Source organism: Oncorhynchus kisutch, linkage group LG30, assembly GCF_002021735.2.
Source record: "Oncorhynchus kisutch isolate 150728-3 linkage group LG30, Okis_V2, whole genome shotgun sequence".
NCBI lineage: Eukaryota > Metazoa > Chordata > Actinopteri > Salmoniformes > Salmonidae > Oncorhynchus > Oncorhynchus kisutch.
In genome coordinates this window covers 44,222,446-44,366,624 of record NC_034203.2, presented here as the reverse complement: position 1 = coordinate 44,366,624, position 144,179 = coordinate 44,222,446, and the positions used below count along the sequence as shown (strand labels likewise).

Here is a 144,179-nt window from a genome sequence, read left to right as displayed (position 1 = left end):
CAATACCCCGTGATGACATCACAATACCCCGTGATGACATCACAATACCCCGTGATGACATCACAATACCCCATAATGACATCACAATCCCCCATAATGACATCACAATACCCCATAATGACATCACAATACCCCGTGATGACATCACAATACCCCATAATGACATCACAATATCCCATAATGACATCACAATACCCCATAATGACATCACAATATCCCATAATGACATCACAATACCCCATAATGACATCACAATACCCCGTGATGACATCACAATACCCCATAATGACATCACAATATCCCATAATGACATCACCAACCCCATAATGACATCACAATATCCCATAATGACATCACAATACCCCATAATGACATCACAATACCCCATAATGACATCACAATATCCCATAATGACATCACAATGCCCCATAATGACATCACAATACCCCGTGATGACATCACAATACCCCATAATGACATCACAATACCCCATAATGACATCACAATACCCCGTGATGACATCACAATACCCCATAATGACATCACAATATCCCATAATGACACCACAATACCCCATAATGACATCACAATACCCCATAATGACATCACAATCCCCCATAATGACATCACAATACCCCATAATGACATCACAATATCCCATAATGACATCACAATACCCCATAATGACATCACAATACCCCATAATGACATCACAATACCCCATGATGACATCACATATCCCATAATGACATCACAATACCCCATAATGACATCACAATACCCCATGTGACATCACAATACCCCATGATGACATCACAATATCCCATAATGACATCACAATACCCCATAATGACATCACAATACCCCATAATGACATCACAATACCCCATAATGACATCACAATACCCCATAATGACATCACAATACCCCATAATGACATCACAATACCCCATAATGACATCACAATCCCCCATAATGACATCACAATACCCCATAATGACATCCCAATACCCCATTATGACATCACAATCCCCCATAATGACATCACAATACCCCATAATGACATCACAATATCCCATAATGACATCACAATACCCCATACTGACATCACATACCCCATAATGACATCACAATACCCCATAATGACATCACAATATCCCATAATGACATCACAATACCCCATAATGACATCACAATACCCCATGATGACCTCACAATACCCCATGATGACATCACAATACCCATAATGACATCACAATACCCCATAATGACATCACAATACCCCATAATGACATCACAATACCCCATAATGACATCACCACCCCATAATGACATCACAATACCCCCTAATGACATCACAATACCCCATAATGACATCACAATACCCCATAATGACATCACAATACCCCATAATGACATCACAATCCCCCATAATGACATCACAATACCCCATAATGACATCACAATACCCCATAATGACATCACAATACCCCATACATAATGACATCACAATACCCCATAATGACATCACAATACCCCATAATGACATCACAATACCCCATAATGTCATCCCAATACCCCATAATGACATCACAATACCCCATAATGACATCACAATACCCCATGATGACATCACAATACCCCATAATGACATCACAATACCCCATCCATAATGACATCACAATACCCCATAATGACATCACAATACCCCATAATGACATCACAATACCCCATAATGACATCACAATACCCCATAATGACATCACAATACCCCATAATGTCATCCCAATACCCCATAATGACATCACAATACCCCATAATGACATCACAATACCCCATGATGACATCACAATACCCCATAATGACATCACAATACCCCATAATGACATCACAATACCCCATAATGACATCACAATACCCCATAATGACATCACAATACCCCATAATGACATCACAATATCCCATAATGACATCACAATACCCCATAATGACATCACAATACCCCATAATGACATCACAATATCCCATAATGACATCACAATACCCATAATGACATCACAATACCCCATAATGACATCACAATACCCCATAATGACATCACAATACCCCATAATGACATCACAATACCCATAATGACATCACAATATCCATAATGACATCACAATACCCCATAATGACATCACAATACCCATAATGACATCACAATACCCCATAATGACATCACAATACCCCATAATGACATCACAATAACCCCATAATGACATCACAATACCCCATAATGACATCACAATACCCCATAATGACATCACAATACCCATAATGACATCACAATCCCCCATAATGACATCACAATACCCCATAATGACATCCCCAATACCCATTATGACATCACAAATCCCCCATAATGACATCACAATACCCCATAATGACATCACAATATCCCATAATGACATCACAATACCCCATAATGACATCACAATACCCCATAATGACATCACAATACCCCATAATGACATCACAATATCCCATAATGACATCACAATACCCCATAATGACATCACAATACCCCATGATGACCTCACAATACCCCATGATGACATCACAATATCCCATAATGACATCACAATACCCCATAATGACATCACAATACCCCATAATGACATCACAATACCCCATAATGACATCACAATACCCCATAATGACATCACAATACCCCCTAATGACATCACAATACCCCATAATGACATCACAATACCCCATAATGACATCACAATACCCCATAATGACATCACATCCCCCATAATGACATCACAATACCCCATAATGACATCACAATACCCATAATGACATCACAATACCCCCTAATGACATCACAATACCCCATAATGACATCACAATACCCATAATGACATCACAATACCCCATAATGTATCCAAATAACCCCATAATGACATCACAATACCCCATAATGACATCACAATACCCCATGATGACATCACAATACCCCCATCATTAAGACATCACAATACCCCTAATGACATCACAATCCCATAATGACATCACAATACCCCATATAATGACATCACAATTACCCCATAATGACATCACAATACCCCATGTAATTGACATACCCCATAATTACCCACAATACCCATAATGACATCACAATACCCCATTTGACATCACAATACCAATAATTGACAATCACAATACCCCCTAATTCATCACACCCCCCATAATGCCATCCACAATACCCCCAACATCATCATCATTCCCCCATAATGACATCACAATTACCCCATAATGACATCACATTACCCCATAATGACACACAATACCCCATAATGACATCACACTACCCCCATAATGACATCACAATACCCCATAATGACATACAATACCCCAATGACATCACAATCCCCCCACCACTACCCCATAATGACATCACAATATCATAATGACATCCACCAATAACCCCATAATGACATCACAATACCCCATAATGACATCACAATCCCCCATAATGACATCACAATACCCCATAATGACATCACAATACCCCATAATGACATCACAATACCCCATAATGACATCACAATACCCCATAATGACATCACAAAGACCCCATAATGACATCACAATACCCCATAATGACAGCACAATACCCCATAATGACTCACAATACCCCATAATGACATCACAATACCCCATAATGACAATCACAATACCCCATAATGCACATCACAATACCCCCATAATGACACTCACCAATACCCCCATATGACATCACAATACCCCATAATGACAATTCACCAATCCCCCATAATGACATCACAATACCCCACCTAATGACATCACAATACCCCATAATGACATCACAATACCCCATAATGACATCACAATAACCCATAATGACATCGCCATACACCATAATGACATCACCAATACCCCATAATGACATCACATACCCAATAATGACATCACAATACCCCATGATGACATCACAATATCCCATAATGACATCACAATACCCATAATGACATCACAATACCCCATAATGACATCACAATACCCCATAATGACATCACAATACCCCATAATGAATCACACCAATACCCCATAATGACATCACAATCCCCCATAATGACATCACAATACCCCATTATGACATCACAATATCCCCAAATGACATACAATACCCATAATGACATCACAATAACCCCATAATGACATCACAATACCCCATAATGACATCACACATCCCATAATGACATAACAATACCCCATAATGACATCACAATACCCCATAATGACATCACAATACCCCATAATGACATCACAATACCCCATACTGACATCACACAATACCCCATAATGACATCACAATACCCCATAATGACATCAAAATACCCCATAAGACTCACAATACCCCATGACATCAATATAATGACATCACAATACCCCATAATGACATCACAATACCCCATAATGACATCACAATACCCCATAAGATATGAAATCACAATACCCCATAATGACATCACAATACCCCATAATGTCATCCCAATACCCCATAATGACATCACAATACCCCATAATGACATCACAATACCCCATGATGACATCACAATACCCCATAATGACATCACAATACCCCATAATGACATCACAATAAAAACATCACATTCCCATATGACATCACATTACCCCAAATGACATCACAATACCCCANCAGTTCTATTTTATAATACGCAGTATGACATCAGTTCTGTTTTATAATATGCAGAATCACATATCAGGTTTATCAAGCTATCACTTGACCCTCCGATTTGGCCATTGTGTAATTTAATTTTTTGTATTGTTAAAAAAATAAATAATGTTTTATTGTCTTTAAAGTGTGTGTGAACTCCCGGCTACCTACTCCATATAAAAAATATTGGTCCGTGTTTTTCCCCCCAAGAACATCAATGTCAGTGGTGTGATAGCATGCATAACCACACACCCTACGTAGCTTTTCCATTGTAAAAGCTAATGATATGACTTATCAATCCACGCTTAGACTCACTGTGACCCTGTTGTCATGGATGATGTGTTTACGCCTTGTGTTACAGAACAACCAATATAATGAATAGGCTACTGTGGTATCGCACTCTCTCTCTCCTCTCTCTCTCTCTCTCTTCTCTTTTGCTCTCTCTCGCTCTCTCTCCTCGTCCTGTTTCCTTCCCTCGTTCTCTCCCTCTCTTCTTTCTCTCTCTTGCTCTCTCTCTCCGTCTCTCTCTTGCTCTCTCTCTCCTTATCTCTCTTGCTCTTTCTCTCCTTCTCTCTCTTGCTCTCTCTCTCCTTCTCTCTCTTGCTCTCTCTCTCCTTCTCTCTCTTGCTCTCTCTCTCCTCTCTCTCTCTCTCTCCTCTCTCTCTCTCTCTCTCTCCTCATCCTGTTTCCTTCCCTCGTTGTTCTCTCTCTCCTTCTCTCTCTTGCTCTCTCTCTCCTCTTTCTTGCTCTCTCTCTCTCCTCTTCTTGCTCTCTCTCTCCTTCTCTCTCTTTTCCCCTTCTCTCTCTCCTCATCCTCTTTCCTTCCTTCGTTCTCTCTCACTCTCTATCTTGCTCCTCTCCTCTCTCTCTCTCTCTCTCTCTCTCTCTCTCTCTCTCTCTCTCTCTCTCTCTCTCTCTCTCTCTCTCTCTCTCTCTCTCTCTCTCTCTCTCTCTCTCTCGCTCTCTCTCTCTCTCTCTCAAGCCAAAAGGTCTCCAGGGAAATGGAGAATGTACTCTATGACATCCCCTAATTGAATGCCCTAACTATAAATAATACTAAATATATAACCGTCAATATCAAGTGAAATGTGGTCGTCTGTATGTAAAGATAGACATAGAAAACAGGATGCAACACACCCATAAATGTATGACTTCCTTACAATGGAGATGTGGAAACAGTGGGGATCTGACACACACAGACACACACACACGCACAGAGTAAACACTTACAAGTACACACACACACACACACACACATCAGGCACACTTTGACTTTCATCAACAGGAGCCATGTGGATACAGGCGTTCACTCGTGTGGTGGTTTTTTTTTCTGTCTCTCTAAACTTTTGGGAGGTTGAAAAGAGATGCCAAAACCCCAGATATTCACTAAATGGATGCCAAGTCATTTACTGATTGGGAGAAACACTGAGTTGAATTTGATACAGGAGATCAGAGGATTAGACGCTATTAAACATTTAAAATTGTCTTGGATTGTCTCGGGAAACACTAGGCCTGCTAAAAAATCCTGCTGTTTCATATGTTCCCCTCAGGAAATACACAAATTCATGAAAAAATTGTTGTCAGGCAAATTATATCAAATCAAATAACATTTCATTGGTCACATACATGGTTAGCATGTAACATATTAACATTACATGTTAATGCGATGTGTAGCGAAATGTGCGGTATTATCTAACAAGTAATCGAACAATTCCCCAACAACTACTTAATACACACACATGATGTAACAAGTAACGCCTTTCTCTCTCTCTCTCCTCTCTCTCTCCTCTCTCTCTCTCTCTCTCTCCTCTCTCTCTCCTCTCTCTCTCTGTCTCTGTCTCTCTCTCTCCTCTCTCTCTCCTCTCTCTCTCCTCTCTCTCTCCTCTCTCTCTCTGTCTCTGTCTCTCTCTCTCCTCTCTCTCTCTCTCTCTCTCCTCTCTCTCTCTTCTCTCTCTCTCTCTCTCTTTCCTCTCTCTCTCTCTCTCTCTCTCTCTCTCTCTCTCTCTCTCTCTCTCTTCTCTCTCTCTCTCTCTCTCTCTCTCTCTCTCTCTCTCTCTCTCTCTGTCTCTCTCTCTCTCTCCCTCTCTCTCTCTCTCTCTCTCTCTCTCTCTCTCTCTCTCTCACTCTCTCTGTCAAAAAGTTCCAGGGTTGATCTGTCAAATCAAATCAAATCAAATCAAATTTATTTATATAGCCCTTCGTACATCAGCTGATATCTCAAAGTGCTGTACAGAAACCCAGCCTAAAACCCCAAACAGCAAGCAATGCAGGTGTAGAAGCACGGTGGCTAGGAAAAACTCCCTAGAAAGGCCAATACCTAGGAAGAAACCTAGAGAGGAACCAGGCTATGTGGGGTGGCCAGTCCTCTTCTGGCTGTGCCGGGTGGAGATTATAACAGAACATGGTCAAGATGTTCAATGTTCATAAATGACCAGCATGGTCGAATAATAATAAGGCAGAACAGTTGAAACTAGAGCAGCAGCACAGTCAGGTGGAAGTTGAAACTGGAGCAGCAGCATGGCCAGGTAGACTGGGGACAGCAAGGAGTCATCATGTCAGGTAGTCCTGGGGCATGGTCCTAGGGCTCAGGTCAGTTGAAACTGGAACAGCAGCATGGCCAGGTGGACTGGGGACAGCAAGGAGTCATCATGTCAGGTAGTCCTGGGGCATGGTCCTAGGGCTCAGGTCCTCCGAGAGAGAGAAAGAAAGAGAGAAGGAGAGAATTAGAGAACGCACACTTAGATTCACACAGGACACCAAATAGGACAGGAGAAGTACTCCAGATATAACAAACTGACCCCCAGCCCCCCGACACATAAACTACTGCAGCATAAATACTGGAGGCTGAGACAGGATGTTCATGTTGACCTGTTGACCTGTTGACCTGTTGACCTGTTGACATCAGCTACATTGAAGTGACCAATGGTGCATGTTGACCTGTTGACATCAGCTACATTGAAGTGACCAATGGTGCATGTTGACCTGTTGACATCAGCTACATTGAAGTGACCAATGGTGCATGTTGACCTTAAACTCGGAGCCAATGGGCAAAAAAAAAAAAAACATGTTTTATTTTTGCTGAGTAGTCATTTGATTTGATATGACCTTTTCATGTCGTTGATATGATACAAAGAGAATGGGAGAACCCTTGGACCCCTGTGGCATCATACTCCGTGTGTTATGTGGTTGTTGTGTTTTGCATAATAAACACACACATACACACGCATCACAAGACTACAGACGAACTGATTATCAGTAAACTCAGATGTAGAGATCTACCCGGGAAAGACCCCCCCCCCCAATGAAGACTTATTCATTCTACACAGTTATGAAGCAATATCTTTTATACCTCGCTTGGTTTGACACCTAGTCTTTTGACATTTCTTCCGGGCATCTAGGATCTTATTTATAATCCCTGAACTTGTCTGTTTTCATTCCTCGTTTCACTGGGAAAGGTCTTGGTCTGTAGAGGTTCATTTATCATAGATAGTGTGTGTGTGTGTGTGTGTGTGTGTGTGTGTGTGTGTGTGTGTGTGTGTGTGTGTGTGTGTGTGTGTGTGTTCTTGTGTGTGTGTGTGTGTGTTCTTGTGTGTGTGTGTGTGTGTATTCTTGTGTGTGTGTGTGTGTGTTCTTGTGTGTGTGTGTGTGTGTTCTTGTGTGTGTGTGTGTGTGTGTGTGTGTTCTTGTGTGTGTGTGTGTGTGTGTGTTCTTGTGTGTGTGTGTGTGTGTGTGTGTGTGTGTTCTTGTGTGTGTGTGTGTTCTTGTGTGTGTGTGTGTTCTTGTGTGTGTGTGTGTGTGTGTGTGTGTGTGTGTGTGTGTGTGTGTGTGTGTGTGTGTGTGTGTGTGTGTGTGTGTGTGTGTGTGTGTGTGTGTGTTCGTGTGTTCTTGTGTGTGTGTGTTCTTGTGTGTGTGCGAGAGAGAGAAACCCATATCATGCCTACCCTCCAGGACATCTACAGCAACAAGCTGTTCACCCCGCTACCATCTAGAAGGTAGAGTCAGTACAGGTGCATCAAAGCCGGGACAGAGAGACTGAAGAAAACAGCCTCTATTTCCAGACCATCAGACTGTTAAACAGTCAACACTAGTCGGCCTCCGTCCAGTACCCTGCCCTGAACCTTAATCACTGTTACTAGTCGGCCTCCGCCCAGTACCCTGCCCTGAACCTTAATCACTGTTACTAGTCGGCCTCCGCCCAGTACCCTGCCCTGAACCTTAATCACTGTTACTAGTCGGCCTCCGCCCAGTACCCTGCCCTGAACCTTAATCACTGTTACTAGTCGGCCTCCGCCCAGTACCCTGCCCTGAACCTTAATCACTGTTACTAGTCGGCCTCCGCCCAGTACCCTGCCCTGAACCTTAATCACTGTTACTAGTCGGCCTCCGCCCAGTACCCTGCCCTGAACCTTAATCACTGTTACTAGTCGGCCTCCGCCCAGTACCCTGCTCTGAACCTTAATCACTGTTACTAGTCGGCCTCCGCCCAGTACCCTGCCCTGAACCTTAATCACTGTTACTAGTCGGCCTCCGCCCAGTACCCTGCCCTGAACCTTAATCACTGTTACTAGTCGGCCTCCGCCCAGTACCCTGCCCTGAACCTTAATCACTGTTACTAGTCGGCCTCCGCCCAGTACCCTGCCCTGAACCTTAATCACTGTTACTAGTCGGCCTCCGCCCAGTACCCTGCCCTGAACCTTAATCACTGTTACTAGTCGGCCTCCGCCCAGTACCCTGCCCTGAACCTTAATCACTGTTACTAGTCGGCATCCGCCCAGTACCCTGCCCTGAACCTTAATCACTGTTACTAGTCGGCCTCCGCCCAGTACCCTGCCCCTGAACCTTAATCACTGTTACTAGTCGGCCTCCGCCCAGTACCCTGCCCTGAACCTTAATCACTGTTACTAGACACAAGGATTTCACTGTTGGAGCTAGAGACACCAGCATTTCACTGTTGGAGCTAGAGACACCAGAATTACACTGTTGGAGCTAGGAACACCAGCATTACACTGTTGGAGCTAGAGACACCAGCATTACACTGTTGGAGCTAGGAACACCAGCATTACACTGTTGGAGCTAGAGACACCAGCATTACACTGTTGGAGCTAGGAACACCAGCATTACACTGTTGGAGCTAGAGACACCAGCATTACACTGTTGGAGCTAGGAACACCAGCATTACACTGTTGGAGCTAGGAACACCAGCATTTCACTGTTGGAGCTAGGAACACCAGCATTACACTGTTGGAGCTAGGAACACAAGGATTTCAATTCAATTCAATTCAAGGGCTTTATTGGCATGGGAAACATGTGTTAACATTGCCAAAGCAAGTGAGGTAGACAACATACAAAGTGAATATATAAAGTGAAAAACAACAAAAATTTACAGTAAACATTACACATACAGAAGTTTCAAAACAGTAAAGACATTACAAATGTCATATTATATATATATACAGTGTTTTAACAATGTACAAATGGTTAAAGGACACAAGATAAAATAAATAAGCAAAAATATGGGTTGTATTTACAATGGTGTTTGTTCTTCACTGGTTGCCCTTTTCTCGTGGCAACAGGTCACAAATCTTGCTGCTGTGATGGCACACTGTGGAATTTCACCCAGTAGATATGGGAGTTTTTCAAAATTGGATTTGTTTTTGAATTCTTTGTGGATCTGTGTAATCTGAGGGAAATATGTCTCTCTAATATGGTCATACATTGGGCAGGAGGTTAGGAAGTGCAGCTCAGTTTCCACCTCATTTTGTGGGCAGTGAGCACATAGCCTGTCTTCTCTTGAGAGCCATGTCTGCCTACGGCAGCCTTTCTCAATAGCAAGGCTATGCTCACTGAGTCTGTACATAGTCAAGGCTTTCCTTAATTTTGGGTCAGTCACAGTGGTCAGGTATTCTGCCACTGTGTACTCTCTGTGTAGGACCAAATAGCATTCTAGTTTGCTCTGTTTTTTTGTTAATTCTTTCCAATGTGTTAAGTAGTTATCTTTTTGTTTTCTCATGATTTGGTTGGGTCTAATTGTGCTGCTGTCCTGGGGCTCTGTAGTGTGTGTTTGTGTTTGTGAACAGAGCCCCAGGACCAGCTTGCTTAGGGGACTCTTCTCCAGGTTCATCTCTCTGTAGGTGATGGCTTTGTTATGGAAGGTTTGTGAATCGCTTCCTTTTAGGTGGTTGTAGAATTTAACAGCTCTTTTCTGGATTTTGATAATTAGTGGGTATCGGCCTAATTCTGCTCTGCATGCATTATTTGGTGTTCTACATTGTACACGGAGGATATTTTTGCAGAATTCTGCGTGCAGAGTCTCAATTTGGTGTTTGTCCCATTTTGTGAAGTCTTGGTTGGTGAGCGGACCCCAGACCTCACAACCATAAAGGGCAATGGGCTCTATGACTGATTCAAGTATTTTTAGCCAAATCCTAATTGGTATGTTGAAATTTATGTTTCTTTTGATGGCATAGAATGCCCTTCTTGCCTTGTCTCTCAGATCGTTCACAGCTTTGTGGAAGTTACCTGTGGTGCTGATGTTTAGGCCAAGGTATGTATAGTTTTTTGTGTGCTCTAGGGCAACAGTGTCTAGATGGAATTTGTATTTGTGGTCCTGGTGACTGGACCTTTTTTGGAACACCATTATTTTGGTCTTACTGAGATTTACTGTCAGGGCCCAGGTCTGACAGAATCTGTGCATAAGATCTAGGTGCTGCTGTAGGCCCTCCTTGGTTGGTGACAGAAGCACCAGATCATCAGCAAACAGCAGACATTTGACTTCGGATTCTAGCAGGGGGAGGCCGGGTGCTGCAGACTTTTCTAGTGCCCGCGCCAATTCGTTGATATATATGTTGGAGAGGGTGGGGCTTAAGCTGCATCCCTGTCTAACCCCACGACCCTGTGTGAAGAAATGTGTGTGTTTTTTGCCAATTTTAACCGCACACTTGTTGTTTGTGTACATGGGTTTTATAATGTCGTATGTTTTACCCCCAACACCACTTTCCATCAGTTTGTATAGCAGACCCTCATGCCAGATTGAGTCGAAGGCTTTTTTGAAATCAACAAAGCATGAGAAGACTTTGCCTTTGTTTTGGTTTGTTTGGTTGTCAATTAGGGTGTGCAGGGTGAATACATGGTCTGTTGTACGGTAATTTGGTAAAAAGCTAATTTGACATTTGCTCAGAACATTGTTTTCATTGAGGAAATGTACAAGTCTGCTGTTAATAATAATGCAGGGGATTTTCCCAAGGTTACTGTTGACACATATTCCACGGTAGTTATTGGGGTCAAATTTGTCTCCACTTTTGTGGATTGGGGTGATCAGTCCTTGGTTCCAAATATTGGGGAAGATGCCAGAGCTAAGTATGATGTTAAAGAGTTTTAGTATAGCCAATTGGAATTTGTTGTCTGTATATTTGATCATTTCATTGAGGATACCATCAACACCACAGGCCTTTTTGGGTTGGAGGGTTTTTATTTTGTCCTGTAACTCTTTCAATGTAATTGGAGAATCCAGTGGGTTCTGGTAGTCTTAATAGTTGATTCTAAAATCTGTGTTTGATCATGTATATGTTTTTGCTCTTTATTCTTTGTTATAGAGCCAAAAACATTACAACTTTATTGATGCCTAAACAATGCAATACAAAACATTCACTGTTGGAGCTAGGAACACCAGCATTACACTGTTGGAGCTAGGAACACCAGCATTACACTGTTGGAGCTAGGAACATCAGCATTACACTGTTGGAGCTAGGAACACCAGCATTTCACTGTTGGAGCTAGGAACACCAGCATTTCACTGTTGGAGCTAGGAACACCAGCATTACACTGTTGGAGCTAGAGACACCAGCATTTCACTGTTGGAGCTAGAGACACCAGCATTACACTGTTGGAGCTAGGAACACCAGCATTACACTGTTGGAGCTAGGAACACCAGCATTTCACTGTTGGAGCTAGGAACACCAGCATTACACTGTTGGAGCTAGAGACACCAGCATTACACTGTTGGAGCTAGAGACACCAGCATTACACTGTTGGAGCTAGAGACACAAGCATTTCACTGCACCTGGACAACATCTGCAAAATATGTGTATGCAATTGGATTTGATTTGATTTGACACACACGCATACATACACTCTCTCTCTCTCTCTCTCGCTCGCCCGCCCACCCACACACACACACACACACACACACACACACACACACACACACACACACACACACACACACACACACACACACACACACACACACACACACACACACACACACACACACACAGACTTGCTTCTCTCAGGCAGGTTTGAGGTAGTTATAGATGCGTTGAGGCCTCCTTGTTCCACCTGCTGTGTGGACTTGAGCAGAGAGTTGTGAGCGATGTCTAGTCCTTTATCCATAGGATGACACGCCAGCTTCCCTAAACTACACAATACAAACCAATACAACTTTATTGAGGCTCTTCCCCCTACACAATACAATACGAAACATTACAACTTTATTGATGCTTTTCACCTAAACAATGCAATACAAAACATTAAAACTTTATTGATGCTTTTCACCTAAACAATGCAATACAAAACATTACAACTTTATTGATGCCTTTCACCTAAACAATACAATCCAAAACAATAGCACTACATCTAGGCCCTCAGAGTAATTTGTTTCAAGGCCGTAGTTTATGCAGTACAATGCCTTTGGAAAATATTCAGACCCAATCACTTTTTCCACATTTTGTTACGATACTGTCACGCCCTGGCCTTAGTTATCTTTTGGCTGATTGGTTCTCAATCAGAGACAGGTGTTTATCATTGTCTCTGATTGGGAGCCATATTTAGGCAGCCATATTCTTTGGGTATCTGGTGGGTGATTGTTTCCTGTCTCTGTGTTTTATGCACCAGTTAGGACTGTTACGGTTTTCACGTTTATTGTTTTGTAGTTTGTTCATGTTTGAGTTTTCTTATTAAAAACCATGAACTAAAACCCTGCTGCGTTTTGGTCCTCCTCTCCTTCCCAGGAAGAAAGCCGTGACAGATACAGCCTTATTCTAAAATGGATGAAATATTATTTACCCCTGTCAATCTACACACAATACCCCATAATGACATCACAATACCCCATAATGACATCACAATACCCCATAATGACATCACAATACCCCATAATGACATCACAATACCCCATAATGACATCACAATACCCCATAATGACATCACAATACCCCATAATGACACAGTGTTTTTAGATTTTTTTTAAAACACAAAAAAACCAGAAATACCTTATTAACGGAATTGATATTGGGTGCATCCTGTCCACCTTTAGACCCTTTGCGATGAGACTTGAAATTGAGCTCAGGTGCATCCTGTTTCCATTGATCATCCTTGAGATGTTTCTACAACTTGATTGGAGTCCACCTGTGGTAAATTCTATTGATTGACATGATTTGGAAAGGCACACACCTGTATATATAAGGTCCCACAGTTGACAGTGCATGTCAGAGCAACAACCAAGCCATGAAGTCGAAGGATGTTGTCCGTGGTGCTCCGAGACAGGATTGTGTCGAGGCACAGATCTGGGGAAGGGCACCAAAACATTTCTGTAGCATTGTGGCATCAACATTCTTAAATGGAAGAAGTTTGGAAGAACCAAGACTAAATGGGAAACATATGTTTACATTGTCAAACAAGTGAAGTAGATAATATAGAAAAGTTTAAAAACAAAAAAAAACGAACAGTAAATATTACAAAAGTTAATATTTTGTTTTAAAGATGTGCAAATAGTACTAAAGGGAAAATAAATCAACATAAATATGGGTTGTATTTACAATGGTGTTTCTTCTTCACTGGTTGACCTTTTCTTGTGGCAACAGGTCACAAATCTTGCTGCTGTGATGTCAAACTGTGTTATTTCACCCAGTAGATATGAGAGTTTATCCAAATTGGGTTTGTTTTCTAATTCTTTGTGGGTCTGTGTAATTTGAGGGAAATATGTCTCTCTAATATGGTCATACATTGGGCAGGAGATTAGGAAGTGCAGCTCAGTTTCCACCTCATTTTGTGGGCAGTGAGCACATAGCCTGTCTTCTCTTGAGAGCCAGGTCTGTCTACGGCGGCCTTTCTCAATAGCAAGGCTATGCTCACTGAGTCTGTACATAGTCAAAGCTTTCCTTAATTTTGGGTCAGTCACAGTGAGCAGGTATTCTGCCGCTGTGTACTCTCTGTTTAGGGCCAAATAGCATTCTAGTTTGCTCTGTTTTTTTGTTAATTCTTTCCAATGTGTCAAGTAATTATCTTTTTGTTTTCTCATGATTTGGTTTGGTCTAATTGTGTTGCTGTCCTGGGGCTCTGTGGGGTGTGTTTGTGTTTGTGAACAGAGCCCCAGGACCAGCTTGCTTAGGGGACTCTTCTCCAGGTTCATCTCTCTGTAGGTGATGGCTTTGTTATGGAAGGTTTGGGAATCACTTCCTTTTAAGTGGTTGTAGAATTTAACGTCTCTTTTCTGGATTTTATCATTAGCAGGTATCGGCCTAATTCTGCTCTGCATGCATTATTTGGTGTTCTAACGTTGTACACAGAGAATATTTTCACAGAATTCTACATGCAGAGTCTCAATTTGGTGTTTGTCCCATTTTGTGAATTCTTGGTTGGTGAGCGGACCCCAGACCTCACAACCATAAAGGGCAATGGGTTCTATGACTGATTCAAGTATTTTCAGCCAAATCCTTGTAGGTATGTTGAATTTGATGTTCCTTTTGATTAAATAAAGGCTCTTCTCTCTCTCTTGTTCTCTCTCTCTCTGGTTCTCTCTCTCGCTCTGATTCTCTCTCTCTCTCTCGTTCTCTCTCTGGTTCTCTCTCTCTCTCTGGTTCTCTCTCTCTCCGGTTCTCTCTCTCTGGTTCCCTCTCAATGGTTCTCTGAAATTCAAATGTCTTTATTGATGTAGATAGTGTTACCACATACAAAGCAAACATGTAGACACGTCAAATCAATTACGAGTTTAGGAAAAATAATAATAGTCAATGAGTAGTAACAATTAACAGGACACTACAGTAAGACATTAGAACAACAACAAAATAGTGGGAAAGACACAGATAGGAATGTTATTGGTCTGGTTGGTTGTTCCACTGGCTGGGTTTCTGGGTTTTCTGGGTTTCTGGGTTTCAAAATGTTTGTATTTCCTTTCAATTTTGGGAAATACATAACGTTCTCTCTCTCTGGTTCTCTCTCTCTCTCTCTCTGGTTCTCTCCCTCTCTCTCTCTGGTTCTCTCTCTCTCTCTCTGGTTCTCTCTCTCTCTCTCTGGTTCTCTCTCTCTCTCTCTGGTTCTCTCTCTCTCTCTCTGGTTCTCTCTCTCTCTCTCTGGTTCTCTCTCTGGTGCTCTCACTCTCTCTGGTTCTCTCTCTCTCTCTCTCTGGTTCTCTCTCTCTCTCTGGTTCTCTCCCTCTCTCTCTCTGGTTCTCTCTCTCTCTCTGGTTCTCTCTCTCCCTCTCTGGTTCTCTCTCTCTCTGGTTCTCTCTCTCTGGTTCTCTCCCTCTCTCTCTGGTTCTCTCTCTCTCTCTCTGGTTCTCTCTCTCTCTCTCTCTGGTTCTCTCTCTCTCTGGTTCTCTCTCTCCCTCTCTGGTTCTCTCTCTCTCTGGTTCTCTCTCTCTGGTTCTCTCCCTCTCTCTCTGGTTCTCTCTCTCTCTCTCTGGTTCTCTCTCTCTCTGGTTCTCTCTCTCTCTGGCTCTCTCTCTCCCTCTCTGGTTCTCTCTCTCTCTGGTTCTCTCTCTCTGGTTCTCTCTCTCTCTCTCTGGTTCTCTCTCTCTCTCTCTGGTTCTCTCTCTCTCTCTGGTTCTCTCTCTCTCTCTCTGGTTCTCTCTCTCTCTGGTTCTCTCAATTCAATTTCAATTCAATTCAAGGGCTTTATTGGCATGGGAAACATGTGTTAACATTGCCAAAGCAAGTGAGGTAGATAATATATAAAGTGAATATATAAAGTGAAATAAACAATAAAAATTAACAGTAAACATCACACATACAGAAGTTTCAAAACAATAAAGACATTACAAATGTCATATATATATACAGTGTTTTAACAATGTACAAATGGTAAAGGACACAAGATAAAATAAATAAGCATAGATATGGGTTGTATTTCTCTGGTTCTCTCTCTCTCTCTCTCTCTGGTTCTCTCTCTCTCTCTCTAGTTCTCTGTCTCTCTCTCTGGTTCTCTCTCTCTTTCTGGTTCTCTCTCTCTCTGGTTCTCTCTCTCTCTATCTGGTTCTCTCTCTCTGGTTCTCTCTCTCTCTCTGGTTCTCTCTCTCTCTCTCTCTCTCTCTCTCTCTTTGGTTCTCTCTCTCTCTCTCTCTCTGGTTCTCTCTCTGGTTCTCTCTCTGGTTCTCTCTCTCTCTCTCTCTGGTTCTCTCTCTCTCTGTCTGGTTCTCTCTCTCTCTCTCTGGTTATATTTTCTCTCCTCTACTAATCTGCATTTCTGAGCAGATCATTGTATCACCTGGGGCGTGAGAGAGGAGCCAATTTCCAGATGGCGTTTCCAATGCGTGACATATCCTCAATTTGAGATGTACAGTAACACACTGACAATTCCACTTCTTCTACACAGTCTCTATCAGTCCTAGGAAGGAGGATGATATGTAGAAACACACACACACACGCACGCAAGCACGCATGCACACACACACACTCACACACACACACACACACACACGGAACGTGTCCAGTGGTGTGAATATGTATAGTACCAGTCCAAAGTTTGGACTGACCTACTCATTCAAGGGTTTTTCTTTATTTTTGACAATTTTCTACATTGTATAATAATAGAGAAGACGTCAAAACAATGAAATAACACATATGGAATCATGTAGTAACCAAGAAAGTGTTAAACAAATCAAAATATATTTGAGATTTGAGATTCTTCAGAGTTGCCACCCTTTACCTTGATGACAGTTTTGCACATTCTTGGCATTCTCTCAACCAGCTTCATGAGGTACCTGGAATGCATTTCAATTAACAGGTGTGCCTTGTTAAAAGTTCATGTGTGGAATTACTTTCATTCTTAATGCGTTTCAGCCAATCAGTTGTGTTGTGATAAGGTAGGGGTGGTATACAGAAGACAGCCCTATTTGGTGAAAGACCAAGTCCATATTATGGCAAGAACAGCTGAAATAAGCAAACATATTCCATCATTATTTTAAGACATGAAGGTAAGTCAATGCAGAAAATGTCAAGAACTTTGAAAGTTTCTTCAAGTGCAGTCGCTAAAACCATCAAGCGCTATGATGAAACTGCCTCTCATGAGGACCGCCACACGAAAGGAAGACCCAGACTTACCTCTACTGCAGAGGATAAGTTCATTAGAGTTACCAGCCTCAGATTGCAGCTCAAATAAATACTTCACAGAGTTCAAGTAACAGACACATCTCAACATCAACTGTTCTGAGGAGACTGCGTGAATCAGACCGGCATGGTTGAATTGCTGCAAAGAAAACACTACTAAAAGACACCAATAAGAAAGTTTAAAAAGTTCCGTTACACCTCGTAGAAACATGCCAAACTAAGTACAGAATCAATCTTTAGGATGTTTTTAACATAAAACTGCATTCACTTCTTATGGCTAGGGGTTCCGCTTTTTTTGGAAGGCGTATGAAGTGTGAACAGATCCATATCTTATTTGGATGTGGATAGGCGATGACTTAAAATTCGACCAGCCCTAGAATTTCCACTTCCTGTTTGGAAGTTTGCCTGCCCTATGAATTTTGTTAAACTCACAGACATAATTCAAACAGTTTTAGAAACTTCAGCGTGTTTTCTATCCAATAGTAATAATAATATGCATAGTTTAGCATCTAGGACAGAGTAGGATGCAGTTCACTATCGGCAATTAATCCAAAATGAAAATGCTGCCCCCTATCCCTATCCTTTGTCTGTACAAATGAAGTGGAATGTAGCTACCTTTCACGTGAGCGCGCCAGACCGAGGCTGTGGCACTCTGCCAGACCGAGGCTGTGGCACTCTGCCAGACCGAAGCTGTGGCACTCTGCCAGACCGAGGCTGTGGCACTCTGCCAGACCGAGGCTGTGGCACTCTGCCAGACCGAGGCTGTGGCACTCTGCCAGACCGAGGCTGTGGCACTCTGCCAGACCGAGGCTGTGGCACTCTGCCAGACCGAAGCTGTGGCACTCTGCCAGTCCACTCACTCAGAGGTCTTATCAGCCACTCCTTTAGAGTAGAATCCTCAAAACAGGTTCTAAATACTGTTGACATCTAGTATAAGCCTTGGGAAGTGAAACATAACTAAAATCACCCTGTATCTTCAATGGGGGCTGAGTTGAAAAACTACAAACCTCAGATTTCCCACTTCCTGGTTGGATTTTTTATCAGGTTTTTGCCTGCCAAATGAGTTCTGTTATACTTACAGACATCATTCAAACAGTTTTAGAAACTTCAGAGTGTTTTCTATCCAAATGTACTAATTATATGCATATTCTAGCTTTTACGGCTGAGTAGCAGGCAGCTTAATTTGGGGACGTTTTTCATCCAAGCTACTCAATACTGCCCCCTACCCCAAGAAGTTAAACACGTCTCAGTAATGACCAACACATCTGGATTGGAGCTCTAAACCCACACTTTCAATTGATACTTTTTAGACAATAAGCTTCTAGTGTTAACGTGCACAAAACCCAGGCTTTTACGAGAGCAGAAATCAGTGAAACAGATATCAGACCACAAGTCAGAATTGGGACTAGCAACAGTAGATGAGTCAGGGTGTACATGCACATTTCCAGATATCATCAGCAGTAAAACAATCAGGGCACGGCAGAGGACAGGGATATATGCATCAGATAACAACAGGATCATATTTCACAGCAATTTCATCAAGTAGCATGAATACAAAGCCGGTGAGATGGTGGTTAAAATAGGATGGGAGGCCAAGAGTCTGTGTAACCAATAGAGAGTCAGAGTCCCAAGTGTGGGAACAAACATAGCCTGTCACACGGGTTGGGTAAACAAGCAAGTTCATAGTCAACAAAGCACACAGAAGTCATGAGGCAAATAGTGTAAAGCACAATAAAAAAAATAACGACTTGGGGCTAGCCATTGTAAGGTCAAAGAGTCACTCGCCCCAACAAGATAACTTGAGAGAGTAGCTCTCTATGAGTCCAGTAGGCTATACAAGTCTGAGATCAAATAATTAAATAGTAGGCCAATACTAGTTAATTAAAGCATTTCTGAGTAAGCTCACATAATAAGCTTCACGAGTTAATGTGCTTACCCTAAAAATTCAGATCAGTCCAAAGTCTGCAGTGTTTGTGAGTGCGTGTGTGCTGGAGGCGGGTGAAAGCTCGGGACAGAGGGGGGAGTGTGGCGGGGGGAGACAGGCCATGACAAACGGTGGAAATCCAAGTAGCCGCAACAGGCTAATGGGAGTAGGTGTCACACCCAGCGAATGGTCCTTTACGAAGTCCAAACAAAGTTGTCCCGTGGCTGTTGTTGTATTTCGAAGATTTACGAGACGGATATCTTCTGACGTGATCAAAAGCAAGAATCTTGTTTCTTATTGAGGTCATTTACAATTGAAATGTCCTGGATGCATATCAATTCATAAGAGAGATGCGCCACACAGGTGGTTCAATCCCCGTCCACACCTTAGAGCCTGAGTGGAAACGATTACTATGAGGTCTCTCCAGTTTCCTCCTAGCCTGGTTTCAGTTCTATTTGTCAAATCAAATCGAATTGTATTTGTCACATGCGCCAAATACAACAGGTGTAGACCTTACCGTGAAACGCTGACTTACTTACAAGCCGTTAAACAACAATGCAGTTTTAAGAAAAATAAGAGTTAAGAACATTTTTACTAAAGAAACTAAAGTAAAAAGAGTAACACAATAAAATGACAATAATGAGGCTATATACAGCTGGTACCAGTACTGAATCAATGCTCGGGGGTACAAGTTAGTCAAGGTAATTGAGGTAATATGTACATGTAGGTAGGGGTAAAGTGCTGTCTTGACAACTCCTAGGATCATTGTCACTTCATTGGTTTGAGAATGACCATATGAGTTGGCAAGACAGCACAAACAGATCTGGGCTCAGGCTACTTTCTCCAGAACTCCACCCTGGAGACACGACACCATGTTGTACTGAGAGAGACTGGAGAACCAGCTAAGGGTTAAATAAAATGCATTCCTTCCAGGGAGTGACTGAGTTAGATAAATTAAGTATGCATTCCTTTTCATGAAGGTTGGCGAGCATAGAAATAGAATGAATAGAACTGGCTTTCATTCTAATTCTGTGTTTGTGACTGTTCTATTCATTCTAATTCTATGTTCGTGAGTGTTCTATTCATTCTAATTCTGTGTTTGGGACCGTTCTATTCATTCTAATTCTATGTTTGTGACCATTCTATTCATTCTAATTCTATGTTTGTGACTGTTCTATTCATTCTAATTCTATGTTCGTGAGTGTTCTATTCATTCTAATTCTGTGTTTGTGAGTGGGTCCAGGTGCCTATTGGTGGCACAAGCCCAGCTGGAGGACGTGAGGGAGTGACTCCCAGTGCTGTCACACACACACACAAGGGCACACATCCACACAGGCTGATGTGCTAACAGAGCCAGTGAGCTGAAAGAGACCGGCATCGATGCCAACCACCTCCCAGGGTTCAACAGTAACACTCGCTCTGCTCCTCTCCAGCTGCAGGTCTGCTAGCTACTCTACAACTGCCTTCCCTTTATCTACACCCTTTATCTACACCCTTTATCTATTCCCTTTATCTATTCCCTTTATCTATTCCCTTTATCTACACCCTTTATCTATTCCCTTTATCTATTCCCTTTATCTATTCCCTTTATCTATTCCCTTTATCTACACCCTTTATCTATTCCCTTTATCTATTCCCTTTATCTACACTCTTTATCTACACCCTTTATCTACACCCTTTATCTATTCCCTTTATAGTGCACTTTTTTGGACCTGGGCTTGAGATTTCCACATTCTCAGATTGTTGAGCATCCGCTAGTCATTCCATTATTTGTAGAAAATGAGTTATTCCTACAGTTGTTGGATCTTAATTTGATCACCCTGTTGTAGGATAACCTGTTTACAGTTGAAGTCTGAAGTTTACATACACCTTAACCAAATACATTTAAACTCAGTTTTTCACAATTCCTGACATTTAATCCATATAAATTCCCTGTCTTGGGTCAGTTAGGATCACCACTTTATTTTTAGAATGTGAAATGTCAGAATAATAGTAGAGAGAATGATTTATTTCAGCTTCACATTCCCAGTGGGTCAGAAGTTTACATACACTCAATTAGTATTTGAATTGTTTTACTTGGGTCAAATGTTTTGGGTAGCCTTCCACAAGCTTCCCACAATAAGTTGGATGAAATTTGGCCCATTCCTCCTGACAGAGCTGGTGTAACTGAGTCAGGTTTGTAGGCCTCCTTGCTCGCACATGCTTTTTCAGTTCTGCCCACACATGTTCTATAGGATTGAGGTCAGGGCTTTGTGATGGCCACTCTAATACCTTGACTTTGTTGTCCTTAAGCCATTTTGCCACAACTTTGGAAGTATGCTTGGGGTCATTGTCCATTTGGAAGACCCATTTGTGACCAAGCTTTAACTTCCTGACTGATTTCTTGAGATGTTGCTTCAATATATCCACATAATTTTCCATCCTCATGATGCCATCTATTGTTTGAAGTGCACCATAATAAGTGCACCACAACATGATGCTGCCACCCCCGTGCTTCATGGTTGGGATGGTGTTCTTCAGCTTACAACCCTTCCCCTATTTCTTCCAAACATAACGATGGTCATTATGGCCAAACAGTTCTACCTTTGTTTCATCAGACCAGAGGACATTTTTCCAAAAAGTACGATCTTTGTCCCCATGTGCAGTTGCAACCCGTAGTCTGGCTTTTTATGGCGGTTTTGGGGCAGTGCCTTCCTTGCTGAGCGGCCTTTCAGGTTATGTTGATATAGGACTTTTACTGTGGATATAGATACTTTTGTACCTGTTTCTTCCAGTATCTTCAAAAGGTCCTTTGCTGTTGTTCTGGGATTGATTTGCACTTTTTGCACCAAAGTACTTTCATCTCTAGGAGACAGAACGCGTCTCCTTCCTGAGCGGTATGACGGCTGCGTGGTCCCATGGTGTTTATACTTGTGTGCTATTGTTTATACAGATGAACGTGGTACCTTCAGGCGTTTGGAAATTGCTCCCAAGGATGAACCAGACTTGTGGAGGTCTACAAATGTTCTTGGCTGATTTCTTTTGATTTTCCCATGATGTCAAGCAAAGAGGCACTGAGTTTGAAGGTAGGCCTTGAAATACATCCACAGGTACACCTCCAATTGACTCAAATGATGTCAATTAGCCTATCAGAAGCTTCTAAAGCCATGACATCATTTTATGGAATTTTCCAAGCTGTTTAAAGGCACAGTCAACTTAGTGTATGTAAACTTCTGACCCACTGGAATTGTGATACAGTGAATTATAAGTGAAATAATCTGTCTTTGAACAATTGTTGGAAAAATAACTTGTGTCATGCACAAAGTAGATGTCCTAACCGACTTGCCAAAACTATAGTTTGTTAACAAGAAATTTGTGAAGTGGTTGAAAAAACAGTGTTAATGACTCCAACCTACGGTGTATGTAAACTTCAGACTTCAACTGTATATACCAGGTGGTGTCAGAGGAAGACCAAGAAATTGTCAAAGACTCCAGTCACCCAAGTCAGACTGTTCTCTCTGCTACAGCACGGCAAGCGGTACCGGAGCGCCAAGTCTAGGTCCAAAAGGCTCCTTAACAGCTTCTACCCAAAAGCCATAAGACTGCTGAATAACTACTCAAATGGCCACCCGGGCTATTTACATTGACATTAACTAACTATATAACTATAACTGTGCCTATAACTATATATAACTACAAGCTATAACTATATATCTAACTATAACTATGTCTATAACTGTCTATAACCATAATATATAACTATCTATCTAATCATGACTATGTCTTTAACTATCTATAACTATAATCTAAAACTAACTATAACTATAATCTATAACTATCTAACTAACTATAACTATGTCTATTACTGTCTATAACTATAATCTATAACTATCTAACTAACTATAACTATGTATATTACTGTCTATAACTATAATCTATAACTATCTAACTAACTATAACTATGTCTTTAACTATCTCTAACTAACTATAACTATGTATATTACTGTCTATAACTATAATCTATAACTATCTAACTAACTATAACTATGTCTATTACTGTCTATAACTATAATCTATAACTATCTAACTAACTATAACTATGTCTAAAACTATCTATAACTATAATCTAAAACTATCTATCTAACTATAACTATGTCTATTACTGTCTATAACTATAATCTATAACTATCTAACTAACTATAACTATGTCTATTACTGTCTATAACTATAATCTATAACTATCTAACTAACTATAACTATGTCTAAAACTATCTATAACTATAATCTAAAACTATCTATCTAACTATAACTATGTCTTTAACTATCTATAACTAACTATAACTATGTATATTACTGTCTATAACTATAATCTATAACTATCTAACTAACTATAACTATGTCTAAAACTATCTATAACTATAATCTATAACTATCTAACTAACTATAACTATGTCTATTACTGTCTATAACTATAATCTATAACTATCTAACTAACTATAACTATGTCTTTAACTATCTATAACTAACTATAACTATGTATAAAACTATCTATAACTATAATCTATAACTATCTAACTAACTATAACTATGTCTATTACTGTCTATAACTATAATCTATAACTATCTAACTAACTATAACTATGTCTTTAACTATCTATAACTAACTATAACTATGTCTATTACTGTCTATAACTATAATCTATAACTATCTAACTAACTATAACTATGTATAAAACTATCTATAACTAACTATAACTATGTATAAAACTATCTATAACTATAATCTAAAACTATCTATCTAAATATACCTATGTATATTACTGTCTATAACTAACTATAACTATGTCTATAACTAACTATAACTATGATTTTAGGAGTATGTTATTGTATGTGTATAATGTACATTAGATAAACACATTTGTGCAGATCCTTACTTTAAGACTGTAGTGCCAGTGTAGTTTCTGTAGGCTTCCGTTCTCCTCCCATCCACTCCCCACCATGTGTATATATGCCTATGCATGGCTGCAATTCGTGTCTGTCTATGGGGCTTAACCCATTGTGGTCTGAGTCAGCTATTTTGTAGTGTGTGTAGTGTTACTGCGTGCTCAGTGTCTGGTCTATAGACTCCAGGTATACTATGACTTGAGGCTTACGAGTGGGTATGTAACGGAGACATGTTATCTTCCACAGATAATCCCATCCTCTAGGCTGCTTGCGGCTTCAGGGGCAGAGGTCTGAATCAGATGTGCTAGAAAAGAGACATACTGGACAAAACATTAGGAACACCTGCTCTTTCCATGACACAGACTGACCAGGTGAATCCAGGTGAAAGATATGGTCCCTTATTGATGTCACTTGTTAAATCCACTTCAATCAGTGTAGCTAAAGGGGAGGAGACGGGTTAAAGAAGGATTTTTAAGCCTTGAGGCAATTGATACATGGATTGTGTACGTGCCATTCAGAGGGTGAATGGGCAAGACAACAGATGTAAGTGCCTTTGAACAGGGTATGGTAGTAGGTACCAGGCACACTGGTTTGAATGTGTCAAGAACTGCAACGCTTTTCGGGTTTTCAACAGTTTCCCGTGTGTTACCAAGAATGGTCCAACCACCCAAAGGACATCCAGCCAACTTTACACAACTGTGGGAAGCAATGGAGTCCACATGGATATGGATCATTAAAGGCCACCATAACACCACTCAACAAACATACTATCATTTAGAGAGCATCATGGGGGTTTTCTACATTTTAGAAACCGTGGTGCACTGGAAATGATAGTATTGAGTATTGAGTGGTGTTATGGCGACCTCTAGTGGTTAGAAAGGAGTACTGGTTATTTGTGACCAATAATTTATTGATGGTGAACATTTAGTGGTGAATGTTCTGCTATACCAAATTAACACGAAATAAATTAACATCATGTGAAGAACAAGCATGAAATATTTTCCACATAGAGGTTCCAGTCACAGAGATGTTTCACCTGTTAGACTTCATTATGGTAGACAGATCATACCCCTAGTCACCTCTCCATGCACCATTCACCTGATAGACTTCATTATGATAGACAGATCATACCCCTAGTCACCTCTCCATGCACCATTCACCTGAAAGACTTCATTATGGTAGACAGATCACACCCCTAGAGAGGTTTCACCACTTCATTATGGTAGACAGATCATACCCCTAGAGAGGTTTCACCTGTTAGACTTCATTATGATAGACAGATCATACCCCTAGAGAGGTTTCACCTGTTAGACTTCATTATGGTAGACAGATCATACCCCTAGTCACCTCTACATGCACCATTCACCTGTTAGACTTCATTATGGTAGACAGATCATACCCCTAGTCACCTCTCCATGCACCATTCACCTGTTAGACTTCATTATGGTAGACAGATCATACCCCTAGTCACCTCTCCATGCACCATTCACCTGATAGACTTCATTATGATAGACAGATCATACCCCTAGTCACCTCTCCATGCACCATTCACCTGATAGACTTCATTATGGTAGACAGATCACACCCCTAGAGAGGTTTCACCACTTCATTATGGTAGACAGATCATACCCCTAGAGAGGTTTCACCTGTTAGACTTCATTATGATAGACAGATCATACCCCTAGAGAGGTTTCACCTGTTAGACTTCATTATGATAGACAGATCATACCCCTAGAGAGGTTTCACCTGTTAGACTTCATTATGATAGACAGATCATACCCCTAGAGAGGTTTCACCTGTTAGACTTCATTATGGTAGACAGATCATACCCCTAGTCACCTCTCCATGCACCATTCACCTGTTAGACTTCATTATGGTAGACGGATCATACCCCTAGAGAGGTTTCACCTGTTAGACTTCATTATGGTAGACAGATCATACCCCTAGTCACCTCTCCATGCACCATTCACCTGATAGACTTCATTATGATAGACAGATCATACCCCTAGTCACCTCTCCATGCACCATTCACCTGATAGACTTCATTATGATAGACAGATCATACCCCTAGTCACCTCTCCGTGCACCATTCACCTGATAGACTTCATTATGGTAGACAGATCATACCCCTAGTCACCTCTCCATGCACCATTCAACTGATAGACTTCATTATGGTAGACAGATCATACCCTTAGTCACCTCTCCATGCACCATTCACCTGATAGACTTCATTATGGTAGACAGATCATACCCCTAGTCACCTCTCCATGCACCATTCACCTGATAGACTTCATTATGATTGACAGATCATACCCCTAGTCACCTCTCCATGCACCATTCACCTGATAGACTTCATTATGATAGACAGATCATACCCCTAGTCACCTCTCCATGCACCATTCACCTGATAGACTTCATTATGATAGACAGATCATACCCCTAGTCACCTCTCCATGCACCATTCACCTGATAGACTTCATTATGATAGACAGATCATACCCCTAGTCACCTCTCCATGCACCATTCACCTGATAGACTTCATTATGGTAGACAGATCATACCCCTAGTCACCTCCCCATGCACCATTCACCTGATAGACTTCATTATGGTAGACGGATCATACCCCTAGTCACCTCTCCATGCACCATTCACCTGATAGACTTCATTATGGTAGACGGATCATACCCCTAGTCACCTCTCCATGCACCATTCACCTGATAGACTTCATTATGGTAGACGGATCATACCCCTAGTCACCTCTCCATGCACCATTCACCTGATAGACTTCATTATGGTAGACGGATCATACCCCTAGTCACCTCTCCATGCACCATTCACCTGATAGACTTCATTATGGTAGACGGATCATACCCCTAGTCACCTCTCCATGCACCATTCACCTGATAGACTTCATTATGGTAGACGGATCATACCCCAAGTCATCTCTCCATGCACCATTCCCCTGTTAGACTTGATTATGATAGACAGATCATACCCCTAGTCACCTCTCCATGCACCATTCACCTGATAGACTTCATCATGATAGACGGATCATACCCCTAGTCACCTCTCCATGCACCATTCACCTGATAGACTTCATTATGATAGACGGATCATACCCCTAGTCACCTCTCCATGCACCATTCACCTGATAGACTTCATTATGATAGACGGATCATACCCCTAGTCACCTCTCCATGCACCATTCACCTAATAGACTTCATTATGATAGACAGATCATACCCCTAGTCACCTCTCCATGCACCATTCACCTGTTAGACTTCATTATGGTAGACAGATCATACCCCTAGTTTTACCTCTCCATGCACCATTCACCTGTTAGACTTCATTATGGTAGACAGATCATACCCCTAGTTTTACCTCTCCATGCACCATTCACCTGATAGACTTCATTATGGTAGACAGATCATACCCTTAGTCACCTCTCCATGCACCATTCACCTGATAGACTTCATTATGATAGACGGATCATACCCCTAGTCACCTCTCCATGCACCATTCACCTGATAGACTTCATTATGATAGACAGATTATACCCCTAGTTACCTCTCCATGCACCATTCACCTGATAGACTTCATTATGATAGACAGATCATACCCCTAGTCACCTCTCCATGCACCATTCACCTGATAGACTTCATTATGGTAGACAGATCATACCCCTAGTCACCTCTCCATGCACCATTCACCTGTTAGACTTCATTATGGTAGACAGATCATACCCCTAGTCACCTCTCCATGCACAATTCACCTGATAGACTTCATTATGATAGACAGATCATACCCCTAGTCACCTCTCCATGCACCATTCACCTGTTAGACTTCATTATGGTAGACAGATCATACCCCTAGTCACCTCTCCATGCACCATTCACCTGATAGACTTCATTATGATAGACAGATCATACCCCTAGTCACCTCTCCATGCACCATTCACCTGATAGACTTCATTATGGTAGACAGATCATACCCCTAGTCACCTCTCCATGCACCATTCACCTGATAGACTTCATTATGGTAGACAGATCATACCCCTAGTCACCTCTCCATGCACCATTCACCTGTTAGACTTCATTATGGTAGACAGATCATACCCCTAGTCACCTCTCCATGCACCATTCACCTGTTAGACTTCATTATGATAGACGGATCATACCCCTAGTCACCTCTCCATGCACCATTCACCTGATAGACTTCATTATGATAGACGGATCATACCCCTAGTCAACTCTCCATGCACCATTCACCTGATAGACTTCATTATGGTAGACTGATCATACCCCTAGTCACCTCTCCATGCACCATTCACCTGATAGACTTCATTATGATAGACAGATCATACCCCTAGTCACCTCTCCATGCACCATTCACCTGTTAGACTTCATTATGGTAGACAGATCATACCCCTAGTCACCTCTCCATGCACCATTCACCTGTTAGACTTCATTATGATAGACGGATCATACCCCTAGTCACCTCTCCATGCACCATTCACCTGATAGACTTCATTATGGTAGACGGATCATACCCCTAGTCACCTCTCCATGCACCATTCACCTGTTAGACTTCATTATGTTAGACAGATCATACCCCTAGTCACCTCTCCATGCACAATTCACCTGATAGACTTCATTATGGTAGACAGATCATACCCCTAGTCACCTCTCCATGCACCATTCACCTGTTAGACTTCATTATGGTAGACAGATCATACCCCTAGTCACCTCTCCATTCACCATTCACCTGATAGACTTCATTATGATAGACAGATCATACCCCTAGTCACCTCTCCATGCACCATTTACCTGTTAGACTTCATTATGGTAGACGGATCATACCCCTAGTCACTACTCCATGCACCATTCACCTGATAGACTTCATTATGATAGACGGATCATACCCCTAGTCACCTCTCCATGCACCATTCACCTGATAGACTTCATTATGGTAGACGGATCATACCCCTAGTCACCTCTCCATGCACCATTCACCTGATAGACTTCATTATGGTAGACAGATCATACCCCTAGTCACCTCTCCATGCACCATTCACCTGTTAGACTTCATTATGGTATACAGATCATACCCCTAGTCACCTCTCCATGCACCATTCACCTGTTAGACTTCATTATGGTATACAGATCATACCCCTAGTCACCTCTCCATGCACCATTCACCTGATAGACTTCATTATGATAGACGGATAATACCCCTAGTCACCTCTCCATGTACCATTCACCTGATAGACTTCATTATGATAGACGGATCATACCCCTAGTCACCTCTCCATGCACCATTCACCTGATAGATTTCATTATGGTAGACGGATCATACCCCTAGTCACCTCTCCATGCACCATTCACCTGATAGACTTCATTATGGTAGACAGATCATACCCCTAGTCACCTCTCCATGCACCATTCACCTGATAGACTTCATTATGATAGACGGATAATACCCCTAGTCACCTCTCCATGCACCATTCACCTGATAGACTTCATTATGATAGACGGATCATACCCCTAGTCACCTCCCCATGCACCATTCACCTGATAGACTTCATTATGGTAGACGGATCATACCCCTAGTCACCTCTCCATGCACCATTCACCTGTTAGACTTCATTATGTTAGACAGATCATACCCCTAGTCACCTCTCCATGCACCATTCACCTGATAGACTTCATTATGGTAGACAGATCATACCCCTAGTCACCTCTCCATGCACCATTCACCTGTTAGACTTCATTATGGTAGACAGATCATACCCCTAGTCACCTCTCCATGCACCATTCACCTGATAGACTTCATTATGATAGACAGATCATACCCCTAGTCACCTCTCCATGCACCATTTACCTGTTAGACTTCATTATGGTAGACGGATCATACCCCTAGTCACCTCTCCATGCACCATTCACCTGATAGACTTCATTATGATAGACGGATCATACCCCTAGTCACCTCTCCATGCACCATTCACCTGATAGACTTCATTATGGTAGACGGATCATACCCCTAGTCACCTCTCCATGCACCATTCACCTGATAGACTTCATTATGGTAGACAGATCATACCCCTAGTCACCTCTCCATGCACCATTCACCTGTTAGACTTCATTATGGTATACAGATCATACCCCTAGTCACCTCTCCATGCACCATTCACCTGTTAGACTTCATTATGGTATACAGATCATACCCCTAGTCACCTCTCCATGCACCATTCACCTGATAGACTTCATTATGATAGACGGATAATACCCCTAGTCACCTCTCCATGCACCATTCACCTGATAGACTTCATTATGATAGACGGATCATACCCCTAGTCACCTCTCCATGCACCATTCACCTGATAGATTTCATTATGGTAGACGGATCATACCCCTAGTCACCTCTCCATGCACCATTCACCTGTTAGACTTCATTATGGTAGACAGATCATACCCCTAGTCACCTCTCCATGCACCATTCACCTGATAGACTTCATTATGATAGACAGATCATACCCCTAGTCACCTCTCCATGCACCATTCACCTGTTAGACTTCATTATGGCAGACGGATCATACCCCTAGTCACCTCTCCATGCACCATTCACCTGATAGACTTCATTATGGTAGACAGATCATACCCCTAGTCACCTCTCCATGCACCATTCACCTGTTAGACTTCATTATGGTAGACAGATCATACCCCTAGTCACCTCTCCATGCACCATTCACCTGTTAGACTTCATTATGATAGACAGATCATACCCCTAGTCACCTCTCCATGCACCATTCACCTGATAGACTTCATTATGATAGATAGATCATACCCCTAGTCACCTCTCCATGCACCATTCACCTGATAGACTTCATTATGATAGACGGATCATACCCCTAGTCACCTCTCCATGCGCCATTCACCTGTTAGACTTCATTATGGTAGACAGATCATACCCCTAGTCACCTCTCCATGCACCATTCATCTGATAGACTTCATTATGATAGATAGATCATACCCCTAGTCACCTCTCCATGCACCATTCACCTGATAGATTTCATTATGGTAGACAGATCATACCCCTAGTCACCTCTCCATGCACCATTCACCTGATAGACTTCATTATGATAGACAGATCATACCCCTAGTCACCTCTCCATGCACCATTCACCTGATAGACTTCATTATGATAGACGGATCATACCCCTAGTCACCTCTCCATGCACCATTCACCTGATAGACTTCATTATGGTAGACAGATCATACCCCTAGTCACCTCTCCATGCACCATTCACCAGATAGACTTCATTATGGTAGACAGATCATACCCCTAGTCACCTCTCCATGCACCATTCACCTGATAGACTTCATTATGATAGACAGATCATACCCCTAGTCACCTCTCCATGCACCATTCACCTGATAGACTTCATTATGGTAGACAGTTCATACCCCTAGTCACCTCTCCATGCACCATTCACCTGATAGACTTCATTATGGTAGACAGATCATACCCCTAGTCACCTCTCCATGCACCATTCACCTGATAGACTTCATTATGGTAGACAGATCATACCCCTAGTCACCTCTCCATGCACCATTCACCTGTTAGACTTCATTATGATAGACAGATCATACCCCTAGTCACCTCTCCATGCACCATTCACCTGATAGACTTCATTATGATAGACAGATCATACCCCTAGTCACCTCTCCATGCACCATTCACCTGATAGACTTCATTATGGTAGACAGATCATACCCCTAGTCACCTCTCCATGCACCATTCACCTGATAGACTTCATTATGATAGACGGATCATACCCCTAGTCACCTCTCCATGCACCATTCACCTGATAGACTTCATTATGATAGAGAGATCATGCCCCTAGTCACCTCTCCATGCACCATTCACCTGATAGACTTCATTATGATAGACGGATCATACCCCTAGTCACCTCTCCATGCACCATTCACCTGTTAGACTTCATTATGGTAGACAGATCATACCCCTAGTCACCTCTCCATGCACCATTCACCTGATAGACTTCATTATTATAGATAGATCATACCCCTAGTCACCTCTCCATGCACCATTCACCTGATAAACTTCATTATGGTAGACAGATCATACCCCTAGTCACCTCTCCATGCACCATTCACCTGATAGACTTCATTATGGTAGACAGATCATACCCCTAGTCACCTCTCCATGCACCATTCACCTGATAGACTTCATTATGATAGACAGATCATACCCCTAGTCACCTCTCCATGCACCATTCACCTGATAGACTTCATTATGGTAGACAGATCATACCCCTAGTCACCTCTCCATGCACCATTCACCTGTTAGACTTCATTATGGTAGACAGATCATACCCCTAGTCATCTCTCCATGCACCATTCACCTGATAGACTTCATTATGATAGACAACTCATACCCCTAGTCACCTCTCCATGCACCATTCACCTGTTAGACTTCATTATGGTAGACAGATCATACCCCTAGTCACCTCTCCATGCACCATTCACCTGATAGACTTCATTATGATAGACTGATCATACCCCTAGTCACCTCTCCATGCACCATTCACCTGATAGACTTCATTATGTTAGACAGATCATATCCCTAGTCACCTCTCCATGCACCATTCACCTGATAGACTTCATTATGGTAGACAGATCATACCCCTAGTCAACTCTCCATGCACCATTCACCTGATAGACTTCATTATGATAGACGGATCATACCCCTAGTCACCTCTCCATGCACCATTCACCTGATAGACTTCATTATGGTAGACAGATCATACCCCTAGTCACCTCTCCATGCACCATTCACCTGATAGACTTCATTATGATAGACAGATCATACCCCTAGTCACCTCTCCATGCACCATTCACCTGATAGACTTCATTATGGTAGACAGATCATACCCCTAGTCACCTCTCCATGCACCATTCACCTGTTAGACTTCATTATGGTAGACAGATCATACCCCTAGTCACCTCTCCATGCACCATTCACCTGATAGACTTCATTATGATAGACAGATCATACCCCTAGTCACCTCTCCATGCACCATTCACCTGATAGACTTCATTATGGTAGACAGATCATACCCCTAGTCACCTCTCCATGCACCATTCACCTGATAGACTTCATTATGATAGACGGATCATACCCCTAGTCACCTCTCCATGCACCATTCACCTGATAGACTTCATTATGGTAGACAGATCATACCCCTAGTCACCTCTCCATGCACCATTCACCTGATAGACTTCATTATGATAGACAGATCATACCCCTAGTCACCTCTCCATGCACCATTCACCTGATAGACTTCATTATGGTAGACAGATCATACCCCTAGTCACCTCTCCATGCACCATTCACCTGTTAGACTTCATTATGGTAGACAGATCATACCCCTAGTCATCTCTCCATGCACCATTCACCTGATAGACTTCATTATGATAGACAGATCATACCCCTAGTCACCTCTCCATGCACCATTCACCTGTTAGACTTCATTATGGTAGACAGATCATACCCCTAGTCACCTCTCCATGCACCATTCACCTGATAGACTTCATTATGATAGACGGATCATACCCCTAGTCACCTCTCCATGCACCATTCACCTGATAGACTTCATTATGGTAGACAGATCATACCCCTAGTCACCTCTCCATGCACCATTCACCTGATAGACTTCATTATGGTAGACAGATCATACCCCTAGTCACCTCTCCATGCACCATTCACCTGTTAGACTTCATTATGGTAGACAGATCATACCCCTAGTCACCTCTCCATGCACCATTCACCTGTTAGACTTCATTATGATAGACGGATCATACCCCTAGTCACCTCTCCATGCACCATTCACCTGATAGACTTCATTATGATAGACGGATCATACCCCTAGTCACCTCTCCATGCACCATTCACCTGATAGACTTCATTATGGTAGACTGATCATACCCCTAGTCACCTCTCCATGCACCATTCACCTGATAGACTTCATTATGTTAGACAGATCATATCCCTAGTCACCTCTCCATGCACCATTCACCTGATAGACTTCATTATGGTAGACAGATCATACCCCTAGTCACCTCTCCATGCACCATTCACCTGTTAGACTTCATTATGGTAGACAGATCATACCCCTAGTCACCTCTCCATGCACCATTCACCTGATAGACTTCATTATGATAGACAGATCATACCCCTAGTCACCTCTCCATGCACCATTCACCTGTTAGACTTCATTATGGTAGACAGATCATACCCCTAGTCACCTCTCCATGCACCATTCACCTGTTAGACTTCATTATGATAGACAGATCATACCCCTAGTCACCTCTCCATGCACCATTCACCTGATAGACTTCATTATGGTAGACGGATCATACCCCTAGTCACCTCTCCATGCACCATTCACCTGATAGACTTCATTATGATAGACGGATCATACCCCTAGTCACCTCTCCATGCACCATTCACCTGATAGACTTCATTATGGTAGACAGATCATACCCCTAGTCACCTCTCCATGCACCATTCACCTGTTAGACTTCATTATGGTAGACAGATCATACCCCTAGTCACCTCTCCATGCACCATTCACCTGTTAGACTTCATTATGGTAGACAGATCATACCCCTAGTCACCTCTCCATGCACCATTCACCTGATAGACTTCATTATGATAGACGGATCATACCCCTAGTCACCTCTCCATGCACCATTCACCTGATAGACTTCATTATGGTAGACAGATCATACCCCTAGTCACCTCTCCATGCACCATTCACCTGATAGACTTCATTATGGTAGACAGATCATACCCCTAGTCACCTCTCCATGCACCATTCACCTGTTAGACTTCATTATGGTAGACAGATCATACCCCTAGTCACCTCTCCATGCACCATTCACCTGTTAGACTTCATTATGATAGACGGATCATACCCCTAGTCACCTCTCCATGCACCATTCACCTGATAGACTTCATTATGATAGACGGATCATACCCCTAGTCACCTCTCCATGCACCATTCACCTGATAGACTTCATTATGGTAGACTGATCATACCCCTAGTCACCTCTCCATGCACCATTCACCTGATAGACTTCATTATGTTAGACAGATCATATCCCTAGTCACCTCTCCATGCACCATTCACCTGTTAGACTTCATTATGGTAGACAGATCATACCCCTAGTCACCTCTCCATGCACCATTCACCTGATAGACTTCATTATGATAGACAGATCATACCCCTAGTCACCTCTCCATGCACCATTCACCTGTTAGACTTCATTATGGTAGACAGATCATACCCCTAGTCACCTCTCCATGCACCATTCACCTGTTAGACTTCATTATGATAGACAGATCATACCCCTAGTCACCTCTCCATGCACCATTCACCTGATAGACTTCATTATGGTAGACGGATCATACCCCTAGTCACCTCTCCATGCACCATTCACCTGATAGACTTCATTATGATAGACGGATCATACCCCTAGTCACCTCTCCATGCACCATTCACCTGATAGACTTCATTATGGTAGACAGATCATACCCCTAGTCACCTCTCCATGCACCATTCACCTGTTAGACTTCATTATGGTAGACAGATCATACCCCTAGTCACCTCTCCATGCACCATTCACCTGTTAGACTTCATTATGGTAGACAGATCATACCCCTAGTCACCTCTCCATGCACCATTCACCTGATAGACTTCATTATGATAGACGGATCATACCCCTAGTCACCTCTCCATGCACCATTCACCTGATAGACTTCATTATGGTAGACAGATCATACCCCTAGTCACCTCTCCATGCACCATTCACCTGATAGACTTCATTATGGTAGACAGATCATACCCCTAGTCACCTCTCCATGCACCATTCACCTGTTAGACTTCATTATGGTAGACAGATCATACCCCTAGTCACCTCTCCATGCACCATTCACCTGTTAGACTTCATTATGATAGACGGATCATACCCCTAGTCACCTCTCCATGCACCATTCACCTGATAGACTTCATTATGATAGACGGATCATACCCCTAGTCACCTCTCCATGCACCATTCACCTGATAGACTTCATTATGGTAGACTGATCATACCCCTAGTCACCTCTCCATGCACCATTCACCTGATAGACTTCATTATGTTAGACAGATCATATCCCTAGTCACCTCTCCATGCACCATTCACCTGATAGACTTCATTATGGTAGACAGATCATACCCCTAGTCACCTCTCCATGCACCATTCACCTGTTAGACTTCATTATGGTAGACAGATCATACCCCTAGTCACCTCTCCATGCACCATTCACCTGATAGACTTCATTATGATAGACAGATCATACCCCTAGTCACCTCTCCATGCACCATTCACCTGTTAGACTTCATTATGGTAGACAGATCATACCCCTAGTCACCTCTCCATGCACCATTCACCTGTTAGACTTCATTATGATAGACAGATCATACCCCTAGTCACCTCTCCATGCACCATTCACCTGATAGACTTCATTATGGTAGACGGATCATACCCCTAGTCACCTCTCCATGCACCATTCACCTGATAGACTTCATTATGATAGACGGATCATACCCCTAGTCACCTCTCCATGCACCATTCACCTGATAGACTTCATTATGGTAGACAGATCATACCCCTAGTCACCTCTCCATGCACCATTCACCTGATAGACTTCATTATGGTAGACAGATCATACCCCTAGTCACCTCTCCATGCACCATTCACCTGTTAGACTTCATTATGGTAGACAGATCATACCCCTAGTCACCTCTCCATGCACCATTCACCTGTTAGACTTCATTATGATAGACGGATCATACCCCTAGTCACCTCTCCATGCACCATTCACCTGATAGACTTCATTATGATAGACGGATCATACCCCTAGTCACCTCTCCATGCACCATTCACCTGATAGACTTCATTATGGTAGACTGATCATACCCCTAGTCACCTCTCCATGCACCATTCACCTGATAGACTTCATTATGTTAGACAGATCATATCCCTAGTCACCTCTCCATGCACCATTCACCTGATAGACTTCATTATGGTAGACAGATCATACCCCTAGTCACCTCTCCATGCACCATTCACCTGTTAGACTTCATTATGGTAGACAGATCATACCCCTAGTCACCTCTCCATGCACCATTCACCTGATAGACTTCATTATGATATACAGATCATACCCCTAGTCACCTCTCCATGCACCATTCACCTGTTAGACTTCATTATGGTAGACAGATCATACCCCTAGTCACCTCTCCATGCACCATTCACCTGTTAGACTTCATTATGATAGACAGATCATACCCCTAGTCACCTCTCCATGCACCATTCACCTGATAGACTTCATTATGGTAGACGGATCATACCCCTAGTCACCTCTCCATGCACCATTCACCTGATAGACGTCATTATGATAGACGGATCATACCCCTAGTCACCTCTCCATGCACCATTCACCTGATAGACTTCATTATGGTAGACGGATCATACCCCTAGTCACCTCTCCATGCACCATTCACCTGATAGACTTCATTATGGTAGACGGATCATAACCCTAGTCACCTCTCCATGCACCATTCACCTGTTAGACTTCATTATGATAGACAGATCATACCCCTAGTCACCTCTCCATGCACCATTCACCTGTTAGACTTCATTATGGTAGACGGATCATACCCCTAGTCACCTCTCCATGCACCATTCACCTGACAGACTTCATTATGGTAGACGGATCATACCCCTAGTCACCTCTCCATGCACCATTCACGTGATAGACTTCATTATGGTAGACGGATCATACCCCTAGTCACCTCTCCATGCACCATTCACCTGATAGACTTCATTATGGTAGACAGATCATACCCCTAGTCACCTCTCCATGCACCATTCACCTGTTAGACTTCATTATGGTAGACAGATCATACCCCTAGTCACCTCTCCATGCACCATTCACCTGATAGACTTCATTATGGTAGACGATCATACCCCTAGTCACCTCTCCATGCACCATTCACCTGTTAGACTTCATTATGGTAGACAGATCATACCCCTAGTCACCTCTCCATGCACCCATTCACCTGTTAGACTTCATTATGATAGACAGATCATACCCCTAGTCACCTCTCCATGCACCATTCACCTGATAGACTTCATTATGGTAGACAGATCATACCCCTAGTCACCTCTCCATGCACCATTCACCTGATAGACTTCATTATGATAGACGGATCATACCCCTAGTCACCTCTCCATGCACCATTCACCTGATAGACTTCATTATGGTAGACGGATCATACCCCTAGTCACCTCTCCATGCACCATTCACCTGATTAGACTTCATTATGATAGACGGATCATACCCTAGTCACCTCTCCATGCACCATTCACCTGATAGACTTCATTATGATAGACGGATCATACCCCTAGTCACCTCTCCATGCACCATTCACCTGATAGACTTCATTATGAGTAGACGGATCATACCCCTAGTCACCTCTCCATGCACCATTCACCTGTTAGACTTCATTATGGTAGACAGATCATACCCCTAGTCACCTCTCCATGCACCATTCACCTGATTAGACTTCATTATGGTAGACAGATCATACCCCTAGTCACCTCTCCATGCACCATTCACCTGATAGACTTCATTATGATAGACAGGATCATACCCCTAGTCACCTCTCCATGCACCATTCACCTGATAGACTTCATTATGGTAGACGGATCATACCCCTAGTCACCTCTCCATGCACCATTCACCTGTAGACTTCATTATGGTAGACAGATCATACCCCTAGTCACCTCTCCATGCACCATTCACCTGATAGACTTCATTATGGTAGACAGATCATACCCCTAGTCACCTCTCCATGCACCATTCACCTGATAGACTTCATTATGATAGACAGATCATACCCCTAGTCACCTCTCCATGCACCATTCACCTGTTAGACTTCATTATGGTAGACAGATCATACCCCTAGTCACCTCTCCATGCACCATTCACCTGATAGACTTCATTATGATAGACGATCATACCCCTAGTCACCTCTCCATGCACCATTCACCTGATAGACTTCATTATGATAGACAGATCATACCCCTAGTCCACCTCTCCATGCACCATTCACCTGATAGACTTCATTATGGTAGACAGATCATACCCTAGTCACCTCTCCATGCACCATTCACCTGATTAGACTTCATTATGTAGACGATCATACCCCTAGTCACCTCTCCATGCACCATTCACCCTGATAGGACTTCATTATGATAGACGGATCATACCCCTAGTCACCTCTCCATGCACCATTCACCTGATAGACTTCATTATGGTAGACAGATCATACCCCTAGTCACCTCTCCATGCACCATTCACCTGATAGACTTCATTATGATAGACAGATCATACCCCTAGTCACCTCTCCATGCACCATTCACCTGATAGACTTCATTATGGTAGACAGATCATACCCCTAGTCACCTCTCCATGCACCATTCACCTGATAGACTTCATTATGATAGACGGATCATACCCCTAGTCACCTCTCCATGCACCATTCACCTGATAGACTTCATTATGGTAGACAGATCATACCCCTAGTCACCTCTCCATGCACCATTCACCTGATAGACTTCATTATGGTAGACAGATCATACCCCTAGTCACCTCTCCATGCACCATTCACCTGATAGACTTCATTATGGTAGACAGATCATACCCCTAGTCACCTCTCCATGCACCATTCACCTGATAGACTTCATTATGGTAGACAGATCATACCCTAGTCACCTCTCCATGCACCATTCACCTGATATACTTCATTATGATAGACAGATCATACCCCTAGTCACCTCTCCATGCACCATTCACCTGATAGACTTCATTATGATAGACAGATCATACCCCTAGTCACCTCTCCATGCACCATTCACCCTGTTAGACTTCATTATGGTAGACAGATCATACCACTAGTCACCTCTCCATGCACCATTCACCTGTTAGACTTCATTATGATAGACAGATCATACCCCTAGTCACCTCTCCATGCACCATTCACCTGATAGACTTCATTATGATAGACGGATCATACCCCTAGTCACCTCTCCATGCACCATTCACCTGATAGACTTCATATGGATAGACGGATCATACCCCTAGTCACCTCTCCATGCACCATTCACCTGTTAGACTTCATTATGATAGACAGATCATACCCCTAGTCACCTCTCCATGCACCATTCACCTGATAGACTTCATTATGATAGACAGATCATACCCCTAGTCACCTCTCCATGCCACCATTCACCTGATAGACTTCATTATGGTAGACAGATCATACCCCTAGTCACCTCTCCATGCACCATTCACCTGATAGACTTCATTATGGTAGACAGATCATACCCCTAGTCACCTCTCCATGCACCATTCACCTGTAGACTTCATTATGGTAGACAGATCATACCCCTAGTCACCTCTCCATGCACCATTCACCTGATAGACTTCATTATGATAGACAGATCATACCCCTAGTCACCTCTCCATGCACCATTCACCTGATAGACTTCATTATGATAGACAGATCATACCCCTAGTCACCTCTCCATGCACCATTCACCTGATAGACTTCATTATGATAGACAGATCATACCCCTAGTCACCTCTCCATGCACCATTCACCTGATAGACTTCATTATGGTAGACAGGATCATACCCCTAGTCACCTCTCCATGCACCATTCACCTGTTAGACTTCATTATGGTAGACAGATCATACCCCTAGTCACCTCTCCATGCACCATTCACCTGATAGACTTCATTATGATAGACAGATCATACCCCTAGTCACCTCTCCATGCACCATTCACCTGTTAGACTTCATTATGGTAGACAGATCATACCCCTAGTCACCTCTCCATGCACCATTCACCTGATAGACTTCATTATGGTAGACGGATCATACCCCTAGTCACCTCTCCATGCACCATTCACCTGATAGACTTCATTATGATAGACGGATCATACCCCTAGTCACCTCTCCATGCACCATTCACCTGATAGACTTCATTATGGTAGACAGATCATACCCCTAGTCACCTCTCCATGCACCATTCACCTGTTAGACGTCATTATGGTAGACAGATCATACCCCTAGTCACCTCTCCATGCACCATTCACCTGATAGACTTCATTATGATAGACAGATCATACCCCTAGTCAGCCTCTCCATGCACCATTCACCTGTTAGACTTCATTATGATAGACAGATCATACCCCTAGTCACCTCTCCATGCACCATTCACCTGATAGACTTCATTATGATAGACAGATCATACCCCTAGTCACCTCTCCATGCACCATTCACCTGATAGACTTCATTATGATAGACGGATCATACCCCTAGTCACCTCTCCATGCACCATTCACCTGATAGACTTCATTATGATAGATAGATCATACCCCTAGTCACCTCTCCATGCACCATTCACCTGATAGACTTCATTATGGTAGACAGATCATACCCCTAGTCACCTCTCCATGCACCATTCACCTGATAGACTTCATTATGATAGACAGATCATACCCCTAGTCACCTCTCCATGCACCATTCACCTGATAGACTTCATTATGATAGACGGATCATACCCCTAGTCACCTCTCCATGCACCATTCACCTGATAGACTTCATTATGGTAGACAGATCATACCCCTAGTCACCTCTCCATGCACCATTCACCTGATAGACTTCATTATGGTAGACAGATCATACCCCTAGTCACCTCTCCATGCACCATTCACCTGATAGACCTCATTATGATAGACAGATCATACCCCTAGTCACCTCTCCATGCACCATTCACCTGATAGACTTCATTATGGTAGACAGATCATACCCCTAGTCACCTCTCCATGCACCATTCACCTGATAGACTTCATTATGGTAGACAGATCATACCCCTAGTCACCTCTCCATGCACCATTCACCTGATAGACTTCATTATGGTAGACAGATCATACCCCTAGTCACCTCTCCATGCACCATTCACCTGTTAGACTTCATTATGATAGACAGATCATACCCCTAGTCACCTCTCCATGCACCATTCACCTGATAGACTTCATTATGATAGACGGATCATACCCCTAGTCACCTCTCCATGCACCATTCACCTGTTATACTTCATTATGGTAGACAGATCATACCCCTAGTCACCTCTCCATGCACCATTCACCTGATAGACTTCATTATGGTAGACAGATCATACCCCTAGTCACCTCTCCATGCACCATTCACCTGTTAGACTTCATTATGATAGACAGATCATACCCCTAGTCACCTCTCCATGCACCATTCACCTGATATACTTCATTATGATAGACGGATCATACCCCTAGTCACCTCTCCATGCACCATTCACCTGTTATACTTCATTATGGTAGACAGATCATACCCCTAGTCACCTCTCCATGCACCATTCACCTGATAGACTTCATTATGATAGACAGATCATACCCCTAGTCACCTCTCCATGCACCATTCACCTGATAGACTTCATTATGATAGACGGATCATACCCCTAGTCACCTCTCCATGCACCATTCACCTGATAGACTTCATTATGATAGACGGATCATACCCCTAGTCACCTCTCCATGCACCATTCACCTGATAGACTTCATTATGGTAGACAGATCATACCCCTAGTCACCTCTCCATGCACCATTCACCTGTTAGACTTCATTATGGTAGACAGATCATACCCCTAGTCACCTCTCCATGCACCATTCACCTGATAGACTTCATTATGGTAGACGGATCATACCCCTAGTCACCTCTCCATGCAACATTCACCTGATAGACTTCATTATGGTAGACGGATCATACCCCTACTCACCTCTCCATGCACCATTCACCTGATAGACTTCATTATGATAGATAGATCATACCCCTAGTCACCTCTCCATGCACCATTCACCTGATAGACTTCATTATGATAGACAGATCATACCCCTAGTCACCTCTCCATGCACCATTCACCTGATAGACTTCATTATGATAGACGGATCATACCCCTAGTCACCTCTCCATGCACCATTCACCTGATAGACTTCATTATGATAGACAGATCATACCCCTAGTCACCTCTCCATGCACCATTCACCTGATAGACTTCATTATGGTAGACAGATCATACCCCTACTCACCTCTCCATGCACCATTCACCTGATAGACTTCATTATGATAGATAGATCATACCCCTAGTCACCTCTCCATGCACCATTCACCTGATAGACTTCATTATGATAGACAGATCATACCCCTAGTCACCTCTCCATGCACCATTCACCTGATAGACTTCATTATGATAGACGGATCATACCCCTAGTCACCTCTCCATGCACCATTCACCTGATAGACTTCATTATGGTAGACAGATCATACCCCTAGTCACCTCTCCATGCACCATTCACCAGATAGACTTCATTATGGTAGACAGATCATACCCCTAGTCACCTCTCCATGCACCATTCACCTGATAGACCTCATTATGATAGACAGATCATACCCCTAGTCACCTCTCCATGCACCATTCACCTGATAGACTTCATTATGGTAGACAGATCATACCCCTAGTCACCTCTCCATGCACCATTCACCTGATAGACTTCATTATGGTAGACAGATCATACCCCTAGTCACCTCTCCATGCACCATTCACCTGATAGACTTCATTATGGTAGACAGATCATACCCCTAGTCACCTCTCCATGCACCATTCACCTGTTAGACTTCATTATGATAGACAGATCATACCCCTAGTCACCTCTCCATGCACCATTCACCTGATAGACTTCATTATGATAGACGGATCATACCCCTAGTCACCTCTCCATGCACCATTCACCTGTTATACTTCATTATGGTAGACAGATCATACCCCTAGTCACCTCTCCATGCACCATTCACCTGATAGACTTCATTATGATAGACAGATCATACCCCTAGTCACCTCTCCATGCACCATTCACCTGATAGACTTCATTATGATAGACGGATCATACCCCTAGTCACCTCTCCATGCACCATTCACCTGTTAGACTTCATTATGGTAGACAGATCATACCCCTAGTCACCTCTCCATGCACCATTCACCTGATAGACTTCATTATGGTAGACGGATCATACCCCTAGTCACCTCTCCATGCAACATTCACCTGATAGACTTCATTATGGTAGACGGATCATACCCCTACTCACCTCTCCATGCACCATTCACCTGATAGACTTCATTATGATAGATAGATCATACCCCTAGTCACCTCTCCATGCACCATTCACCTGATAGACTTCATTATGATAGACAGATCATACCCCTAGTCACCTCTCCATGCACCATTCACCTGATAGACTTCATTATGATAGACGGATCATACCCCTAGTCACCTCTCCATGCACCATTCACCTGATAGACTTCATTATGATAGACAGATCATACCCCTAGTCACCTCTCCATGCACCATTCACCTGATAGACTTCATTATGGTAGACAGATCATACCCCTACTCACCTCTCCATGCACCATTCACCTGATAGACTTCATTATGATAGATAGATCATACCCCTAGTCACCTCTCCATGCACCATTCACCTGATAGACTTCATTATGATAGACAGATCATACCCCTAGTCACCTCTCCATGCACCATTCACCTGATAGACTTCATTATGATAGACGGATCATACCCCTAGTCACCTCTCCATGCACCATTCACCTGATAGACTTCATTATGGTAGACAGATCATACCCCTAGTCACCTCTCCATGCACCATTCACCAGATAGACTTCATTATGGTAGACAGATCATACCCCTAGTCACCTCTCCATGCACCATTCACCTGATAGACCTCATTATGATAGACAGATCATACCCCTAGTCACCTCTCCATGCACCATTCACCTGATAGACTTCATTATGGTAGACAGATCATACCCCTAGTCACCTCTCCATGCACCATTCACCTGATAGACTTCATTATGGTAGACAGATCATACCCCTAGTCACCTCTCCATGCACCATTCACCTGATAGACTTCATTATGGTAGACAGATCATACCCCTAGTCACCTCTCCATGCACCATTCACCTGTTAGACTTCATTATGATAGACAGATCATACCCCTAGTCACCTCTCCATGCACCATTCACCTGATAGACTTCATTATGATAGACGGATCATACCCCTAGTCACCTCTCCATGCACCATTCACCTGTTATACTTCATTATGGTAGACAGATCATACCCCTAGTCACCTCTCCATGCACCATTCACCTGATAGACTTCATTATGATAGACAGATCATACCCCTAGTCACCTCTCCATGCACCATTCACCTGATAGACTTCATTATGATAGACGGATCATACCCCTAGTCACCTCTCCATGCACCATTCACCTGATAGACTTCATTATGATAGACGGATCATACCCCTAGTCACCTCTCCATGCACCATTCACCTGATAGACTTCATTATGGTAGACAGATCATACCCCTAGTCACCTCTCCATGCACCATTCACCTGTTAGACTTCATTATGGTAGACAGATCATACCCCTAGTCACCTCTCCATGCACCATTCACCTGATAGACTTCATTATGGTAGACGGATCATACCCCTAGTCACCTCTCCATGCAACATTCACCTGATAGACTTCATTATGGTAGACGGATCATACCCCTACTCACCTCTCCATGCACCATTCACCTGATAGACTTCATTATGATAGATAGATCATACCCCTAGTCACCTCTCCATGCACCATTCACCTGATAGACTTCATTATGATAGACAGATCATACCCCTAGTCACCTCTCCATGCACCATTCACCTGATAGACTTCATTATGATAGATGGATCATACCCCTAGTCACCTCTCCATGCACCATTCACCTGATAGACTTCATTATGATAGACAGATCATACCCCTAGTCACCTCTCCATGCACCATTCACCTGATAGACTTCATTATGGTAGACAGATCATACCCCTACTCACCTCTCCATGCACCATTCACCTGATAGACTTCATTATGATAGATAGATCATACCCCTAGTCACCTCTCCATGCACCATTCACCTGATAGACTTCATTATGATAGACAGATCATACCCCTAGTCACCTCTCCATGCACCATTCACCTGATAGACTTCATTATGATAGACGGATCATACCCCTAGTCACCTCTCCATGCACCATTCACCTGATAGACTTCATTATGATAGACGGATCATACCCCTAGTCACCTCTCCATGCACCATTCACCTGATAGACTTCATTATGATAGACAGATCATACCCCTAGTCACCTCTCCATGCACCATTCACCTGATAGACTTCATTATGGTAGACAGATCATACCCCTACTCACCTCTCCATGCACCATTCACCTGATAGACTTCATTATGATAGATAGATCATACCCCTAGTCACCTCTCCATGCACCATTCACCTGATAGACTTCATTATGATAGACAGATCATACCCCTAGTCACCTCTCCATGCACCATTCACCTGATAGACTTCATTATGATAGATGGATCATACCCCTAGTCACCTCTCCATGCACCATTCACCTGATAGACTTCATTATGGTAGACAGATCATACCCCTAGTCACCTCTCCATGCACCATTCACCAGATAGACTTCATTATGGTAGACAGATCATACCCCTAGTCACCTCTCCATGCACCATTCACCTGATAGACCTCATTATGATAGACAGATCATACCCCTAGTCACCTCTCCATGCACCATTCACCTGATAGACTTCATTATGGTAGACAGATCATACCCCTAGTCACCTCTCCATGCACCATTCACCTGATAGACTTCATTATGGTAGACAGATCATACCCCTAGTCACCTCTCCATGCACCATTCACCTGATAGACTTCATTATGGTAGACAGATCATACCCCTAGTCACCTCTCCATGCACCATTCACCTGTTAGACTTCATTATGATAGACAGATCATACCCCTAGTCACCTCTCCATGCACCATTCACCTGATAGACTTCATTATGATAGACGGATCATACCCCTAGTCACCTCTCCATGCACCATTCACCTGTTATACTTCATTATGGTAGACAGATCATACCCCTAGTCACCTCTCCATGCACCATTCACCTGATAGACTTCATTATGATAGACAGATCATACCCCTAGTCACCTCTCCATGCACCATTCACCTGATAGACTTCATTATGATAGACGGATCATACCCCTAGTCACCTCTCCATGCACCATTCACCTGATAGACTTCATTATGATAGACGGATCATACCCCTAGTCACCTCTCCATGCACCATTCACCTGATAGACTTCATTATGGTAGACAGATCATACCCCTAGTCACCTCTCCATGCACCATTCACCTGTTAGACTTCATTATGGTAGACAGATCATACCCCTAGTCACCTCTCCATGCACCATTCACCTGATAGACTTCATTATGGTAGACGGATCATACCCCTAGTCACCTCTCCATGCAACATTCACCTGATAGACTTCATTATGGTAGACGGATCATACCCCTACTCACCTCTCCATGCACCATTCACCTGATAGACTTCATTATGATAGATAGATCATACCCCTAGTCACCTCTCCATGCACCATTCACCTGATAGACTTCATTATGATAGACAGATCATACCCCTAGTCACCTCTCCATGCACCATTCACCTGATAGACTTCATTATGATAGATGGATCATACCCCTAGTCACCTCTCCATGCACCATTCACCTGATAGACTTCATTATGATAGACAGATCATACCCCTAGTCACCTCTCCATGCACCATTCACCTGATAGACTTCATTATGGTAGACAGATCATACCCCTACTCACCTCTCCATGCACCATTCACCTGATAGACTTCATTATGATAGACAGATCATACCCCTAGTCACCTCTCCATGCACCATTCACCTGATAGACTTCATTATGATAGACAGATCATACCCCTAGTCACCTCTCCATGCACCATTCACCTGATAGACTTCATTATGATAGACGGATCATACCCCTAGTCACCTCTCCATGCACCATTCACCTGATAGACTTCATTATGGTAGACAGATCATACCCCTAGTCACCTCTCCATGCACCATTCACCAGATAGACTTCATTATGGTAGACAGATCATACCCCTAGTCACCTCTCCATGCACCATTCACCTGATAGACCTCATTATGATAGACAGATCATACCCCTAGTCACCTCTCCATGCACCATTCACCTGATAGACTTCATTATGGTAGACAGATCATACCCCTAGTCACCTCTCCATGCACCATTCACCTGATAGACTTCATTATGGTAGACAGATCATACCCCTAGTCACCTCTCCATGCACCATTCACCTGATAGACTTCATTATGGTAGACAGATCATACCCCTAGTCACCTCTCCATGCACCATTCACCTGTTAGACTTCATTATGATAGACAGATCATACCCCTAGTCACCTCTCCATGCACCATTCACCTGATAGACTTCATTATGATAGACGGATCATACCCCTAGTCACCTCTCCATGCACCATTCACCTGTTATACTTCATTATGGTAGACAGATCATACCCCTAGTCACCTCTCCATGCACCATTCACCTGATAGACTTCATTATGGTAGACAGATCATACCCCTAGTCACCTCTCCATGCACCATTCACCTGTTAGACTTCATTATGATAGACAGATCATACCCCTAGTCACCTCTCCATGCACCATTCACCTGATAGACTTCATTATGATAGACGGATCATACCCCTAGTCACCTCTCCATGCACCATTCACCTGTTATACTTCATTATGGTAGACAGATCATACCCCTAGTCACCTCTCCATGCACCATTCACCTGATAGACTTCATTATGATAGACAGATCATACCCCTAGTCACCTCTCCATGTACCATTCACCTGATAGACTTCATTATGATAGACGGATCATACCCCTAGTCACCTCTCCATGCACCATTCACCTGATAGACTTCATTATGATAGACGGATCATACCCCTAGTCACCTCTCCATGCACCATTCACCTGATAGACTTCATTATGATAGACGGATTATACCCCTAGTCACCTCTCCATGCACCATTCACCTGATAGACTTCATTATGGTAGACAGATCATACCCCTAGTCACCTCTCCATGCACCATTCACCTGTTAGACTTCATTATGGTAGACAGATCATACCCCTAGTCACCTCTCCATGCACCATTCACCTGATAGACTTCATTATGGTAGACGGATCATACCCCTAGTCACCTCTCCATGCAACATTCACCTGATAGACTTCATTATGGTAGACGGATCATACCCCTACTCACCTCTCCATGCACCATTCACCTGATAGACTTCATTATGATAGATAGATCATACCCCTAGTCACCTCTCCATGCACCATTCACCTGATAGACTTCATTATGATAGACAGATCATACCCCTAGTCACCTCTCCATGCACCATTCACCTGATAGACTTCATTATGATAGACGGATCATACCCCTAGTCACCTCTCCATGCACCATTCACCTGATAGACTTCATAATTATAGACAGATCATACCCCTAGTCACCTCTCCATGCACCATTCACCTGATAGACTTCATTATGGTAGACAGATCATACCCCTACTCACCTCTCCATGCACCATTCACCTGATAGACTTCATTATGATAGATAGATCATACCCCTAGTCACCTCTCCATGCACCATTCACCTGATAGACTTCATTATGATAGACAGATCATACCCCTAGTCACCTCTCCATGCACCATTCACCTGATAGACTTCATTATGATAGACGGATCATACCCCTAGTCACCTCTCCATGCACCATTCACCTGATAGACTTCATTATGATAGACAGATCATACCCCTAGTCACCTCTCCATGCACCATTCACCTGATAGACTTCATTATGGTAGACAGATCATACCCCTAGTCACCTCTCCATGCACCATTCACCTGATAGACTTCATTATGATAGACGGATCATACCCCTAGTCACCTCTCCATGCACCATTCACCTGCAAAATACAACACATCACATTACAGGTTTTTTACAATCACTTTGGTACTAATTTCGGGAATCTTGGGAATCATTTTTTCAAAACTCTAGACACAAAACTCACAACCTATATGCAAACACTTTTTCCAATTGCTTGGATACAATACACAAAATGACACAACTTAACATCAAGGTATTACCATTTCAAAATGCAATCCACATAATACATCTGAGATGACTGTCTATTCATTTCATTACAATGATCTAACTGTCAATTGATACAACTGCTCAAAATGAGAAGTAACTGTTGCATTACTCTTAATGCAGTTTATTGGAAACTGACAAACAATATGTTTGAATGTTAAATGATGAGACAGAGGCATTGATGCGAGTAACCAGTCTTGTTCAGTACATCACAACACATCCGGGTATCTCAAGCACATCGGTAAAACACATGAGTTGCAGTAATGAACATTTACCAACAGATGGCATCACTGTGCCATCTTACACCCATAACACAATATTCCATGTTTAGATCATGAAAGTTTCAGGATAACGAGATCCATTGACACCAATTACCGTGGAACATGAACCAATTGGACTACATAATCTATGGATGTAATGTTTCATCATCATTCTTTATCAGACACTGTTTCTATGGTCCCATGTACCACTTTTCCAGATCATGTTTTCAGATTTGACATTACTGTACACTCACCGGCCACTTTATTAGGTACACCTATCTAGTACTGAGTAGGACCCCTTTTGCCTCCACAACAGCCTGAATTATTCATGGTGTTGTACGTTAACAGATGCCCTTCTGCACACCACTGTTTTAAACAGCTGTTATTTGAGCATTTGTGGCCTTTCTGTTAGCTTGAATAATCTGGACATTCTCCTCTGACCTCTCTCATTAACAAGGTGTTTTTGCCCACAGAACTGCCACTCACTGAATGTGTTTTGTTCATCGCACCATTCTCTGTAAACTCTAGAGACTGTAGTGAGTAAAAATACCAGGAAGGCAGCTGTTTCTGAGATGCTGGAATCACCATGTGTGGCATCAACAATCATCCCAGGGTCAAAGTATCTTAGATTACTCACCTTGCCTGTTCTAATGTTTGGTCGAACAACATCTAAAGCTCTCTACTCTTGAGTTGCAGGCAGCCACATGATTCGCTGTTCGAATGTAACCTTCCTTGATAGGCTAAATCAGGTCTGTAGAGCTGATGGCATGACCTATGTCATTGTGTGAGATATTGTCATGTTCCACCATGCTCAAATGATGCAAGCATGGTTTCAGGCCCATCCACAATTTACCACCCTTGTACTTACCCCCATACTCTCCTTTCCTGAACCCGATTGAGGAATCTTTCTCCACATAGAGATGGAAGGTATATGATAGGCGCTCTCACGAACGAGCCACCTTTCTCCAGGCCATGAATGACGCATGCAATGACATCACTGCAGACCAGTGTCAGGCGTGGATTTACCCGAAGATTCTTCCCAAGATGTTTGGCTAATGAAAACATCCATTGTGATGTGGATGAGAACCTATGGCCAAATCCACCAGACAGGTTTGATGGAAATATAGAAGTACAGTAATCAATCCTTTAGTTTAGCTTTTTACAGTAAGCCAGCTGAGGAACACTGCAGTTGATGTTTTACAGTAAGCCAGCTGAGGAACACCGCCGTTGATGTTTTACAGTAAGCCAGCTGAGGAACACCGCCGTTGATGTTTTACAGTAAGCCAGCTGAGGAACACTGCAGTTAATGTTTTACAGTAAGCCAGCTGAGGAACACCGCAGTTGATGTTTTACAGTAAGCCAGCTGAGGAAGACTGCAGTGATGTTTTACAGTAAGCCAGCTGAGGAACACTGCAGTGATGTTTTACAGTAAGCCAGCTGAGGAACACTGCAGTGATGTTTTACAGTAAGCCAGCTGAGGAACACTGCAGTTGATGTTTTACAGTAAGCCAGCTGAGGAACACCGCAGTTGATGTTTTACAGTAAGCCAGCTGAGGAACACTGCAGTGATGCTTTACAGTAAGCCAGCTGAGGAACACCGCAGTTGATGTTTTACAGTAAGCCAGCTGAGGAACACTGCAGTGATGTTTTACAGTAAGCCAGCTGAGGAACACTGCAGTGATGTTTTACAGTAAGCCAGCTGAGGAACACCGCAGTTGATGTTTTACAGTAAGCCAGCTGAGGAACACCGCAGTTGATATTTTACAGTAAACCAGCTGAGGAACACTGCAGTGATGTTTTACAGTAAGCCAGCTGAAGAACACCTCAGTTGATGTTTTACAGTAAGCCAGCTGAGGAACACCGCAGTTGATGTTTTACAGTAAGCTAGCTGAGGAACACTGCAGTGATGTTTTACAGTAAGCCAGCTGAGGAACACTGCAGTGATGTTTTACAGTAAGCCAGCTGAGGAACACCGCAGTTGATGTTTTACAGTAAGCCAGCTGAGGAACACCGCAGTTGATATTTTACAGTAAGCCAGCTGAGGAACACTGCAGTGATGTTTTACAGTAAGCCAGCTGAAGAACACCGCAGTTGATGTTTTACAGTAAGCCAGCTGAGGAACACCGCAGTTGATGTTTTACAGTAAGCTAGCAGAGGAACACAGCAGTGATGTTTTACAGTAAGCCAGCTGAAGAACACCGCAGTTTATGTTTTACAGTAAGCCAGCTGAAGAATACCGCAGTTGATGTTTTACCATAAGCCAGCTGAGGAACACCGCAGTTTATGTTTTACAGTAAGCCAGCTGAGGAACACTGCAGGGATGTTTTACAGTAAGCCAGCTGAGGAACACTGCAGGGATGTTTTACAGTAAGCCAGCTGAGGAACACTGCAGCGATGTTTTACAGTAAGCCAGCTGAGGAACACCGCAGTTTATGTTTTACAGTAAGCCAGCTGAGGAACACTGCAGTGATGTTTTACAGTAAGCCAGCTGAGGAACACTGCAGGGATGTTTTACAGTAAGCCAGCTGAAGAACACCGCAGTTTATGTTTTACAGTAAGCCAGCTGAGGAACACTGCAGGGATGTTTTACAGTAAGCCAGCTGAGGAACACTGCAGTGATGTTTTAAAGTAAGCCAGCTGAGGAACACCGCAGTGATGTTTTACAGTAAGCCAGCTGAGGAACACTGCAGTGATGTTTTACAGTAAGCCAGCTGAGGAACACCGCAGTTGATGTTTTACAGTAAGCTAGCTGAGGAACACAGCAGTGATGTTTTACAGTAAGCCAGCTGAAGAACACCGCAGTTGATGTTTTACAGTAAGCCAGCTGAGGAACACTGCAGTGATGTTTTACAGTAAGCCAGCTGAGGAACACTGCAGTGATGTTTTACAGTAAGCCAGCTGAGGAACACCGCAGGTGATGTTTTACAGTAAGCCAGCTGAAGAACACCGCAGTGATGTTTTACAGTAAGCCAGCTGAGGAACACTGCAGTGATGTTTTACAGTAAGCCAGCTGAGGAACACTGCAGTGATGTTTTACAGTAAGCCAGCTGAGGAACACCGCAGGTGATGTTTTACAGTAAGCCAGCTGAAGAACACCGCAGTGATGTTTTACAGTAAGCCAGCTGAGGAACACCGCAGGGATGTTTTACAGTAAGCCAGCTGAGGAACACCGCAGTGATGTTTTACAGTAAGCCAGCTGAGGAACACTGCAGGGATGTTTTACAGTAAGCCAGCTGAAGAACACCGCAGTGATGTTTTACAGTAAGCCAGCTGAGGAACACCGCAGGGATGTTTTACAGTAAGCCAGCTGAGGAACACCGCAGTGATGTTTTACAGTAAGCCAGCTGAGGAACACCGCAGGGATGTTTTACAGTAAGCCAGCTGAAGAACACCGCAGTTGATGTTTTACAGTAAGCCAGCTGAGGAACACCGCAGTTGATGTTTTACAGTAAGCCAGCTGAGGAACACCGCAGTTGATGTTTTACTGTAGTTTTTTTCTTTTTTGTTGTTTAATTGTATTTCATCAATAAATTTCATATTGTGTTCAATGATTCCACTGTGTCTGTAGTATTCTCTACACTAGTCCTTTTACAGTGATGTATTTACGTGTAGTAGCATAATGAAACATGTTGTGATTTTATTGTATTTCATCAATAAATTTCATATTGTGTTCAATGATTCCACTGTGTCTGTAGTATTCTCTACACTAGTCCTTTTACAGTGATGTATTTACGTGTAGTAGCATAATGAAACATGTTGTGATTTTATTGTATTTCATCAATAAATTTCATATTGTGTTCAATGATTCCACTGTGTCTGTAGTATTCTCTACACTAGTCCTTTTACAGTGATGTATTTACGTGTAGTAGCATAATGAAACATGTGTCACATATTTTGCACTACAATATTTAATGATTGTACGAACAACTACACAGTGAAACTATCGGTATCTTGTTTCGTGGGTGATCTAAATGAATGTTCCTATTGGTATTTCATGATAAATGAGTTATTTGAACCAATGATTCTACAAGGTTTTTTTAAAGATATGAATACACAATGCTATGTTTTGAACATTGGACAGCCTGTATTACAAGTGATGACCGTTTTTGAATTTTTGTGTCTAGAGTTCTGAAAAAGGAGGTTTCTGAAAGGTTCTGAAATTAGTGCCAAAGTGATTGTAAAAAACTGTGATCACCATGGTTTATATTCATATCTGGTAGTCTATTCTTCTATAATAATCCAATTACAATTTAATTAAGGAAAGTGTATTTCACAAAGTCACATCAATATATTCTCATTACATTAATCTTCACTAAGATCTAGTGCTTAGATCGTTGGACCAGTAACCGAAAGGTTGTTAGATCGAATCCCTGAGCTGACAAGTTAAAAATCTGTCGTTCTGCCCCTGAACAAGGCAGTTAACCCCACTGTTCCTAGGCCGTCATTGTGAATAAAAATTTGTTCTTCACTGACTTGCCTAGTAAAATAATGACATCAATCTTTACTAGGGTACTACTCTACATTTTACTAGACCTAATTTCAGCAGTACAGTAATGGAGTCTTGGAATGATTCTTTATCCCACTCTATTACAGACACACCTGACAATTAATGAAAATGGAATCTCAGATAGACTGACAGCATTGTTGATCCAATCACTGTTACGCGTGAGACATAAAGCCCGCCTTTATTCTGTACACAACCAATCAGCATCGGGCATTGATGGCTAATTCATGAGATCACAAAGGGGAGTGACGCAGATATTATAGACGCCCCACATTTTTATTAAATCTACAGGAATTCAAATGTCTAATCTGTAAATGTCTAATTTCTTATTTTACGAGAGTAAATAGTGATTTAAAAAAGAGACACAGATAAATTTCTTCGGACTGCTCTGCTAACGCCGTTCATGTTGGAGGTTGCTGCTCTCCACCGTGAAGATTAGATGGGATAGCCAACACGAGATATGCCGCAGCCCAAATCACGAAAAATCGCCATTCTCGGGTACAGATCCGTAGGTGAGTTCCATTTAGCTGTCGATCATTACAAAAAAAGAGACAACATGCGTGTTTTAGCCGTTCTTTAGCTGTAGGTAGAGACTGCGCGCGTGTCACGGATTACTCTCTCTTTATAATAGAGTTCAATTATAGGGAGTATAATCTGTCACGAAACATCTCGTTTGAAGAAATGAGAGAGTGCCACACCAGTTGAGACAGTGGCCTAGTAGTCACGGCCCAACTCGATATTGACTAGATATTACTCCTTGTGGATCGTCTTGGAAGTGTTTTAATATGGATGTTGCCCAATTCATGAAACACTTCTATCTTAGAATGTGCTTTGTTCAGTTGGCCTGGCATATAGGGTTGGCTACTGTAGCTGACAGGCCTACTACTGTAAAGATTACTGTAGCTGACAGGCCTGCTACTGGAAAGACTACTGTAGCTGACAGGCCGTCTACTGTAAAGACTACTGTAGTTGACAGGCCTGCTATTGTAAAGACTACTGTAGCTGACAGGCCTGCTACTGTAAAGACTACTGTAGCTGACAGGCCTGCTACTGTAAAGACTACTGTAGCTGACAGGCCTGCTACTGTAAAGACTACTGTAGTTGACAGGCCTGCTATTGTAAAGACTACTGTAGCTGACAGGCCTGCTACTGTACAGACTACTGTAGCTGACAGGCCTGCTACTGTAAAGACTACTGTAGCTGACAGGCCGTCTACTGTAAAGACTACTGTAGTTGACAGGCCTGCTACTGTAAAGACTACTGTAGTTGACAGGCCTGCTATTGTAAAGACTACTGTAGCTGACAGGCCTGCTACTGTACAGACTACTGTAGCTGACAGGCCTGCTACTGTAAAGACTACTGTAGCTGACAGGCCGTCTACTGTAAAGACTACTGTAGTTGACAGGCCTGCTACTGTAAAGACTACTGTAGCTGACAGGCCTGCTACTGTAAAGACTACTGTAGCTGACAGGCCGTCTACTGTAAAGACTACTGTAGTTGACAGGCCTGCTACTGTAAAGACTACTGTAGCTGACAGGCCGTCTACTGTAAAGACTACTGTAGTTGACAGGCCTGCTATTGTAAAGACTACTGTAGCTGACAGGCCTGCTACTGTAAAGACTACTGTAGCTGACAGGCCTGCTACTGTAAAGACTACTGTAGTTGACAGGCCTGCTATTGTAAAGACTACTGTAGCTGACAGGCCTGCTACTGTAAAGACTACTGTAGCTGACAGGCCTGCTACTGTAAAGACTACTGTAGCTGACAGGCCGTCTACTGTAAAGATTACTGTAGCTGACAGGCCTACTACTGTAAAGACTACTGTAGCTGACAGGCCTACTACTGTAAAGATTACTGTAGCTGACAGGCCTGCTACTGTAAAGACTACTGTAGCTGACAGGCCTGCTACTGTATAGACTACTGTAGCTGACAGGCCTGCTACTGTAAAGACTACTGTAGCTGACAGGCCTGCTACTGTAAAGACTACTGTAGCTGACAGGCCAACTACTGTACAGACTACTGTAGCTGACAGGCCTGCTACTGTATAGACTACTGTAGCTGACAGGCCAACTACTGTAAAGACTACTGTGGCTGACAGGCCTACTACTGTAAAGACTACTGTAGCTGACAGGCCTGCTACTGTATAGACTACTGTAGCTGACAGGCCAACTACTGTAAAGACTACTGTAGCTGACAGGCCAACTACTGTACAGACTACTGTAGCTGACAGGCCTACTACTGTAAAGACTACTGTAGCTGACAGGCCGTCTACTGTAAAGACTACTGTAGCTGACAGGCCAACTACTGTAAAGACTACTGTAGCTGACAGGCCAACTACTGTACAGACTACTGTAGCTGACAGGCCTACTACTGTAAAGACTACTGTAGCTGACAGGCCAACTACTGTAAAGACTACTGTGGCTGACAGGCCTACTACTGTAAAGACTACTGTAGCTGACAGGCCTGCTACTGTATAGACTACTGTAGCTGACAGGCCAACTACTGTAAAGACTACTGTGGCTGACAGGCCTACTACTGTAAAGACTACTGTAGCTGACAGGCATGCTACTGTATACTACTGTGTACTACTGTATACTACTGTATACTACTGTTTACTACTGTGTACTACTGACTGTGTACTACTGTATACTACTGTATACTACTGTGTACTACTGTATACTACTACTCAACACAGAATAGAAGTCTACTCACCATATGTACTGTATGAGAGAGAGAGAAATAATTACATTTATATTTTCTCCCAAAAACAGATAAATCCTCTGTTTTCTTTCCTGTAGGAAAGTCCTCGCTAACGATTCAGTTTGTGGAAGGCCAGTTTGTGGACTCCTATGATCCAACGATAGAAAACAGTAAGTGTCTTTAGAAAGCCATGTCAGATACACACAGGAATACTCCCAGCTCTGAGACTCTGCTGTGAATCTGGTGGTAACACAGAGTCAATTATTTATTCAAATATGATAGTTTGGGATTTTTACGTTGCTCCTTTGAAGTGTTTCAGCTCGATCTGGTACAACTTGTGACACACACACACACACACATTTTAAATACTTTATTTTCGATCCACCAATCAAATGTAACAAACCAAAAGGATCCAAACGTTTCAAAGATCCCTGTATGTATGGGTACGGAAAGCACCTCCTTCTCCAGACTGCAGGCTGTCCCAGCTAACCACGAGAGGCTGGCAAAAGGCCTGTTCCGTGTAGCCGTCTAATGAGCAGCTCACTTCCACAATGAGCACCTCCTCCTGACCTCACCCCACATCAACAATATCTGGCGTATTTGGCACAAAGAAAACACATCATCATCATCATCAACATAAAAAACAGCTTCACACGCGCGCACACACACACACACACACGTCTGGTTTATTATTTTTTTGTGGTGACTAAACAATTGATTTCCATTAAATATCCTATTTTCCCTAACCCCTGACCCCTAACCTTAATTCTAATGCTATCCCTAAACCTAACCCCTAACAGTGGGTTTTGACGAGAGGCGGGGCCGCCTTGTCTTGACAAAGCCCTGACCCTAACCCTGACCCTAACCCTAACCCTGACCCTGACCCTAACCCTGACCCTAACCCTAACCCTGACCCTAACCCTGACCCTGACACTAACCCTGACACTAACACTGACCCTAACCCTGATCCTAACCCTGACCCTAACCCTGACCCTAACCCACTTAACTATGACATCTGCATAAAGTAGAGCAGAGCTCAAGTTTTTCAGCCGCTCCACTAACAGGTTTCTTGCCACTCACCTTCCCACAATCCCCCTCGTTGAAAATGAAATTGTTGTGGGTGAAAACGCTACGTGAGCCTATAATAGCCTTTTACCTTGTGGGGACTGGCGAAATGTCCCCACTTCCTTGTTTTACTCTCCTTATAAGGACTTCTGGGGCTGGATTCACAAAATCTTCTTTAAGAAGAAATGTCTTCCCTCTTAACTATAGACTTATGACGAAAGTTAAGCAAAGTTGTTGGAAATGTTCTTTAGGTTTTTCCCTAAGTTTCTTCCTAAGAAAAACGGTAAGAAGAAAAAATGGGATTCTTGAAAATAAGACTTTAAAACGTATTCTTGGAAATGTTTATTTTAGGACAGCTAAACATATTCTTACACAGTTGGCTATCAGATGTTTATATAACGTTTTATAAACACGCATTATCTAGCTAGCTAGTAGTTAATAGTATATTACAAAATGCTACAAGTGTTAAATAGCTAGCTCCTAGCTCGTCAATTTGCAAAGAAGAACTTGGCTAATGTTAACGTCGTTAGCTATGTTGACGTTACACGTTAGCTAGCGCACATTTTTTAAATTGTACTTTTATTTAACTTGGCAAGTCAGCTAAGAACACATTCTTATTTTCAATGACGGGCCTAGGAACAGTGGGTTAACTGCCTTGTTCACGGGTGGAACAACAGATGTTTACCTTTAGGCTACCTGCCGCCCCAACACTCTAACCACTAAACTACCTGCCGCCCCTACACTCTAACCACTAAACTACCTGCCGCCCCTACACTCTAACCACTAAACTACCTGCCACCCCTACACTCTAACCACTAAACTACCTGCCGCCCCTACACTCTAACCACTAAACTACCTGCCGCCCCAACACTCTAACCACTAGGCTACCTGCCGTCCCTACGCTCGAACCACTAGTCTACCTGCCGTCCCTACACTCTAACCACTAAACTACCTGCCGCCCCAACACTCTAACCACTAGGCTACCTGCCGTCCCTACGCTCGAACCACTAGTCTACCTGCCGTCCCTACACTCTAACCACTAGGCTACCTGCCGACCCTACACTCTAACCACTAGGCTACCTGCCGTCCCTACACTCTAACCACTAGGCTACCTGCCGTCCCTAAACTCTAATTACTAGGCTACCTGCCAACCCTACACTCTAACCACTAGGGTACCTGCCGTCCCTACACTCTAACCACTAGGCTACCTGCCGCCTCTACACTCTAACCACTAGGCTACCTGCTGCCTCTACACTCTAACCACTAGTCTACCTGCCCCTCTACACTCTAACCACTAGGTTACCTGCCGTCCCTACACTCTAACCACTAGGCTACCTGCCAACCCTACACTCTAACCACTAGGGTACCTGCCGTCCCTACACTCTAAACACTAGGCTACCTGCCGACCCTACACTCGAACCACTAGTCTACCTGCCGTCCCTAAACTCTAACTACTAGGCTACCTGCCAACCCTACACTCTAACCACTAGGGTACCTGCCGTCCCTACACTCTAACCACTAGGCTACCTGCCGACCCTACACTTTAACCACTAAGCTACCTGCCGTCCCCACACTCTAACCACTAGGCTACCTGCCGCCTCTACACTCTAACCACTAGGCTACCTGCCGTCCCTACACTCGAACCACTAGGCTACCTGCCAACCCTACACTCTAACCACTAGGCTACCTGCCGACCCTACACTCGAACCACTAGTCTACCTGCCGTCCCTACACTCTAACCACTAGGCTACCTGCCGCCTCTACACTCTAACCACTTTTTTACGACTCCACTGTCCCTTGCCGTACCCCCGGTGGCAGACCTCGGCCACTTTTCGCCCATCCTCTCTTTCTGGTCTCTGCCGTGACCCTGCCGTGACCCCTGCAGTTATCCAGTCTCCCCAACAGCAACCTTTTCCTGGCTGACATTTCCTCCACCGTCACTTCAAGCTCTTGTTTGCTGAAGTTTGTATTGTGCTTTCCTTGGCTATCCATTTTGGGGTTTTGATGTAGCAAATCTGATGGCTACAATTTGTGACAAATATCCAAATAACCCAAATCCCATCATCCCTGTCACATAGGCTTATTCATTGGTGTCAAGCATGTCACTAATGTCAATGACACGTAAGAAAATATGTACTGAAGTTTCTAAGAAGCTATGAATTACGAAGAACTTCAATGTGTTTCGTTAATCCGGCCCCAGCACCCCAAAAGGATAGTAAAACCAAACACACACACGCCACACACACACACCACACACCACACCACACACACACCACACCACACACACACGGTTCCCCTCTCTCTATAATAGCCTTCTTTACCAGTAAATATACAGTGTCTTAGTAGTGAAGTGGAGTCTGATTTTTGCAGCCCTTCTCCTCCTACATCTCGTTCTCCACATCCTCTTCCTCCTCCACATCCTCCTCTTCCTCCTCCACATCCTCCTCTTCCTCCTCCACATCCTCCTCCACATCCTCCTCTTCCTCCTCCACATCCTCCTCTTCCTGCTCCACATCCTCCTCCTCCACATCCTCTTCCTCCTCCACATCCTCCTCCTCCACATCCTGCTCCACATCCTCTTCCTCCTCCACATCCTCCTCCTCCACATCCTCCTCTTCCTCCTCCACATCCTCCTCCACATCCTCCTCCTCCTCCTCCACATCCTCCTCTTCCTCCTTCACATCCTCCTCCTCCTCCACATCCTCTTCCTCCTCCACAGCCCCCTCTTCCACATCCTCCTCTTCCTCCTCCACATCCTCCTCCACATCCTCTTCCTCCTCCACACCCTCCTCCTCCTCCACATCCCCCTCCTCCACATCCGTCTCCACATCCTCTTCCTCCTCCACATCCTCCTCCTCCTCCTCCACATCCTCCTCTTCCTCCTCCACATCCTCTTCCTCCTCCACATCCCCCGTCTCCACATCCTCCTCCTCCACATCTCATCCTCCTCCTCCTCCTCCACATCCGTCTCCACATCCTCTTCCTCCTCCACATCCTCCTCCTCCTCCTCCACATCCTCCTCTTCCTCCTCCACATCCTCTTCCTCCTCCACATCCTCCTTCTCCACATCCTCCTCCTCCCCCTCCTTCTCCACATCCTCCTCCTCCCCCTCCTTCTCCACATCCTCCTCCTCCTCCTCCTCCTCCACATCCTCCTCCTCCTCCTTCTCCACATCCTCCTCCTCCACATCCTCTTCCTCCTCCACATCCTCCTTCTCCACATCCTCCTCCTCCCCCTCCTTCTCCACATCCTCCTCCTCCTCCTCCTCCTCCACATCCTCCTCCTCCTCCTCCACATCCTCCTCTTCCTCCTCCACATCCTCTTCCTCCTCCACATCCTCCTTCTCCACATCCTCCTCCTCCCCCTCCTTCTCCACATCCTCATCCTCCCCCTCCTTCTCCACATCCTCCCCCTCCTTCTCCACATCCTCCTCCTCCTCCTCCTTCTCCACATCCTCCTCCTCCTCCTCCTTCTCCACATCCTCCTCCTCCTCCTCCTTCTCCACATCCTCCTCCTCCTCCTCCTTCTCCACATCCTTCTCCTCATCCTTCTCCACATCCTCCACCTCCTTCTCCACATCCTCCTTCTCCACATCCTCCTCCTCCACATCCCCCGTTCGTCCGTTTGCCTGAAGTAGTAGATTCACATTCCATGTGAGTCATTTATCAGACTCTCTTATCCAGAGCCACTACAGTAGTGAGTCATTTAGCAGACTCTCTTATCCAGAGCGACTACAGTAGTGAGTCATTTAGCAGACTGCCTTATCCAGAGCCACTACAGTAGTGAGTCATTTAGCAGACTCTCTTATCCAGAGCCACTACAGTAGTGAGTCATTTAGCAGACTCTCTTATCCAGAGCCATTACAGTAGTGAGTCATTTAGCAGACTCTCTTATCCAGAGCCACTACAGTAGTGAGTATTTAGCAGACTCTCTTATCCAGAGCCATTACAGTAGTGAGTCATTTAGCAGACTCTCTTATCCAGAGCGACTACAGTAGTGAGTCATTTAGCAGACTGCCTTATCCAGAGCCACTACAGTAGTGAGTCATTTAGCAGACTCTCTTATCCAGAGCCACTACAGTAGTGAGTCATTTAGCAGACTCTCTTATCCAGAGCCATTACAGTAGTGAGTCATTTAGCAGACTCTCTTATCCAGAGCCACTACAGTAGTGAGTATTTAGCAGACTCTCTTATCCAGAGCCATTACAGTAGTGAGTCATTTAGCAGACTCTCTTATCCAGAGCCACTACAGTAGTGAGTCATTTAGCAGACTCTCTTATCCAGAGCCACTACAGTAGTGAATCATTTAGCAGACTCTCTTATCCAGATCCACTTACAGTAGTGAATCATTTAGCAGACTCTTATCTAGATCCACTACGGTAGTGAATCACTTAGCAGACTCTTATCTAGAGCCACTTACAGTTAGTGCATTCATCTGAAGATAACTAGGTGAGACAACCACATACAGTATCACAGCCATAGTAAGTCCATGTTTCCTCATTACAATAGCTATCAGCAGCCAGAACCCTGTAGGACAAGACCGATGTTAATTACTATGGAGACAACACGACACTTCAATTGACCGAGCAAGACTATATGACTCCTCTTTGCCCCGAAACAGCAGAAGTCCCTTCCCAGCTATTGGAGCACATCTCTAGGCAGTCATAGACAACTCCATAGGCAGTCATAGACAACTCCATAGGCAGTCATAGACAACTCCATAGGCAGTCATAGACAACTCCATAGGCAGTCATAGACAACTCCATAGGCAGTCATAGACAACTCCATAGGCAGTCATAGACAACTCCATCACAACGTACAAGGGGACTTTTCTTTCTCTTCTCTCTTTTGCCGCAGCGTTTACCAAGATGATCACGATAAACGGACAAGAATACCACCTGCAGTTGGTAGACACAGCGGGACAGGTAGTAGTCACGCACCACAGGGATTTATTTTGAAAAAAACATTTATAAAAGACCTTACATTTCTACGTTGAGTCGTGGTTGGGGATCTCATGATGTCGTATCACCATTAGAATTGTAGAACACAGGCTACCCACTCTAGAATGCGCCCTACTACTAATTAGAATGCTTGCTGGGTACATTGCTTTAATCTCTGACACTAAGGCCTAGATTCTAAGCGGTATACTAGTATGGACATTGGGACACTATGTTACAGTATGCAGGCTAAGTACTTATTTCACATATTTCTCTGTCTCTCTTTCTCCTCCCCTTTCCTCTCTCTCCTCTACCCTCTCTCCCTCTCTGTCTTTTCCAGGATGAATACTCTATATTTCCTCAGACCTATTCCATAGATATCAATGGATACATCTTGGTCTACTCTGTCACGTCTAATAAAAGGTTAGTCAGCTATTTACTCGACTGTCTTTTAATGATTTAGATTGTGCAGAATGATCTGTAGTAGGGGTGATCAACCACTGGGCAGGTTTTTACTTAGTGAATCAGACAGCTTTGTGTCTGAGGTAAAAACAAACGGAAGCATCTTTATAAAATTTATGAGAGTGTTATTGTTCAACAGTATGATGATGTTTTAAAGTTGTTCAGGGGATTTAACACATACAAAAGCCCAGGACCAGACTAAATACGTGGGCATGTGTTAAAGCACTGTGCTGAACAACTGGCCGGTGTTTTTAACAGACATTTTCCAATCCTCACTCGACCAGCAACACATCCTGGTATTGTGGAAAACCTCAATAATTATACCAATTCCTAAAGCATCTAATCCCTCTGTGCTCAATGACTACCGCCCTGTTGCCTTGACATCCTTAGTAATGAAATGCCTTGAGAAACTTGTGAAAAGTCATATTCTCAGCGTCACCCAGAAGCTTCTCGACCCATTTCAGTTTGCCGATCAGCCTCTCAGAGGAGTTGATGATGCCATTCTTACCCTCCTTAAAATGGTCTATAGACATCTAGAGGGGGTATTAACATGGTCTATAGACATCTAGAGGGTGTATTAACATGGTCTATAGACATCTAGAGGGGGTATTAACATGGTCTATAGACATCTAGAGGGGGTATTAACATGGTCTATAGACATCTAGAGGGGTATTAACATGGTCTATAGACATCTAGAGGGGGTATTAACATGGTCTATAGACATCTAGAGGGGGTATTAACATGGTCTATAGACATCTAGAGGGGGTATTAACATGGTCTATAGACATCTAGAGGGGTATTAACATGGTCTATAGACATCTAGAGGGGGTATTAACATGATCTACATGGTCTATAGACATCTAGAGGGGGTATTAACATGGTCTACAGACATCTAGAGGGGGTATTAACATGGTCTATAGACATCTAGAGGGGGTATTAACATGGTCTATAGACATCTAGAGGGGGTATTAACATGGTCTATAGACATCTAGAGGGGGTATTAACATGGTCTATAGACATCTAGAGCCAAATCCCATGTTAGGGTTCTGTTTGTTGACTTTTCTTCTGCCTTCAACACAATCCAGCCCTACATTCTGGCACAGAGACTCATTCGGGACTTCTCCTTATATGGGGGGGGGGGGGGGGGCTGGTTTTGTGGCTGTTGGACTTCCTGAGCCAATGCTCACAGCGAGTCAAAATAGGTCCCCACGTGTCGGACATACGCAATACCAACACAGGCCCTCCTCAGGGATGTGTTTTGTCTCCACTTCTGTACATATTGTACACTAATAGTTGTACTAGTTCCCATCCTGACAGACACCTCGTTAAGTTCTCTGATGACACTGCCTTGATCAGCCTGTTGCATGATGACGAGGAACATCATGGCCCGGTCCTAGATGACTTTGTAGAGTGGTGTTACGAATCACACTTGGTCCTCAATACCAACAAGGCCAAAGAGATGTGCATAGACTTCAGGAAGCGTACAACACCTACCTCTGCAACATCTATCAGAGGTCAGAACATAGATTGTAGAGGAATACAAATATCTGGGTGTCCTCTTGGACAATAAGCTTCAGTGGAGTAAATGTACAGACCTGATCTACATAAAGAGTCAACAGAGACTGTACTTTCTCAAAAAGCTGGGATCTTTTAATGTAGACTGTACTATACTGACTCTGTTTTACAAATCTTTCAGTGAGAGTATTTTAACTTTTTGTATTGTTTGTTGGTTTGGTAATGCCACTGTCAGCCAGAGAAATATGCAGAGAAGGATAATCACCACAGCAAGCAAGGTACTTGGAGTCAAACAGACAGGCCTGGATGAGATCTTTAAGGTCAGGGCCCTCTCCACGGTACTTGGAGTCAAACAGACAGGCCTGGATGAGATCTTTAAGGTCAGGGCCCTCTCCACGGTACTTGGAGTCAAACAGACAGGCCTGGATGAGATCTTTAAGGTCAGGGCCCTCCCCAAGGTACTTGGAGTCGAACAGACAGGCCTGGATGAGATCTTTAAGGTCAGGGCCCTCTCCACGGTACTAGGAGTCAAACAGACAGGCCTGGATGAGATCTTTAAGGTCAGGGCCCTCCCCAAGGTACTTGGAGTCAAACAGACAGGCCTGGATGAGATCTTTAAGGTCAGGGCCCTCTCCACGGTACTAGGAGTCAAACAGACAGGCCTGGATGAGATCTTTAAGGTCAGGGCCCTCCCCAAGGTACTTGGAGTCAAACAGACAGGCCTGGAGGAGATCTTTAAGGTCAGGGCCCTCTCCACGGTACTAGGAGTCCAACAGACAGGCCTGTCTGAGATCTTTAAGGTCAGGGCCCTCCCCAAGGTACTTGGAGTCAAACAGACAGGCCTGGATGAGATCTTTAAGGTCAGGGCCCTCCCCAAGGTACTTGGAGTCCAACAGACAGGCTTGGATGAGATCTTTAAGGTCAGGACCCTCCACAAGGTACTTGGAGTCAAACAGACAGGCCTGGATGAGATCTTTAAGGTCGGGGCCCCTCAGAAAGGTACTTGGAGTCAAACAGACAGGCCTGGATGAGATCTTTAAGGTCAGGGCCCTCTGCAAGGCTCACAAAATCATTTTAGACCTAAGCCACCCCCTGTACCTGGACTTTGAACTAGTCCCCTCTGGGCGCAGGTATAGGGCACCGCTCAGCAGGAAAAACACAACTAGACAATCATTTGTGCCAGGTGTGATATCCCTCCTAAATAGCTCGGGCTAATGTTCCAATCGACTCAAAACCAGCAGGCTAATGTTCCTATGCACTCAGTAAGTTCCTATCGATTCAAGGCCACCTGGCTAATGTTCCTATCCACTCAGTAAGGCCAGCAGGCTAATGTTCCTATCCACTCAGTAAGGCCAGCAGGCTAATGTTCCTATAGACTCAGTAAGGTCAGCAGGCTAATGTTCCTATCCACCCAGTAAGGCCAGCAGGCTAATGTTCCTATCCACTCAGTAAGGCCAGCAGGCTAATGTTCCTATCCACTCAGTAAGGTCAGCAGGCTAATGTTCCTATCCACTCAGTAAGGCCAGCAGGCTAATGTTCCTATCCACTCAGTAAGACCAGCAGGCTAATGTTCCTATCCACTCAGTAAGGCCAGCAGGCTAATGTTCCTATCCACTCAGTAAGACCCGCAGGCTAATGTTCCTATCCACTCAGTAAGGCCAGCAGGCTAATGTTCCTATAGACTCAGTAAGGTCAGCAGGCTAATGTTCCTATAGACTCAGTAAGGCCAGCAGGCTAATGTTCCTATAGACTCAGTAAGGCCAGCAGGCTAATGTTCCTATCCACTCAGTAAGGCCAGCAGGCGAATGTTCCTATCCACTCAGTAAGGCCAGCAGGCTAATGTTCCTATCCACTCAGTAAGGCCAGCAGGCTAATGTTCCTATCCACTCAGTAAGACCAGCAGGCTAATGTTCCTATCCACTCAGTAAGGCCAGCAGGCTAATGTTCCTATAGACTCAGTAAGGCCAGCAGGCTAATGTTCCTATCCACCCAGTAAGGCCAGCAGGCTAATGTTCCTATCCACTCAGTAAGACCAGCAGGCTAATGTTCCTATCCACTCAGTAAGACCAGCAGGCTAATGTTCCTATAGACTCAGTAAGGCCAGCAGGCTAATGTTCCTATCCACTCAGTAAGGCCAGCAGGCTAATGTTCCTATCCACTCAGTAAGGCCAGCAGGCTAATGTTCCTATAGACTCAGTAAGGCCAGCAGGCTAATGTTCCTATCCACCCAGTAAGGCCAGCAGGCTAATGTTCCTATCCACCCAGTAAGGCCAGCAGGCTAATGTTCCTATCCACCCAGTAAGGCCAGCAGGCTAATGTTCCTATCCACTCAGTAAGGCCAGCAGGCTAATGTTCCTATCCAGTCAGTAAGGCCAGCAGGCTAATGTTCCTATCCACTCAGTAAGGCCAGCAGGCTAATGTTCCTATCCACTCAGTAAGGCCAGCAGGCTAATGTTCCTATCCACCCAGTAAGGCCAGCAGGCTAATGTTCCTATCCACTCAGTAAGGCCAGCAGGCTAATGTTCCTATCCACCCAGTAAGGCCAGCAGGCTAATGTTCCTATCCACTCAGTAAGGCCAGCAGGCTGTCCTGTCCTGATGAGCAGCTGATTCAGCTCATCAATGTCCTGATGAGCAGCTGATTCAGCTCATCAATGTCCTGATGAGCAGCTGATTCAGCTCATCAATGTCCTGATGAGCAGCTGATTCAGCTCATCAATGTCCTGATGAGCAGCTGATTCAGCTCATCAATGTCCTGATGAGCAGCTGATTCAGCTCATCAATGTCCTGATGAGCAGCTGATTCAGCTCATCAATGTCCTGATGAGCAGCTGATTCAGCTCATCAATGTCCTGATGAGCGGCTGATTCAGCTCATCAATGTCCTGATGAGCAGCTGATTCAGCTCATCAATGTCCTGATGAGCAACTGCATCTGGTGTATTAGAGTAGGGCTGGAGGAGGGTTGGTACCCCTGGTCTTCTACAATGACTGGATTAACTACATCAGCACTTCCCAGACTGGGAATGTATGTATGACAGTATCTATGTATTACAGTATCTATGACAGCATGGATGACAGAATTTATATATGACAGTATCTATGACAGGATGTTTGACAGTATCTATGACAGTATGTATCACAGTATTTATGTATTACAGTATCTATGACAGCATGGATGACAGAATTTATATATGACAGTATCTATGACAGGATGTTTGACAGTATCTATAACAGTATGTTTGACAGTATGTTTGACAGTATTGATGACAGTATCTATAACAGTATGTTTGACAGTATCTATGACAGTATGTTTGACAGTATCTATGACAGTATTAATGACAGTATCTATGACAGTATGTTTGACAGTATTAATGACGGTATCTATGACAGTATGTTTGACAGTATTAATAACAGTATCTATGACAGTGTGTTTGACAGTATCTATAACAGTATGTTTGACAGTATCTATAACAGTATCTATGACAGTATCTATGACAGTATGTTTGACAGTATTAATGACAGTATTAATGACAGTATTAATGACAGTATCTATGACAGTATCTATGACAGTGTGTTTGACAGTATCTATAACAGTATGTTTGACAGTATCTATGACAGTATTAATGACAGTATCTATGACAGTATCTATGACAGTGTGTTTGACAGTATCTATAACAGTATGTTTGACAGTATTAATGACAGTATCTATGACAGTATCTATAACAGTATGTTTGACAGTATCTATAACAGTATGTTTGACGGTATCTATAACAGTATGTTTGACAGTATCTATGACAGTATGTTTTACAGTATTAATGACAGTATGTTTTACAGTATTAATGACAGTATCTATAACAGTATGTTTGACAGTATATATGACAGTATGTTTGACAGTATCTATGACAGTATCTATAACAGTATGTTTGACAGTATCTATGACGGTATCTATAACAGTTTGTTTGACAGTATCTATGACAGTATCTATAACAGTATGTTTGACAGTATCTATGACAGTATCTATAACAGTATGTTTGACAGTATCTATGACAGTGTGTTTGACAGTATCTATGACAGTGTGTTTGACAGTATCTATGACAGTTTGTTTGACAGTATCTATAACAGTATGTTTGACAGTATCTATAACAGTTTGTTTGACAGTATTAATGACAGTATCTATAACAGTTTGTTTGACAGTATCTATAACAGTATGTTTGACAGTATGTTTTACAGTATTAATGACAGTATGTTTTACAGTATTAGTGACAGTATCTATGACAGTATGTTTTACAGTATCTATGACAGTATTAATGACAGTATCTATAACAGTATGTTTGACAGTATCTATAACAGTATGTTTGACAGTGTCTATAACAGTATGTTTGACAGTATCTATGACAGTATTAATGACAGTATCTATAACAGTATTAATGACAGTATCTATAACAGTATGTTTGACAGTATTAATGACAGTATCTATAACAGTATGTTTGACAGTATCTATGACAGTATCTATAACAGTATGTGTGACATATTGTTTTTCTTCTCTTCCAGTTTTGAAGTAGTTCAGGTTATCCATGAAAAACTTCTGGATATGGTGGGGAAAGCTCAGTGAGTATCTACTGTAATCTGACTGTATATTAACCCTCTACTGTAATCTGACTGTATATTAACCCTCTACTGTAATCTGACTGTATATTAACCCTCTACTGTAATCTGACTGTATATTAACCCTCTACTGTAATCTGACTGTATATTAACCCTCTACTGTAATCTGACTGTATATTAACCCTCTACTGTAACCTGACTGTATATTAACCCTCTACTTTAACCTGACTGTATATTAACCCTCTACTGTAATCTGATGTATATTAACCCTCTACTGTAATCTGACTGTATATTATCCCTCTACTGTAATCTGACTGTATATTATCCCTCTACTGTAATCTGATGTATATTAACCCTCTACTGTAATCTGACTGTATATTAACCCTCTACTGTAACCTGACTGTATATTAATCCTCTACTGTAATCTGATGTACAGTGCCTTGCGAAAGTATTCGGCCCCCTTGAACTTTGCGACCTTTTGCCACATTTCAGGCTTCAAACATAAAGATATAAAACTGTATTTTTTGGTGAAGAATCAACAACAAGTGGGACACAATCATGAAGTGGAACGACATTTATTGGATATTTCAAACTTTTGTAACAAATCAAAAACTGAAAAGTTGGGTGTGTAAAATTATTCAGCCCCTTTACTTTCAGTGCAGCAAACTCTCTCCAGAAGTTCAGTGAGGATCTCTGAATGATCCAATGTTGACCTAAATGACTAATGATGATAAATACAATCCACCTGTGTGTAATCAAGTCTCTGTATAAATGCACCTGCACTGTGATAGTCTCAGAGGTCCGTTAAAAGCGCAGAGAGCATCATGAAGAACAAGGAACACACCAGGCAGGTCCGAGATACTGTTGTGAAGAAGTTTAAAGCCGGATTTGGATACAAAAAGATTTCCCAAGCTTTAAACATCCCAAGGAGCACTGTGCAAGCGATAATATTGAAATGGAAGGAGTATCAGACCACTGCAAATCTACCAAGACCTTGTCATGCCTTGGTCTTAGTGTTTTGTGTTTTCGTTATATATTTGGTCAGGCCAGGGTGTGACAGGGGTTTACGTGTTGTATTCGTATTGGGTTTTGTAGGCATTGGGATTGTGGTTGATTAGGGGTGTGTCGAGTGTAGGCTTGGCTGCCTGAGGCGGTTCTCGATCAGGGTCAGGTGCTTCTCATTGCCTCTGATTGGGAACCGTATTTAGGCAGCCTGAGTTTCGCTTTGTCTTTCGTGGGTGATTGTTCCTGTCTCTGTGTAGTGTTCACCAGATAGGCTGTAATTAGGTTTCACGTTCCGTTTGTTGTTTTTGTATTTATTCGTTATTTCATGAACCGTCACTTTTTTCATTAAAAACATGAGTAACCACAACGCTGCATTTCGGTCCGACTCTCTTTCAACAAACGAAGAGCGCCGTTACAGAATCACCCACCACACACGGACCGAGCAGCGTGGAAACAGGCAGCGACCGCAGGAAAAGCGAATGGATTATACGACGTGGGAAGAAATCGACAGGTGGGCGGCCGACCCAGAGAGAATGCCTGAGCCCGCATGGGATTCGCTGGAGCAGTGTGAAGAGGGCTATAGGCGAATGGAGTTGGAGAAAAGAAAGACACGGCGGCGCAGAGCGAAGCCCGAAAAGCAGCCCCAAAAATGTATTGGGGGGGGGCTCAGAGGGAGAGTGGCTGAGTCAGGAGATGAACCTGAGCCAACTCTCCTTGTTTATCGTGAGGAGCCAAGGAGGAGACCAGAACCAGAGCCGGTGTTAGAGGTGAGGGAAGCAGAGACTGTGAAGGAGTTAATGGGGAAAGTGGAGTGGAGAGTAATGAGGGAGTTGCTAGCTTGGTGCTATAGATATCATATTCGTCCGACGGATCGTGTCGGGGATTTGATGGCACCTGAGTTAGCGCTCCATACTCGTCCTGAGGTGCGTGTTAGTCGGCTGGTGAAGTTGGTGCCAGCCTCACGCACCAGGCCTCCTGTGCACATCCCTAGCCTTGCACATCCTGTGCCACCTCCACACACCAGTCCTCCGGTAGCAGCTCCCCACACCAGGCTTCCTGTGCGTGTCCTCGCTCCAGTATCACCAGTGCCCGCACCACGCATCAGGCCTACAGTGCGCCTCGCCTCTCCTGCTCTGTCGGAGTCTCCCGCCTCTCCAACGCTGTCGGAGCCTTTCTTCTCTACAGCGCTGCTGGAGCCTCCTGCCTGTTTGAAGCAGCCTGAGCTGCCAGTCTGCAGGGTGCTGTCAGTCTGCAAGGAGCTGCCAGTCTGCAAGGAGCTGCCAGTCTGCAAGGAACTGCCAGTCTGCAAGGAACTGCCAGTCTGCAAGGAGCTGTCAGTCTGCAAGGAGCTGCCAGTCTGTAAGGAGCTGTCAGTCTGCATGAAGCAGCCAGAGCTGCCAGTCTGCAAGGAGCTGTCAGTCTGCAAGGAGCTGCCAGTCTGCAAGGAGCTGTCAGCCTGCATGGAGCAGTCAGAGCTGTCAGTCTGCAAGGAGCTGTCAGTCTGCAAGGAGCTGCCAGTCTGCAAGGAGCTGCCAGTCTGCAAGGAGCTGCCAGTCTGCAAGGAGCTGCCAGTCTGCAAGGAGCTGCCAGTCTGCAAGGAGCTGGATCTACCGGAGCCTACTACCTTTTTTTATTTTATTTTTATTTCACCTTTATTTAACCAGGTAGGCTAGTTGAGAACAAGTTCTCATTTGCAACTGCGACCTGGCCAAGATAAAGCATAGCAGTGTGAGCATACAACAAAGAGTTACACATGGAGTAAACAATTAACAAGTCAATAACACAGTAGAAAACGAAGGGGGGGTCTATATACAATGTGTGCAAAAGGCATGAGGAGGTAGGCAAATAATTACAATTTTGCAGATTAACACTGGAGTGATAAAAGATCAGATGGTCATGTACAGGTAGAGATATTGGTGTGCAGAAGAGCAGAAAAGTAAATAAATAAAAACAGTACGGGGATGAGGTAGGTGAAAAGGGTGGGCTATTTACCAATAGACTATGTACAGCTGCAGCGATCGGTTAGCTGCTCAGATAGCTGATGTTTGAAGTTGGTGAGGGAGATGAAAGTCTCCAACTTCAGCGATTTTTGCAATTCGTTCCAGTCACAGGCAGCAGAGTACTGGAACGAAAGGCGGCCAAATGAGCTTCATCTCAGTACTAGGCTTCCTCTCAGTACTGGGCTTCCCCTCTGTTCCGGGCTGCCCCTCAGTTCCGGGCTGCCCCTCAGTCCCGAGCTGCCTCAGTCCCGAGCTGCCCCTCAGTCCCGAGCTGCCCCTCAGTCCCGAGCTGCCCCTCAGTCCCGAGATGCACCTCAGTCACGAGCTGCTCCTTAGTTCTGTGGGGTTGTGGGTGAGGACTATTAGGTCATGGTCGGCGGCGAGGGTGGATTATCCCAGGACGCGAAGGGGAGGAACGAGGACATTAATGAAGTGGGGTCCACGTCCCGAGCCGGAGCCGCCACCAATGACAGACGCCCACCCGGACCCTCCCTTTGGTTTTGAGGTGCGTCCTGGAGTCCGCACCTTGGGGGGGGGGGGGGGGGGGGGGGGGGGGTTCTGTCACACCTTGGTCTTAGTGTTTTGTGTTTTCGTTATATATTTGGTCAGGCCAGGGTGTGACAGGGGTTTACGTGTTGTATTCGTATTCCTGTGCGTGTCCTCGCTCCAGTATCACCAGTGCCCGCACCACGCATCAGGCCTACAGTGCGCCTCGCCTCTCCTGCTCTGTCGGAGTCTCCCGCCTCTCCAGCGCTGTCGGAGCCTTTCTCCTCTCCTGCGCTGTCGGAGTCTCCCGCCTGTTTAGCGCAGCCAGCGTTTTCCTCCTCTCCTGCGCTGTCGGAGTCTCCTGTCTGTTCAGCGCAGCCAGCGTTTTCCTCCTCTCCTGCGCTGTCGGAGTCTCCCGCCTGTTCAGCGCTATCAGAGCCTTTCTTCTCTACAGCGCTGCTGGAGCCTCCTGCCTGTTTGAAGCAGCCTGAGCTGCCAGTCTGCAGGGTGCTGTCAGTCTGCAAGGAGCTGCCAGTCTGCAAGGAGCTGCCAGTCTACAAGGAGCTGCCAGTCTGCAAGGAGCTGTCAGCCTGCAAGGAACTGCCAGTCTGCAAGGAGCTGTCAGTCTGCAAGGAGCTGTCAGTCTGCAAGGAGCTGCCAGTCTGTAAGGAGCTGTCAGTCTGCATGAAGCAGCCAGAGATGCCAGTCTGCAAGGAGCTGTCAATCTGCAAGGAGCTGTCAGCCTGCATGGAGCAGTCAGAGCTGTCAGTCTGCAAGGAGCTGCCAGTCTGCAAGGAGCTGCCAGTCTGCAAGGAGCTGCCAGTCTGCAAGGAGCTGTCAGTCTGCAAGGAGCTGCCAGTCTGAAAGGAGCTGTCAGTCTGCAAGGAGCTGCCAGTCTGCAAGGAGCTGCCAGTCTGCAAGGAGCTGCCAGTCTGCAAGGAGCTGCCAGTCTGCAGGGAGTTGTCAGCCTGCAAGGAGCTGCCAGTCTGCAGGGAGCTGTCAGTCTGCAAGGAGCTGTCAGTCTGCAAGGAGCTGCCAGTCTGCATGAAGCAGCTAGAGCTGTCAGTCTGCAAGGTGCTGCCAGTCTGTAAGGAGCTGCCAGTCTGCAAGGAGCTGTCAGTCTGCAAGGAGCTGCCAGTCTGCAAAGAGCTGCCAGTCTGCAAGGAGCTGCCAGTCTGCAAGGAGCTGTCAGCCTGCATGGAGCAGTCAGAGCTGTCAGTCTGCAAAGAGCTGCCAGTCTGCAAGGAGCTGTCAGCCTGCATGGAGCAGTCAGAGCTGTCAGTCTGCATAGAGCAGCTAGATCCGCCAGTCAACCAGAATCTACCAGATCTACTAGTCAACTTGAATCTTCCAGATCCGCCAGCCAGCCAGGATCTACCGGAGCCTACTTACCTACCTGAGCTTCATCTCAGTACTAGGCTTCCTCTCAGTACTGGGCTTCCTCTCAGTACTGGGCTTCCTCTCAGTACTGGGCTTCCCCTCTGTTCCGGGCTGCCCCTCAGTTCCGGGCTGCCCCTCAGTTCCGGGCTGCCCCTCAGTCCCGAGCTGCCCCTCAGTCCCGAGCTGCCCCTCAGTCCCGAGCTGCCCCTCAGTCCCGAGATGCCCCTCAGTCACGAGCTGCTCCTTAGTTCTGTGGGGTTGTGGGTGAGGACTATTAGGCCATGGTCGGCGGCGAGGGTGGATTATCCCAGGACGCGAAGGGGAGGAACGAGGACATTAATGAAGTGGGGTCCACGTCCCGAGCCGGAGCCGCCACCAATGACAGACGCCCACCCGGACCCTCCCTTTGGTTTTGAGGTGCGTCCGGGAGTCCGCACCTTGGGGGGGGGGGGTTCTGTCACGCCTTGGTCTTAGTGTTTTGTGTTTTCGTTATATATTTGGTCAGGCCAGGGTGTGACAGGGGTTTACGTGTTGTATTCGTATTGGGTTTTGTAGGCATTGGGATTCTGGTTGATTAGGGGTGTGTCGAGTGTAGGCTTGGCTGCCTGAGGCGGTTCTCGATCAGGGTCAGGTGCTTCTCATTGCCTCTGATTGGGAACCGTATTTAGGTAGCCTGAGTTTCACTTTGTATTTCGTGGGTGATTGTTCCTGTCTCTGTGTAGTGTTCACCAGATAGGCTGTAATTAGGTTTCACGTTCCGTTTGTTGTTTTTGTATTTATTCGTTATTTCATGAACCGTCACTTTTTTCATTAAAAACATGAGTAACCACAACGCTGCATTTCGGTCCGACTCTCTTTCAACGAACGAAGAACGCCGTTACAGACCTGGCCGTCCCTCTAAACTTTCAGCTCATACAAGGAGAAGACTGATCAGAGATGCAGCCAAGAGGCCCATGATCACTCTGGATGAACTGCAGAGATCTACAGCTGAGGTGGGAGACTCTGTCCATAGGACAACAATCAGTCGTATATTGCACAAATCTGGCCTTTATGGAAGAGTGGCAAGAAGAAAGCCATTTCTTAAAGATATCCATAAAAAGTGTTGTTTAACCTGTTAAGCCTACGGGGGCGCTATTTCATTTTTGGATAAAAAGACGTTCCCGTTTTAAGCGCAATATATCGTCACAAAAAGATGCTCGACTATGCATGGAATTGGTAGCTCTGGAAAGAAGACACTCTGACGTTTCCAGAACTGCAAAGATTTTCACTGTGAGTGCCCCAGAACTCATGCTACAGGCGAAACCAAGATGTTTCTGCAACCAGGAAATTAACAGGATTTCTGAGGCACCGATTTGCATCATCTCCTTATATGGCTGTGAATGGGACAGGAATGAGCCTGCCCTTTCTATCGTTTCCCCAAGGGGTCTGGAGCATTGTGACGTATTTGCAGGCATATCATTGGAAGATTGACCATAAGAGACTACATTTTCCAAGTGTCCCGCACGGTGTCCTGCGTGGAAATTGATGCGCAAAACTCAGGTGCTGGTATTTTTCCATGGAATTCAGAGACAAACCATGCTTCCACGAACGGCATATCAATGAAGAGATATGTGAAAAAACACCTTGGGGATTGATTCAAACAACGTTTGCCATGTTTCGGTCGATATTATGGAGTTAATTCGGAAAAAAGTTCGACGTTTTGGTGACTGAATTTTCGGTTAGTTTCGGTAGCCAAATGTGTAGTAACAAAACGGAGCGATTTGTCCTACACAAAGAATCTTTCAGGAAAAACTGGACATCTGCTATGTAACTGAGAGTCTCCTCATTGAAACATCTGAAGTTCTTCAAAGGTAAATTATTTTATTTGATTACTTTGCTGGTTTTTGTGAAAATGTTATGTGCTAAATGCTACGCTAATGCTACGCTAAATGCTACGGCAGCCATTATCACTCTTACACAAATGATTGATTTGCAATGGTTCAAAAGCATATTTTGAAAATCTGAGATGACAGTGTTGTTAAGAAAAGGCTAAGCTTGAGAGCAGGCATATTTATTTCATTTCATTTGCGATTTTGAGAAATCGTTAACGTTGCGTTATGGTAATGAGCCTGAGGGTGTAGTTACGCTCCCGGATACGGGATCAGTAGTTCAGAGAGGTTAAAGTTTGCCACAAGCCACCTGGGAGACACACCAAACATGTGGAAGAAGGTGCTCTGGTCAGATGAAACCAAAATTGAACTTTTTGGCAACAATGCAAAACGTTATGTTTGGCGTAAAAGCAACACAGCTCATCACCCTGAACACACCATCCCCACTGTCAAACATGATGGTGGCAGCATCATGGTTTGGGCCTGCTTTTCTTCAGCAGGGACAGGGAAGATGGTTAAAATTGATGGGAAGATGGATGGAGCCAAATACAGAACCATTGTGGAAGAAAACCAGATGGAGTCTGCAAAAGACCTGAGACTGGGACGGAGATTTGTCTTCCAACAAGACAATGATCCAAAACATAAAGCAAAATCTACAATGGAATGGTTCAAAAATAAACATATCCAGGTGTTAGAATGGCCAAGTCAAAGTCCAGACCTGAATCCAATCGAGAATCTGTGGAAAGAACTGAAAACTGCTGTTCACAAATGCAACCTCACTGAGCTCGAGCTGAGCTCGAGCTGTTTTGCAAGGAGGAATGGGAAAACATTTCAGTCTCTCGATGTGCAAAACTGATAGAGACATACCCCAAGCGACTTATAGCTGTAATCGCAGCAAAAGGTGGCGCTACAAAGTATTAACTTAAGGGGGCTGAATAATTTTGCACGCCCAATTTTTCAGTTTTTGATTTGTTAAAAAAGTTTGAAATATCCAATAAATGTCGTTCCACTTCATGATTGTGTCCCACTTGTTGATTCTTCACAAAAAAATACAGTTTTATATCTTTATGTTTGAAGCCTGAAATGTGGCAAAAGGTCGCAAAGTTCAAGGGGGCCGAATACTTTCGCAAGGCACTGTACATGGGATACAACATGTGGTTTTGTCTTTGATACATGGGATACAACATGTGGTTTTGTCTTTGATACATGGGATACAACATGTGGTTTTGTCTTTGATACATGGGATACAACATGTGGTTTTGTCTTTGATACAGGGGATACAACATGTGGTTTTGTCTTTGATACAAGGGATACAACATGTGGTTTTGTCTTTGATACATGGGATACAACATGTGGTTTTGTCTTTGATACATGGGATACAACATGTGGTTTTGTCTTTGATACAGGGGATACAACATGTGGTTTTGTCTTTGATACAAGGGATACAACATGTGGTTTTGTCTTTGATACAGGGAATACAACATGTGGTTTTGTCTTTGATACAAGGGATACAACATGTGGTTTTGTCTTTGATACAGGGGATACAACATGTGGTTTTGTCTTTGATACAGGGGATACAACATGTGGTTTTGTCTTTCTCTACAGAGTTCCTATTATGTTGGTGGGAAATAAGAACGACCTGCACATGGAAAGGTATGTTCCTTACTTACATACATCGATACTGACACGCTCACACACACACACTCACGCTCACACACACACACTCACGCTCACACACACACACTCACGCTCACACAAACACTCACGCTCACACACACACCCACGCTCACACACACACGCTCACACAAACACTCACGCTCACACACACACACTCACGCTCACACACACACTCTCGCTCACACAAACACTCACGCTCACACACACACACTCACGCTCACACAAACACTCACGCTCACACACACACACTCACGCTCACACAAACACTCACGCTCACACACACACAAACACTCACGCTCACACCAGCACACACACTCACGCTCACACACGCAACACACACTCACGGTCACACTCACTCACACACACACTCACGCTCACACACACATTTAACAGCTCTCTTATTCAAAGGGGGGTTGGGTTAAATGCGGAAGACACATTTCGGCTTGACTGCATTCAGTTGTACAACTGACCTAGGTATCCCACTTCCCCTTTCCCTTAAAGCATTCTATCCTGTCGGGTTTGGAGTGATGTCATACAGAGACTCCATCCCCCTAACCTGTGGTGTGTGACGTGTGTGTGTGTGTGTGTGTGTGGTATCTGATTGGTGTGATGTTTCTTTTGTATTCCAGGGTGATCAGCTGTGAGGAAGGGAAGTCACTAGCAGAATCATGGAACGCTGCCTTCATGGAATCCTCAGCTAAAGAGAACCAGGTGAAAACACCTAGAACACATGTCCATCCAATAGAACAGGGCCTGGAGGCACACAAAAAACACTTCTGGTACTTGTTTCTACCTGGTAGTTAATCACCTGGTGTCCCAGGTCTGAATTAGTCCTTTGATTTGGCAGGAGAGAATGAAAACCTGAAGAAGTGTTTGAGTCCTCCATGACCGAAATTGAACAGCCCTGCCATGGACCAAAAACCCTAGCACTAATCAACTCATCATCAAACCTTTGATTAGTGGAATCAGGTGTGTAGTACTGGACAAAAATACTAAAAAATATGCACATATTTGGGTCCCTAGGACCGGGATTGAACACACAGTGCTATAGGCACTGAACTTGGAGGTCTACAGGCCTGTAATTGCAGTACTCTGTACTCTACAGCAGGGGGCAGCCCAGCTCTCCCCACTATTGAAAGGAATATTCCAGCCCAGAGATGTTGCGGCACTGTTCAGTCTCTCTTTCTGTCAGACGGCTGTGTCATAGTAGATAGTAAAGTAGCCTCAATTCTAGTCTAGTATGTTCTAGTCTGCTTTAGTCTGTTCTATTGTAGTCTATTCTATTCTACTGTAGTCTGTTCTATTCTACTGTAGTCTATTCTATTCTACTGTAGTCTGTTCTATTCTACTGTAGTCTGTTCTACTGTAGTCTGTTCTATTCTACTGTGTTCTATTCTACTGTATTCTATTATACTGTAGTCTGTTCTATTCTACTGTAGTCTGTTCTATTCTACTGTAGTCTGTTCTATTCTACTGTAGTCTGTTCTACTGTAGTCTGTTCTATTCTACTGTAGTCTGTTCTGTTCTACTGTAGTCTGTTCTACTGTAGTCTGTTCTATTCTACTGTAGTCTGTTCTATTCTGTGTTCTATTCTACTGTATTCTATTCTACTGTAGTCTGTTCTATTCTACTGTAGTCTGTTCTACTGTAGTCTGTTCTATTCTACTGTAGTCTGTTCTGTTCTACTGTAGTCTGTTCTACTGTAGTCTGTTCTATTCTACTGTAGTCTGTTCTACTGTAGTCTGTTCTATTCTACTGTAGTCTGTTCTATTCTACTGTAGTCTGTTCTATTCTACTGTAGTCTGTTCTACTGTAGTCTGTTCTATTCTACTGTGTTCTATTCTACTGTAGTCTGTTCTATTCTACTGTAGTCTGTTCTACTGTAGTCTGTTCTATTCTACTGTAGTCTGTTCTATTCTACTGTAGTCTGTTCTATTCTACTGTAGTCTGTTCTATTCTACTGTGTTCTATTCTACTGTAGTCTGTTCTATTCTACTGTAGTCTGTTCTATTCTACTGTAGTCTGTAGTCTGTTCTATTCTACTGTAGTCTGTTCTATTCTACTGTAGTCTGTTCTGTTCTACTGTAGTCTGTTCTATTCTACTGTAGTCTGTTCTATTCTACTGTAGTCTGTTCTATTCTACTGTAGTCTGTTCTATTCTACTGTGTTCTATTCTACTGTATTCTATTCTACTGTAGTCTGTTCTATTCTACTGTAGTCTGTTCTATTCTACTGTAGTCTGTTCTACTGTAGTCTGTTCTATTCTACTGTAGTCTGTTCTATTCTACTGTAGTCTGTTCTACTGTAGTCTGTTCTACTGTAGTCTGTTCTATTCTACTGTAGTCTGTCCTGTCCTACTGTAGTCTGTTCTGTTCTACTGTAGTCTGTTCTACTGTAGTCTGTTCTACTGTAGTCTGTTCTATTCTACTGTAGTCTGTTCTATTCTACTGTAGTCTGTTCTATTCTACTGTAGTCTGTTCTATTCTACTGTAGTCTGTTCTACCGTAGTCTGTTCTATTCTACTGTAGTCTGTTCTGTGCTACTGTAGTCTGTTCTGTTCTACTGTAGTCTGTTCTACTGTAGTCTGTTCTATTCTACTGTAGTCTGTTCTATTCTACTGTAGTCTGTTCTACTGTAGTCTGTTCTATTCTACTGTAGTCTGTTCTGTTCTACTGTAGTCTGTTCTGTTCTACTGTAGTCTGTTCTACTGTAGTCTGTTCTATTCTACTGTAGTCTGTTCTATTCTACTGTAGTCTGTTCTATTCTACTGTATTCTACTGTAGTCTGTTCTGTTCTACTGTAGTCTGTTCTGTTCTACTGTAGTCTGTTCTATTCTACTGTAGTCTGTTCTGTTCTACTGTAGTCTGTTCTATTCTACTGTAGTCTGTTCTGTTCTACTGTAGTCTGTTCTGTTCTACTGTAGTCTGTTCTATTCTACTGTAGTCTGTTCTATTCTACTGTATTCTGTTCTACTGTAGTCTGTTCTATTCTACTGTAGTCTGTTCTGTTCTACTGTAGTCTATTCTATTCTACTGTAGTCTATTCTATTCTACTGTAGTCTATTCTATTCTACTGTAGTCTGTTCTATTCTACTGTAGTCTGTTCTATTCTACTGTAGTCTGTTCTACTGTAGTCTGTTCTATTCTACTGTAGTCTGTTCTATTCTACTGTAGTCTGTTCTATTCTACTGTAGTCTGTTCTACCGTAGTCTGTTCTATTCTACTGTAGTCTGTTCTGTGCTACTGTAGTCTGTTCTGTTCTACTGTAGTCTGTTCTACTGTAGTCTGTTCTATTCTACTGTAGTCTGTTCTGTTCTACTGTAGTCTGTTCTATTCTACTGTAGTCTGTTCTATTCTACTGTAGTCTGTTCTATTCTACTGTAGTCTGTTCTATTCTACTGTATTCTGTTCTACTGTAGTCTGTTCTATTCTACTGTAGTCTGTTCTATTCTACTGTAGTCTGTTCTATTCTACTCTATTCTGTTCTACTGTAGTCTGTTCTATTCTACTGTAGTCTGTTCTATTCTACTGTATTCTGTTCTACTGTAGTCTGTTCTATTCTACTGTAGTCTGTTCTATTCTACTGTAGTCTGTTCTACTGTAGTCTGTTCTATTCTACTGTAGTCTGTTCTGTTCTACTGTAGTCTGTTCTATTCTACTGTAGTCTGTTCTACTGTAGTCTGTTCTACTGTAATCTGTTCTATTCTACTGTAGTCTGTTCTGTTCTACTGTAGTCTGTTCTATTCTACTGTAGTCTGTTCTACTGTAGTCTGTTCTACTGTAGTCTGTTCTATTCTACTGTAGTCTGTTCTGTTCTACTGTAGTCTATTCTATTCTACTGTAGTCTATTCTATTCTACTGTAGTCTATTCTATTCTACTGTAGTCTATTCTATTCTACTGTAGTCTGTTCTGTTCTACTGTAGTCTGTTCTGTTCTACTGTAGTCTGTTCTGTTCTACTGTAGTCTGTTCTGTTCTACTGTAGTCTGTTCTGTGCTACTGTAGTCTGTTCTATTCTACTGTAGTCTGTTCTGTTCTACTGTAGTCTATTCTATTCTACTGTAGTCTATTCTATTCTACTGTAGTCTGTTCTATTCTACTGTAGTCTGTTCTACTGTAGTCTGTTCTATTCTACTGTAGTCTGTTCTATTCTACTGGGTTCTACTGTAGTCTGTTCTATTCTACTGTAGTCTGTTCTACTGTAGTCTGTTCTACTGTATTCTGTTCTGTTCTACTGTATTCTGTTCTGTTCTACTGTATTCTGTTCTGTTCTACTGTAGTCTGTTCTGTTCTACTGTATTCTGTTCTACTGTAGTCTGTTCTACAGTATTCTGTTCTGTTCTACTGTAGTCTGTTCTGTTCTACTGTAGTCTGTTCTGTTCTACTGTATTCTCTTCTACTGTAGTCTGTTCTACTGTATTCTGTTCTGTTCTACTGTAGTCTGTTCTGTTCTACTGTAGTCTGTTCTGTTCTACTGTATTCTGTTCTACTGTAGTCTGTTCTACTGTATTCTGTTCTGTTCTACTGTAGTCTGTTCTGTTCTACTGTATTCTGTTCTGTTCTACTTTAGTCTGTTCTGTTCTACTGTAGTCTGTTCTGTTCTACTGTATTCTGTTCTACTGTAGTCTGTTCTACTGTATTCTGTTCTGTTCTACTGTAGTCTGTTCTGTTCTACTGTATTCTGTTCTGTTCTACTGTATTCTGTTCTGTTCTACTGTAGTCTGTTCTGTTCTACTGTATTCTACCTTTATTCTGTTTCTGCTTCCTCAGACGGCAGTGGAGGTGTTCTATTCTAACCTGTGTGTGTGTGTGTGTGTGTGTGTGTGTGTGTGTGTGTGTCAGACGGCGGTGGAGGTGTTCAAGAGGATGATCCTGGAGGCGGAGAAGCTGGAAGGCGGCGACCAACCAGGGAAGACTTCCTGCTCCTTGATGTAGAGCTGCTGATCAATCAGAACAGAGAACCGAACACTACACTGGGATATCCAGTTACTTGAAGGCTTCCTGCCAGTACAACTACTACTCTTCAACTGTCTTCAACGGTCTTCAACAGTCTCCAACTGTCTTCAACGGTCTCCAACTGTCTTCAACGGTCTCCAACTGTCTTCAACGGTTTCCAACAGTCTCCAACTGTCTTCAACGGTCTCTAACAGTCTCCAACTGTCTTCAACGGTCTTCAACTGTCTTCAACGGTCTCCAACAGTCTCCAACTGTCTTCAACGGTCTTCAACAGTCTCCAACAATCTCCAACAGTCTCCAACAATCTCCAACAGTCTCCAACGGTCTTCAACGGTCTTCAACAGTCTCCAACAGTCTCCAACAGTCTCCAACAGTCTCCAACAGTCTCCAACTGTCTCCAACTGTCTTCAACGGTCTCCAACGGTCTTCAACGGTCTCCAACAGTCTTCAACGGTCTCCAACAGTCTTCAACTGTCTTCAACGGTCTCCAACTGTCTTCAACGGTCTCCAACTGTCTTCAACAGTCTCCAACTGTCTTCAACGGTCTTCAACAGTCTCCAACTGTCTTCAACGGTCTCCAACAGTCTTCAACGGTCTTCAACAGTCTCCAACTGTCTTCAACAGTCTCCAACTGTCTTCAACGGTCTTCAACAGTCTCCAACTGTCTTCAACGGTCTCCAACTGTCTTCAACGGTCTCCAACTGTCTTCAACAGTCTCCAACTGTCTTCAACGGTCTTCAACAGTCTCCAACTGTCTTCAACGGTCTCCAACAGTCTTCAACTGTCTTCAACGGTCTTCAACAGTCTCCAACTGTCTTCAACAGTCTCCAACTGTCTTCAACGGTCTTCAACAGTCTCCAACTGTCTTCAACGGTCTTCAACTGTCTTCAACGGTCTCCAACTGTCTTCAACGGTCTCCAACAGTCTCCAACAATTTCCAACAGTCTCCAACAGTCTCCAACTGTCTTCAACGGTCTCCAACAGTCTTCAACTGTCTTCAACGGTCTTCAACAGTCTCCAACTGTCTTCAACAGTCTCCAACAGTCTCCAACGATCTCCAACAGTCTTCAACGGTCTTCAACAGTCTCCAACTGTCTTCAACAGTCTCCAACTGTCTTCAACGGTCTTCAACAGTCTCCAACTGTCTTCAACGGTCTTCAACTGTCTTCAACGGTCTCCAACTGTCTTCAACGGTCTCCAACAGTCTCCAACAATTTCCAACAGTCTCCAACAGTCTCCAACTGTCTTCAACGGTCTCCAACAGTCTTCAACTGTCTTCAACGGTCTTCAACAGTCTCCAACTGTCTTCAACAGTCTCCAACAGTCTCCAACGATCTCCAACAGTCTTCAACGGTCTTCAACAGTCTCCAACGGTCTTCAACGGTCTCCAACAGTCTTCAACTGTCTTCAACGGTCTTCAACAGTCTTCAACTGTCTTCAACGGTCTCCAACAGTCTTCAACGGTCTCCAACAGTCTTCAACGGTCTCCAACAGTCTCCAACAATCTCCAACTGTCTCCAACAGTCTCCAACAATCTCCAACAGTCTCGAACAGTCTTCAACAGTCTCCAACTGTCTTCAACGGTCTCCAACAGTCTTCAACAGTCTCCAACAGTCTCCAACAATCTCCAACAGTCTCCAACAATCTCCAACAGTCTCCAACAGTCTCCAACAATCTCCAACAGTCTCCAAATGTCTTCAACGGTCTCCAACAGTCTTCAACTGTCTTCAACGGTCTTCAACAGTCTCCAACTGTCTTCAACAGTCTCCAACAGTCTCCAACGATCTCCAACAGTCTTCAACGGTCTTCAACAGTCTCCAACAGTCTTCAACGGTCTCCAACAGTCTTCAACGGTCTCCAACGGTCTTCAACAGTCTTCAACAGTCTTCAACGGTCTCCAACAGTCTTCAACGGTCTCCAACAGTCTTCAACTGTCTTCAACGGTCTTCAACGGTCTTCAACGGTCTTCAACAGTCTCCAACTGTCTTCAACGGTCTTCAACGGTCTCCAACGGTCTTCAACAGTCTCCAACAGTCTTCAACGGTCTCCAACGGTCTTCAACGGTCTCCAACAGTCTTCAACGGTCTCCAACAGTCTTCAACGGTCTCCAACTGTCTCCAACGGTCTCCAACAGTCTTCAACAGTCTCCAACGATCTCCAACAGTCTCCAACAGTCTCCAACAGTCTCCAACAGTCTCCAACAATCTCCAACAGTCTCCAACAGTCTCCAACTGTCTTCAACGTTCTCCAACAGTCTTCAACTGTCTTCAACGGTCTTCAACAGTCTCCAACTGTCTTCAACAGTCTCCAACAGTCTCCAACGATCTCCAACAGTCTTCAACTGTCTTCCAACTGTCTTCCAACTGTCTTCCAACTGTCTTCCAACTGTCTTCCAACTGTCTTCAACTGTCAACTCACCAACAGTTTATTTTTCAGTATTTCTGTTTGTCATGAAAGGGTGAGTGGCTGTCATACTGTACATTTCCCACAATCCACTTCTCGTCTCTTCTGTGCTCAGCCCTGATGCGAAACTGAGAGCCACGTCCAGAAATAACCCCTAGACCCTACACCCTTACCCCCCCCCCCCCCCTAGTCACTTCTCTTAGCCCCTAGCATCCAGGGGGTGGGGTTTAGGGTCTGTTTCTGTAGCCTTGTTTGACCATCCTGATCTTGCAAAAGTACAGCGGTCAGGATGGTAGATCAGACTACTGTTTCTTTTCTCATAAAGACGTATCTGGCTTCTCACATGGGGCTGCACAGGTGTCCATTCTGGCTTTATGGTGGACGGGTGACTATGGAAGATCAGAGATGTTCAACCTCCTCATATTAGAGATGCTATGAAGACCGAACATTCCCTTCTATTGAATTGTGGTTTTTTTAAAAATATTTTTTATTTAAACAATGGTTGTTTTATCTTCTTTTCTCTATCCATGGAATTAGTCCACTGTGTCACCAGGGTGGAGCTAGCATGCCATGGTTGTTTTTACGCATACTAAGCCTGTTCATTTTAGTGTATTGTTTCAAAGGAAACAAACACTCATTAGGATCAGGTGTGGTTAATTAGTGGGCGTGGCCAACACACCTGACCACGCTTAACAAGATACAGGAGAGAGAGTTGTGTTGATGCAGAGAACGGAATGTATGTTTTTAAATAACTTTAGTAACGTTGAGAGAATTTTCTGTGGTTTTTATGGAACTTTTGGAACAATTTGAAAACATGACTTTAAATAAAACCACGAGAAAACCTGTCAGAAACGTTATGCTGAAGTACTGAAATTCCCACAGAAGAACGTTTCTTAACGTTCACTGAACAATTTTAAAATGTCAAACCAGTTGTAGAACGTTTCTAGATCATTACCAAAATTTTTATGAAATGTAACCATGTTTGACATTTTAGGAGTAATGAAGTTAAAGTAATGAAATACCAAGAAAATGTCATTTTCGAAAGTTACATAACTGTGCTGAGAATGTTCCAAAGCCGATCAACTACCCTGCACCGTTCCCAGAACGTTGTGAGAAGGTTGTATGCAAAATAACCATAGGACAACCGCACTCTCACCAAGCACTAAGAAACGTTCTCAGAACGTCGTGTGCTAGCTGGGCTCTGTCATTGTCAATCCGTACATCACTAAAACTTTTATAGGAAATCTTCCAGTGAACTTCAGGGAGAATCCTAACTTCCTTAAGTCAAATATTCAGCTCGTCTCCCATTGACATCAGCGCATGAATAAGTGAACATTCAATTTATGTGTAAGTTAAGATTTGTTCTTTGGTCATTTCTGATGCATTAGTAGCTGTTCATCTGTCCCTCTTATCCCTCTAGCTCTTTCTTTATCTACATCATTTCCCCACATCGTTGTCAGTCAGATGTCCCCCCCCACCCCCCCCCCCCCCCCCCCCCCATAGCTGTTTTTGTCGCCAGACAAAATATCTGCATCGTATTTTCTAACGTTGTACAAAAGTGTTTTTTGATTGTAATCATTAAAAATGGATTATTTCAGAAGTGTTTGTTGTATAATTCCTGCGATGATGATTGATACACTTTGCTCAGATTCAATCATTTTGAAAAAAAAGATTTTAACTACAAATGGTTTCAATGTTTTGGTTTACTTTAAGTCGAATAATTATTCACGTTTGTTTGTAAATATCAGGCATATTTGAGTGGTTGATGTGATGGTTGATGTTGTGATGGTTGATGTGATGTTTTATGTTGTGATGTTTTATGTTGTGACGGTTGATGTTGTGACGGTTGATGTTGTGACGGTTGATGTGATGGTTGATGTTGTGATGGTTGATGTGACGGTTGATGTTGTGACGGTTGATGTGGCGGTTGATGTTGTGATGGTTGATGTTGTGATGGTTGATGTGACGGTTGATGTTGTGACGGTTGATGTGACGGTTGATGTGACGGTTGATGTTGTGACGGTTGATGTTGTGACGGTTGATGTTGTGACGGTTGATGTTGTGACGGTTGATGTTGTGACGGTTGATGTTGTGATGGTTGATGTGACGGTTGATGTTGTGACGGTTGTTGATGTGACGGTTGATGTTGTGATGGTTGATGTGACGGTTGATGTTGTGATGGTTGATGTGACGGTTGATGTTGTGACGGTTGATGTGACGGTTGATGTTGTGACGGTTGATGTGACGGTTGATGTGACGGTTGATGTTGTGATGGTTGATGTGACGGTTGATGTTGTGACGGTTGATGTTGTGACGGTTGATGTTGTGATGGTTGATGTGACGGTTGATGTTGTGATGGTTGATGTGACGGTTGATGTTGTGACGGTTGATGTGACGGTTGATGTTGTGATGGTTGATGTGACGGTTGATGTTGTGATGGTTGATGTGATGGTTGATGTGACGGTTGATGTTGTGATGGTTGATGTTGTGATGGTTGATGTGACGGTTGATGTTGTGACGGTTGATGTGATGGTTGATGTTGTGACGGTTGATGTTGTGATGGTTGATGTTGTGATGGTTGATGTTGTGACGGTTGATGTTGTGACGGTTGATGTTGTGACGGTTGATGTTGTGATGGTTGATCTGATGGTTTGCCTGGTGGATGCTCTACCTCCTCTCTTCAATGAACTGAATCAGGATGTTATAAAGTAGAGAAATATTGGTCTAGATAGAACCCTTAACTCCAAAATCAAAGCCACTTCCTCTGTTTTTATTTATTTCTAATCAGTGACTGATTTAGACACCAGAACAATGAATTATCAGGTAGAACAGAAAACCAGCAGTACTCCAGACCTCCATGGAAGGATTTGAATTCCCCTGGTCTAGAATGTGAACCAGTATATAGATTCTAGAATGTGAACCAGTATATAGATTCTAGAATGTGAACCAGTATATAGATTCTAGAATGTGAACCAGTATATAGATTCTAGAATGTGAACCAGTATATAGATTCTAGAATGTGAACCAGTATATAGATTCTAGAACGTGAACCAGTATATAGATTCTAGAACATTAACCAGTACATAGATTCTAGAACGTTAACCAGTATATAGATTCTAGAACATTAACCAGTACATAGATTCTAGAACGTGAACCAGTATATAGATTCTAGAACATTAACCAGTACATAGATTCTAGAACGTGAACCAGTATATAGATTCTAGAACATTAACCAGTACATAGATTCTAGAACGTTAACCAGTATATAGATTCTAGAACATTAACCAGTACATAGATTCTAGAACGTGAACCAGTATATAGATTCTAGAACATTAACCAGTACATAGATTCTAGAATGTTAACCAGTATATAGATTCTAGAACATTAACCAGTACATAGATTCTAGAACGTGTTGCACTTGTCAGTGCCACAGCACTTCATGTTGATGTAAGCGTTGGTTTGGAACTGCTTACAGCCCGACATGTCCATGCATCTCTGGAAATGGCCAACTGAGAGAGAAAATACAGAACAATGTTAAGTTACTATGTGATAGGTGTTAACGTCAACTATAATCTGTATTAAAAACCTTGTATTCTTGATCATTCAAACCAGGGCCTGCATCTCCTCTGAGAATGAAACAGGCCAGACCAGCATTATATGTATATACGTATATAATGTTTTGGTTGTTGCAGGTTCCACAAAGCATCTTAGAGCAGGAGTGCTGATTATGAGTTCATATAGTCTTATTCATTATGATATCAATCTGCACCCCTCTGAGAACTTGTGAATACTGGCACAGAACTTTGTGTGACATCCAATGCTGTTCTTCAAGAAATCTAGCATCAGCACAACATTAATCATTAGTGTTTAGCTCAGCGGGCTAACATAGTCTGAAGACCCAGGTCTTGAACCTGGTCAGTAACATTACTTACATGGTGCTCTGAGGAACTTGGCGGCTGCACATCCGTCCTTCTCTGGGGGACAGGTTTCTACTGTTACCTCACAGTCTCTTCCTGCCTTCGTTGGCACACAGCGCAGACAGTCCAGTGCTTCACCTAGGAGACAACACAGCGCTGTGTTAGAACGTCATAGGATCACTAGAATACACCTACAACACAGCATTGTGTTAGGACCACAGAATTAGAATCATGCAATAGCAACGCTACAGTATATTGGCCAGATGGTAGCCATATTGTTCAGGGACTCATTGGTAAAATACTAGGGCTGCAAAGTTCAAAGCTGCTGGAAAGGGTTTGGGGGTGTGATATATATATTTTTTGGACTATGCAGGAGAGAAAAAAAATTGCCCGTGCTGAAGACCTCGATATATTGGTCAGCTAATGCAGGACTGGTCAAGGCCCAGGACTAGTCAAGGCCCAGGACTAGTCAAGGCCCAGGACTAGTCAAGGCCCAGGACTGGTCAAGGCCCAGGACTAGTCAAGGCCCAGGACTAGTCAAGGCCCAGGACTGGTCAAGGCCCAGGACTAGTCAAGGCCCAGGACTGGTCAAGGCCCAGGACTAGTCAAGGCCCAGGACTGGTCAAGGCCCAGGACTAGTCAAGGCCCAGGACTGGTCAAGGCCCAGGACTAGTCAAGGCCCAGGACTAGTCAAGGCCCAGGACTAGTCAAGGCCCAGGACTGGTCAAGGCCTAGTGCCCTACTTTTGTGACAAAATGTTACCTAAATGGATTTGAATGTTTTACCAGCATCTGTAACTGGAGTCTGATAATTATATTAACAGAACAGTTCATCTGATAATACTTTAAAAAATACTTGCTTGATGTAATTTCCAGTTTCTTGAAATACGTTGCAAATTCAATTTATTCCTACGTGAAAAACTGAGTCTCTAGTCTATTCATTTCTTTTCTATTTTAGCAGACGCTCTAATCCAGAGAAATGTTGAGTTGTGAGTGCATACGTTTTCACATTGGTCCCCTGTGGGGAATCAAACTCGAACCCTAACATGGCAGGAGCCATGCTCTACCCACTGAGCCTCATCATACATATACCATCTTAAAAGACACTTTTAGCCAACGTGAATTACATGTGTGCGCATAGATTTTAAATATGGGTGGTCCCGGGAATCCAACCCACTTTTCTGGTCTACCAACTGAGCTATGGCACATCATCACCCCACCACATCACATCACCACCTCATCACCACACCACATCACATCACCACCTCATCACATCACCTCATCACATCACCACCACACCACATCACCACATCACATCACCACATCACATCACCACATCATCACATCACCACATCACATCAACACATCACCACATCACCACATCACATCATCACCATATCACATCATCACATCACCACATCACATCAACACATCACCACACCACATCACCACACCACATCATCACATCACATCACCACACCACATCATCACCACATCACATCACCACACCTCATCACATCACCACACCACATCATCACGTCTGATATAAGTGTTTGAGGACAGGGTTTTGTTCTGTATTTTATTTAACCTTTATTTAACTAGACAGGTCAGTTAAGAACACATTCTAATTTACACCGACGGTCAATCACAGAGGGAGAGGGGAACGACTCTTACAATTACAACTATTGAATCCTGTAAGATACTGTTCTGAGATGCTGAAAAACAAATGTTTTGCCAAGCACTACAGACGTCTATACCGGTCCGTTGATACTGATAAATGCCCAGTGCACTACTTTTGCAGAAACAAAAATACTATATACTGTAGTGCCCTCAGCACCCCTACTTCCCACGGCTTTGGCAAAGTTCCCAGGTTTTTCAGAAATCCCAGTTGAAAGATTCGGCAGGTAAAAAACAGGGAGGGAACTCACATTGAGAGTTTTGAAAAGTTTCCAGAATTTTGCAACACTATAATGCTGCATTCATGACACGTCGGAAAACTCTGATCCTCTGAGATAAACAATTAAACATATGTTAGTGGTGTAGAGCTTCCTATTGGTTGATTCTGATACTTTTCTAAACTGGGAAACTGGGGTATCATCTTTCTACAAGGAGTTACCAAGTTGGAAAAATTCCGAGTTTTCTAGTTCCGACATGTCAGTTCCAGAGCCTTACCACAGTACAGAAGAGGTTAAAAGACAGTGTTTTCTCAGTAGTTAATTAGTGACAGACCCACCACTAGCCAACAGCAGGGCCAGAGTCACAGCCAACATCACTATCTTCATCTTGCTGGTTTGTATGTGTGAACCTGAGAAGAGGTAACAGGCAGTGATTTGTAAACATTGTAAACAGGATTTTTTTAAATTCTGGAATACACTTTGATAAACCCATTGTTGTGTGAACCGGTTTTTGTGGATTATGTTCTGCAGCGAGCCATACATACAGCTCGCTGTGCTTCGTTTGAATTAACAATAATGTATATTCTTTTAGTATTTCATCACTTGACGAACAGTAATAGTCAGAATGTAGAGGTGAGACATATACAGAAGAAGACAGAGAGGCTGAGATGGGCTTTGAACCCACACCCCTAGGGGTATATGGGATCTGGATGGATAACCACCAGACTCAGGAACATTTTTTTTTTACTAATAAAAATATTTTCTATCACGTTTCCATACACTTTGATCTTGAACAAAATAGCTTTCAGGACTCATATTGAGAAAGAAACCCAAGAAATAGAGTACGGTAAAAGACTAAAAGACTAAAGCTAAAAGACTAAAGCTAAAAGACTAAAGCTAAAAGACTAAAGACTAAAAGACTAAAGCTAAAAGACTAAAGCATCCAGCCATTGAGGAAACAATGTAAAACAACATGAAAACAGAAGAATATCGATCAGAGAAGCATGAACTGACTAATTCTCCACTGATGTAGAACTGACTAATTCTACACTGATGTAGAACGGACTAATTCTCCACTGATGTAGAACTGACTAATTCTCCACTGATGTAGAACTGACTAATTCTCCACTGATGTAGAACTGACTAATTCTACACTGATGTAGAACTGACTGATTCTCCACTGATGAGAGAGAGTAGTGAAATGAAAACAGAGATTAATTAACTGCACCAACGAAACAGCTCATTTAAAAATATATATATATATTTTTTAAAACAAGCTCTGAGATAAGGAGCCATAGAATCCTAAACCCCCCCGCCAATTGTTTTTTGAAAATAACCAAATATCTAATGCTGCGCGTGCAGTGGTGGTTTACGTCCTAATGTGTCACCGCTCCATACAGGTAAATGTAGATTCAGATATAACTTACCTCACTCAACGCTGTGCTGATACGTCTTCTGTACACGGCAACGTCCCTCCTCTTATAGTCCCCCCTTCGGTCTCTGTCAACTCCCCTTCGGTCTCTGTCAACTCCCCTACGGACACAGCAGAGTGTACTGGAGTAAACCCTGTCAGTTCACCAACCCACTCTATAGGGGGCGTGTCCCCAATGACACCCTATCTACCCAAGAACAGCGCTACTACTTTTTAAACTCAGGCCATTTGGGATGCAGCTCTACGACTACAGGGGCGTGTTTTACTCGGTAGAATCATGCACATGTACGCTTTCAGTTCATGCCAACTCCGCTAGGACTTGATTTTTTTTACAAAATCACCTTTACTCGTAGAACAGTGCAGATGCAAACCTTCATTGTTGACACACTTTGCATTTGCACTGCTCTTTGTGTTAATACTGTATAATCGGGTATGTTCTCTCTCCACCCATCCAGTCTACCAATGTCTGTTCTCTCTCCACCCACCCAGTTTACCAATGTCTGTTCTCTCTCCACCCACCCAGTCTACCAATGTCTGTTCTCTCTCCACCCACCCAGTCTACCAATGTCTGCTCTCTCTCCACCCACCCAGTCTACCAATGCCTGCTCTCTCTCCACCCACCCAGTTTACCAATGCCTGCTCTCTCTCCACCCACCCAGTTTACCAATGTCTGCTCTCTCTCTCTCCACCCAGTCTACCAATGTCTGCTCTCTCTCTCCACCCAGTCTACCAATGTCTGCTCTCTCTCTCCACCCAGTCTACCAATGTCTGCTCTCTCTCTCCACCCAGTCTACCAATGTCTGCTCTCTCTCTCCACCCAGTCTACCAATGTCTGCTCTCTCTCTCCACCCAGTCTACCAATGTCTGCTCTCTCTCTCCACCCAGTCTACCAATGTCTGCTCTCTCTCTCCACCCAGTCTACCAATGTCTGCTCTCTCTCCACCCAGTCTACCAATGTCTGCTCTCTCTCTCCACCCAGTCTACCAATGTCTGCTCTCTCTCCACCCAGTCTACCAATGCCTGCTCTCTCTCCACCCAGTCTACCAATGCCTGCTCTCTCTCCACTCAGTCTACCAATGTCTGCTCTCTCTCCACCCAGTCTACCAATGTCTGCTCTCTCTCCACTCAGTCTACCAATGTCTGCTCTCTCTCCACCCACCCAGTCTACCAATGCCTGCTCTCTCTCCACTCACCCAGTCTACCAATGTCTGTTCTCTATCCACCCAGTCTACCAATGTCTGCTCTCTCTCCACCCAGTCTACCAATGTCTGCTCTCTCTCCACTCACCCAGTCTACCAATGTCTGTTCTCTCTCCACCCAGTCTACCAATGTCTGCTCTCTCTCCACCCAGTCTACCAATGTCTGCTCTCTCTCCACTCACCCAGTCTACCAATACCTGCTCTCTCTCCACCCACCCAGTCTACCAATGCCTGCTCTCTCTCTCCACTCAGTCTACCACTGTCTGCTCTCTCTCTCCACCCAGTCTACCAATGTCTGCTCTCTCTCTCCACCCAGTCTACCAATGTCTGCTCTCTCTCTCCACCCAGTCTACCAATGTCTGCTCTCTCTCTCCACCCAGTCTACCAATGTCTGCTCTCTCTCTCCACCCAGTCTACCAATGTCTGCTCTCTCTCTCCACCCAGTCTACCAATGTCTGCTCTCTCTCTCCACCCAGTCTACCAATGTCTGCTCTCTCTCCACCCAGTCTACCAATGTCTGCTCTCTCTCTCCACCCAGTCTACCAATGTCTGCTCTCTCTCCACCCAGTCTACCAATGCCTGCTCTCTCTCCACCCAGTCTACCAATGCCTGCTCTCTCTCCACTCAGTCTACCAATGTCTGCTCTCTCTCCACCCAGTCTACCAATGTCTGCTCTCTCTCCACTCAGTCTACCAATGTCTGCTCTCTCTCCACCCACCCAGTCTACCAATGCCTGCTCTCTCTCCACTCACCCAGTCTACCAATGTCTGTTCTCTATCCACCCAGTCTACCAATGTCTGCTCTCTCTCCACCCAGTCTACCAATGTCTGCTCTCTCTCCACTCACCCAGTCTACCAATGTCTGCTCTCTCTCCACCCAGTCTACCAATGTCTGCTCTCTCTCCACCCAGTCTACCAATGTCTGCTCTCTCTCCACTCACCCAGTCTACCAATACCTGCTCTCTCTCCACCCACCCAGTCTACCAATGCCTGCTCTCTCTCCACCCACCCAGTTTACCAATGTCTGTTCTCTCTCCACCCACCCAGTCTACCAATGTCTGCTCTCTCTCCATCCACCCAGTCTGCCAATGCCTGCTCTCTCCACCCAGTCTACCAATGCCTGCTCTCTCCACCCAGTCTACCAATGCCTGCTCTCTCCACCCAGTCTACCAATGTCTGCTCTCTCTCCACCCAGTCTTCCAATGCCTGCTCTCTCTCCACCCAGTCTACCAATGCCTGCTCTCTCTCCACCCAGTCTACCAATGCCTGCTCTCCCTCCACCCAGTCTACCAATGCCTGCTCTCTCTCCACCCAGTCTATCAATGTCTGCTCTCTCTCCACCCACCCAGTCTACCAATGCCTGCTCTCTCTCCACCCACCCAGTCTACCAATGTCTGCTCTCTCTCCACCCACCCAGTTTACCAATGTCTGCTCTCTCTCCACCCACCCAGTCTACCAATGTCTGTTCTCTCTCCACCCACCGAGTTTACCAATGTCTGCTCTCTCTCCACCCACCCAGTCTACCAATGTCTGCTCTCTCTCCACCCACCCAGTCTACCAATGTCTGCTCTCTCTCCACCCACCCAGTCTACCAATACCTGCTCTCTCTCCACCCACCCAGGCTACCAATACCTGCTCTCTCTCCACCCATCCAGTCTACCAATGTCTGCTCTCTCTCCACCCACCCAGGCTACCAATGTCTGCTCTCTCTCCACTCAGTCTACCAATGTCTGCTCTCTCTCCACTCACCCAGTCTACCAATGCCTGCTCTCTCTCCACCCAGTCTACCAATGCCTGCTCTCTCTCCACCCAGTCTACCAATGCCTGCTCTCTCTCCACCCACCCAGTCTACCAATGCCTGCTCTCTCCACCCAGTCTACCAATGCCTGCTCTCTCCACCCAGTCTACCAATGTCTGCTCTCTCTCCACCCAGTCTTCCAATGCCTGCTCTCTCTCCACCCAGTCTACCAATGCCTGCTCTCTCTCCACCCAGTCTACCAATGCCTGTGCCAATGCCTGCTCTCCCTCCACCCAGTCTACCAATGCCTGCTCTCTCTCCACCCAGTCTATCAATGTCTGCTCTCTCTCCACCCACCCAGTCTACCAATGCCTGCTCTCTCTCCACCCACCCAGTCTACCAATGTCTGCTCTCTCTCCACCCACCCAGTTTACCAATGTCTGCTCTCTCTCCACCCACCCAGTCTACCAATGTCTGTTCTCTCTCCACCCACCCAGTTTACCAATGTCTGCTCTCTCTCCACCCACTCAGTCTACCAATGTCTGCTTTCTCTCCACCCACCCAGTCTACCAATGTCTGCTCTCTCTCCACCCACCCAGTCTACCAATACCTGCTCTCTCTCCACCCACCCAGGCTACCAATACCTGCTCTCTCTCCACCCATCCAGTCTACCAATGTCTGCTCTCTCTCCACCCACCCAGGCTACCAATACCTGCTCTCTCTCCACCCATCCAGGCTACCAATACCTGCTCTCTCTCCACCCACCCAGTCTACCAATGTCTGTGTCATTTCAACCCCCCCCCCCCAAAAAAATCAATGTGATGACATTGAATCAGCGTAGAAAACGGATTGAATTTGCAAAAAAGTTATCAACGTAAGTCAATTTAATATTTTTTATTTCGTTTTTTTTCACCCAATTTTTAACCAAAATCCAAATGACGGGTGACCTTTTCTTGGTTGATTTCACATTTAATTCACATGAGTTCAACAAAATGTAAATCAAAAGGTAGATGTTGAAGTGACTGACATCTGTGCCCGGTGGGAGGCTACTGTAGTCTACTGTGCATAATACTTTCACCCATGACCCAGTTTGAGTTGAGTTTATATTTTATTTGTACAGGGACAGTGCTCATTAATCAACGTTTCAGTAAAAGTGACGGTTTTAGCCAGCCGGCTAATTTTCAACCACAGTCCCTGGGCAGGTTATTAAAAACAATTACAATATAGACAATCATTGAGCAGTGAGCACAAGCAGAGCAACATAGGACAAGCAAGACATAGCATACAGACAGAGCAACATAGGACAAGCAAGACATAGCATACAGACAGAGCAACATAGGACAAGCAAGACGGGTGGGTTGAGTCCTGTCTGAATCAGCTACAGTGGGTTGAGCCCTGTCTGAATCAGCTACGGTGGGTTGAGTCCTGTCTGAATCTGCTACAGTGGGTTGAGTCCTGTCTGAATCAGCTACGGTGGGTTGAGCCCTGTCTGAATCAGCTACGGTGGGTTGAGTCCTGTCTGAATCTGCTACGGTGGGTTGAGCCCTGTCTGAATCAGCTACGGTGGGTTGAGCCCTGTCTGAATCTGCTACAGTGGTTTGAGCCCTGTCTGAATCTGCTACAGTGGGTTGAGCCCTGTCTGAATCTGCTACAGTGGGTTGAGCCCTGTCTGAATCTGCTACAGTGGGTTGAGCCCTGTCTGAATCTGCTACAGTGGGTTGAGCCCTGTCTGAATCTGCTACAGTGGGTTGAGCCCTGTCTGAATCTGCTACAGTGGGTTGAGCCCTGTCTGAATCTGCTACAGTGGGTTGAGCCTGTCTGAATCTGCTACAGTGGGTTGAGCCCTGTCTGAATCTGCTACAGTGGGTTGAGCCCTGTCTGAATCTGCTACAGTGGGTTGAGCCCTGTCTGAATCTGCTACAGTGGGTTGAGCCCTGTCTGAATCTGCTACAGTGGGTTGAGCCCTGTCTGAATCTGCTACAGTGGGTTGAGCCCTGTCTGAATCTGCTACAGTGGGTTGAGCCCTGTCTGAATCTGCTACAGTGGGTTGAGCCCTGTCTGAATCTGCTACAGTGGGTTGAGCCCTGTCTGAATCTGCTACAGTGGGTTGAGCCCTGTCTGAATCTGCTACAGTGGGTTGAGCCCTGTCTGAATCTGCTACAGTGGGTTGAGCCCTGTCTGAATCTGCTACAGTGGGTTGAGCCCTGTCTGAATCTGCTACAGTGGGTTGAGCCCTGTCTGAATCTGCTACAGTGGGTTGAGCCCTGTCTGAATCTGCTACAGTGGGTTGAGCCCTGTCTGAATCTGCTACAGTGGGTTGAGCCCTGTCTGAATCTGCTACAGTGGGTTGAGCCCTGTCTGAATCTGCTACAGTGGGTTGAGCCCTGTCTGAATCTGCTACAGTGGGTTGAGCCCTGTCTGAATCTGCTACAGTGGGTTGAGCCCTGTCTGAATCTGCTACAGTGGGTTGAGCCCTGTCTGAATCTGCTACAGTGGGTTGAGCCCTGTCTGAATCTGCTACAGTGGGTTGAGCCCTGTCTGAATCTGCTACAGTGGGTTGAGCCCTGTCTGAATCTGCTACAGTGGGTTGAGCCCTGTCTGAATCTGCTACAGTGGGTTGAGCCCTGTCTGAATCTGCTACAGTGGGTTGAGCCCTGTCTGAATCTGCTACAGTGGGTTGAGCCCTGTCTGAATCTGCTACAGTGGGTTGAGCCCTGTCTGAATCTGCTACAGTGGGTTGAGCCCTGTCTGAATCTGCTACAGTGGGTTGAGCCCTGTCTGAATCTGCTACAGTGGGTTGAGCCCTGTCTGAATCAAACTTTTTTTACTGGTACTGTTTAATGTTGATGTTGTTATTGTTTATCTGTAATACTACTAGCCACCCATCAATTTTATGAAGTTGGCTTTAGCTGGCCCAGATATGAGGTCGGGAGGTTGGGCACCTAACCAGCTACCATTTCAGTCTATCAATCAAGTTAGAGTAGCTATCTCAGCTGGCATTCCTGCCAAGGTTGGTAGACTTTCGAAAGCAAGGAATTACTAAAGGCTTTTTCACAGTGAATTGTGGGCCAGTGTTCCCACAAACATTTGTTAACCCGGGGCTTTAACTTTTCTGGAACCAGGAGAAATCATGCAACAACTATTATCATGGATATATCCAATTAAATATCAATAGCAAAGTATATGAAAACATAGACCTTCCAACTGCAGAGCTTGTAGCTTGGCTAAGTGATAAGACGTTACTAGGTAGTGTGACTGATGTGAAATGGACGAGAAGCAATACTGTTACATTGGTGCCGTGACCCGGATCACTGGTTGCTGCGGAAAAGGAGGAGGTCAAAAGGGGGGTGAGTGTAACCGATGTGAAATGGCTAGTTAGTTAGCGGTGGTGCGCACTAATAGCGTTTTAATCGGGTGACGTCACTCGCTCTGAGACCTTGAAGTAGTGGTTCCCCTTGCTCTGCAAGGGCTGCAGCTTTTGTGGAGCGATGGGTAACGATGCTTAGAGGGTGGCTGTTGTTGATGTGTGCAGATGGTCCCTGGTTTGAGCCCAGGTAGGGGCGAGGAGAGGGACGGAAGCTATACTTTTACAGTAGCGTGCATAGCAACTATTATTGTTAGGCATAGTAACCAATGTTTTGTACAGATGATGTATTCAGGTTTTTGTCTTCAGATGGAGTTCGTACAAAACTTCCCTCAAACTTCTCTCAAACTTCTCTCAAACTTCCCTCAAACTTCCCTCAAACTTCCCTCAAACTTCTCTCAAACTTCCCTCAAACTTCTCTCAAACTTCCCTCAAACTTCCCTCAAACTTCTCTCAAACTTCTCTCAAACTTCCCTCAAACTTCTCTCAAACTTCCCTCAAACTTCTCTCAAACTTCTCTCAAACTTCCCTCAAACTTCCCTCAACTGTGCGAACGTGGCAAAAGTATTATTGATGTAAACGTCTGAAATAGTTGTAATTTCTCTTCCCGAATAGAATACAGTATATACAGTATATACACCCTGATCTGTTTCACCTGTCTTTGTGCTTCTCTCCACCCCCCCTCCAGGTGTCGCTCACCTTCTCCATCATCCCCTGTGTATTTATACCTGTGTTCTCTGTTTTTCTGTTGCCAGTTTGTCAAGTCAAGCACCGGTTTGTTTCTCAGCTCCTGCTCCCCCCCAGTTTCTCTTTTCTCACCCTCAGTCTCTCTTTTCTCCCACTCCTGGTTTTGACCCTTGCCTGTCCTGACTGCGAGCCTGCCTGCCTGACCACTCTGCCTGCCCCTGACCCTGAGCCTGCCTACCGATCTGTACCTTTACCCCCAGCTGGATATTTGACCTCTGCTGACCCTGAGCCTGCCTGCCTGCCGTCCGGTACCGTTGTCTCACCTCTGGTTTATTGACCCCTGCCTGCCTTGAACTGTCTATTCCCTGCCCCTGTTGGATCATTAAAACTATTGTTATTTTGACGTGGTCTGTATCTGGGTCTTACCTTCCCATCTGATAGAGATGGGTAAAAGCAGTATGTAAACACTATTAAAGTGACTAGTGTTCCATTATTAAAGTGACCAGTTATTCCATTATTATAGTGGCCAGTGTTCCATTATTAAAGTGGCCAGTGTTCCATTATTAAAGTGGCCAGTGTTCCATTATTAAAGTGGCCAGTGTTCCATTATTAAAGTGGCCAGTGTTCCATTATTAAAGTGGCCAGTGTTCCATTATTAAAGTGGCCAGTGTTCCATTATTAAAGTGACCAGTGTTCCATTATTATAGTGACCAGTGTTCCATTATTAAAGTGACTAGTGTTCCATTATTAAAGTGACCAGTGTTCCATTATTAAAGTGACCAGTGTTCCATTATTAAAGTGACCAGTGATTCCATGTCTATGTATATGGGGCAGCGTTGCGTAACCGGGTTGCGTAACCGGGTGGAAGCCGGCTAGTGAGGGATGTTTAACAGTCTAATGGCCTTGAGATAGAAGCTGTTTTTCTGTCTAACCTCTGGGTGAGCAGATCACATAACAAGCGTCACAATTAAAGGGAAGGTTCACTCATTTTGAATGTTATCATTGTTTTTGTGCATCTCTGAGGGATTGTTCTGTCCATTCCCTGGGTTTTCATGTTTCGTGTTTTCATGTGTATCTGTGTTATTGGCGTTCAAGCAGAAATCCGTCCGGTACAAATCTGTCGTTCTGTCCCTGAACAGGCAGTTAACCCACTGTTCCTAGGCCGTCATTGAAAATAAGAATTTGTTCTTAACTGACTTGCCTAGTTAGATAAAGGTAAAATAAAAATAATTAAATTAATAAATTATGTAGTATTGTGATAAAGTCGCTCCCACTACACTGGAAGTTTACGACTTCTAAAAACGTCATTCAGCGCATTCGGAAAGTATTCAGACCCCTTAACTTTTTCCACATTTTGTTACGTTACAGCCTTATTCTAAAATTGATTATATCATTGTTTTCCCTTCTCAATCTACACACAATACCCCCATAATGACAAAGCAAAAACAGGTTTTTAGACATTTTTTTCAAATGTATAATTAAAAAAAAATCAAATACCTTATTAACATAAGTATTCAGACCAGTTGCTATGAGACTGGAAATTAAGCTCAGGTGCATCCTGTTTCCATTGATCATCCTTGAAATGTTTCTACAACTTGATTGGAGTAAACCTGTGGTAAATTCAATTGATTGGACAAGATTTGGAAAGGCACACACCTGTATATATAAGGTCCCACAGTTGACAGTGGGTGTCAGAGCAAAAACCAAGCCATGAGGACAAAGGAAGTGTCCGTAGAGCTGAGACAGGAATGTGTCGAGGCACAGATCTGGGGAAAGGTACCAAAAAATGTCTGCAGCATTGAAGGTCCCCAGGAACACAATGGCCTCCATTCTTATATGGAAGAAGTTGGAACCACCAAGATCCTTCCTCGAGCCGCCCGGCGAAACTGACCAATCGGGTGAGAAGGGCCTTGGTCAGGGAGGTGACCAAGAACCCGATGGTCACTCTAACAGAGCTCTAGAGTTCCTCTCTGGAGATGGGAGAACCTTCCAGAAGGACAACCATCTCTGCATCACTCCACAATCAGGCCTTTATGGAAGAGTGGCCAGACGGAAGCCACTCCTCAGTAAAAGGCACATGACAGCCTGCTTGTGGTTTGCCAAAAGGCAAATGGTTTTTCAGCGGCAGGGACTGGTAGACTAGTCAGGATCGAGGCAAAGATGAACAAAGCATATTTGTAAACTGGGGCCAAGGTAAACGGGGGCCAAGGTTTTACCTTCCTACAGGACAACGACCCTAAGCACACAGCCAAGACAAAGCAGGAGTGGCTTCGGGACACATCTATGAATGTCCTTGAGTGGCCCAGCCAGAGCCCGGACCGATCGAATATCTCTGGAGAGACCTGAAAATAGCGTCTTGTTTAGTAGACAGGGACTGCAGAGAAAAGTTCCGACATGGAAATGTCGTCTTTTACTTTTTTCACCGGTGGGTCTGAGGTAAAGAGGTTGCAAGGATTTCATCCTGGTCAGCTTTTGTTCTTTCGCTTGCTTGAGTTCGTGGCTTCTTGTGTATCCATGCTGCTCTGGTTTTCGTTGTGACTAGCTAGCATGTCTGCTGTCTTCTGTGAGACTTGGATATTTCGTCTACTCGTCTTTCTGTCGTGTTCCTCCCATTCAACTTGACAAAAACGAACTCTAAACTTATCCCATGTCCATAAAACAATATTTGACTGTTGATCACCTAACCCTCAATGTTGTTTTGAAGAGCGAGAAAACACCCCCTCTCACAGCGACGGACATGATTGCGACGCCATCTTGGCTCCTTCTCACAGCGACGCCATCTTGGCTCCCTCTCACAGCGACGCCATCTTGGCTCCCTCTCACAGCGACGCCATCTTGGCTCCCTCTCACAGCGACGCCATCTTGGCTCCCTCTCACAGCGACGCCATCTTGGCTCCCTCTCACTTGATTTCCCTGAATTTACAAGCTAGTAAAAATCTAAAGGTACTTGAGGATATTGGAAAATAAACAACACACTTCTTAAAGATACTACTCTCCCTGAAAACATCAAATCATTAGCTAAAGATATTTTTGCAAGAAAAGACTTGGGTCATGGAAGTAGATGGGAATGTTTCATATATAAAGTCAGTGGGAGCCATTAAACGCGCCAAAGAGCTGATGCAATTAAAGAACAATAGAGAAAAGGGGTATGATGAGCAAGCTTGGCAGTTTTCTAAAGAAAGATAATCTATCTGAAGAAGAGGAGTCTGTGTTCAGGTGTTTACAACTAGAATTAGAACAGCTTTACACAGATCAGGCAAAGGGCGCCTTTGTAAGGTCAAGAGCAAAATGGATTGAAGAGGGGAGGAGTGATGCCATCTGTTGGTAAATGTTAATTACTGCAACTCATGTGTTTTACAGGTGTGCATGGGATACCCGGATGTAATTGCAATGTACTGAATAAGACTGGGTTACTCGCCTCTGTCTCGTCATTTAACATTCAAAAAGATGTCTTCACTCGAATGAGCCATTTAATCCTATTTTTTGCCATATTCCTAGCTCGAGAAAAGTGTAATTTAACTAGAGGGTCTAGCAACATCTTCCTATTTGTCTGCCTCTTTAGTCCAGGGTGAAATGCCCGGTGCCGTTGCCAGAGATATAGAAAGCAGAAAGGAATCCCAATGAACGAATTAACGTATAACAAGACTGTCGACCAATCCGGTTCACATTGTCATGCAGCGTCACGCGGTTGCTAAGCTAATCGTCACGCAATCCCTTCTAAAAAAAAGTGTTTTATGTCGAGAAACGTGTCTATTTTCCTCGAAATTACCAAATGTCACAATTCCAAAGCTACATGACACTACAGATAGTAAGTAAATGATCTCACATCTTGGAAAAGATTTGTAATGTTTGTACTAATTCGTTTTTTTTTTGGGGAGCTAGCGCCCAATAGAATCCCATTCAACTCTTGAAGGAGAAACGCTCCTTTTCCCAGAATCACCCAGAATGAACGACGGGGCCCATTGACATAACATGTTCAATCTTTAGCATCTCCTCAAAACTATATATGCCTTTGCGAATGTTAAACTCCACCCTGTGGCATATCGATCTGCAGGTATAAAAGTGAGATTGTAGACTTGGTTCATCAGGCTGACCTCCAGGCTTCTCTTGAAGTTATTGAGGGATGAAGATGTTTTGTCAATGTGAAGATAAGAGATTTCTAGAGTACTATACCTCTGTGTCTGAACTCTTTATGACAGAATGTTAAAATTAGGTGGAATTAAAGTTGTCTTCACTTCGCTCCAGAATTGAAATGATATCAATGATTACCTCAATTGATCAATACTTAAACAGTAATATAAGAAGCAGAATTAGGACCCCTTTGGCCACCATGTAGACTAGATGTCCGTTCTGGAATATTGCCAGGCATTACATCCACTTTAACAAAGATGCAAATGTACGTACATGAATTTGAAGGACATTTCACGTTAAACATATTGAAATGTCATTTTTTTGTATGAAACAAACACCATTGTAAAAACAAACAATATTCATCTGTTCATTCATTTCCCAGTGCCTTCAATTATTATCGTACTTCAATTATTTGTACATTGTTGTGACACTGTGCATAGCTATTAATATAACATGCCTTTCCTTTTGAAACTTTTGTGAGTGTAATGTTTACTATGTTCTGATTGATTTAATTCACTTTTGTGTAATGTTTTGTTCCCAACGTAAATGTCACAGGTGTGACTAAAATTGCCTCGTTAGTACCCCAATACATTTAATTGGTTAATTGTGTTCACCTGTATTGTAATTAACCTCCTGTTTGTTCTGTTTGAGAGAAAAAGAGAGAGAGAGAGAAAAAGAGAGAGAGAGAGAGAGAGAAAAAGAGAGAGAGAGAGAGAGAGAGAAAAAGAGAGAGAGAGAGAGAGAGAGAGAGAAAAAGAGAGAGAGAGAGAGAGAGAAAAAGAGAGAGAGAGAGAGAAAAAGAGAGAGAGAGAGAGAGAGAGAGAGAGAGAGAGAGAGAGAGAGAGAGAGAGAGAGAGAGAGAGAGAGAGATCCCACAGACCCACAAAGAATTCGATAACAAATCCGTTTTTGATAAACTCCCATATCTACTGGGTGAAATTCCACAGTGTGCCATCACAGCAGCAAGATGTGTGACCTGTTGCCACAAGAAAAAGGCAACCAGTGAAGAACAAACACCATTGTAAACCCATATTTATGTTAATTTATTTTCCCTTTCTGTACTATTTGCCCATCATTACAACACTGTATATAGACATGATATGACATTAGAAAATGGTTTATTCTTTTGGATCTTCTGTGTGTGTAATGTTTACTGTTAATTTTGTATTGTTTATTTAACTTGTATTGTATATTATCTACTTCACTTGCTTTGGCAATGTTAACATATGTTTCTCATGCCAATGAAGCCCTTAATGTATTGAATTGAATTGAGAGAGAGAGAGAGAGAAAGAGAGAGAGAGAGATTGTATCTCATTGCTGTCATTCATCTTTGTCAAAGTGATTTCATTCACTATATTAGAAATTGTACTGACAGAGATCGAAGTGTTATTTAGAGGTGCATACTGTATATACCTGTCATAGCAGGGGATGTGTCCCAAATGCCACCCTATTCCCTATACAGTGGCTTGCGAAAATATTCACCCCCTTTGGCATTTTTCCTATTTTGTTGCCTTACAACCTGGAATTAAAATATATTTTTGAGGGTTTGTATCATTTGATTTACACAACATGCCTACCACTTTGAAGATGCAAAAAATGTTTTATTGTGAAACAAACAAGAGATAAGACAAAAAAAACAGTAAACTTGAGAGTGCATAACTATTCACCCCCCAAAAGTCAATACTTTGTAGAACCACCTTTTATAGAAATAACAGCTGCAAGTCTCTTGGGGTATGTCTCTATAAGGTTGACACATCTAGCCACTGAGATTTTTGCCCATTCTTCAAGGCAAAACTGCTCCAGCTCCTTCATGTTGGATGGGTTCTGCTGGTGTACAGCTATCTTTAAGTCTTACCACAGATTCTCAATTGGCTTGAGTCTGGGCTTTGACTAAGACACATTTAAATGTTTCCCCTTAAACCACTCGAGTGTTGCTTTAGCAGTATGCTTAGGGTCATTGTCCTGCTGGAAGGTGAACCTCCGTCCCAGTCTCATATCTCTGGAAGACTGAAACTGGTTTCCCTGTATTTAACGCCATCCATCATTCCTTCAATTCTGACCAGTTTCCCAGTCCCTGCCGATGAAAACCATCCCCACAGCATGATGCTGCCACCACCATGCTTCACTGTGGGGATGGTGTTCTCGGGGTGATGACAGGTTTTGGGTTTACGCCAGACATAGCGTTTTCCTTGATGGACAAAAAGCTAAATTTAGTCTCATCTGACCAGAGTACCTTCTTCCATATGTTTGGGGAGTCTCCCACAAGCCTTTTGGCAAACACCAAATGTGTTTGCTTATTTTTTAAATTTAAGCATGGCTTTTTTTTCTGGCTACTCTTCCGTAAAGCCCAGCTCTGTGGAGTGTATGGCTTAAAGTGGTCCTATGGACAGATGCCTCTCTATTTGAATGCCTTCCTTGCCTGGTCTGTGAGTTTTGGTCGGTGCCATATTCTTTCCATTGTTTAAATTGTTTAAATATTTAATGGTGCTCTGTGGGACGTTTTTTATAACCCAACTCTGATCTGTACTTCTCCACAACTTTGTCCCTGACCTGTTTGGAGAGCTCCTTTGTCTTCATGGTGTCGCTTGGTGGTGTTCCAGACCCTGGGGCCTTTCAGAACAGGTGTATATATACACTATATATACTCATGATGTAAGAGATCATGTAACATAATAGTATTCTGATTAGTACATATACAGTAACATAATGTCACGCCTTGGTCATAGTATTTTGTGTTTTCGTTATATATTTGGTCAGGCCAGGGTGTGACATGGGTTTATGTGTTGTGTTTCGTATTGGGGTTTTATAGGATTTGGGATTGCTAACGATTAGGGGTGTGTCTAGTTAGGCTTGGCTGCCTGAGGCAGTTCTCAATCAGAGTCAGGTGATTCTCGTGGTCTCTGATTGGGAACCATATTTAGGTAGCCGGGGTTTCACTGTTTATTTTGTGGGTGATTGTTCCTGTCTCTGTGTAGTTTCACCAGATAGGCTGTAATTAGGTTTCACGTTCCGTTTGTTGTTTTCGTATTTGTATAGTTATTTCATGTGTCACTTTTTTCATTAAAGATCATGATTAACCACCACGCTGCATTTCGGTCCGACTCTCTTTCGACAAACGAAGAACGCCGTTACATATAATAGTATTCTGATAGTACATATACAGTAACATGATAGTATTCTGATTAGTACATATACAGTAACATAATAGTATTCTGATTAGTACATGTACAGTAACATAATAGTATTCTGATTAGTACATGTACAGTAACATAATAGTATTCTGATTAGTACATATACAGTAACATAATAGTATTCTGATTAGTACATGTACAGTAACATGATAGTATTCTGATTAGTACATATACAGTAACATTATAGTATTCTGATTAGTACATGTACAGTAACATAATAGTATTCTGATTAGTACATATACAGTAACATAATAGTATTCTGATTAGTACATATACAGTAACATAATAGTATTCTGATTAGTACATATACAGTAACATAATAGTATTCTGATTAGTACATATACAGTAACATAATAGTATTCTGATTAGTACATATACAGTAACATAATAGTATTCTGATTAGTACATATACAGTAACATAATAGTATTCTGATTAGCACATATACAGTAACATAATAGTATTCTGATTAGCACATATACAGTAACATAATAGTATTCTGATTAGTACATATACAGTAACATTATAGTATTCTGATTAGTACATATACAGTAACATTATAGTATTCTGATTAGTACATATACAGTAACATTATAGTATTCTGATTAGTACATATACAGTAACATTATAGTATTCTGATTAGTACATATACAGTAACATAATAGTATTCTGATTAGTACATATACAGTAACATAATAGTATTCTGATTAGTCAGTCCTGATTGAAGTGTATACATAATTAGTCATCATTGATAAAAATTCCCTTAACACTAATGTTTGTAGTTTTAGTCAAGAATTAGATCAAGGACTTTCTGTTCCTTGTTAGAACCGAATGGAGCTATCGTCAGACTGGCTGGAATGCTGTGTTCATAACAGGACATCCTGTCTCGACCCAGGGAGGGGAGATACCTTGGGCTTGTAGTAGATTGTTTAACAGGTGGCAGACAATGTGAGAAGGCTTATGAACTATATTGCCATTGTATCTGAGAGGAGGAGGGACATTTATGACGAAATGAGCGGTATATAAACCAATGTACATGGTATTATGACCAGAGCTCTCTAAATAAACATTCCTGACAATTGTAGCTGGGCCTCCGTATGATTCTTTACAAGCAGTTTCCTACCAATTCTGGGTATCAGGCTGAGTAATCAATTCAATTGGGTTTATGAACACTGAGAACTAAATTCTCATGACAGAATCATGCTTAGTCAGCCTGTTTTCCACTCTAGTTTGTGGGATCTTGATTTTGTTAATTGCTGTTTAGCCTGCAGAACTTTACCTAAAAAAATATAAAAAATAATGTGTTCATTTAAAATAAAAGTAAGATGTTTGCCTACCACGCTGCACCTTGGTCTAATTCATCCAACGAACTTAACATATTGATGCAGATGAACTCATGCTGATTGGTGCAGACGAACTCATGCTGATTGGTGCAGATTAACTCATGCTGATTGATGCAGATGAACTCATGCTGATTGGTGCAGATTAACTCATGCTGATTGGTGCAGATTAACTCATGCTGATTGGTGCAGATTAACTCATGCTGATTGGTGCAGATTAACTCATGTTTTTGGCTCCTTGTTTCGTCCCCTCTGGTTCAGTGATTATTTATTAGTAGTAGCGATAATTCATAAATGTCAGTGTTTTATATGGACCATTTTGGTTCAGTGAAGAAGAACCTCCAGGGACTTCAAACTCAACTCTGGACCTCGAAGCCAGTTCAACTGCATTTTTAAAAAGATTTCTCCCATCTAATCAGCAACTGGTTAAGATCTGGGACAACAGGTGTGTGCAATTAATTATCAGGTAGAAGAGAAAACCAGCAGGCTCTGGACCTCGTAGGGGTAAGAGTTGAATACCCCTGCTCTAGGGTTCTGATCAAAGAACCCAATAAAAGGGTTCTAATATATAATGTTGAGGAGTTCCACACAGGAAGCAAGCAATAGAACCCTTTCTGGTTCTATAAGGAAGCTTGGGTACCAGTCTGTATCTGCTCCTTGACACGCCAAACAAAGTCCAGATTGTAATGTTTGCATAAGGAGTGGAATGTAAGCATGAAACCCCTCTGAACAATACAACTCATTCTTACCTTAATATGCCAAGCTGTTTGATCACACCTTAGTTTAACTTTATTACAGACTTCCAGTTTCGCCTGTAAGGGCTTCAGGGCAGTCTGGAGCTCCTCCTACAATGAAACATTGACACTTTACTATGGACACACTCCATGAGCCCCACCTCTAAGCCACACTACAGCAGAGAGTCAAAAGTTCAGAAGGGTAAAGTCCCAGATACGGTAGCACATTAGTCACTATAAAGGACTCTAACTCACTACAACTAACTTACTACAACTTCAAGACTCACAGCATCTACTGAAGAGCAAGACAATATCATCAACACTAAGATTTAAACAACACTGAAGTCAAGGTCTGCTTCCTTCAGAGGCTATTAGAAGGAAGTGACTGATTTCATTACAAAATGGCTTCTGGTTCATCTTTCCGAGAGGAGGATCTCTCCTGTCCTGTGTGCCGTGACATCTTCAAGAATCCCGTTCTAGTGCCGTGTGGCCACAGTTTCTGTGAAACCTGTCTGCGGGAAACTTGGAAACAAAGGGAATGTCCGGTCTGCAGGAGAAAATGTTCCAAAGACTGGTATCCTCCTAACCTTTCTCTAGAGAGCCTGTGTGAGGCCTTCTCACAGTCACATACAGGTAGTCAGAAATCAACAAGCAAGATAAGCTCTGCACTCTGCGGTCTGCATGGAGAGACACTGGATCTGGAGGACAAACAGCCTGTCTGTTTGGTGTGGCAGGATACAAGACAACGTAACCACAAACCGCTAGCTGAGGCTGTACAGGATCATAAGGTATCCATATGTTCTTGTGAATTTTCAGCTGTCTAAAATGGTGTGTGTGTGTGTGTGAATGCCTTAAAAAAAAAAATGCTTATTCCTGTAATGATTGTGATTTGATTATTGACAATAAAGCGTAAAGCTAGAACAAATAGGCTTTGTCCATAGTAACACTAGAACACAGAGACTCTGTCCATAGTAACACTAGAACACAGAGACTCTGTCCATAGTAACACTAGAACACAGAGACTCTGTCCATAGTAACACTAGAACACAGAGACTCTGTCCATAGTAACACTAGAACACAGAGACTCTGTCCATAGTTACACTAGAACACAGAGACTCTGTCCATAGTAACACTAGAACACAGAGACTCTGTCCATAGTAACACTAGAACACAGAGACTCTGTCCATAGTAACACTAGAACACAGAGACTCTGTCCATAGTAACACTAGAACACAGAGACTCTGTCCATAGTAACACTAGAACACAGAGACTCTGTCCATAGTAACACTAGAACACAGAGACTCTGTCCATAGTAACACTAGAACACAGAGACTCTGTCCATAGTAACACTAGAACACAGAGACTCTGTCCATAGTAACACTAGAACACAGAGACTCTGTCCATAGTAACACTAGAACACAGAGACTCTGTCCATAGTAACACTAGAACACAGAGACTCTGTCCATAGTAACACTAGAACACAGAGACTCTGTCCATAGTAACACTAGAACACAGAGACTCTGTCCATAGTAACACTAGAACACAGAGACTCTGTCCATAGTAACACTAGAACACAGAGACTCTGTCCATAGTAACACTAGAACACAGAGGCTCTGTCCATAGTAACACTAGAACACAGAGACTCTGCCCATAGTAACACTAGAACACAGAGACTCTGTCCATAGTAACACTAGAACACAGAGGCTCTGTCCATAGTAACACTAGAACACAGAGACCCTGTCCATAGTAACACTAGAACACAGAGACTCTGTCCATAGTAACACTAGAACACAGAGACTCTGTCCATAGTAACACTAGAACACAGAGACTCTGTCCATAGTAACACTAGAACACAGAGGCTCTGTCCATAGTAACACTAGAACACAGAGGCTCTGTCCATAGTTACACTAGAACACAGAGACTTTGTCCATAGTAACACTAGAACACAGAGACTCTGTCCATAGTAACACTAGAACACAGAGACTCTGTCCATAGTAACACTAGAACACAGAGGCTCTGTCCATAGTAACACTAGAACAGAGACTCTGCCCATAGTAACACTAGAACACAGAGACTCTGTCCATAGTAACACTAGAACACAGAGGCTCTGTCCATAGTAACACTAGAACACAGAGACCCTGTCCATAGTAACACTAGAACACAGAGACTCTGTCCATAGTAACACTAGAACACAGAGACTCTGTCCATAGTAACACTAGAACACAGAGACTCTGTCCATAGTAACACTAGAACACAGAAACTCTGTCCATAGTAACACTAGAACACAGAGACTCTGTCCATAGTAACACTAGAACACAGAGACTCTGTCCATAGTAACACTAGAACACAGAAACTCTGTCCATAGTAACACTAGAACACAGAGGCTCTGTCCATAGTTACACTAGAACACAGAGACTCTGTCCATAGTAACACTAGAACACAGAGGCTCTGTCCATAGTAACACTAGAACAGAGACTCTGCCCATAGTAACACTAGAACACAGACACTCTGTCCATAGTAACACTAGAACACAGAGGCTCTGTCCATAGTAACACTAGAACACAGAGACCCTGTCCATAGTAACACTAGAACACAGAGACTCTGTCCATAGTAACACTAGAACACAGAGACTCTGTCCATAGTAACACTAGAACACAGAGACTCTGTCCATAGTAACACTAGAACACAGAGACTCTGTCCATAGTAACACTAGAACACAGAGACTCTGTCCATAGTAACACTAGAACACAGAGACTCTGTCCATAGTAACACTAGAACACAGAGACTCTGTCCATAGTAACACTAGAACACAGAGACTCTGTCCATAGTAACACTAGAACACAGAGGCTCTGTCCATAGTAACACTAGAACACAGAGACTCTGTCCATAGTAACACTAAAACACAGAGGCTCTGTCCATAGTAACACTAGAACACAGAGACTCTGTCCATAGTAACACTAGAACACAGAGACTCTGTCCATAGTAACACTAGAACACAGAGACTCTGTCCATAGTAACACTAGAACACAGAGGCTCTGTCCATAGTAACACTAGAACACAGAGACTCTGTCCATAGTAACACTAGAACACAGAGGCTCTGTCCATAGTAACACTAGAACACAGAGACTCTGTCCATAGTAACACTAGAACAGAGACTCTGTCCATAGTAACACTAGAACACAGAGACTCTGTCCATAGTAACACTAGAACACAGAGACTCTGTCCATAGTAACACTAGAACACAGAGACTCTGTCCATAGTAACACTAGAACACAGAGACTCTGTCCATAGTAACACTAGAACAGAGAGACTCTGTCCATAGTAACACTAGAACACAGAGGCTCTGTCCATAGTAACACTAGAACACAGAGACTCTGTCCATAGTAACACTAGAACAGAGACTCTGTCCATAGTAACACTAGAACACAGAGGCTCTGTCCATAGTTACACTAGAACACAGAGACTCTGTCCATAGTAACACTAAAACACAGAGACTCTGTCCATAGTAACACTAGAACACAGAGACTCTGTCCATAGTAACACTAGAACAGAGAGACTCTGTTCATAGTAAAGTGTCAATGTTTCATTGTAGGAGGAGCTCCAGACTGCCCTGAAGCCCTTACAGGCGAAACTGGAAGTCTGTAATAAAGTTAAACTAAGGTGTGATCAAACAGCTTGGCATATTAAGGTAAGAATGAGTTGTATTGTTCAGAGGGGTTTCATGCTTACATTCCACTCCTTATGCAAACATTACAATCTGGACTTTGTTTGGCGTGTCAAGGAGCAGATACAGACTGGTACCCAAGCTTCCTTATAGAACCAGAAAGGGTTCTATTGCTTGCTTCCTGTGTGGAACTCCTCAACATTATATATTAGAACCCTTTTATTGGGTTCTTTGATCAGAACCCTAGAGCAGGGGTATTCAACTCTTACCCCTACGAGGTCCAGAGCCTGCTGGTTTTCTCTTCTACCTGATAATTAATTGCACACACCTGTTGTCCCAGATCTTAACCAGTTGCTGATTAGATGGGAGAAATCTTTTTAAAAATGCAGTTGAACTGGCTTCGAGGTCCAGAGTTGAGTTTGAAGTCCCTGGAGGTTCTTCTTCACTGAACCAAAATGGTCCATATAAAACACTGGCATTTATGAATTATCGCTACTACTAATAAATAATCACTGAACCAGAGGGGACGAAACAAGGAGCCAAAAACATGAGTTAATCTGCACCAATCAGCATGAGTTAATCTGCACCAATCAGCATGAGTTCATCTGCACCAATCAGCATGAGTTCGTCTGCACCAATCAGCATGAGTTCGTCTGCACCAATCAGCATGAGTTCGTCTGCACCAATCAGCATGAGTTCGTCTGCACCAATCAGCATGAGTTCGTCTGCACCAATCAGCATGAGTTCGTCTGCACCAATCAGCATGAGTTCGTCTGCACCAATCAGCATGAGTTCGTCTGCACCAATCAGCATGAGTTCATCTGCACCAATCAGCATGAGTTCATCTGCATCAATATGTTAAGTTCGTTGGATGAATTAGACCAAGGTGCAGCGTGGTAGGCAAACATCTTACTTTTATTTTAAATGAACACATTATAATTTTTTAAATTTTTTTAAGTAAAGTTCTGCAGGCTAAACAGCAATTAACAAAATCAAGATCCCACAAACTAGGGTGGAAAACAGTCTGACTAAGCATGATTCTGTCATGAGAATTTAGTTCTCAGTGTTCATAAACCCAATTGAATTGATTACTCAGCCTGATACCCAGAATTTGTAGGAAACTGCTTGAAAAGAATCATACGGAGGCCCAGCTACAATTGTCAGGAATGTTTATTTAGAGAGCTCTGGTCATAATACCATGTACATTGGTTTATATACCGCTCATTTCGTCATAAATGTCCCTCCTCCTCTCAGATACAATGGCAATATAGTTCATAAGCCTTCTCACATTGTCTGCCACCTGTTAAACAATCTACTACAAGCCCAAGGTCTCTCCCCTCCCTGGGTCTCTCCCCTCCCTGGGTCAAGACAGGATGTCCTGTAAGGAACACAGCATTCCAGCCGGTCTGACGATAGCTCCATTCGGTTCTAACAAGGAACAGAAAGTCCTTGATCTAATTCTTGACTAAAACTACACACACACAGCACACACAGCGCTGGAGGTGAGGGGTGTGGGCGCTGGAGATGAGGGATGTGGGCGCTGGAGATGAGGGGTGTGAGCGCTGGAGATGAGGGGTGTGAGCAGGTGGAGATGAGGGGTGTGAGCAGGTGGAGATGAGGGGTGTGAGCAGGTGGAGATGAGGGGTGTGAGCAGGTGGAGATGAGGGGTGTGAGCAGGTGGAGATGAGGGGTGTGAGCGCTGGAGATGAGGGGTGTGAGCAGGTGGAGATGAGGGGTGTGAGCGCTGGAGATGAGGGGTGTGAGCGCTGGAGATGAGGGGTGTGAGCAGGTGGAGATGAGGGGTGTGAGCAGGTGGAGATGAGGGGTGTGGGCGCTGGAGATGAGGGGTGTGAGCGCTGGAGATGAGGGGTGTGAGCAGGTGGAGATGAGGGGTGTGAGCAGGTAGAGATGAGGGGTGTGAGCAGGTGGTTCTGGGAATGGGTGTGAGCAGGTGGTTCTGGGAAGGGGTGTGAGCAGGTGGTTCTGGGAAGGGGTGTGAGCAGGTGGTTCTGGGAAGGGGTGTGAGCAGGTGGTTCTGGGAAGGGGTGTGAGTAGGTGGTTCTGGGAAGGGGTGTGAGCAGGTGGTTCTGGGAATGGGTGTGAGCAGGTGGTTCTGGGAATGGGTGTGAGCAGGTGGTTCTGGGAAGGGGTGTGAGCAGGTGGTTCTGGGAATGGGTGTGAGCAGGTGGTTCTGGGAAGGGGTGTGAGCAGGTGGTTCTGGGAAGGGGTGTGAGCAGGTGGTTCTGGGAAGGGGTGTGAGCAGGTGGTTCTGGGAAGGGGTGTGAGCAGGTGGTTCTGGGAAGGGGTGTGAGCAGGTGGTTCTGGGAAGGAGTGTGAGCAGGTGGTTCTGGGAAGGGGTGTGAGCAGGTGGTTCTGGGAAGGGGTGATGTTGTTGATGTTTTGTCCGGTAAAACAAATTATAAAGAAATGTTTGACACATTTGTTTTCTAATAGTTCAGGCTTGTGCAATATTACAATATAATATGGAAATACAAGGAGAAACCACAGTGACAGAGGCTATCATCATCTAGTCCTCTCACTGTCTCCAGAACCAGGCCCAGAACACAGAGAGGCAGATTAAGGAAGAGTTTCAGAAGCTTCACCGGTTTCTACGAGAGGAGGAGGAGGCCAGTATAGCGACACTGAGGGAGGAAGAGGAGCAGAAGAGTCAGACGATGAAGGAGAAGATTGAAGAGATGAACAGACAGGTATCATCACTTTCAGATACAATCAGAGCCATAGAGGTGGAGATGAGAGCTGAGGACATCTCATTATCACTGCCGATTATTGTGACTGATTTGATTTTATATTTTATATTCATTATTAATTTCCTATTTTGTCCCCCTGCAGAACTACAAGGCCACAGTGAAAAGGTAAGTGATCTGCCTCCTGTCTCTCTTGACTCTGTGGTTCTGAACCCAACCCCCACAGCAGCACTGACTTGACTCTGTGGTTCTGAACCTAACCCCCACAGCAGCACTGACTTGACTCTGTGGTTCTGAACCCAACCCCCACAGCAGCACTGACTTGACTCTGTGGTTCTGAACCCAACCCCCACAGCAGCACTGACTTGACTCTGTGGTTCTGAACCCAACCCCCACAGCAGCACTGACTTGACTCTATGGTTCTGAACCCAACCCCCACAGCAGCACTGACTTGACTCTGTGGTTCTGAACCCAACCCCCACAGCAGCACTGACTTGGCTCTGTGGTTCTGAACCCAACCCCCACAGCAGCACTGACTTGGCTCTGTGGTTCTGAACCCAACCCCCACAGCAGCACTGACTTGACTCTGTGGTTCTGAACCCAACCCCCACAGTCCTGGTGTCAGTCCTGTTATCAGTCCTGGTGTCAGTCCTGGTGTCAGTCCTGGTATCAGTCCTGGTGTCAGTCCTGGTGTCAGTCCTGGTATCACGACCAGTTCTAATCTCTAGTTCTGTCTGTTCAGGTCCTGTGATTCTGGACCCAAACACCGCTTACCGATATTTTGTCCTGTCTGAGGATCTGACCAGTCTAAGATTCTGTGCGAGTCAGCAGCTTCCTGACAACCCAGAGAGGTTTGATTACAATGCATTGGTCCTGGGCTCCGAGGGCTTTAACTCAGGGACACACAGCTGGGACGTTGAGGTTGGGGACAGCACAGTCTGGTCCGTGGGTGTCGTACAAGAGTCTGCCCAGAGGAAGGGAAACATGAAGCCTGAAAGGTGGATTGTGTATTATAGTGGAGGTAAATACAGAGCATGCCCCACATCAGGGCCAGGTGTTCCCATCACAATGAGACCAAAACCCCAGAGGATCAGAGTGCTGCTGGACAGGGACCGAGGACAGCTGTCATTCTCTGACCCTGATAATAACACAAACCTGCACACATTCACACACACCTTTACTGAGCAAGTCTTTCCAGCCGTGGGTCACGTCTCTAAAGTTCACCGTCTGAGGATCGTACCAGGGAAGATCTCTATAAAGATGGAGTACTCTCAAAAACGTCTGTAGAGTCCGAACGGTTCGGCTTACAAACTATTATGACGCCTCTATGGAAAGATGAGACTCTCATGAACATGTACATGTCGGTTGTTTTCCTCACAAGACTCATCTAAAGGTCCCCCTGTAGAAGTTTTTGTTTTAATTATGGAAGTACAATGCCTTCGGAAGTATTCAGACCCCTTGACTTCTTCTATATTTTGATACGTTACAGCCTTACTCTAAAGTCAATTTAATAAATAAAAATTCTCAATTCTCTAGGGAACAAACTTCCTTAGGAATGTTTTGGGAAACTATCTGTTATTCAATGTGTTTCTATGGGCTAATAGCTGTAAGGTCTATCTGTTATTAGCAGTAAGGACTATCTATTGTTCCACGTAGTGAATCTGTTATTCAATGTGTTTTAATTGGCTAATAGCATTAAAGGCCAAGTTCAAATTTTTCATCAAATATATATTTTTTTAAATGTTTTCTTTTGATACTTCAAGGAGTCTTAAAATTCTAAATGAAATAAAACACCGACCGGTGACGTTTCAACTAACCCTAACTTATCTACGTAGGGTTAAGGTTAGAGCTAGTGTTATAGGGTTAGTTGAAATGTTACTGAATGTTACTGATAGTCTGTAAATAGTCTTCATCTACAAGATGGCCCTATGAAAATTGAAAGTGTTGACCCCTATTTACTGGGGTTGAACCAATGCATTTTCATGTAGTAGCTATTTTGGTAATAAACAGTCATACATTCTATTTTCTGTGTCAAAACGTTTATATTCCACCAAACACACACACAAGATGTGGTTTGTTCAGCATGTTGGCATTGCAGCTATTGAAGTTCCACCCTTCTTGTGAAACTTCATGGTCTGAATGAGAATAAAAACACAAACACTTCAACGGTCAATAATCAGGGTTTCATCCACATTTTATTTATTTATAAATGGTATAACGGCATCATGTGGGGCAGAAGCTCGAGCTGGTTAAAAAAAAAAATGAAAATCAGTTCTGATTGATTCTGACCAGACGATCTCTATACTATGATTTTCTCTACATCTCTAGCCATGTTTGTTGTGGTTTCTCGTCACTCTCTTATTATGAAAAAAAAGGTATTGTCTTGTCTTGTGATTATATTTGTTCGAACCTTTGACCAGCTCTACCAGCATAAGTTTACATGTAAAAAAAAATGTATCTTCAGTTGCCATGACGATATATGAGAGAACATCTGTCTGTAACACAGTTTCACCGATCGAGCTATATTGAGTTACACACCAGGGTCAATACGGTGTGTGTGTGTGTGTGTGTGTAAGGGTCAACATAGAGTAATGAGGCTAATGCTTTGTCTCAGGTTACACTCGTCCATTGTTTTAGAAGAAGCCAGTATGACGCTGGTTTCAGACATGTTATTAACACCTTTTAATTAGAGGCGTCGTGGAGCTAATCATGTTGAGGCGCCACAGAGGGCCAAAGTCAAATATTTGTGATTTAACTCTGTGTAAAAGAAAATCAAGCAACAACATTTTTATTTTTTCCACTAAAGGAAACTAGGCAAAAAAATATGTTTTATTCTTCCTATATCACATTGAGGGGGCACGTGCTGCTCAGTTCAAATCAAATTTATTTATATAGCCCTTCGTACATAAGCTGATATCTCAAAGTGCTGTACAGAAACCCAGCCTAAAACCCCAAACAGCAAGCAATGCAGGTGTAGAAGCACGGTGGCTCGGAAAAACTCCCTAGAAAGGCCAAAACCTAGGAAGAAACCTAGAGATGTAACGGCGTTCCTCGTTTGTCGAAAGAGTCGGACCGAAATGCAGCGTGGTGGTTACTCATGTCTTTAATGAAGGAAGAACGGAACGATACATGAAATAACTAATAAATACAAAAACAACAAACGGAACGTGAAACCTAATTACAGCCTATCTGGTGAAACTACACAGAGACAGGAACAATCACCCACAAAATACAAAGCGAACTCAGGCTACCTAAATACGGTTCCCCATCAGAGACAACAAGAATCACTTGACTCTGATTGAGAACCGCCTCAGGCAGCCAAGCCTAACTAGACACACCCCTAATCATTAGCAATCCCAAATCCTATAAAACCCCAATACGAAACACAACACATAAACCCATGTCACACCCTGGCCTGACCAAAATATATAACGAAAACACAAAACACTATGACCAAGGCGTGACAAGAGAGGAACCAGGCTATGTGGGGTGGCCAGTCCTCTTCTGGCTGTGCCGGGTGGAGATTATAACAGAACATGGCCAAGATGTTCAAATGTTCATAAATGACCAGCATGGTCATATAATAATAAGGCAGAACAGTTGAAACTGGATCAGCAGCATGGTCAGATGGACTGGGGACAGCAAGGAGTCATCATGTCAGGTAGTCCTGGGGCATGGTCCTAGGGCTCAGATCCTCCGAGAGAGAGAAAGAAAGAGAGAATTAGAGAGAGCATATGTGGGGTGGCCAGTCCTCTTCTGGCTGTGCCGGGTGGAGATTTTAACAGAACATGGCCAAGATGTTCAAATGTTCATAAATGACCAGCATGGTCGTATAATAATAAGGCAGAACAGTTGAAACTGGAGCAGCAGCACGGCCAGGTGGACTGGGGACAGCAAGGAGTCATCATGTCAGGTAGTCCTGGGGCATGGTCCTAGGGCTCAGATCCTCCGAGAGAGAGAAAGAAAGAAGGAGAGAATTAGAGAACGCACACTTAGATTCACACAGGACACCGAATAGGACAGGAGAAGTACTCCAGATATAACAAACTGACCCCAGCCCCCCGACACATAAACTACTGCAGCATAAATACTGGAGGCTGAGACAGGAGGGGTCAGGAGACACTGTGGCCCCATCCGAGGACACCCCCCGGACAGGGCCAAACAGGAAGGATATAACCCCACCCAACAGCCCAGCTGAACTATAATGAATTCAGAATAATAGTGATGTAGCCTAATAATCTATGTCAATTGCAATAACACTTTAATGCAAATATTCAGGAATTGCCATGTACACTTTCCTTTGTGGCAAAGCAATTCCCCTAAAAAGGGATATACTTGTATTATATTCTATTTATTTCTAAAGTTTGTGAGAGAAAACAAATGACTGAATATTTCAAATTAATTCTGGATAAAACATACATTTTTAAAAAAAAGTTCAAGACTGTTAGCAGTTGTTGTGATATTATTTTATATTTCTAATGATGATCCATCAAAGTGTCCCGGTAAGGTCACCCCGCTCCTCGAGCTTCGCATCTCCCTGAATCTCTCCACTTTGTGTTTATACAACCGGGTTTCCCTGCTCGCAACCATTCCCGCTAGGCACTAGTTACCACAGTCACAACGTCCTAAAGGCTATGTAGTCCTAATTTAAGGTTAGGGTTAGGCTTAAGGTTAGTCGTGTGGTTAGGGTTAGGTTTAAATTCAGATGTTAGGAAGATAAATGGTAGAAATGGGCGTGGTTTAGCCGTCATTATGACTTTGTGGCTGTGGTAACTAGTGACGACCCCCATCAGGAGCCATTTTGTACCCAGATCAATAACATACATGTAAACTCCGATCTCTCGGCGCAGCGGTGGACTCTGCTAGTCTAGTAGAGCGCAAACCTGGATTATCTATTAGCTAGACTACATTTCAAACGGAATCAGGACCAAACTTCGGAAATGATGAATTTACTAGTGCACACGGGTTACTAAACAGTGTCTTTCTCTAACCGTCCCGCTAAGGTGTTGTGCCGCCACCGACACGCTGTGTTTAGATGGATCGGAGAAGCCAGTGGTTATTGTGACTTCGGACTGATGTCGGGACGATATCCGGTTTAAATATTCGCGACGGGAAAACAAGGAGAACGTCTTCCCTGTCTTCTATCAATACGAGAACATCATGGCTTTTTCCTGGCTGACTTGTTCGCTTCTCCTGGGAACTTTGTGTGCAGGTAAGAAACGACGCGTCTATTGTACACATTGATGAAACGGCAACAGTTGCAAAAAAACATCATTTGGCAGAACTGGTAGCTTCGTTTTTAATTTGTAATTGACCCTTTATTTAACTAGGCAATTTTCCATCCCCCTTTAATTGTGTTATTGTCGGGGCACGTGTTGTCAAGGTATATTTCCCTTCACGTGGATATGGGTCTTGCTGTTTTATTTGCAGGGAAATAATTCAATCGATTTCTGTCATTAGATGTGGTCTTCCAACATCATGCTTTCCGTAGATTGAGGATCATTTTTTTATTTATGCTATAGCCTACTCTGATGGAATGCCTAGGTGTGTGTGTGTGTGTGTGTGTGTGTGTGTGTGTGTGTGCGCGCGTGTGTGTGGAAACGGGGTAATTGTGTCGTCATGTGTTTTGTTCTCCTGTGCAGATTCACAACATAAAACAATGTCTGGATCCTCTACACCAGTGGTTCCCAAACTGTTTATAGTCCCGTACCCCTTCAAACATTCACCCTCCAGCTGTACCCCTTCAAACATTCACCCTCCAGCTGTACCCCTTCAAACATTCACCCTCCAGCTGTACCCCTTCAAACATTCACCCTCCAGCTGTACCCCTTCAAACATTCACCCTCCTGCTGTACCCCTTCAAACATTCACCCTCCAGCTGTACCCCCTCTAGCACCAGGGTCAGCTATACCCCTTCAAACATTCACCCTCCAGCTGTACCCCTTCAAACATTCACCCTTCAAACATTCACCCTCCAGCTGTACCCCCTCTAGCACCAGGGTCAGCTGTACCCCTTCAAACATTCACCCTCCAGCTGTACCCCCTCTAGCACCAGGGTCAGCTGTACCCCCTCTAGCACCAGGGTCAGCTGTATCCCCTCTAGCACCAGGGTCAGCTGTACCCCTTCAAACATTCACCCTCCAGCTGTACCCCCTCTAGCACAAGGGTCAGCTGTACCCCCTCTAGCACCAGGGTCAGCTGTATCCCCTCTAGCACCAGGGTCAGCTGTACTCCCTCTAGCACCAGGGTCAGCTGTATCCCCTCTAGCACCAGGGTCAGCTGTACCCCCTCTAGCACCAGGGTCAGCTGTACCCCCTCTAGCACCAGGGTCAGCTGTACTCCCTCTAGCACCAGGGTCAGCTGTACCCCCTCTAGCACCAGGGTCAGCTGTACTCCCTCTAGCACCAGGGTCAGCTGTATCCCCTCTAGCACCAGGGTCAGCTGTATCCCCTCTAGCACCAGGGTCAGCTGTACCCCTTCAAACATTCACCCTCCAGCAGTACCCCCTCTAGCACAAGGGTCAGCGCACTCTACAATGTTTGTTTTTTCCATCACTGTAAGCCTGTCACACACACTATGCAATACATTTATTAAACATAAGAGTGAGTGTTAGTTTTCATCACAACCCGGCTCGTGGGAAGTGACAAAGAGCTCTTATAGGACCAGGCACAAATTATAATTATAATAATCAATAATTTTGCTCTTTATTTAACCATCTTACATATAAAACCTTATTTATTCATCGAAAATGGTGAATAACTCACCACAGGTTAATGAGAAGGGTGTGAATAACTCACCACAGGTTAATGAGAAGGGTGTGAATAACTCACCACAGGTTAATGAGAAGGGTGTGAATAACTCACCACAGGTTAATGAGAAGGGTGTGAATAACTCACCACAGGTTAATGAGAAGGGTGTGAATAACTCACCACAGGTTAATGAGAAGGGTGTGAATAACTCACCACAGGTTAATGAGAAGGGTGTGAATAACTCACCACAGGTTAATGAGAAGGGTGTGAATAACTCACCACAGGTTAATGAGAAGGGTGTGAATAACTCACCACAGGTTAATGAGAAGGGTGTGAATAACTCACCACAGGTTAATGAGAAGGGTGTGAATAACTCACCACAGGTTAATGAGAAGGGTGTGAATAACTCACCACAGGTTAATGAGAAGGGTGTGAATAACTCACCACAGGTTAATGAGAAGGGTGTGCTTGAAGGGATGCACATAACTCTGCAATGTTGGGTTGTATTGGAGAGAGTCTCCGTCTTAAATCATTGTCCACACACAGTCTGTGCCTGTATTTAGTTTTCATGCTAGTGAGGGTTGAGAATCCACTCTCACATAGGTATGTGGTTGCAAGATTGGATCCCCGAGCTGACAAGGTGAAAATCTGTCGTTCTGCCCCTGAACAAGGCAGTTAACCCACCGTTCCTAGGCCGTCATTGAAAATAAGAATGTGTTATTAACTGACTTGCCTAATTAAATAAAGGTATAAAAAATATATATTTAAAAAATCGGCGCCCAAAAATACCGATTTTTCCGGTTGTTATGAAAACTTGAAATCGGCCATTCCGATTAATCGGTCGACCTCTACTGCCTATGCCGCTCGGCCATCGCTCATTCATATACTTACATGTACATATTCTCATTCACCCCTTTAGATTTGTGTGTATTGGGTTGTTGTTGGGGAATTGTTAGATATTACTGCACTGTCGGAACTAGAAGCACAAGCATTTCGCTACACTCGCATTATCTGCTAACCATGTGTATGACCAATAACATTTGATTTGAGTGCTACGGGGTGGTAATCATTTAGGCAGGTTACCTTCACTTCCTTGGGCACAGGGCCTATGCTGGTCTGCTTGAAACATGTAGGTATTAGGCACATGCATTGAGTACACGTCCTGGTAATCCATCTGGCCTCGCGGCTTTGTGAATGTTGAGCTGTTTAAAGGTTTTGTTCACATCAGCTTCCGAGAGCATTATCACACATTCCTCCAGAACAGCTGGTGCTCTCGTGGATGCTTCAGTGTTGCTTGCTTCAGTGTCGCTTGCCTCAAAGCGAACCTAAAAGGCATTTAGCTCGTCTGGTAGGCTCGCGTCACTGGGCAGCTCGCATCTGGTGTAGTATGATTCAATCTTAATCCTGTGTTGACGCTTTGCTTGTTTGATGGTTTGTCTGAGGGCATACCAGGATTTCTTATAGGCGTCCGGATGAGTGTCCCACTCCTTGAAAGCGGCAGTTCTAGCCTTTAGCTCGGTGCGGATGTTGCCTGTAATCCATGGCTTCTGGTTGGGATATGTACGTACAGTCACTGTGGGGACAATGTCATTGATTCACTTATTGATGAAGCCGATGACCGAGGTGTTGTATTCCACAATGCCTATGGATGAATCCCGGAATATATTCCAGTCTGTGCTAGCAAAACAGTCCTGTAGCTTAGCACCTGCTTCAACGGACCACTTCCGTATTGAGCGAGTCACTGGTACTTCCTGCTTTAGTTTTTGCTTGTAAGCAGGAATCAGGAGGCTAGAATTATGGTCATATTTGCCAAATTTAGGGAAGGGGAGAGCATTGTATGCATCTCTGTGTGGAGTAAAGGTGGCCTAGGATTGTTTCCCCCCTGGTTGCACATGTGACATGCTGGTAAAACTGATTTAAGTTTGCCTGCTTTAAAGTCCCCGGCCACTAGGAGTGCCGCTTCTGGGTGAGCATTTTCTTCTTTGCTTATGGCCTTCTAGAGTTGTTTGAGAGCGGTCTTAGTGCCAGCTTTGCTTTGTGGTGGTAAATAGACGGCTACAAATAATACAGATGAGAACTCTCTTGGTAGATAGTGTGGTCTAATGCTTATCATAAGATAATCTACCTCAGGCGAGCAATACCTTGAGACTTCTTAAATATTAGACATCGCGCACAAGTTGTTATTGACAAAAAAGACACACACCCCCACCCCTCGTCTTACCACACGTAGCTTCTCTGTTCTGCCGTTGCATTGAAAATCCCTCCAGCTCTATAATATCCGAGTCTTCATTCATCCACGACTCTGTGAAACATAAGATGTTACAGTTCTTAATGTCCGGTTGGTAGGATAATCGTAATTGTAGGTCATAAATTTTCCATTGATTGCATGTTAGCAAGTAGAACGGAAGGCAGTGGGAGTTTACTCGCTCACCTACGAATTCTCAAATGGCAGCCCGATCAGCTTCCTCTTTTCCTCCTTCTTTTCTTCACGCAAATGACGGGTATCTAGGCCTGTTCCCGGGAGAGCAGTATATCATTCACATCGGACTCGTTAAAGGAAAAAGGTTGGTGGTGAGTCCAAAGGTTGGCTGTTTGTCTAATGGGTAGATTAGGCCTAATGACGGGATGCTCATGTCTCCGCCCTAACAATGGGAGTCGTCCCAAAGCAGGCTAGCTTTGACCAGGGCCCTATGGCACCCTATTCCCCAGTTCCAAAATAAGGCCATAGAAACGCATTGGGCTTATTTTGGACATTTTGAAACCTCTCACTGTACCTCTTCCTCTCAGATAGAGGGATACCACCGTAGGGGGGTGGGTGGCCAGGCTCCTATAGACAAGGATTTAAAGAGACAGGCTTTATTTTTTTTCCAGTGAACAAAGACTCAGAAGCATCTACATGCTACGTTCAAACCATATTATGATGTCATCACTTCTGATATTTTTCCTATCCACACAAAAATATTTGTTGGAACAGTTTTGTTGATTTTTTAAATATTTTTTTACGTCACAATGAGCTCACAGTTTTTTGATTCAATAAGTGAATAAACCCACCAGAATGAAAGACCTAAACTTCAAACTGACATTAAAAACAGTTTTCAGGCTGTATTGCAGGTCGAAACACTAGCGTTCTCCTCCATTGTGATGAATAAGTCCTAGTCAACATGACAACTTTTACTGTCTCAGTAGCCTATTCTACCACTAAACACCACTGCTCTCAATGATGGGGATTATTCTGCTCATAGAACCTCATCTTTCTTCCCAGATGTGCTATAGTCATCTAGTTAAAGGGTTAATCTGCGATTGTTAACCAAAATAGTGGTGGGGTGGTTTTTTAATGCAACAAATAAAAACAGTCAGGGTTGCTGCTGTCTATGGAAGTAGCTAACACACACACAGACACGGGCTGTGTTCCAAATGGCACCCTATCCCCCAGTGCACTACTTTAGACCAGGGCCCTATGGCACCCTATTCCCCAGTGCACTACTTTTGTCCAGGGCCCTATGGCACCCTATTCCCCAGTGCACTACTTTTGTCCAGGGCCCTATGGCACCCTATTCCCTAATGTACTACTTCTGACCAGGGCCCTATGGCACCCTATTCCCCAGTGCACTACTTTTGTCCAGGGCCCTATGGCACCCTATTCCCTAATGTACTACTTCTGACCAGGGCCCTATGGCACCCTATTCCCCAGTGCACTACTTTTGACCAGGGCCCCATGGCACCCTATTACCCAGTGCACTACTTTTGACCAGGACCCTATGGCACCCTATTCCCTAGTGTACTACTTTAGACCAGGACCCCATGGCACCCTATTACCCAGTGCACTACTTTTGACCAGGACCCTATGGCACCCTATTCCCTAGTGTACTACTTTTGACCAGGGCCCAATAGGGATTAGGGTGCCATTTGGGATGCAATTATTATGTTTGTGAGGTCTTCACCCGGCATATCAAAGTGGTATAATGACATCATTACAGAGTTTTATCAGGTTCGTGTTCAGAAGGCATCAATCAGAAGGTTAACTGAGTAACTATCAGTAGGCTACTTGTCCAATAGGACATGCTTATTTTGTTTTAATGGGTTGTCAGGTGAGAACAGTAGCTAGGTGTGGGCTGTTTTGGCAAGAGCAGCATAGAGAAACTGTATGTTCACACTACATATACAGGTAACTGCCAAAATAATGGAAACTCCTTGAGTACATGAGGGATACAAAGTATATTGAAAGCAGGTGGTTCCTGAGATGATCATAAAACCTTTTTATAAAAAATATTTAAAAAGTCTTGTCTCATTGTTGCAACTCCCGTACGGACACGGGAGAGGTGAAGGTCGAGAGCCACGTGTCCTCCGATACACAACCCAACCAAGCCGCACTGCTTCTTGACCCACTTAAACCCAGAAGCACCAATGTGTCTGAGGAAACACAGTACACCTGGTGACCGTGCGCTGCGCCCGGCCCACCACAGGAGTCGCTAGTGCGCGGTGGTTCAAGGACATCCCTGCCGGCCAAACCCTCCCCTAACCCAGACGACGCTGGGCAAATTGTGCGCCACCCCTCGGGTCTCCCGGTCGTGACCAGCTGCGACAGAGCCTGGACTCGAACCCAGAATCTCTAGTGGCAGTTAGCGCTGAACTGCAGTGCCTTAGACTACTGCGCCACTCGGGAGGCCTTCTGAGGGAAGATTGTAGGTTGCTGTTTAAACCTGTTGATTTGTTTCATCCTTCCAACTAAAAATCAATATGACATATAACTTTATATTTTGTATTTTGGGAGAAATGTACATTTTATCCAAATATGACCGAAGTTATGACGGATAAGCGTTTGGAAAAGTGACGTCGAGTAGAACACTCGGCCGGAGCAGAACACTGTCCACATAAGACTCTAAAGACCCACATCATACCGAGTCCTCCTATTGGACCATGTCCTTAGATTACATTCAACTTTGTCAATGTACAAGTACAACGAAATGCAGTTAGCATCTTACCAGAAGTGCAAATTAAAGAGTAAAACATGTTTTACAAGTGAAACAATTAAAAATACAATGTATATTATTAAGTGGGATGTATAAATGTGAAATGAAGGCAAATTATCAGACCATATCCCGTGGTTTCTTGATTCTCTATCACCTATACAGCACGCAGGCAAGCTAACCGCTAGCAGGCTTTTAGCATAGCCTCTTTTCCATCCCTGCTGGCTTACCTCTAAAAGCTAACCGCTAGCAGGCTTTTAGCATAGCCTCTTTTCCATCCCTGCTGGTTTACCTCTAAAAGCTAACCGCTAGCAGGCTTTTAGCATAGCCCCTTTTCCACCCGTGCTGGCTTACCTCTAAAAGCTAACCGCTAGCAGGCTTTTAGCATAGCCCCTTTTCCACCCGTGCTGGCTTACCTCTACTAGCTAACTGCTAGCAGGCTTTTAGCATAGCCTATTATCCACCCGTGCTGGCTTACCTCTACTAGCTAACTACTAGCAGGCTTGAAACACATCACTTATTAGGAGTTCAGCACATCAGAATTTCTTGTACTGTTACCGATGAACTTTTACAATCATAGTAGACATTGAATGTCAAACCAAGCTATAGCTAGCTACATGCTAAACTGAGTGCTACTAGCTAGCAGCAGTAAATTCAGGTTACCATGATATCCTGCATGTTATATTGGCCACTGAAGATCAGGCAGTTCAGCAAAAATAGACTGATCTTGAAATAAACAATGACATTATTCCGATATGGCATTTGACCATTAATTTCTGCAAAACGTGCAGTATTCTGTTGATGGAATTGTAGCTAGCTTGCATGCTAGCTCATGCCATCCCCAAACTCCACGCCTTGGGGGTTTGTGGTATATGGCCAATATACCACGGCAAAGGACTGTGTCCAGGCACTCCGTGCTGCATCGTGCATAAGAACAGCCCTTAGCCGTGGTATATTGTCCATATACCACACCCCCTCTGGCCTTATTGCTTAAACATACACCTCCACCTTTCTTTTTCCCGGAGAGCTCTTTCTTCCTTTCCGCGTGATGGACGGAGAACCCCACTGGCTAAATGGACGGGGGCTGTGTCTCGCTGGAAGGAGATCCTCGCCTTGAGCTCATCCACTATATTGTCCAGGGACCGAATGTTAGCAAATAATATACTCAGAAGCGGTGGATGGCATGCATTCCTCTTGAGTCTGGCTAATTCTTCATTGGAGACTTGGAGCAGCCCCCGGGATGAATGGAATTGCCTCTAACCATGATCCTCCTCTGTCCTCTCTCTCCTGCCTCCTCCTCTGTCCTGTCTCTCCACTAGGCTGGGGCCATGGCGATGTGGAGACCAGAGATTGTGTGTACTACAATGATAACTGGCGTACAGAGCGTACCAACCAGAGTGGTGTGGAGAGGTGTGAGGGGGAGAAGGATAAACGACTACACTGCTACTCCTCCTGGCTCAACATCTCAGGAACCATCAAACTGGTGAAGAAAGGCTGCTGGCTGGATGACTTCAACTGCTATGACAGGTACCAGGCACTACTTACCAACTGCTATGACGGGTACCAGGCACTACTTACCAACTGTTATGCCAGGTACCAGGCACTACTTATCAACTGCTATGACAGGTACCAGACACTACATACCACCTGCTATGACCGGTACCAGACACTACACACCACCTGCAATGACAGGTATCAGGCACTACATACCAACTGCTATGACGGGTACCAGGCACTACTTACCAACTGCTATGACAGGTACCAGGCACTACTTACCAACTGTTATGACAGGTACCAGACACTACATACCAACTGTTATGCCAGGTACCAGGCACTACTTACCACCTGCTAAGACCGGTACCAGGCACTACTTATCAACTGCTATGACAGGTACCAGACACTACATACCAACTGTTATGCCAGGTACCAGGCACTACTTATCAACTGCTATGACAGATACCAGGCACTACTTACCAACTGCTATGACAGGTACCAGGCACTACTTACCAACTGCTATGACAGGTACCAGGCACTACTTACCAACTGCTATGCCAGGTACCAGGCACTACTTACCAACTGCTATGCCAGGTACCAGGCACTACTTACCAACTGCTATGCTAGGTACCAGGCACTACTTACCAACTGCTATGCTAGGTACCAGGCACTACTTACCAACTGCTATGCTAGGTACCAGGCACTACTTACCAACTGCTATGCTAGGTACCAGGCACTACTTACCAACTACTAGGTACCAGGCACTACTTACCAACTGCTAGGTACCAGGCACTACTTACCAACTGCTAGGTACCAGGCACTACTTACCAACTGCTAGGTACCAGGCACTACTTACCAACTGCTAGGTACCAGGCACTACTTACCAACTGCTAGGTACCAGGCACTACTTACCAACTGCTAGGTACCAGGCACTACTTACCAACTGCTAGGTACCAGGCACTACTTACCCACTGCTATGCCAGGTACCAGGCACTACTTACCCACTGCTATGCCAGGTACCAGGCACTACTTACCAACTGTTATGCCAGGTACCAGGCACTACTTACCAACTGCTATGCTAGGTACCAGACACTACTTACCAACTGCTATGCCAGGTACCAGACACTTTTTGACTTAAGTGTGTGTTATGATAGGATGTACTGGTCCTTATTCCACTTGTGTAATTACAAAAAAAATGCCTCAAGGCAATACTATGGCAATACAAATCAATCACAGATCAACTATGTAGCACCATGATGTCACAATGGCCTTACTCAAATCATCCTAGCACTGCTACAGAAAAATGTGAGGAACGTTTGAGACTAATAGATCTAGTAAATAATGTGTGTGTGTGTGTGTGTGTGTGTCTCGTCAGGCAGAAGTGTGTGTCCATGGAAGAGAACCCCCAGGTGTTCTTCTGCTGCTGTGAGGGGAACTACTGCAATGAGAGGTTCACACACCTGCCTGACCTCGTTGCCGCCGGCAACAGAGGTGAGTGGACATGAACTTTGAACCCCGTTCTTAAAAAAATAAAATAAAAATGTAATAATGTTTTCTTTATTTAAGAGTCAGAACACAAATCATACAGACTGGATATCAGGCATCACAATATACCACAAGTAAAATAAATGAAGATCTCGTTAAAGATTGATTGTGTTCTCTTCTACAGTGAAAATGTGTATGACTGATTGATTTTCATCTTCTGTGATCTGTTCTCCTTCCTAGTGAAAATCCGCCCCCCTCCCAGAGTGCCATCTCTGTTGAATAGCCTGGTGTTCAGTCTGCTATCTCTGTGTGTTCTGTCTCTGACCCTGCTACTTGCCCTGTGGTTGTACCGGCAGCACAAACCACCCTACGGACATCTTGACCTTCTTGAGGTGAGATCACACCACTTAACGAGTGCTGATCTAGGATCAGCCCCCCCCCCCACCCTGTGGACATATCATCTGATCTAGGATCAGCCCCCCCCCCCCCCTGTGACCATATCGTCTGGTCTAGCATCAGGTCCCCCCTGTGGCCATATCATCTGATCTAGGATCAGGTCCCCCCCTGTGGCCATATCATCTGATCTAGGATCAGGTCCCCCCCTGTGGCCATATCATCTGATCTAGGATCAGGTCCCCCCCTGTGGCCATATCATCTGATCTAGGATCAGGTCCCCCCCTGTGGCCATATCATCTGATCTAGGATCAGGTCCCCCCCTGTGGCCATATCATCTGATCTAGGATCAGGTCACCCCTGTGGCCATATCATCTGATCTAGGATCAGGTCCCCCCCTGTGGCCATATAGTCTGATAGAAACAACGGCTTTGTTTACACAGGCAGCCCAATTCTGATATTTTGCCTAATTCTTGGCAAAAGATCTGATCTGATTGGTCAAAAGACAAATTATTGGCAAAAGATCTGATCTGATTGGTCAAAAGACAAATTATCGGCAAAAGATCAGAATTGGACTGCCTGTGTAAACACAGCTCAACACATACAGGAGATCAAGGAAAGAATCAGAGAATTGATGGAGTGTGATATGGACTTGTTCTTCAGGTTGTAGCGTTTTCTCCCCTCTCCTCTGTCTGTCAGGACCCTCGGCAAACCCCTCCCTCTCCCATGGTGGGGCTGAAGCCTCTGCAGTTACTGGAGGTGAAGGCAAGGGGGCGCTTCGGCTGTGTGTGGAAGGCTCAGCTGATGAGTGAATATGTGGCTGTGAAGGTCTTCCCTGTTCGGGTAAGACATACAGGGTTTTAGTCTTGGCAGGGGCCTCGAATTCACCCCCCCGGGGTTACGGTTAGGGGGGGGGGGCAACATTGTCTTTAATGAGGTCCGGAGGGTTATATTTCCTTGGTTAATTTTTGATGACTTGGTGGTTCTTAACTGGACAGTGAAGACCCACTGTATGAATGTGCTGGTGGTCCGTTGTCGTGACTACACGGTTTCCATTTTGTTTGTCGTCGTTTGAAAGTACATTGAGATCTCAATCTTAAACTAGAGATTATTTTTTTTTAATGATGCTAATTTTGATTTCTGATGGGGGGGGGGGGGTACGCGGACATCGATACTAGAGGGTTAAACGAGCTCTTGACTCAAACTCCCCGCGGGTTTATGTTTGACACCCCTGGTCTATGGGATTGTAACATTCAGCCCTGGGTGAGTACAGGTGATAGCAGAAATGATTCGCCGCTGAACCTGGTTCCTCTTGAGGTTTCTTCCTTCTCGGGACTTTTCCACTGTGCTACTGCTTGTGCTTTGGGGATCTAAGGTTACTGGATCCTACTAGTGTAAGTAGAGTTTCATAAATATATTGTGATTTAATTTGATTAAAATAGAAATGGGAGAGGGAAATACCTAGTTAGTTGTACAACTCAAATGTGTCTTCCGCATTTAACCCAACCCCTCTGAATCAGAGAGGTGTGGGGGGGCTGCCTTAATCGACATCCACGTCTTCAGCGCCCGGGGGAACAGTGGGCAGAACGACAGATTATTTTACCTTGTCAGATCAGGGATTCGATCCAGCGACCTTTCGGTTACTCACCCAACGCTCTAACCACGAGGCTACTCTGCCGACCCTGTAAGTTTCCATTATAACATATGATTGTATGGGTGTCCAGGACAAGCAGTCGTGGCAGAATGAGAGGGATATCTTCCTGACTCCTGGTATGAGACATGAGAACCTGCTTCGTTACATCGCTGCGGAGAAACACGGCAGCAACATGGAGACGGAACTCTGGCTCATCATGGAATTCCATGAGCGGGTGAGGAAATGCAGCCAATCGATCAATTCATTTATCAATAAATTAATCTATTCATTTATAGAAGGGCATGTTGTGTTTTATATTGTGGTCTATTCCAGTTTATCTAAGCCATAGTCAAAACCTCTTTTTTTTTTTAACCAAGTCTGTGTGCATCTGCGTTCATGTGTGTGTGTGTACAGGGTTCGTTGACTGACCATCTGATGGACCGTACAGTGACCTGGTCTGAAATGTGTCATATTGCTGAGACGATGTCCCGTGGTCTGGCTTACCTCCATGAAGACACAGCCATCAACAAGGGAGAAGGCCCCAAACCCACCATCGCACACAGGTGACATCGTGTGTTTTCAAAGTCAATAACTTACCTGCTTTTTCCTAGCCACCGTGCTTCTACACCTGCATTGCTTGCTGTTTGGGGTTTTAGGCTGGGTTTCTGTACAGCACTTTGAGATATCAGCTGATGTACGAAGGGCTATATAAATACATTTGATTTGATTTGCTTAGATATATTATTATGTTTATCAAGCCTACGGGTTATATATAAACTATGTTTCCCAGGGACTTCAAGAGTAAGAACGTGATGTTGAGACGTGATCTGACAGCCGTCATCGGAGACTTCGGTTTGGCCGTCCGGTTTGAGCCGGGGAAACCTCCAGGAGACACCCACGGACAGGTAGTTTAACACACACACACAGGTCTTACAATTACTTACTTGCCTTCACACTCTCCCTCTCTTGTTCTACTTTCTGTCTCTCTCTCTGTCTCTCTCCCTCTCGTTCTACTTGCTGTCTCTCCCTCTCTCTCTCTGTCGTTCACTCTCCCTCCTCCAGGTGGGTACGTGGCGTTACATGGCCCCTGAGGTTCTAGAAGGGGCTATAAACTTCCAGCGAGACTCCTTCCTGAGGATCGATATGTATGCTATGGGGCTGGTGCTGTGGGAACTGGTGTCACGATGCATCGCCACAGACGGTGAGAGTTCCTGTTCAGGATCCCCCTGTTACAAACATGTTTCTTTAACTGCTAGACCACACCCCCTCCGGGTCTGTTTGATGTCTAGACCACACCCCCTCCGGGTCTGTTTGATGTCTAGACCACACCCCCTCCGATTCTGTTTGATCTCTAGACCACACCCCCTCTGGGTCTGTTTGATGTCTAGACCACACCCCCTCCGGGTCTGTTTGATGTCTAGACCACACCCCCTCCGATTCTGTTTGATGTCTAGACCACACCCCCTCCGATTCTGTTTGATCTCTAGACCACACCCCCTCTGGGTCTGTTTGATGTCTAGACCACACCCCCTCCGGGTCTGTTTGATGTCTAGACCACACCCCCTCCGATTCTGTTTGATGTCTAGACCACACCCCCTCCGATTCTGTTTGATGTCTAGACCACACCCCCTCCAGGTCTGTTTGATGCCTAGACCACACCCCCTCCGATTCTGTTTGATGTCTAGACCACACCCCCTCCGATTCTGTTTGATGTCTAGACCACACCCCCTCCGGGTCTGTTTGATGTCTAGACCACACCCCCTCCGGGTCTGTTTGATGTCTAGACCACACCCCCTCCGATTCTGTTTGATGTCTAGACCACACCCCCTCCGGGTCTGTTTGATGTCTAGACCACACCCCCTCCGGGTCTGTTTGATGTCTAGACCACACCCCCTCCGGGTCTGTTTGATGTCTAGACCACACCCCCTCCGATTCTGTTTGATGTCTAGACCACACCCCCTCCGATTCTGTTTGATGCCTAGACCACACCCCCTCCGATTCTGTTTGATCTCTAGACCACACCCCCTCTGATTCTGTTTGATCTCTAGACCACACCCCCTCTCATTCTGTTTGATGTCTAGACCACATTCCCTCTGATTCTGTTTGATCTCTAGACCACACCCCCTCTCATTCTGTTTGATGTCTAGACCACATTCCCTCCAGTTCTGTTTGATGCCTAGACCACTCCCCCCCCGGGTCTGTTTGATGCCTAGACCACACCCCCTCCGGGTCTGTTTGATGCCTAGACCACTCCCCCTCAGCTCTGTTTGATGCCTAGACCACACCCCTTCCGGGTCTGTTTGATGCCTAGACCACACCCCCTCCGGGTCTGTTTGATGCCTAGACCACTCCCCCTCAGCTCTGTTTGATGCCTAGACCACTCCCCCTCCGGTTCTGTTTGATGCCTAGACCACACCCCCTCCGGGTCTGTTTGATGCCTAGACCACACCCCCTCCGGGTCTGTTTGATGCCTAGACCACACCCCCTCCGGCTCTGTTTGATGCCTAGACCACACCCCCTCCGGCTCTGTTTGATGCCTAGACCACACCCCCTCCGGCTCTGTTTGATGCCTAGACCACACCCCCTCCGGCTCTGTTTGATGCCTAGACCACACCCCCTCCGGCTCTGTTTGATGCCTAGACCACACCCCCTCCGGCTCTGTTTGATGCCTAGACCACACCCCCTCCGGCTCTGTTTGATGCCTAGACCACACCCCCTCCGGCTCTGTTTGATGCCTAGACCACACCCCCTCCGGCTCTGTTTGATGCCTAGACCACACCCCCTCCGGCTCTGTTTGATGCCTAGACCACACCCCCTCCGGCTCTGTTTGATGCCTAGACCACACCCCCTCCAGTTCTGTTTGATGCCTAGACCACACCCCCTCCAGTTCTGTTTGATGCCTAGACCACACCCCCTCCGGCTCTGTTTGATGCCTAGACCACACCCCCTCCGGGTCTGTTTGATGCCTAGACCACACCCCCTCCGGGTCTGTTTGATGTCTAGACCACACCCCCTCCGGGTCTGTTTGATGTCTAGACCACACCCCCTCCGGGTCTGTTTGATGTCTAGACCACACCCCCTCCGATTCTGTTTGATGCCTAGACCACTCCCCCTCCAGCTCTGTTTGATGCCTAGACCACACCCCCCCCGGGTCTGTTTGATGCCTAGACCACACCCCCTCCGGGTCTGTTTGATGCCTAGACCACTCCCCCTCAGCTCTGTTTGATGCCTAGACCACTCCCCCTCCGGTTCTGTTTGATGCCTAGACCACACCCCCTCCGGGTCTGTTTGATGCCTAGACCACACCCCCTCCGGGTCTGTTTGATGCCTAGACCACACCCCCTCCGGGTCTGTTTGATGCCTAGACCACACCCCCTCCGGGTCTGTTTGATGCCTAGACCACACCCCCTCCGGCTCTGTTTGATGCCTAGACCACACCCCCTCCGGCTCTGTTTGATGCCTAGACCACACCCCCTCCGGCTCTGTTTGATGCCTAGACCACACCCCCTCCGGCTCTGTTTGATGCCTAGACCACACCCCCTCCGGCTCTGTTTGATGCCTAGACCACACCCCCTCCGGCTCTGTTTGATGCCTAGACCACACCCCCTCCGGCTCTGTTTGATGCCTAGACCACACCCCCTCCGGCTCTGTTTGATGCCTAGACCACACCCCCTCCGGCTCTGTTTGATGTCTAGACCACACCCCCTCCGGGTCTGTTTGATCTCTAGACCACACCCCCTCCGATTCTGTTTGATCTCTAGACCACACCCCCTCTGGGTCTGTTTGATGTCTAGACCACACCCCCTCCGGGTCTGTTTGATGTCTAGACCACACCCCCTCCGATTCTGTTTGATCTCTAGACCACACCCCCTCCGGGTCTGTTTGATGTCTAGACCACACCCCCTCCGGGTCTGTTTGATGTCTAGACCACACCCCCTCCGATTCTGTTTGATGTCTAGACCACACCCCCTCCGATTCTGTTTGATGTCTAGACCACACCCCCTCCAGGTCTGTTTGATGCCTAGACCACACCCCCTCCGATTCTGTTTGATGTCTAGACCACACCCCCTCCGATTCTGTTTGATGTCTAGACCACACCCCCTCCGGGTCTGTTTGATGTCTAGACCACACCCCCTCCGGGTCTGTTTGATGTCTAGACCACACCCCCTCCGATTCTGTTTGATGTCTAGACCACACCCCCTCCGGGTCTGTTTGATGTCTAGACCACACCCCCTCCGGGTCTGTTTGATGTCTAGACCACACCCCCTCCGGGTCTGTTTGATGTCTAGACCACACCCCCTCTGGGTCTGTTTGATGCCTAGACCACTCCCCCTCAGCTCTGTTTGATGCCTAGACCACACCCCTTCCGGGTCTGTTTGATGCCTAGACCACACCCCCTCCGGGTCTGTTTGATGCCTAGACCACTCCCCCTCAGCTCTGTTTGATGCCTAGACCACTCCCCCTCCGGTTCTGTTTGATGCCTAGACCACACCCCCTCCGGGTCTGTTTGATGCCTAGACCACACCCCCTCCGGGTCTGTTTGATGCCTAGACCACACCCCCTCCGGCTCTGTTTGATGCCTAGACCACACCCCCTCCGGCTCTGTTTGATGCCTAGACCACACCCCCTCCGGCTCTGTTTGATGCCTAGACCACACCCCCTCCGGCTCTGTTTGATGCCTAGACCACACCCCCTCCGGCTCTGTTTGATGCCTAGACCACACCCCCTCCGGCTCTGTTTGATGCCTAGACCACACCCCCTCCGGGTCTGTTTGATGCCTAGACCACACCCCCTCCGGGTCTGTTTGATGCCTAGACCACTCCCCCTCAGCTCTGTTTGATGCCTAGACCACTCCCCCTCCGGTTCTGTTTGATGCCTAGACCACACCCCCTCCGGGTCTGTTTGATGCCTAGACCACACCCCCTCCGGGTCTGTTTGATGCCTAGACCACACCCCCTCCGGCTCTGTTTGATGCCTAGACCACACCCCCTCCAGTTCTGTTTGATGCCTAGACCACACCCCCTCCGGGTCTGTTTGATGCCTAGACCACACCCCCTCCGGGTCTGTTTGATGCCTAGACCACACCCCCTCCGGGTCTGTTTGATGCCTAGACCACACCCCCTCAGCTCTGTTTGATGCCTAGACCACTCCCCCTCCGGTTCTGTTTGATGCCTAGACCACACCCCCTCCGGGTCTGTTTGATGCCTAGACCACACCCCCTCCGGGTCTGTTTGATGCCTAGACCACACCCCCTCCGGGTCTGTTTGATGCCTAGACCACACCCCCTCCGGGTCTGTTTGATGCCTAGACCACACCCCCTCCGGGTCTGTTTGATGCCTAGACCACACCCCCTCCGGGTCTGTTTGATGCCTAGACCACACCCCCTCCGGGTCTGTTTGATGCCTAGACCACACCCCCTCCGGGTCTGTTTGATGCCTAGACCACACCCCCTCCGGCTCTGTTTGATGCCTAGACCACACCCCCTCCGGCTCTGTTTGATGCCTAGACCACACCCCCTCCGGCTCTGTTTGATGCCTAGACCACACCCCCTCCGGCTCTGTTTGATGCCTAGACCACACCCCCTCCGGCTCTGTTTGATGCCTAGACCACACCCCCTCCGGGTCTGTTTGATGCCTAGACCACACCCCCTCCAGTTCTGTTTGATGTCTAATATATATTTTCATATATGCCAAATGTCTACTTTGTTTTAGTTTCTGTATAAACAGTGCATTTACTAATAATAAACAATGCATTTACTAATAATGAACAATGCATTTACTAAAAACAGTGTGTTTACTGAAAACAAACAGCCTATCTATAGTGGCGTGCTTCTACACCTGCATTGCTTGCTGTTTGGGGTTTTAGGCTGGGTTTCTGTACAGCACTTTGAGATATCAGCTGATGTACGAAGGGCTATATAAATACATTTGATTTGATATCAGTAAGTTGTAAAGCCTTCAATATAATGTTTTCTTGTCTCTCAGGTACCGTAGGGGAGTTCATGCTGCCGTTTGAGGAGGAGATTGGCCAACACACGTCTCTACAGGAACTGCAGGATGTGGTCGTTCACAAGAAGATGAGACCGGTCTTCAAGGACACCTGGCTCAAACACCCGGTCAGTAACACTGGGATGGTTCGCTGGGATGGTTCGCTGGGATGGTTCGCTGGGATGGTACGCTGGGGTAAAAGTAGAGCGGTGGTTCCCAACTCCAGTCCTCCAGTACCCTCACCAGCACTAATGTATGTTGTCGTTCCTCCATAGACTCACCTGATTCAACTCATTAAGAGCTTGATGATTGGTTGACCAGTTGAATCAGGTGTGTTTGTCCGGGGCTACGACAAACAATGTGTTCTGTTGGGGCTACTGGAGGACTATATTTAACTATTTGGGGACTTAAAACAAGTCTTTGTTTGTTTTACATTGTATTTCCTGTATCCTCTTGGTTTCTTGCTGTGTGTGTCGGTGCCACAGGGTCTGTCTCAGTTGTGTGAGACTATAGAGGAGTGTTGGGACCATGACGCCGAGGCTCGTCTCTCCGCCGGCTGTGTCGAGGAACGCATCTCCCAGATCGCCAGGACAACCGTCAGCACTACCTCAGACTGCCCAGTTGCCGTAGTAATGTCGGTAACCGCCGCCGACGACCTACCCCCCCCAAAGAGTCCGGCACCTGAGTTCTGTGTTACTGTGACGTCAGAGCAGTGACGGCATCACGGAACGATGCTCCTGACTTTTCTAGCCTAAACTTTGAAACAACTTGAATATAACTGCTATTTATATATAGACTTGATATTGGGGTATTATTGTTTTTAATTGTTTTTAAGACTTTTTTTAAATGTTATTTTGGTTCAAGTCTTCTCTTCTGTCCGTCTTGTGTGATTTTCTCAGTGAAAACTACAGGACAGAAATAAGCTATATGCTGGACAAATGCCTCTCTTAAGACATTAACTTGTATTAATCTTCTATTCAGTCAATACCTCATGTTGTGTTTAGTGGGTTTGATTATTACCTCATCCTGTCGTCTGGTCAAGATGGCGGCCAGCCAAAGAAAAGCTAACCGTATTCCAAACCTCTGACGTGACGATGCACAACACACAGTCTGACCGACCGACCATATATATATATATATATATACACACACACACACACAGCCCAGACGATAGACATACACACTGTAGATCCGCAGGACTCATGTCCGATGACCCACTAGACTGTTCCAACGTATTTATCTTCCTCGGGATGAAGCGTGGCTCTTTACTCAGCGTTCTGTCGTCCATCTTTGTTTGGCTAGGAACGCCTTTTTTAAATAACGACACAGACACCTGACCCAACCCTCCATATAGCCTCATCCATCAGTGCTATCCTGGATCCTTGGGACGTCCCTACTCTAAACCCAGGGCCTAACAGTAGAGCAGCGTTGACTAGGGGGGGGGGGGGGCAAGAGGCCCGGACGCTACGCAGTAGTAGCCTTGGACGAACGGACTTGGAAAGGATTAGGACAAAATTAGACTTGTGGTTTTGGATTGGAACTACGACATCTCAGGATTCCAGCCTATTGGAACATTTTTCTACACATGTAGAGAAGCCAAGCTATCAGGAAACATCTTTTTATCTGACATTACTCAATGAAATCTGAAATTGAAATGTTATACATTCTGGATGTAACTTTTTTTTTGTGCGTATGTGTTTTGTACGTGTGTGTGTGTGTGTGTGTGTTGTGTGTGTGTGTGTGTGTTGTGTGTGTGTGTTGTGTGTGTGTGTTTTGTGTGTGTTTTGTACGTGTGTGTGTGTGTGTGTTTTGTACGTACGTGTGTGTGGGTGTTTTGTACGTGTGTGTGGGTGTTTTGTACGTGTGTGTTTTGTACGTGTGTGTACGTGTGTGTGTGTGTGTGTGTGTTTTGTACGTGTGTGTGTGTGTGTGTTTTGTACGTGTGTGTGTGTGTGTGTTTTGTACGTGTGTGTTTTGTACGTGTGTGTGTGTGTGTGTGTGTGTTTTGTACGTGTGTGTGTGTGTGTGTGTTTTGTACGTGTGTGTGTGTGTTTTGTACGTGTGTGTGTGTGTTTTGTACGTGTGTGTGTTTTGTACGTGTGTGTGTTTTGTACGTGTGTTTTGTACGTGTGTGTTTTTGGAATAGACTGAGAGGAGTATTTTTGGTATTTTTTGTCTGAACTGCTGTTGAAGCTGTGAGTATTTGAAGGGCCGTGAGTTGGTTACAGTTTGTTTTTCTCTGTCTGCTCAGTAGATCAGTTTCACAAAGGATTTCCAGTCTTTTATTTTGGAAACAAATTGTCTGACTTGTGAGACTTAAGTTTCAGTTACCTCAGCAACCTGTATGTCGTTCAGTTACCTCAGCAACCTGTATGTCGTTCAGTTACCTCAGCAACCTGTATGTCGTTCAGTTACCTCAGCAACCTGTATGTCGTTCAGTTACCTCAGCAACCTGTATGTCGTTCAGTTACCTCAGCAACATGTATGTCGTTCAGTTACCTCAGCAACATGTATGTCGTTCAGTTACCTCAGCAACATGTATGTCGTTCAGTTACCTCAGCAACATGTATGTCATGCAAGAAAACCCAAACACAGTGGCTGTCTTTATTTCAACTGCATACCAGACTAGCCTGGTTCCAGATCTGTTTGTGCTGCCTTGCCAACTGCCTTGCCAACTCCTATGGTCAATAACAACACAAACACATCTGGAACCAGGCTAATATGACCAGACTATAACAAACTAGTGAACATCCACACAATGCTGCTGATACTCACTACCAGGTTTGGGATCCGGCGGCGGACTCGCAATCTGGCATTTCGGGCAAATTCCATATGGGCTGGTACATTTTTAGCCCAGTGGGCCTGTCTAACTTGTTATAACTATCTGGCTAATAATAGAATGGGCCGGTGTGGTTTCATTGAGGTAGAGGTCTACGCAGGATGGATCATTGAGGTAGAGGTCTACGCAGGATTGATGAATTAATCCCACCATACTGAGCCTGCCCACACAACCGCTGGCTTTCTGTCCTGACTCCCACCTGCTACCGCAAGAACTGGTCCCCGAACCCAACCGCAAGAACTGGTCCCCGAACCCAACCGCAAGAACTGGTCCCGAACCCAACCGCAAGAACTGGTCCCGAACCCAACCGCAAGAACTGGTCCCCGAACCCAACCGCAAGAACTGGTCCCCGAACCCAACCGCAAGAACTGGTCCCCGAACCCAACCGCAAGAACTGGTCCCCGAACCCAACCGCAAGAACTGGTCCCCGAACCCAACCGCAAGAACTGGTCCCCGAACCCAACCGCAAGAACTGGTCCCCGAACCCAACCGCAAGAACTGGTCCCCGAACCCAACCGCAAGAACTGGTCCCCGAACCCAACCGCAAGAACTGGTCCCCGAACCCAACCGCAAGAACTGGTCCCCGAACCCAACCGCAAGAACTGGTCCCCGAACCCAACCGCAAGAACTGGTCCCCGAACCCAACCGCAAGAACTGGTCCCCGAACCCAACCGCAAGAACTGGTCCCCGAACCCAACCGCAAGAACTGGTCCCCGAACCCAACCGCAAGAACTGGTCCCCGAACCCAACCGCAAGAACTGGTCCCCGAACCCAACCGCAAGAACTGGTCCCCGAACCCAACCGCAAGAACTGGTCCCCGAACCCAACCGCAAGAACTGGTCTCTGAACCCAAACGCAGTCTTGCAATGGGACTTTAGGAGCATGTGACGAAGCAGCTCACTTGCCAGCCATGGTCCCGAAGTCATTTTCCTCAAGGAAAATAATAGGGTGTTGTGGGGGCCTCAAGGAAAATAATGGGCTGTTGTGGGGGCCTCAATGGAAAATAATGGGCTGTTGTGGGGGCCTCAATGGAAAATAATGGGCTGTTGTGGGGGCCTCAATGGAAAATAATGGGTTGTTGTGGGGGCCTCAAGGAAAATAATGGGCTGTTGTGGGGGCCTCAAGGAAAATAATGGGCTGTTGTGGGGGCCTCAAGGAAAATAATGGGCTGTTGTGGGGGCCTCAATGGAAAATAATGGGCTGTTGTGGGGGCCTCAATGGAAAATAATGGGCTGTTGTGGGGGCCTCAATGGAAAATAATGGGCTGTTGTGGGGGCCTCAATGGAAAATAATGGGCTGTTGTGGGGGCCTCAAGGAAAATAATGGGCTGTTGTGGGGGCCTCAAGGAAAATAATGGGCTGTTGTGGGGGCCTCGATGGAAAATAATGGGCTGTTGTGGGGGCCTCGATGGAAAATAATGGGCTGTTGTGGGGGCCTCGATGGAAAATAATGGGCTGTTGTGGGGGCCTCGATGGAAAATAATGGGCTGTTGTGGG

The 144,179-nt window shown here is 44.4% G+C and overlaps 6 protein-coding genes across 7 annotated transcripts; 4 read left to right on the top strand and 2 right to left on the bottom strand.

Moving 5' to 3' along the window:
- The first annotated feature begins 56,304 nt into the window (after positions 1 to 56,304).
- LOC109881047 (GTP-binding protein Rheb) lies at positions 56,305 to 88,572 on the top strand. Its single transcript, XM_031809893.1, has 8 exons — positions 56,305 to 56,600; positions 58,887 to 58,958; positions 64,710 to 64,777; positions 65,130 to 65,212; positions 71,317 to 71,373; positions 79,715 to 79,762; positions 80,416 to 80,497; positions 84,627 to 88,572. The coding sequence occupies exons 1-8, from the start codon at positions 56,549 to 56,551 to the stop codon at positions 84,717 to 84,719; spliced, it is 555 nt and encodes a 184-aa protein (XP_031665753.1). The 5' UTR covers positions 56,305 to 56,548; the 3' UTR covers positions 84,720 to 88,572.
- Positions 88,573 to 88,868: 296 nt separating this feature from the next.
- Positions 88,869 to 90,002, bottom strand: LOC116358605 (GATA zinc finger domain-containing protein 14-like). The gene is made up of 2 exons (XM_031810127.1): positions 89,997 to 90,002; positions 88,869 to 89,786 (listed from the first exon to the last, which is right to left on the bottom strand). Exons 1-2 carry the CDS (start codon positions 90,000 to 90,002, stop codon positions 88,869 to 88,871), a joined length of 924 nt encoding a protein of 307 aa, XP_031665987.1.
- On the bottom strand, positions 89,893 to 94,505 carry LOC116358573 (uncharacterized). The gene is made up of 4 exons (XM_074933803.1): positions 94,382 to 94,505; positions 93,293 to 93,364; positions 91,076 to 91,198; positions 89,893 to 90,652 (listed from the first exon to the last, which is right to left on the bottom strand). Exons 2-4 carry the CDS (start codon positions 93,339 to 93,341, stop codon positions 90,546 to 90,548), a joined length of 279 nt encoding a protein of 92 aa, XP_074789904.1. The 5' UTR covers positions 93,342 to 93,364; positions 94,382 to 94,505; the 3' UTR covers positions 89,893 to 90,545.
- A 16,391-nt stretch (positions 94,506 to 110,896) lies between these two features.
- On the top strand, positions 110,897 to 119,158 carry LOC109881053 (E3 ubiquitin-protein ligase TRIM39). 2 transcript variants are annotated; one of them, XM_031809890.1, is made up of 5 exons: positions 110,901 to 111,555; positions 114,360 to 114,455; positions 116,981 to 117,139; positions 117,282 to 117,304; positions 117,879 to 119,158. In XM_031809890.1, the coding sequence occupies exons 1-5, from the start codon at positions 111,169 to 111,171 to the stop codon at positions 117,928 to 117,930; spliced, it is 717 nt and encodes a 238-aa protein (XP_031665750.1). In that variant the 5' UTR covers positions 110,901 to 111,168; the 3' UTR covers positions 117,931 to 119,158. The 2 variants fall into 2 exon arrangements, with proteins under 2 accessions (XP_031665751.1, XP_031665750.1); XM_031809891.1 differs by lacking the exon at positions 114,360 to 114,455 and having other exon boundaries at positions 110,897 to 111,555; positions 117,879 to 118,053.
- Positions 119,159 to 121,710: 2,552 nt separating this feature from the next.
- Positions 121,711 to 141,622, top strand: LOC109881054 (activin receptor type-2B). Its single transcript, XM_020473224.2, has 11 exons — positions 121,711 to 122,348; positions 130,172 to 130,379; positions 131,722 to 131,837; positions 132,072 to 132,223; positions 132,924 to 133,067; positions 133,949 to 134,092; positions 134,272 to 134,420; positions 134,648 to 134,762; positions 134,920 to 135,058; positions 139,842 to 139,972; positions 140,330 to 141,622. The coding sequence occupies exons 1-11, from the start codon at positions 122,297 to 122,299 to the stop codon at positions 140,558 to 140,560; spliced, it is 1,581 nt and encodes a 526-aa protein (XP_020328813.1). The 5' UTR covers positions 121,711 to 122,296; the 3' UTR covers positions 140,561 to 141,622.
- On the top strand, positions 140,887 to 143,530 carry LOC116358604 (extensin-like). The gene is made up of 2 exons (XM_031810124.1): positions 140,887 to 140,914; positions 142,896 to 143,530. Exons 1-2 carry the CDS (start codon positions 140,887 to 140,889, stop codon positions 143,528 to 143,530), a joined length of 663 nt encoding a protein of 220 aa, XP_031665984.1.
- The last annotated feature ends 649 nt before the right edge of the window (positions 143,531 to 144,179 follow it).

Bases quoted from the DNA above. Each gene is read 5' to 3' on its own strand.
- LOC109881053 (XM_031809890.1), top strand. From the start codon at position 111,169: ATGGCTTCTGGTTCATCTTTCCGAGAGGAGGATCTCTCCTGTCCTGTG. The intron at 111,556-114,359 runs GTATCCATATGT...GTTTCATTGTAG, and splicing joins AGGCTGTACAGGATCATAAG to GAGGAGCTCCAGACTGCCCT. The intron at 117,140-117,281 runs GTATCATCACTT...GTCCCCCTGCAG, and splicing joins TTGAAGAGATGAACAGACAG to AACTACAAGGCCACAGTGAA.
- LOC109881047 (XM_031809893.1), top strand. From the start codon at position 56,549: ATGCCGCAGCCCAAATCACGAAAAATCGCCATTCTCGGGTACAGATCC. The intron at 56,601-58,886 runs GTGAGTTCCATT...TCTTTCCTGTAG, and splicing joins TCTCGGGTACAGATCCGTAG to GAAAGTCCTCGCTAACGATT. The intron at 71,374-79,714 runs GTGAGTATCTAC...CTTTCTCTACAG, and splicing joins GATATGGTGGGGAAAGCTCA to AGTTCCTATTATGTTGGTGG.
- LOC116358604 (XM_031810124.1), top strand. From the start codon at position 140,887: ATGGCGGCCAGCCAAAGAAAAGCTAACC. The intron at 140,915-142,895 runs GTATTCCAAACC...TGCTACCGCAAG, and splicing joins CAGCCAAAGAAAAGCTAACC to AACTGGTCCCCGAACCCAAC.
- LOC116358573 (XM_074933803.1), bottom strand. From the start codon at position 93,341: ATGAAGATAGTGATGTTGGCTGTGACTCTGGCCCTGCTGTTGGCTAGT. The intron at 91,199-93,292 runs GTGGGTCTGTCA...GTTGTCTCCTAG, and splicing joins GGCCCTGCTGTTGGCTAGTG to GTGAAGCACTGGACTGTCTG. The intron at 90,653-91,075 runs GTAAGTAATGTT...TTTCTCTCTCAG, and splicing joins CAAGTTCCTCAGAGCACCAT to TTGGCCATTTCCAGAGATGC.
- LOC109881054 (XM_020473224.2), top strand. From the start codon at position 122,297: ATGGCTTTTTCCTGGCTGACTTGTTCGCTTCTCCTGGGAACTTTGTGT. The intron at 134,093-134,271 runs GTGAGGAAATGC...GTGTGTGTACAG, and splicing joins TCATGGAATTCCATGAGCGG to GGTTCGTTGACTGACCATCT. The intron at 139,973-140,329 runs GTCAGTAACACT...TCGGTGCCACAG, and splicing joins ACACCTGGCTCAAACACCCG to GGTCTGTCTCAGTTGTGTGA.